This window comes from Talpa occidentalis, unplaced genomic scaffold (genome assembly GCF_014898055.3).
Source record: "Talpa occidentalis isolate TD23 unplaced genomic scaffold, MPIMG_talOcc4v2.1 talOcc4.5, whole genome shotgun sequence".
Taxonomy (NCBI): Eukaryota; Metazoa; Chordata; class Mammalia; order Eulipotyphla; family Talpidae; genus Talpa; species Talpa occidentalis.
In genome coordinates this window covers 85743687-85853490 of record NW_023604861.1, presented here as the reverse complement: position 1 = coordinate 85853490, position 109804 = coordinate 85743687, and the positions used below count along the sequence as shown (strand labels likewise).

At 40.7% G+C, this 109804-nt stretch overlaps 1 protein-coding gene, 2 long non-coding RNA genes and 1 pseudogene across 4 annotated transcripts; 1 reads left to right on the top strand and 3 right to left on the bottom strand.

Annotated features, from left to right (window-relative positions):
* Positions 1 to 35862: 35862 nt before the first annotated feature.
* On the bottom strand, positions 35863 to 60807 carry LOC129146963 (uncharacterized). Of its 2 annotated transcripts, none has more exons than XR_008554382.1 (3): positions 60774 to 60807; positions 58935 to 59012; positions 35863 to 36083 (listed from the first exon to the last, which is right to left on the bottom strand). It is a non-coding gene; the product is annotated as an uncharacterized LOC129146963 (long non-coding RNA). The 2 variants fall into 2 exon arrangements; XR_008554383.1 differs by lacking the exon at positions 35863 to 36083 and adding an exon at positions 43084 to 43148.
* A 202-nt stretch (positions 60808 to 61009) lies between these two features.
* LOC119258585 (TBC1 domain family member 1-like) lies at positions 61010 to 62947 on the top strand (annotated as a pseudogene).
* Positions 62948 to 71672: 8725 nt separating this feature from the next.
* On the bottom strand, positions 71673 to 83820 carry POLE4 (DNA polymerase epsilon 4, accessory subunit). Its single transcript, XM_037526847.2, is given in 5 exon segments — positions 71673 to 72628; positions 82081 to 82122; positions 83028 to 83112; positions 83589 to 83764; positions 83767 to 83820. Coding segments are annotated over 5 exon segments (459 nt in total). The 5' UTR covers positions 83795 to 83820; the 3' UTR covers positions 71673 to 72500.
* Positions 83821 to 86907: 3087 nt separating this feature from the next.
* On the bottom strand, positions 86908 to 107288 carry LOC119259108 (uncharacterized). Its single transcript, XR_005128402.2, has 4 exons — positions 106988 to 107288; positions 88573 to 88708; positions 88226 to 88351; positions 86908 to 86940 (listed from the first exon to the last, which is right to left on the bottom strand). It is a non-coding gene; the product is annotated as an uncharacterized LOC119259108 (long non-coding RNA).
* Between the last annotated feature and the right edge of the window lie 2516 nt (positions 107289 to 109804).

Below are 109804 nucleotides of genomic sequence, written 5' to 3'. Positions count from 1 at the left end.
AAATAAATAATTTAGAAAGAAAGAAAGGTGAGTTCAGTATTCAAGCAACTAGGCAGTTGAAAGCTAGAGGGACCCAAGTCAATAGTTTCAAATCCTAATGAATATAAAAATCATTTAGGGACTTTGTTGAGCTCTAGAGTCCTAGTCTCATCCCAGAGATCCTGACTTAGTAAATCTGCATTTTAACATGTATACCAGTGATGATGATGCAGGTGGCCCATGGAACCACATGACTAGGCAACACCTAAATAAAAAACAGTTTGGAAAGTCTATGAGGATGGGCTTTGACAGAAAAAAATGAACTGTAATCAGGTGAATGGAGGGAATTCCTAACTTCCATAAGGTTTGCCATATTGGTCAAGGAGAACTTTCAGAGATCTGGGCTTGAGAAGCTGGTTGCGAACAAGGTCCCAGGCCCAGTGTCAGGGGACAGGGACAGTGGGGGAAGGTGTAGGAGGTTACCATACAATCCATTTCTCAACTTTGCTCTCTGAGCCACCATTCCCAGCTTTTCCTCCAACATTATCTAAAACTATCTCTCCACCATAAAGAAGCTATTCCCACCCAACCTCCACCCATTTCAGTCATCCTTCGAGCAAGTTCATTCAAAATCAAAATCAAGGTACAAAATTATCACTTTCCAATTCCTAGACTTGTGCCATAGCTACCAAATCCTGGGAGGCCCAGAGTTGAACAGTTCCCAACTCAGGATGGAATTGTTTGTTTTCCCTGCATTGTATTCCCAGCACATTTTCTGGGAAAGAACTTTATTTTTATACAGTCCTAACACTCAATCCAATTTTATGACTTTTTCAATTATTTGCAACTTTCCCCTTATGTTCAACTCAGATTTATATCCAATCAGGGAAGAAGTCCAAGCCGGAGCATTTTGTTTATGTGTGCCATGAGAGTGGGGACAGAAGGATGAAATATAACCAAGGCAAAAGCAGTAGAAATTGTATATATTTTCTTTTTAAAACAAGTAAAGAGACTATAAAACACAATTCTCCCCAGATTTGCCTTTTTTAGATTACAGTGCTGGGTTCCACTAGACACTGATAACAAAGGCAGCACCGATGCTGAAAGCGGGGCTGCAAACTCTGAATGTCCTTTTTGGCTACATAACAAGAGCATAGCTAATAATCTCCCTAGAAGCAACGTTGGTGCTTTGATACTCTAGAACTAATTCCCAGTAGTCCCTGTGACAAGAATAAGAGACATCCTTCTGGTCCAAGGAGCCAGGTTCTTTGTTCATTCGCTTTTTGGTCTCCTACGTTACACCAAGCCCTGGGCTGGACCTGGAGAAGTAACAGTGGTCCCAACCTGCAAGCTCCTTTCAAGCTAATGGAAAGATATGCTAATCTACTAATCCCACAAGAGAGGGTATAATTAGAAATTGGGATAAGGAATGGCAAAGGAAGGAAAAGAGCCTATTAGAAAAGAACTGGCCCTGGCATTTGAGCCAGGGAACCTCTGAGAAACTGAGACCCTGAGGAAGAGTGAGAATTAACTGGAGGAGGGAAGGAGCCTTGGGAATGGCACATTAAAAGGCCTGTGGTGAGGGGGAATATGACATATTCCAGGAATTGAAAAAGTAAGACCAATGTGCCTGGGAAGAGGGAGGAGAGAGTAGTGGAAAACGAGGCCAGAAAAGAGGGAGGTCTAAGGACCTTGCAGACCCTTACGGGTCTTGATAAGAACTTTAGTCTTCAGCTTTAAAGCGAAGCAAACCACCAAAAGATTTTGGAAGTAATCGGATCAATCTGGTTTTGGAAAAGATCACTCCAGCTGCAGGGAAACCAATATGAAGGTAACTGCTTTGGTTCAATAAAAGGACATGGGGATGTTGTTTATGGGCACAAGTGGATGGAATTAAGAAGGCTTTAGGGACAGTATGAGAAAATATTTATTTGGTGATGGATTGCACTTGTGGGGAAAGAGGAGGTTTCAAGATTGAATTAGATTTTCTTACTTGTGTAATTAGTTGGATGAAGATGCCATTTTCTAAAAGAGGGAACAATGGGATACTGAGCTTGGAAGAGGGAAGAGGCAGCAATATTTTGAGTTTTGAGTTTGACCTAATGTTGAATGTGAGATAACTCTGAGAGATCAAAGGAAATATCAAGGTGATAAAGAATAAGCAGTTGGGGGCCTCCCCTGGTGGTGCAGCCGTTGAGCCAGCGCGAAGGGCTGTGAAGCTGCCTGCAGGCTCTGCAGCACCAGTTGAATCCCCAGCCACCGGCGAGGGTCCAACATGGTGCACAGACCTCTCCTGCCACCCACTGCTCCCCTCAGTTGTGTATTTGGTCAGTCTGCCTGTTCTGTTCTCCACTCTGGCTCTGGTGAATTCTCTCACCCTCCAGCACTTCTGACTGTACCCAGTGCTTGTATAAATAAATAAATAAATAAATCTTTTGGAAAAAAAAAAAAAGAGTAAGCAGTTGGATATGCAAATTTGGAGTTAGGGAGCAGTCTGGGCTAAGGACATCAATCTGCAAGTCAATTATAGATGGCAGTTGATGCCATGGGCATGAATAAGGCTTGCCAAATGTATTAGTATTGGGTAATCAACTGCAACATTCAATAGCTGTGTAGAAGAGGAGTCAGATTGTCCCTAGAGAGATAGGAAAAAAAGAAAATCAAACAAAATGGGGAATGTGGTATTGCAGAAGTCAGGAAAGAAAATGGTTTAAGATTTTTGTGATACTGAATGCTGCAAACAAGTAGAGAAAGAAGGGATCACTGAAAATGTCCACTGTGTTTAGTGATGAAAAGTTTAGTGATGAAAAGATTATGTTAGCAAGAGTCACGGAAGTGGAGTCTAAACAGAAGCATGTCACAGTGAGCTGAAGATGAATGCTTAATGAAGAAATAGACCCAAATGCATAGAAATCCTTCAAAGAGGCTAGTTTGGAAGGAAAGGAAAAGAAGGTGGTAACTAAAGGGAATCTGGGGCAATGGAAGGTATATTTAATATGTATTTGTTGTTTCATGGTAGAGACTTGGATAGACTTCAATAACTATAGGAATGATCCTTTTGAGAAGAAGCAATTGAATATCACAGAGAGAAAAGAAAATTGAAGCTAGAAATTTCTGGGAAAGCAGAATGGATGCAGAGACAAAGGGTAAAAGTAGGTTAGGAGATTTGAAAGAAGAATATAAGAGAAATTCCTCTAGCTCATGGTCTTAATCTCTGAGAAGCAGAAAGTGAGATAATCTTCTGGTAATAAGGCAGGAAGTTTTGGAACAGCGCTACAAGTAATGGATAGGGGAGCAAATAGAAGATTTCAGACAGACATTCAGATTCCCCAGAAACCCTGAGTGAGTAGTTCTGGGGTGGTACTTCCAAATCTACAGTGTTAACAAACAACACAGCTTATTCTGATACAGATGATATGGGGACCAGGCTTTCAGAAACGCTGTTCAAGATTTTGGGACATGTCCCCTTTTAAGCCCCCAAGTAAAACTGACCATCAAGAATGGAAAAAGTGATTTTGCCGCAGGGACCTTTCTTGCTTGAGACTGTGTGAAACAAGTAGAAGGCTCACCGAAGAGCCAGAGGTAAGCTGGGAGGCTTGCCTATGCAGGGCGCCTTCTAGCCTGCAGTCCCAGCACAGAAGGGAGCAGCACCCACCGCTGGGGCAGACCGGGCGTGCAGGGGAGCGCGTTCCCGCATCGCCATTTTGCAGCAGGGACCTTTATTTGGTGGAGACTGTGTGAAGCAAGCAGAAGGCTCACCGAGGAGCCAGAGGTAAGCTGGGAGGCTTGCCCATGCAGGGCGCCTTCTAGCCTGCAGTTCCAGCCCAGAGGGGAGCAGCACCCACCACTGGGGCAGACCGGGCGTGCAGGGGAGCGTGTCCCCGGCACAGGCATTTTGCAGCAGGGACCTCTCTTGCTGGAGACTGTGTGAAACAAGCAGAAGGCTCACCAAGGAGCCAGAGGTAAGCTGGGAGGCCAGCCCATGCCCGGCGCCTTCTAGCCTGCAGTCCCAGCCCAGAGGGGAGCAGCACCCACGGCTGGGGCAGACCGGGCGTGCAGGGGAGCGTGCCCGGCAATGGCATTTGCAGCAGGGACCCTTCTTTGGTGGAGACTGTGTGAACCCAGCAGAAGTTCCCCAGAGGAGCCAGAGGTGAGTTGGGAAGGTCGCCCAAGATGTCGGCCAGTACCAGCAACACAGTGTCACAAGGAATACGGCAAATTAGAAAACAGGCAGTAAGGAGTAGAAAAACCACATGCAACCCAGCTTCTCCTCAGCAAAAAAGCACACTGCAAAAAGAAAACCATCTACCAGATTGCAACGACAGTAACTTGGAAGAACTTCTGAGCCTTCCAGATAGAGAATTTAAAATTGCTGTGATTAAAAAACTGACAGAAGTCATAAAGGAAAACAATGATAAGGGGAAAATAATTAATGACCAGACGAATGAAATTGAATCCCTAAAGAGGGAAGTAAAAGAAATGCAGGAGATCAAAGAATTAATGGAGATGCTAAAGAACTCTGGGAAAAGCAATGAAAGCAGAATAGATGAAATGGAAGAACGAATAAGTACTCTTGAAGACACAGAATTAAAAAAAACTAAAACAGAAAAGGAAGGAGAAGTACGAAGGAAAAAGACCGAAGAAAGACTTCGGGAACTATCTGACTCCATGAGGAAAGGAAATATAAGAGTTATAGGAATCCCAGAAGGAGAGGAGAGAGATGTAGGAACAGAGAAAATATTCAAGGATATAATTGAAGAGAACTTCCCAAACGTGAAGAAGGAGCTGAAAATTGATATACAGGAAGCAAGAAGAACACCAAACTTCCATGACGAAAGGAAAAATACAGCAAGACACATAATAGTAAAGCTCCCAAGTATCCAAGACAAGGAAAAAATAATGAAACCGACAAGAGGGAAGAAACAGATAACATTCAAAGGGAAACCAATCAGACTGACATCAGACTTCTCTGAAGAAACACTGCGGGCAAGGAGAGAGTGGAGGGACATAGTCAACAGACTCCAAGAAAACAGATGCCAACCAAGAATACTCTATCCCGCAAAGCTCTCCTTCCTCTATGAAGAAAGAATAAGGACCTTCTCAGACAAACAGAAACTCTGGAATTTTATTACTACTAAACCCCCACTCCAAAAAATACTACAAGGAGTCCTAAAGCCAGAACCTCAGAGGGACAAATAACAACAAAAGAAGGCCAAAGAAAGTTATTAAAAGAATAAATAAATAAAATCAAAGGAAAGGCAAACACAATGGCAAATACAGATGCTAACATATCAATACTAACTCTAAATGTAAATGGACTAAACTCTTCAATAAAAAGACACAGAGTTGCAGGCTGGATTAAGAAACAAAACCCAACCTTTTGCTGTCTCCAGGAAACACATTTAGCTGCAAAAGATAAAAATAGACTCAAAGTTAAAGGATGGAAAATAATTCTACAAGCAAATGGACCAAAAAAGAAGGCAGGAACAGCTATACTCATATCAGATAAAACAGATTTCAAACTTAAAAAGATAAAAAGAGACCCCAATGGTCACTACATTATGATCAAGGGGACAATACTTCAAGAAGAAATAACACTCATTAACATATATTCACCAAACGAAGGAGCACCAAAATATATCAGACAACTATTGGCATCTCTGAAAACAGACATCAGAGAAACACATACGTAGTGGGAGACTTCAACACACCACTATCAACAATGGATAGATCAACAAGACAAAAAAGAAGTAAAGACACTAAAGGTCTAAATAAGGTTCTAGAGTGCTTGGGCTTAACAGACATCTATAGAACACTAAACCCAAAAAAATCTGAGTATACATTTTTCTCAAGCGCACACGGATCATTCTCCAGGATCGATCGCATACTGGGACACAAGACAAACATCAACAGATACACCAAGATTGAAATCATACCAACCATCTTTTCTGACCATGAAGGCATCAAACTAGAAATAAACCATAAAAAGAAGGCAAGGTACTCTCCTACCTCATGGAGATTGAAACCCACACTACTGGAAGTCCACTGGACTAATGAGATAAAAGAAGAAATTAAAAAATTCTTTGAATTGAATGACAAGGAGGACACCAATTTCCTAAATGTATGGGATGCAGCAAAAGCAGTAATAACAGGAAAATATATAGCAATAGATGCTCACATCAAGAAACAAGAAAGAACTCAAAGAAACAACTTTAATCTCGAAGCTCAAAGATCTAGAAAAAGAACAACAACAAAAAAAAAAACCCAAAACCAGTAGAAGAAAAGAAATAATAAAGACCAAAGCAGAAATAAATGAAATCAAAACTAAAAAAAATCCAAAAGATCAATGAAACCAAGAGCTGGTTCTTCGAAAAAAATAAATAAAATAGATAAACCCCTAGCCAGGCTCACAAGGGCAAAAAGGGAGAAAGCACAAATAAATAGGATAATAAATGAAAGAGGAGAAATCACAACAGACACAGCAGAAATCAAAAGAATAATTAATAACTACTATGAACAGTTATATGGGAACAAGTTCAACAATCTAGAGGAGATGGACAAATTCCTACAACTCTACAATCACCTAAAGCTAGACAAAGAAGAAATAGAACACCTAAACAGACCAATTACAATAAGCGAAATTGAAATGGTAGTCAAAAACCTCCCCAAAAACAAAAGCCCAGGACCTGATGGATTTACAAATGAATTCTACCAAACATTCAGAGACGAATTGGTGCCTATCCTTCACAAACTCTTCCAAAAAATTGAGAAGGAAGGTATAATACCTAACACGTTCTATGAAGCCAACATTACACTAATACCAAAACCGAACAAGGACAACACAAAAAAAGAAAACTATAGGCCAATCTCCCTAATGAACACTGATGCAAAAATCCTCAATAAAATTGTAGCTATCAGAATCCAACAATGTATCCATAAGATAATTCACCACAACCAAGTGGGATTCATTCCAGGAACACAAGGATGGTTCAACATCCGAAAATCAATCAACGTTATCCAACACATCAACAAAAAGAAATATAAAAACCATATGATAATATCAATAGATGCCAAGAAAGCTTTTGACAAAGTGCAACACCCATTCATGATAAAAGCCCTTGAAATTCTTGGGATACAAGGAACATACCTCAACATCATAAAGGCCATCTATGACAAGCTAACAGCCAGTATCATTCTCTATGGTGAAAAGCTGAAAGCATTTCCATTAAGATCTGGAACAAGACAAGGATGTCCACTCTCACCACTGCTTTTCAATATAATACTGGAAGTCCTAGCCAGAGCATTAAGACAAGAGAAAGACATACAAGGAATCCAAATAGGAAAAGAAGAAGTCAAACTATCACTATTTGCAGATGATATGATAATATACATAGAGAACCCCAAAAACTCCATAGAAAAACTAATTAAACTCATCAATCAGTTCAGCAAAGTGGCAGGATACAAAATCAACATGCAAAAGTCAGAAGCCTTCCTATACACTAACAATAAATCTGAAGAAGAAGAAATGAAAAAAAACATCCCCTTTATTATCGAAACAAAAAAAATCAAATACTTGGGAATAAATCTAACAAAAGAGGTAAAGGACCTTTACAAAGAAAACTATAAAACACTGTTAAAAGAAATAGAAGAAGACACAAAGAAATGGAAAGACATCCCCTGCTCATGGATTGGAAGAATAAACATTATTAAAATGGCCATCTTACCAAAAACAATATACCGATTCAATGCTATTCCAATAAAAATTTCAATGGCATTCTTCAAAGAAATAGAACAATTATTGATGAAATTCATATGGAATCACCAAAAACCACGAATAGCCAAAGCTCTCCTGAAAAAAAAAGAAGGGAATGGAGGCATCACACTCCCAGACTTCAAACTATACTACAAAGCCATAATCATCAAAACTGCATGGTATTGGAACAAGAACAGACACACAGACCAATGGAATTGAATAGAAAATCCAGAAATAAACCCACAGATTTATGGTCAACTAATATTTGACAAAGAAGCAAAGAATATGCATTGGAGCAAAGTCTGTTCAATAAATGGTGTTGGGAAAACTGGGTCGCTACATGCAAAAGAATGAAGCTTGACTACTACCTCACACCATACACAAAAACCAACTCAAAATGGATTAAAGAACTAGACATAAGACCTGAAACCATAAAATACATAGAAGGAAATATAGGCGAAACACTACGGGATATGCACATCAAAGACATCTTTACAGACACATCACCCAAAGCAGTGATAGTGAAGGCAAAGATAAACAGCTGGGACTACATCAAATTAAAGAGCTTCTGCACAGCAAAAGAGACAATAACAAAAACAAAGAGAAACCCCACCAACTGGGAGAACATTTTTGCACACAACACTAATGATAAAGGATTGATCACAAAAATCTGCAAAGAGCTGATGAGACTCAACAACAACAAAGAAAATAATCCAGTCAAAAAATGGGCAGAAGAGCTAAAAAGAAACTTCTCTGAAGAGGAAATGCAAATGGCCAACAGGCATATGAAAAAATGTTCAACATCACTTGTAATCAGGGAAATGCAAATCAAAACTACCATGAGATACCATCTCACACCAGTGAGAATGGCACATATTAAAAAAACTAGCAACAACAAATGTTGGCGAGGGTGTGGAGAAAAAGGAACTCTCGTGCACTGCTGGTGGGAGTGCAAACTGGTCCAACCACTATGGAGAGCTGTGTGGAGATTTCTTGACCTACTAAACATAGAGCTTCCATATGATCCAGCAATTCCACTCCTAGGTATTTACCCAAAGGACACAGAAACATCAATTCCAAAGAACACCTTCACCCCTATGTTTATAGCAGCACTGTTTACAATAGCTAAGCTTTGGAAACAGCCCAAATGCCCAAAAATAGATGACTGGATCAAGAAGATGTGGTACATATATACCATGGAATATTACTCAGCATTCAAAAAAGATAAACACATGCAATTTGCAGCAACATGGATGGCGCTGGAAGGGATCATGCTCAGCAAAATAAGCCAGAAAGAAAAAGAAAAATACCGGATGGTCTCACTCATAGCAGGAATCTAGAAAACTTAAATAAGGGACCAGGAAAATGAATAACTATAAGAAAGTGAAAATCAAAATCAACAAAAATCTATGAACCAGAGACACTTTTGGGGGGTGGGTGGCGGGAGGGGAGGGATTGGTGTCAAAATGGGGGGGTTGAAATTGTATGGGGAATATAAAAATAAAATTTATTATTAAAAAAAATAAAAATAAATGGAAAAAGTGGGGCCTTCCTGGTGGCTCAAGGGGTTAAGACGCAGTACTACGAAGCTATCTGCAGCCACTGCAGCATGGGCTCGATCCCCAGCCAGGGAGGTGACCCACATGGTGCAGCAGACCTCTCCTATCTCGCCCACTGCGCCCCTCAGCAGTGTATTTCAGTCAATCTGCCTGTCTTGTTCCCCACTCTGTCTCGGTGAATCCTCTCATCCCCCAAACCTCTGGTCCCTACCCCAGTTCTTTTATGTATAAACAAATAAATCTTTAAAAAAAAAAAAAGAGAGAGAATGAAAGAAGTGTTTCCAAGAAGACTGTATACTAGACATAATAATCTGCATGACTTGGTATCCCTGTGTGTCCCCTCTCCTCTGGGAGGGCCATTTTTGCTCTTATGTGAAATTTAATAAATCTTAATTCAGCTTTGAGGTAACTAAACATTAATTTGAACCAGTTGTTTACTTTAGTGCTAATAACCAGGATTTCATTTTGTCCCTAGAATCTTGTCCCTGATTTAACCCTTCCATTCCCAGAATTACATAAATTACTACATTATTTATTATATCTAGTTTATCTACAAGAATTTAAAGGTATGAACCTCAATATGTGAGAATGCACACGATTAATCTAAAAACTGAATATAATACTTACCTGAAAATTTCAAGCTAGATCAATCAGAACCAAATCTATCCAGTTTAATTTTGGAAAAAGAATTATGGTAGAAGTTTGAAAAACCATTGTAATGATACCAAGTTCATACATCTTCAAATATAGTTTCGGTCCATGAATTTGAAGCCTGAGGATAGACAGTAAACTCTAAATTGGGTTTTCCATCACTTTCTTAATGAACTTCCCTTGATGGCCATTTCTCTTGAAATGCCACTTTTTCAGAAATGTTTTCCCCCATCCCCAATGTTAACAGATCCCCAAAATTGACCCCCATTGTTACTCTCTCATATCACCCCATTCTCTCCTTCATGGCACTGTCACGATCTGCAAGTATAGATTATTTGTATTTTTTGTTTGTTTATAATCTCAATTAGATTGTAAATCCTATGAGAAGTTCTATTTGTTTGTGTCATACAACCTACACTCATTTTTTAGAACAGTATTGCACAAAGGACTGATTTTAGATTAATTAGATTAGCTCAATAAATATCTGTTGAATTAATAAGTGAATAGAATATGGAGATAGAATGGTGCTTAGTAGGAGTTAATATTAAAGAATCTAAATATAAAAAACCTAAATATAAAATAATCTAAAGTCTATTTCTCATAGTAAGTTTTAAATTAACAGACTCAAATCTGGACTGAAGTTAATAGCTGGATTTAACATTACTAGTAAGGGAGTGGCTCTATAATTAGGAACAAATAGCGGCTGCCCTGTTTGAAGATGTTTGTAAAACCCATTTTGAGTTTTTAATGAACATAAGGAGACCATATTGATTTAAATTTAGATGGTTCACAGTTTTATTCTAGTAAATATTGATTAACTGAATGTCTGGGGAAAAAAATTTATAGCATTTGCTGGTTTCTCTGGTGTAAATGCTACAACAAAAGTCAGCCTCAAACTATCAATAGTTTATTCAGCTCAGAACAGAAATTCAGTTCACTGAATTTCCAGAAATTAAGAATTAGCTCTCACAAGCTGGTATCAGCCATTACCACAGACATTTGCTAGAGTGCTGAAATTCTTCTAAGTCACCTTCTTGCTGAAATTTAAAAAAAAAAAGAGAAGAAGAAAAGAAAAATCCTAGCTTTGTGCCAAAGTATCTCCATAGCTCTTCTTTGTATAGAGGTAGACTTACTTCCCTCTAGGGGAATATACTGGAGAAAACTTCCAACTGTACTAAAATTATACTGACTACCTCCAGTCATTTGGAGCATCACAGAATCCACATATACATTAGGAAATCAACAGGTAGAGACAAGCACAAGTCCACAAGTACTCCTTACTGGCTTCCAGAGCAACACACAGTGATAGCCCTCCAAGCTCTGATCATTCCCGATGACAGGGTGAAATCCAGGCAAGAGAAACTATGGCAGTGGCTCACGAGTCTTTTCTGACTGCCACTTAGGGAGAGAATGCTACTCTCATAAACAAAGAACCATAAGACAACACACTGGAACAAACACATTTTAAGAGGATCATACAGATACTAACTTTAGCAATACTGTTGATGCAAATATAACCCACAACCCACTGCAGGGAAACCAAAACCCTCAGAAAAATAAATAATACTTTAGAAACAAAAAAATAGCTGTAATTGTAAAGCCTGATAAACTCTGGATACTGCTGACCTATGAACTAGTAACCAGCCATTGCCCTCTGGTCTCTATAGCATCATCAGGCGCTGTGGAGTAGCCGGACTTTTTGGAAGAATGCTGAATTAGGATCCTCAGGAAATCCTAGTGCAGTGTTAATATGAGTTTTTTAAATTCCAAATTTTAATAACCTTTGATAAGTGACATAGTGGTTACTAGTAAGCAACTTACTAAAAGTTTATGAGATTCCATGCCTTTTACCAGTAAGAACTTGGATTTTATTATTATTTTTATTATTATTATTACTTCCTTGTTTATCTGATGGATCCATGTTTACTGGATGACCAAGAACTGTATCTGAGATGCCCTCTATGTGGTGTGCGACCCAGCCACTTCTCTCAGGTCTCTATGTTCTATCCTATCATCCAATGGGGACACCAGAGCCCCCCACTTGGACTTTTAACTGTGGTCCCTGTTGGCTACCTTCACTGAATTTACATCATGCACTTAGCTAAAGCTGTCTCTATCAACAACTATATAAAATCCACTTCTACATTTGCTATAAAAGTCACTGTATTATCTATCAAATGTTTATATTATTACATAACTTTTATCTAATTTGTGAATGATCATGGTGATGATGACAGTTAATGTTTGCGTTTACTGTGTGCCACTCACAATTCTAAAGGTTTAGAAGTTTGTTTTGCTTCATTTAATCTTTGCCAATCCCTAAGGAGAAAATTACTATTATTAATTCTTTTATCCACAGTGTCAAACCATACTCCTTAATTTGTGCCGGAGAACTTCTTTCAGAGTTTACTGCCAGGAAAACTTTGACTCTACAGAGAAACTGATATTCCTCCTCCTTCATGGTCATGAATAGTGTTATGCTTATTGTTTGCCTTTAACCCCTGGATTCCAGGAAATGTGCAATAGAATTTGGGTCTCACACACGGGCTAGTGACTTCTTATCGTTAGTATACAAATTTGCACTTATTTGTCTAAGTACTGACTTTCTATTTCCATTTTTTTGCTTCGTCCCATATGTCCTTGTTAAAAATTGCCTCAGAACTTTTTGGAAAAAGGAAAAGTAAAAATAACTTTAATTAAACAAACAAAAAAATACATGCTTTGAATTTAGTCTTAAGAACACTGCGTCTGAGGAATCAGTGAATAGAGATTGAGAACAACCCAAACCACTTGAGATAAATTTGAAACAATTCTGGAAGCCAAATATCTTTTCCTGGACCTTTCTGGATATGGTACTATTCATATATTTTAAGGAGAATGATGTTATTGAATCCCATCCAGGGAGAGTTCTGAGATCTATGAGAAAATTTTTGGCTGGAACATCAGAGATTTTAAAGAGAGTGGGAAACATCCTCCTATTACAGAAACCATGCCGGAAACAGCTCTTTGTACCTAAGCATCTATTATGTATCTCTTACAATAACATAGGTACATTATTAAAAATTTGTAAATTATTAAAAATTTCAAAATATTTTATTTATAAAATGACTTGAATGTAAACATCCATGTGTTGCTAAGGGCCAGGATAATAACTGCTCTCTGTTTTCTCAGTTTCCCCTGGCAAATGAGCAGAGCTGTCCATATGAGGAAAATATAAAACAATAATGCATTAGAGTCAACAACACAAATAAACAACCCCTTCCTTTTATCTAAAATGGTGTCAGTTTACTACAAGTGATGGGTCTAGAAATGCCAGGTATTTCATTTTAACAACTACCGTGACCACAGAAACATCTTTTCCTCCTTAAGATCCTTACATTTCCTTGGCGGGTGGGGGGAAGAGGGAGGGGAGAGGGCAGGGGGAAGTTAAAGCTTAATAATAAATGGCACTTACTATCCACATTTCACCAGGAAAAAAGTGTAAACACAAAGTAACTAAGACAGAAAGAGCCATAAACCTGCAGCTTATGGCTTATGGCTATCCACTTGGATAGCCATGCCTGCTGCCTTTCCACACAGACCTTCTAGAATCCTGGATAAATAAGGGCAACTCTGTGATCATGCTAATGGCTCTACCTTTCTCAGTAGCAGTGCCTGCAATCTGAGTTTTGATTGCTCAGAATCTCAAGTTTTTGAGATTCAATTCTTTCTCTTGAAGCTCATGCTTCAGCTGAGTGTGATCTGTCATGAATTTGTGACATTAATATAAAACCTGAGGGCCTCTCTGGTGGCACAGGTGGTTGAACGCTGCACCATGAAGCTGTCTGCAGCCTCTGCAGTGCGGGTTCGATCCTGGCTGGCCTGCGAGAATCCCACATGGCGAAGCAGATCTCTCCTGTCTTGCCCGCTGCTCCCCTCAGCAGTGTATTTCTTCAGTCTGCCTGTTCTGCTCTTCACTCTGTCTCCGGTGAATCCTCTCACCCTCCCACGCATCTGGCCTGTACCCCAGTTCTTGTATAAAAATAAATAAATCTTTAAAATATATATATATAACCTGATTTGTTCTTTTACTTTCTTTTAAACTTTTGTATTCAGGATGCTTGATTAAGGTCTAAGAATGTGCATCTGGTTTAAAGAATTTCTTATCTCATGAGATACTCTAGCTTTTCTCTTTTTTTCCCCTTAATTTTCTTCTCTTCCTTAAAGCAAAAAGCATACCTATAGTCTTTGAAGGAAGAGATATAGTAAATGTCTGCATACTGGAAGCAATACCAAGACTGTGTTGATTGCACCTCTTCTATGCCAGTCGTTCTCAACTGCGGCGTGCTTATGAATTCCCTGAGCGCCTTGTTACAGTGCAGCACTAACCTAGCAGGGCTGGTGATGCTGGCAGTGGGGCTATCCATAGAGCCTGCAGCAGCATATCACACATGTAATTGTAAATGTACTAGCAGCCTCTTTGAAAAATTAAAAAGGAACAGACGGAAATAATTTAACAATCTATTTTATATAGTCCAACATATCCAAACATTTCATCTCAAAAGGTAATTGAAGCAAATATTACTGAAGTATTTTACACTCCTAAGTCTTCAAAATCTGGTGTATATTTTACATTAACAGCACATCTCAAATCACACCAGCCACAATTCGAGTGGCCACATGATACTTGTGGCTAATGCCGTTGAACAGAGCAGGTTCAGAGGATCTCATTCAGGAGAAAGTCTATCAGGTAATTCTTGTGCATTATGAAACTCTATAGGTGTCAGGCTTGAGAGCACCCCAGTTGACTTTCTTAAGAATGAAGGCATAGGGCCTCCCTGGTGGCGCAGGTGGTTGAGCGCCGCACTGTGAAGCTGTCCACAGCCTCTGCAGCGCAGGTTCCATCCCGGCTAGCTGGCGAGGGTCCCACATGGCATGGCAGACCTCTCCTGTCTCTCTCGCTGCTCCCCTCAGCAGTGTATTTCATCAGTCTGCCTGTTCTGTTCCCTGCTCTGTCTCTGGTGAATCCTCTCACCCTCCCATGCATCTGTCCTATACCCTGGTTCTTGTATAAATAAATAAATCTTTAAAAAAAAAAAAAAGAGTGAAGGCATTATCTGAGTTTAGAATGGTACTTCTAACTTAGCAAATGCATTTGTTCAAAACCATTACTGCCTCCCTGGGTGATAACACCCTCTTCTGTTTAGGGTGCATATAATCCTTAGCCTTGACACTTTCTGGTGGCAAGTGCACCACTATAAAAGAAGGCACAGAAGGTTTGAGAACTGGAAGTTCAGGAGGTTGGGTGAGATTGTGTGAGATAGGGAGTATTAAGCCAGGTGTGCTCAGGGGCCAGTAGTTCAGAAAGAAATTCTCACTCAGGAGTTTGAACTTAGTATCCTAAGAGTACAGGGGAATCACTGGAAGATTTTTAACCAAGAAAAGTGGTACAATCGAGTTTTCATTTTAGAAAGATCCTTTACCAACAACAGAAAAAAAATTCTGGAAGAAGACAAAATTGAAAGCAAGGAAAATAGTTAGAAACTTTTTCAGAAATCCAAGCATAAGGTGATAATGGCCTGAATTAGTTATGATGTTAGTACTCGGTTAGGGGGAAAAAAATCGAAAAGAATTGTACTGCTATCTATGCCTGGGTGATAGATTACAGGCTGACAGATGAAGGTGAAAGGAGAATCCAGGATGATTCTGGCACATATCAGGCAGGGGCCCTGGAGGAAACAAACCACACACTCAAATCAGGAGACGCTGATTTGAACATTGTTTACAAACGTGTAGACAGTAGTATAAAAGCCACAAGGAACCACAGGAGTTCCTAAGTGGTAGGGCTGACGACACTCCTAGGCTGAAGGCATGAGAGCAGAAAGTGGGCAGGGATCAGAAGGAGGCAGTTATATGGCAAGGGTGGCCTTGAGAGGATCAGTGACCTTGGATTGAACAACACAGCCAGACTCAGGCAAACCAGCAGGGTGGGATGAGATTGAAAATTATGTGTATTTTAAATTTCTCTGGAAACTGCCAAGTTGCTGTTTTATTAATTCCCAAAAGGCTGTTCTGTGTTCTCTCCCATCAACCATATAGAAAAGAATATATCCCACTTCTTATGAACAATGTGCATTACCTATCGTGTAAAAGGTTTTTGCCTATTGTGATGGGTGATTTTATTTATTCACTTGCTAGCCACAGCATTCAAATATTAGTTCAAACAGCAGTTTGGTGTTGCCATGAGGGTAGTGTTAGATGAAACTGACATTTAAATCAGTAGCCCTTGAATAAGGCAGATTACCCTCCATAACACAGTAAGGCCTCATCCAATAAATTACAAATCTTAAGCGAAAAAGACTGAGGTCCCCTGAGAAAAAGGGAGTCTGTCCTCAGGATGCCTCCAGACTTAGGCTGAAACATCAGTTCCTCTCTGGGTCTCCAGCCTGCAGGAGAGTTTGAACTTGCCAGTCTCTACACAATCACATGAGCCAATCCCTTAAAATACAACTACTATTACACACACACACACACACACACACACACACCCCATATTGCCATATTGGTACTGTTTCTCTGGAGAAACCTGACAATCACAATTATTTAGCAAAAAAGAAAATTATATCTCATCTTTGTTTCAGTTTGCACTTTTCTGATTACTAGCAATGTTCAATCATTTCTTGGCCTTACGGTTAAGATCAAGTGTACAAGCAAAGTTCAATGTTCTCTATATAAATTTCTATTTTACCATTTTCATTTCTTTTTCTGTGTCCATTTTCTAGTAGGGATTTTGACTTTTTCTTTTAGGAACACTATATATATTTGCATATTGATTATTCTTTCTTTTGTAAGTTGCAAATATTTCTCACGTCTGCCCCGCCACTGATGTGGTGACTTTGTTGCCTCTGAGCTTCGCGGTGCTCCAGAGTCCACAGGAATGAGTCAACCTCACCTTTCTGTCCATTCACATCCAATTCTGTTTGGAGCTGCATTTTTCTCTATACTGTTTTCTCCATTGTTTGATTACATCTACTTGCTATCTTTTAGCAAATCTACAGTGCTGTTGCACATACATTCTTTTTTTATATACATTTCCTACCATCTCAACAAGATATGGCTGAACAAGGAGGTAAATGTGGGTGCTTAACTGACCATGCTGAACCAAAAACTCAGGAAATCATTTAACAATGAAAGCAGGGTGAGAATTTTCAAAGTATCTAGGATCCTGCTGGTTATGTATTTTTTAAACCTTTTCAAATGTAATAATAGAACCGAAAACCATATAATTTCCCCTAACTTCCCATGAAGAAAGTACAGTAGCATGCTCTTTTAAAAGTTCCAGTAAGTGCCTAATAAATGGGATTTGTAGAAAGGGGAACTATAGGAATATGCTTTAGAAAATCTAAACACTTACCATAGAGAAGTGGTGATACAATCACTGTAGGGAGTTAAAATAATATACAATTATGCATACAGTTGGGCTAATTTTTTATATAGAGTTCACTCATGGTTTTTATGAAACAGAAAGAACTACATTTGATTAAGAAAACACTACTTTTTATAGTATACATAATTTACAAACAAGAATTAGGTATATATTAACTCAGGGACATGTCTTCTCTGAATATCTTAATGTAGAAAAACTGCAAAAATTACAAATACTAAGAGACAAATAGTAGTTTCCAAATACTGCCAACATGGGAAAAATAGCATTTAGGGGTAAGAGTAAATACAGGTATAAGATTTGCCTCCTAAGTTGGAAACAGATAGTCAATCCCACTTCCTCTATCTCCTAACAAATCTACTACATAGAAGAATTCAAACATGGCTGCTATATCTGCCTATCTCCCATCTCAAACCCACTAGTTCTTTTTTAAATATTAATTTTTTATTTTTTTACATTACTGTTCATTTTTAAACAATATTTGCTTCCCCCCACCCCCTCAGGTGTAGTCCCCATGTAGTTTCCTTCACCAATGCACCGGTGCACCATCACCTCAGTCCCCTGTGCTCTTCCCTCCCTCCCTCTGATCCCTCTCTCTCCTCCTCCCCTGCAGGATGTCTCTGATTTATAATTGTCTTTTTTTGCTTTGTTGTGTTGTGTACTGTTATTTTTTCATACTGCCATCTTGTTTGGTTCCCCTATATTCCTGCTATAAGTGAAACCACCCAATATTTTTCTTTTTCCTTCTGGCTTATTTCACTGAGCATAATTCCTTCTAGTTCCATCCATGTTGGTGTGAATGGCATGAGTTTATCTTTTTGGATTGCTGAATAATATTCCATTGTATATATATGCCACATCTTCTTGATCCAGTCATCTATTTTTGGGCATTTGGGTTGTTTCCAGGTTTTACCTATTATAAATAGTGCTGCAATAAACATACGTGTACAGGTGTTCTTTTGAATCAATGTTTTTGTGTCCTTTGGGTAGATCCCTAGGAGTGGAATTGCTGGGTCATATGGTAGCTCCATTTTTAGTAGACTGAGGGACTTCCAGGCAGCTTTCCAAAGTGGTTTGACCAGTTGCAATCCCACCAGCAATGTAGGAGAGTTCCTTTTTCACCACATCCTCACCAACACTTGTTGTTGCTTATTTTTTTGATATGTGCCATTCTTACTGGTGTAAGGTGGTATCTCAATGTGGTTTTGACTTGCATTTCCCTGATGATAAGGGATGTTGAACATTTTTTTCATATGCCTGTTGGTCATTTGCATTTCCTCTTTGAAGAAATGTCTTCTAAGTTCTTCTGCCCATTTCTTGACTAGATTGTTTATTTTGTTTTTGTTGAGTCATGTGAGCCAAACCCACTAGTTTTTATCAATTCTCCTTTGGAGAAAGTTTGGGTCAAGGGGTGAGGAGGTGGAGAACTGACAAGCAAGTTGCCCAGGCCCTCCTCTGACCAAGTGATAGGCACAAGACCCAGGTAGGTCCAGGCATGGTCACACAATTCGCAGTGCAAAATGAAAATGCACTGATATGAGGTTGATATACAAAAGTGAATCGCTTTCCTACATACTAACTATGAACAAATGTAATTTGAAATTGAAAACATAGTGCCATTTACATCAGGATCCAAAAAAAGGAAATGCTTAGGGGCCTCCCCGGTGGCGCAGAGGTTGAGCGCTGGGTTGCGAGGCTGCCCACAGCCTCTGTAGCGCCAGTTCAATCCCCGGTCAGCCGCCGGAGAGGGTCCCACATGGCGTGCAGACCTCTCCTGCCGCCCACTGCTCCCCTCAGCAGTGTATTTTGTCAGTCTGCCTGCTCTGCTCTCCCCTCTGGCTCTGGTGAATTCTCTTACCCTCCCACGCTTCTGACTATACCCAATGCTTATATAAATAAATAAATAAATCTTTAAAAAAAAAAAAAAAAAAAGGAAATGCTTAGTTATAAATCTAACAAAATGTATATAAGATCGATATGAGAAAAATCGCAAAACAATTAAGAATGAAATCAAAGAACTAACCAAATAAATTCCATGTCCATGGATAGAAAGACTCAATATTGTCATGATGCCAGTTCTTCCCACATTAATCTATAGATTCAATGTAATACCATTCAAAATTTCAGTAAGTTATTTTGTGTATATTAACAAACTTATTTGAAATGTTATATGGTAAGGCAAAAGACCCAGAATTGATAATACTAAAGAAGTAAAACAAAGTTGGAAGACTGATACTACCTAATTTTAGGACTTAATATAAAACTACAGTAATCAAGATAGTATGGTATTGTTGAAAGAACAAGTAAATTAATGGAACAGAAAGAAAACCAGATATAATTCCCCATAAATACAATCAACTGATCTTTGACATAATGAACAAAGGCAATATGGAACAAAATTAGTCTTTCAACAAATGGTGCTAGAACAGCTGGATACCATCATACAAAAAATATTAATATAGACACTCATCTCACAACCTTCACAAAAATTAATTCAAAATAGATCACAGATCTAAATGTAAAACACAAAAGTATATATATTTATGAGATTCACCAATGTTACTTTGGGAATAGACACAAAGGAAGATATTACTATTAGAATATGCAGGGTCTTGGATGCCATCCTAAAAACTTAAGTTTTTATTTCAAACCAGATGGAAAGCCAGGATGAGCAGAGGTTTTGAGCAGAGATGTGACCAACCCACTGACTGAAGTTTCTAAAGTTTCTTTCTGGCTACAGTGTTAAGACCAGCAAGTAGGGGCACCCCGGTGAATGCATGGAAGCTAGTGAGATTTCTCCAAAGTCACAGCAAAGCGATGAGTGTGCAGGGGCTTGGAACTACCAGGATGGAGAGAAAAGATCTGTGCAGGGGCTTGGAACTACCAGGATGGAGAGAAAAGATCTGCTTCTATATTTTGAAGGTAGAAACAAGTGAATTTACTGGGGAGGTCAGTGTGAGAAAGAGAAAAGACAATAATGACTGCAAAGTTTTGGCCTGAGTAAATGGAGAACAGAGCTGTCGTACTCTAAAATGAGGAAGGCTATAGAAGGAATATACTTGAGTCAGAGTATCAAAAACTTTGAGACATGTCAAATTTGAGATGACCAACAGTCATCCAAGTGGATACATCATATAGTCTGTTATATGAATATGAAGTTCAAGGGAGAAGTCAAGAGCAAAGATATCAGCTTGAAAAGCTTTAGCATAGAGAGAGTATTTAAAGCCATCAATCTGTACTTAAGACTACCAAGGAAAGAAGAAGAAAAAGAAAAGATGACTGTGAGGCTGGCATCTGAGGTAAGGCTAAAGGGTGAGTAGGATCCCATAAGTTAAAAAGAGGGGGAAGGTTATGTGAATAATAATAGTAGTGGTTGACCAACTCTACATCTGTCTCTACACTAAGCCATCCATGTTCATAATTGCATCAACTCCCACAATAACCATATGTAGTAAGAAATATTTGCCATTCATTGCCATACTACAGATGAGAATACTGAGGCTTAGAAGAGCTAATATTTTTTCAGGGTCTGTACATAGTAGAGCTGAATTCCGAGTCCAGGCAATCAGGTTCCTAAGTACCATTCTATGCCAACTATCCACAGATAGTCTGAGCAGAGTTAACAAAATGAGTAAAGGTATAGAGATATAAACCAGATGTCCTGTCAAATATCAAAATAAAATGCTCAGTCCTCTAGTGCACATCAAGAAGGAAACTTGATCACCTCTAACATCCCAGGAGAGCTCACTTTTACATAGAACTGAATAAGATGCCACTCTAGACAAAAAAGCTTTAGGTCCTGACCAATGATTGTCTTACAATTTTCTGAAGGGAGCAGGCCAGGAGCCTACGTGCATAGTTGGAATATAACCCCTATGCACATACCCAGAACAAGCTATTACACTGCTCTTCTCCTCCCTGCCTCATGGACTTACCCTTTAAATAACTCCTCCTCACTCCCTTCAAGGAACTGGGCTAAATTCTCCTTTCCAGCATTGGTTCCCTCAAATATGAGTCTCTAATAAACATTCATCCAGTTTAACTATACCTAGGCCTCTCTGGTGAATTCTTCCCCTGAGGGTAAAGAATCCACTCTTTTTAGTTGGCATCTATAACACATATGGGGTATGTGTGTATGTGTGTGTGTGTGTGTGTGTGTTTGTGTGTGAATATATTGTATAATCTCTGCCTTGCCCTCACCATCTGGTCTAGCAGGCAAGAGAGCAATGTCATCTGCATAGACTTAAGAGTCAGAACAGGCTCTACCCTGTAGCTTACGCAGAAATTTGCTGCCTGCAGGTAAACCTAGCATTTGTACCCATGCTAGTGACCAAGAAGCCATATAAAGGATATTTTTTAACAATAGGTAAGTCATATTTGCATCCCCAGCTATTTTCAGTAATTTTTAGTCAGGAAAGTTGTTAAATTCTAGCATTTATATCACCTCCTTCCAGGTTCAAATCCTTACTCTTGATTCTTTGATAACCTTGCTTCATTTAGCTTGCCCCAATTTAAGCTGACATTAGGGTGTGTATATGTTAAGAAATACACATATATTCACATACATTTATATATGAAGAGACATATCTCTCACACACACACCCACACACACACATGAATACCTACATAGCCTAATGGTTCTGTTTTCCTGGAGTCTCCTGAATTCTTTACCTGCAACCAGGAAGAACAGTGACAGGAGCTGTCAGCTACTTGGCTTGTTCTTTGAGTATCATTCTTCAGCAGACAGATGCTATGTTAATGGGATAGCTGGATGCAGAGTTGCGAATCTGGAGGCAACTGCATCATCATCTGTGAAGTTTCCCTTCAAACTACTTGGAATCCTTTTACTGTGAGGTCTTAATGATCCCATGGAACAGTTTGGAAACAGTCCAACTTAAGTGGTATTATAAGGTTCCAAATATTTTATCCTCACTTTCTATTACACGACCTATGGATCTATTTCTTTACTGTGGACTGTTGTATAATTTGTTGTTAAAATTCCAAAGATCAAAACGGATAGATTAGGTTTGAGATGTACTTTAGGAATTTTCCAGGGGCCCCAGAGCCTAATGTAGTTACAACTTCCCTTCTACTAAGGCGTCATATCTCTTTTGGGTGTGTCAATACCCTCCAATCAAAGATCAGCAGGAACCCGCGGTAGTTGAACATAGAATTTATATCTCTTTGCACCAAAAGAGAATATAATCCACAGGTATTCATGGGGCATCTCAGTAAAAGTGAATGTTGGAAATAACCTGTTATAGAATTGGGGCTTTGGTTTAGTGATTTGGGGGAGAATTTAAAGAAGCAGAGATTCACTTAATGTCACTTAATGTCAGAAAGTTGCCTGAAAGTGTGGGCAGCTCTGTGATTGGGTAGCTCAATATAGCTGTTCTATAGGGAGCACAGACTAGAGCAGAACAAAGTTATAGCTGGGGGAAAGCAGGAATATATTTAATTTTATAACTGCAGTCTCTGATCCTCAGGATCGAATAGATCAAGAGTCTGAGAGGAAGAGCAAATGTCTCCATACAGTGTAAAGGGAACCAAGAGGATGACTTCCTCTGTCTCTAAGATATACACATACCAGGGCCACCCTGATGGCCTAGGGGTTAAATCTCAGTGCTATCACCACTACCACCTGAGTTCTATCCCAAGCCAGGAGCTAACCCACAAATGGCGCAGCAGACCTCTACTGTCTCACCCGCTGCTCCCTTTAGCAGTGTATTTCAGTAAAACCACCTGTTCTGCTCCCCATTCTGTCTCTGGTAAAACCTCTTACCACCACCCCCACACCTCTAGTCTACACCCCAGTTCTCCTACACACACACACAAAATAAGATAAACATGTGCCAGATGTTGCCATTGCAACAGGGGTATCCTACTGGAACACACACAACAAAATGGTTGCCAAAAAAACTTACACCTGAGTGTTGAGAACAATGAAAAGTCATGTGATAAAGAAATCTAGTTAAACTTATTTAACCTCCATCACTAGAGCAATATCCATTAACATACCTCAGGACAATGGCAGTCCCCATCTCAAATATATCCCCTATAAGGGCAGGAATGGTCACTGAGCAGGTTTTCTGATCCCATGCAGACCTGGTAAAGGAGGAGTCAGAGTCCTCAGTGGTTTTGCAGGCTTTTATTGGGATTACCAGGTACACGGCAGGCAGGGGCGCTGGCAGGCCTCCCAGCCCCCAGCAGATCTTCACTCTGGGCTCCCTGGCTTTCTCTTGCCTTCTGCTTCTCTTACTTCTCTCTCAGCTTCTGCTGCTTCTTTCTCAGCTTCTGCTGCTTCTCTGCTTCTGCTGGCGTCCCCGTGAGGCCGCCCTTAAAAGCACAGCTTTAGCCCAGTGAGGCTGCCCTTAAAAGCATCTACCTATGCCCACACCCTACTCCAGGTGCCCGCCATCAGGCATGCATTCAGGACCGCAAGGATCCATCACCTATCCTGATGGCGGGAGGGCAGAAAAGCCTGACATTTTTCCTTACCCTACATCCCCCTTCCAGAAGGATGTTGTAGGGTAATAAGGTAAAAGGTATCAGGCTTTTCTGCACTCCTGCCATTAGGATAGATGACGGAACCCTGTGGTCCCGAATGCATGCCTGATGATGGGCACCTGGAGTAGGGTGTGGGCATATGTAGATGGGATTCACCTGGGCTAAGACTGGGCTTTTTAAGAGCGGCATCACAGAGACGCCAGGAGAAGCAGAACAAACAGAAGTGAACCACGAGAGAAAGCGAAAGAGAATCAGAGACCACCAGAGATGGCGGGAGAGCCCAGAAGAGTGAAGACTTGCTGGGGGCTGGGAGGCCTGCCAGCCTCCGGGCCCCCTGGCACCCCTTGTCTGCCATGTACCAGGTAAATCCCAATAAAAGCCTGCAACAGCCACTGAGGGCTCCAGGACAGTCTCCTCCTTTACCCCGTCTGCATAGAATCATAGATAACCTGCACTGTGCCATTCCTGCCGTTACAGATGTGTTTAGTTGATCTTTCCTACCTAAAAATTCTACAGTCATCACTGCTTTTAAAATCTGTGTTCATGAATAAAAGTTAGGATAATTCTGGACAACTTCCAAAACAATGCTGAAAATTGGTTGCGATAAAACACATCTTTTGATAGATTAATGTTCATCTATTAAAGTAATATAATAGCTAATTCTGTTTTCCTTTTTTTTTTTTTTTGAATAGGCTAGCCAGACATATATTGGCTTTGTTTTTTAAGAATTTCCTCTTTTTATTTTTCAATTTTAAACTTTCTGTGGGTTATAATTTATTTATGCTTTTATCTTTACCATGTTTTCCTTCTGCTTTCCATGAATGTACACTGTCATCATCTTTTCTACCTTGGAAAGGCCCTCAGCTCCTCTATTTTCTTCAATATATCAAAATATATGGATTTAATCAAATGCTAAAATGCTCCATTACTAAGAAAGGAGAAAACAGAGAAAGGAGGGGGAAGATTAAATTCAGATTCATTCCTTCTAATAGAGATAAGAATAGAGAACTACTAGCTTTCAACAACTTTGAGAAGGTATTGATAACCCAAGCACCCAACTTCCCTTGAACACGGAGCAAATCAAAGTCAGGTGAAAACCATGATGCACTCAGCTAGAAGGAACACACCATCATTGGCGGGTCTTCTGCAAATAAAGGTAGACCTTATCTTCCAATCAAAGTTGTCCTAAAATTTTAGACTGTTTTTTTAAGTCCCTCCAAAAGCCAACCGTGGAGCAAGAATTCCCAACTAAGTGATTTATTTGGGAAGCAATCCTTTGAAACACCACTCGAGGAGAGGGAAGTGAGTTAAGGAGGGAGGAAGTCAATAAAAGGAGCATCATCAGGTAAGTGACTCACTATCTCACTGTGCTCCTCTGGAACTTGACCCAGCTATGGAACTCTGGGCACCAGAGTAGAGCACATTGTTCCAAGCCAAGGCTTGGAATATACTTGATGTATATATACATCAAGTCCTATCAGTTGGGGGAAGGGGTGACTGAGAGGGTCCACTTCTGGCCTGCAGTTTACATAGGAAATACTCATAAATAAGAGATTGTACTGTCAATCAGAAGTCAATCATAAGTTCTGTCAATCATAAGTCAGACTAGCATACATTAAGTGATAAAGGGAAGGGAAAAGGAGGGGATGGTGTAGTGCCAGCAAGGCACTGGGCAGGTTCTCTATGGATCTGGGCAGACAGGTAAAGGTGGGGAGGAGGGACCTCCTAGGCCCCAGTGAATCTTCACTCTCTCCGGGCTCTCTCTGGAATCTCATGGTCTCTCCTTCTCATAGCTGTCGTCTTTCCACCCCTCTGTGCCACACCCTATCCTCTGTGACAATGCCCTTGTATGCTCCATCTCTCAGCTCAGGTGTGCCCACTTACACATGCCCACACCATACTCCAGGAGTCCACCATTAGGCACGCATACCCCAAGACCATGCTCCCAAGCTCCTCCCACAGTCAAGGCCACAGGTAATAGCCACAGAGGCCAAATGTGCAAAAGCCTGAAGAGAGGGGAGGGAGGAGGAGGGAGAGTGTCTTTCAGCTGCCATAGGGGCATTGAATTTCCTTCCTTTCAACCAGCCACAAATGTCTTACCAGGACTAACTTGCTTTCTGGGAGACAAAATTCCAAAAGGGATTTGCTTCAAATCTAGATGAGACTGTGACCTACTAACCTACAATAGACTCATCATCAAAGAAGCATCCTTTTTTTTTAGGTTTTATTGATTCAGCACTAGTTTATATAGCTATATAATTTTGGGAATAGAACCTCACACCTATGTATATGAACATGATTCACTTACCCTCCCCCAAAGCTCCAGCCACATCCCTTCACTTCACTTCTCTCTATTCTCTCTCCTTCCCTCCCGTTCCCTCTGGTAACCAATATATTATTCCTAGAGGTTAAGAATTATTCTTGCTGCTATGCCAGTTTGCACTCTTTGATTATTTATATTTCATAAATGAGTGAGACCATCCTGTAACTGTCTTTCATCATTTGACTTACTTCTGCAGGGCATAATCACCTCAAGAACCACCCATTTTCACAGAAGATATTATTCATCTTTTTTTAATAGCTGAGTAGTATCCCACTGAGTATCTATTCCACACTTTCTTTTTCCAGTTGTCTGTTGATGGGCGTTTAGATTGGTTTCATGATTTTGATATTGCAAATCATGCTGCTACCAACGTAACAGTGCATAAATCCTTTCATATTCATGTTTTCATATTCTTTGGACACACATCTAACAGTGGTAAGGCTGGATCATATGACAGTTCCATTTTTATTTTTCAAGGAACCTCCATACCATTTTCCACAGAGGCTGTACCAAATTCCATTCCTACCAGCAGTTGATAAATGTTCCTTGTTCTCCACATCCTCAAAGAAGCATCTTTCAGAAATGCAACAAAAAAGAAACAAAGATTGAGCCTGTGGCTGATGTCAGGAATGGCAAAGCTTTTTGGAAACCCTGAACTAGACACGTCCCTCCTCAAAGTTAAGAGACATGAGAGGCCTCTGGGGTTGTTAAAAGAATTCAGACTTCATGGTGATAAGGTAGACAGATAAGTAAAAAGGGCAGAGGAGACAAATTGTATCTTCATGATTATTTTATTAGCTTGATAATGGTTTCACTCTCCTAGGGACTCTTCTTGTTATAAGATTCCCAAACCATAGTTAAGAAAAACCATTATCTCTCCTAGCTCTAGTTCACTGTAAATGACCTTGACTCAACTTCTTCACCTCTAAATAGGGAGGGAAATAAAAACTGCTTCACCTGGAGAATAGTATCAACAACTGATTAAGTGTAGGGAAAGCCTTTTGATTAATAAGTGCTTGATAATAAAAGCAAGTAGTTCTCACAAGAATTTGCTCAGCTTAATTAGGGAGGCAATCTGTTCGAAGCACAATGCAAATGCAATAAAAATCAAAGGGATTTGACCCTATTTTTCACTGACAATTTCCGAGGTGTGGAGAATAATAAACTCGAGGTTCTAGTCAGCTCTGTTAAACTGATGTATTTACTCTCCAAAGTAATATTTTGAAAATTAAAATGTGTTTCCATCAATAACATGCCCTTTTAATAAATGTAGTCCTCCTCCATTCATTAGTTGAGTTTTATAAACTACTTTCTACAGCCACAGTAGAATAGTCACCGACAGTACTGGACTTTATTTTGCTACATGGAACTAAATAGATAATATCAAAATGCTTTCCCTATGCAGAAAATATTTTACCTACGTCATCTTTACCTGTCTGCTTTTCTGGCGATTGGCTTCCTCAGCTAAAGCCCTCAAACAACAATTTCTATTCTATGTTTTTTTCCTCATTTTTGGCGACAATTAAGTTCCCATAAAACTCCTTTCCCGATTTCAACTTAAATTAAGAGACCACAGGAGCATTGTGTGGGGCTCGGTTTCTACATCACTCAGATCTACCCAAAGGCCTGGCCTCTCTGGTCCTAAGGACAAGCTTGTAGTGGTGAAACCAGGCCACTGCTGCTGCCACCACTGCCTCAGATGCCAAAGTCCCACACAGAGGGCTCCCTCTGCCAACCAGCCAATTCCTTGGAGAAGAAGTAAGAAGCACTGTAGGGTAAGGTAAAAAGAAGCAGGCTTTTCTGCCCTCCCGCCATTAGGATAGATGAGGAAACCCTGTGGTCCTGAATGCATGCCTGATGGTGGGCACCTGAAGTGGGTACACTGAGAGACTGAGTTTATAAGGGCAGCGTCGCAGGGACGCCAGCAGAAGCCAAGAACGAACAGAAGCCGAGAGAAGATGAAGCCGAGAGAAGCAGAAGCCAAGAGAAGCAGAAGCCAAGAGAAGCAGAGAGAACGCGAGAGAAGGCCGGAGAGCCCAGAGTGAAGACTTGCTGGGGGCTGGGAGGCCTGCCAGCCTCCCTCCCGGTCCCCCCAGCACCCCTGCGCGCCATATGCCTGGTAAATCCCAATAAAATCCTGCAAAACCCACTGAGGGCTCCAGGATTCCTCCTTTACCCAGTCTGCTGGATCAGAAAACCTGCACTGTGTCCTTCCTGCCCCTACAAGCACCAAGCTACAAATGATGGGGCAGTTACACCCCATCAAGTGACTGAACAGTAGGAGACAAAGTGGAATTTGGAACTGGGAGATCATTTCTTTTCTCTTTTTACCCCAGATGGATAATTTGGAGATTCTGAAAATGTTCTACAAAATCAAGCAATTAACTGTGCTTGTTAAAACTCTGAGATCCACTAAGTAACACATCTCCTCGAATTTCTCTTTTTTCTTAAATCATGGTTAAAAAAATCCACATAACATAAAATTTACCATCTTAGCTATTCTTAAGGGTATACAGCAAGTAGTGTTAACTGTATGCACATTGATTCAACAGATCTCTAGAATTTAGTCTTCTTGCAAAACTGAAACTCTATATCCATTGAACAACAACTTCCTTCTCCCACTCCCTTGAGAAGGGGGTGGTTTGATTTTCAAACAGTGGTTACTGTAGGGTAAGTAAATGATATCAGGCTTTTCTGCCCTTCTGCCATTAGGATTGATGATGGATCTGCGGTCCCGAATGCATGCCTGATGTCGGGCATCTGGAATAGGATGTGGGCATATGTAGATGAGATTCACCTGGGCTGAGAGACTCGGCTTATAAGGGTGGCATCATGAGGACGCCAGCATAATAAACGGAAGAGAACGAAAGAGAGAAGAGAACGGAACAGCAGAGCGAAAGGAGTGGAGAAGCAGAGGCCACGAGAGAACACCAGAGAGCCCAGAAAGAATGAAGACTTGCTGGGGGCTGGGAGGCATGCTGGGAGCAGCCTGGGCACCTCTGCCTGCCGCGTACATAGTAAATCCCAATAAAAGCCTACAAAAGCCACTGAGGGCTCCCGGACTCTCTCCTCCTTTACCCCGTCTGCTAGGGTCATAGAGAACATGCACTGTGCCCATTCCTGCTACTACACTACTTTAGCTACCTCATAGAAAAATCACATAGTGTTTGTCTTCTTGTGACTGACTTATTTCACATTATATAATGTGCTCAAGATTCATCCATTTTGTAGATATAGTAAGACAGGCCTTCCTTCTCTTTAAAGGCTGAAAAATACATGAGTTTCTTTATTCATTCATCCATTAATGGACATTTAGTTTTTTTCCACCACTTGGATACTGTGAATAACACTGCAGTGGACATGGGTATTCGTGAGATTCTGTTTTCAGTTCATTTGAGCACAGCTCCTTGTATATGAGCTGCCTCTCTTCCTGCCTCACTCCCCCTTTTCACCTCACTCCTAGTTCCCTTGGTTTACCCAGTCATGTGCTATTGCACTCAATAGCTGGCTCTCCTACCGTAGTCTCAACATAATGTGGGCTGATATTTTCACTTACATTAACAAGTAAGATGAAAGAGAATTATGAAGTTCATGTCTAAACTTCCCTCATTCACCAATGAGTTGCATGACCTACTTCTTTGCTGTATTAGCACAACTCAGTGATAGTCTAGGATTGGTTCTAGACCTTCACAACAAAGCAAATATTGCAATAAAGAACAATTCACACAAATTTTATTTCTCAATACACACAAAAGTTATGTTTACACTAAATTGTTGTTAATTAAGTGTGGCAGTTTCTGAAAATAAGACAATAAAAATGCTTATTGCATCAACTGATCCTTCCTATCATGAAAGAGTTCTCGATAATATGTGGTGCTATTTAACAGCATTTTACCCAGAGTAGGATTTCTTTAAAAACTGGGCTCAGAAACATTAATTCAAAAGGGCACCTACACCCCTATGTTTATAGCAGCACTATTTACAATAGCTAAGCTTCAGAAAGAACCCAAATGCCCAAAAATAGATGACTGGATCAAGAAGACGTGGTACATATACACCATGGAATATTACTCAGCATTCAAAAAAGATAAACACATGCAATTTGCAGCAACATGGATGGAGCTGGAAGGGATCATGCTCAGCGAAATAAGCCAGAAAGAAAAAGAAAAATACCAGATGGTCTCACTCATAGCAGGAATCTAGAAAACCTAAATAAGGAACCAGGAAAAAGAATAACTATAACAAATAAAAATGAAAATCAACTATAAACTATAAACTAGAGACACACTATGGGGGGGTGGGGAGAGGAGGGACTGGGGTCAAAATAAGGGGGTTGTAATTGTATGGGGAATATAAAAAAATAAATCTTTAAAAAAAAATTGGGCTCAGTACCCTCAAACCTTGATGCTGCCTGTAGGGTAAGTTATTATCAGGCTTTTCTGCCCTCCCGCCATTAGGATTAATGATGGATCCCTGTGGTCCTGAATGCATGCCTGATGGCAGGCACCTGGAATAGAGTGTGGCCATACATGGATGGGCACACCTGGGCTGAGACTGGCTTATAAGGGTGGCATCAAGGGATTCCAGAAGAACGGAAGAACAAGCAGAACGAGAGCAGAACCAACAGAGCAACAGAGAACGAGAAAGAGCAACAGAACAAGAGAACACCGGAGAGCCCAGGAAGAGTGAAGATTCATTGGGGGCCGGCAGGCCTCCCGGCCCCCCTGCCTGCCGTGTACCTGGTAAAATGCCAATAAAACCTTGAAAAGACCACCAAAGGCTCCAGGACTCTTCTTTACCTGTCTGCATAGAGTCATAGAAAACGTGCACTATGCCCTGCCTGCCTCTATCAACTAAGTGTATATACTGTTATAAATCCTTTGTTGTCATTTCAACCATGTTCACAACACCTTCACCAGGAGCAAATTCCATCTCAAGAATCTACTTTCTTTGCTTGTCCATAAGAAGCAACTCTATTCATTCAAGTTTTACAATAAAATTGCTCTCATGATAAATTCAGTCACATTATCAGGTCCCACTCCTAATTCTCTTGCTATTTCTATCACTCACTATGCAGTTACTTCCTCCATATAGTCATTCATGAGTTAGAATAAACTTCTTAACTTCTGTTAATGTCTATTTTTTTAACCTCCCATGAATCACAAATGTTCTTTTTTATTTATTTTTTTAATACAAGAACCAGGGTACAGGCCAGATGCACAGGAGGGCGAGAGGATTCAACAGAGACAGAGCAGGGAACAGAACAGGCAGACTGAAGAAATACAATGCTGAGGGGAGCAGCGGGCAGGACAGGAGAGGTCTGCTGCGCCACGTGGGACTCTCGCCAGCCGGCCGGGATAGAACCCGTGCTGCAGAGGCTGCAGACAGCCTCACCGTGCGGCGCTCAACCACCTGCGCCACCAGGGAGGCCCACAAATGTTCTTAATGGCATCTAGAATGGTGGAATTTTCCAAAAGATTGACTTTACCCAGATCCATCAGAGCATTTAAGCACTTCAACTTAAAGTCATCAGTTGCATTATCAAGAGAGCCAGCCCGTCCTTTGAAGTTTGGAAATCAGGCATTAACTTCTCCTCTGTAGCTATGAAGTCCTAGATGACATCTTCCAATCAAATACTGTTTGGTCTACACTGAAAATCTGTTTAGTGTAGCCATCATCACTGATCTTAGCTAAATTCTGAATAATTTGCTTCTAGATCAGCACTTTCTGCTTCATCTTGTACTATTATGTTATGGCGATGGCTTCTTTCCTTAAGCCTTATGAGCCTCTCCTAGCATTAAGCCTTTCTTTGCAATTTCTTCACTTTTCTCAGCCTTCACTGATCGAAGGGAATTAGGACTTTGCTCTGCATTAGGCTTAGGCTTAAGGGACTGTTGAAGCAGATTTAATCAATCCAGGCCACTCAAACTTTCTACCTATCAGCAATAAGGTTGTTTCACTTTCTTATCATTGCATATTTGCTATAGTAGCACTTTTAGTTTCCTTCAAGAACTTTTCCTTTGCATTCACAGCTTGGCTAACTGGCCTAAGAAGCCTACTTTTCAGTCTGTCTCAGTTTTCAATGTGCCTCCCTCACTAAACTTAATCATTTCTAGCTTTTGACTTAAAGTGAGAGGTGTGTAACTGTGCCCTTCACTTCAGCACTGAGACGCCACAGTGAGGTTTATTAATTGACCTGCTTTCAAAATTGTTGTGCTTTGGGGAATAGGAAGGCCCAAGAAGCAAGAGAAAGACTGGGAAGGGGGTTGGTGGAGCAACTGGAACACATACATTTGTCCATTAAGTTCACCATATTGTATAGTTCTTGGTGCCCACAAACAATTACTATAGTAACATCAAAGACCCCCGATCACAAACCACCATAACAGATAAAATAATAATGAATAAGTCTAAAATATTGTGAGAATCACCAAGGTGTGACAGACACACAAAGTGAAAATATGCTGTTGGGAAAATGGTGCCTATAGACGTGCTCCTAGCAGAGTTGCCACAAAACTTCAATTTGTTTAAAAAAAAAAAAAAAAAAGCCATATTGCTAACCACAATAAAGCAAAATGCAACAAAATAAGTCATGTCAGTATTAGATCATTTTCAAATGGAGGAAGAATATTTCCATTTTATATGGTATGCACAAAATAATGACTACAGACAAGACAGGCTTTTAAGTTTAATGGGCATTGTTAACCTTTTCTCCTTTACTTTCTTAACTCTACACAATGAGCAAGACTAGTCAAGCCCTGTGTTTTATAATTTGCCTATTTCTGTGATGTGAGTACTCCCAGCATGGCTGATTTCATCATGTGACTGGGAATAGAGTGGAAAGGGGTGGGAAGTAACACACCACTATCTGGCATTTCTACCACATATATACAATAAATATAAGTAACTCAAAAGTACAAATAATTTTAAAATACAGTCATATAATTAGTAATGATGAGTTTGGGGTATTTATTACTTTTGTTTTTAATATAACTTATTTAATTGGACATTTATGTGTTTTAATTTTTAATGATAGTGTTCAACAACAATCCCTGAAAATTAAACAATCAGCTCTTGTGAGGCAGCACACTAGCTCCCGCACACCCCTGGCTTGCATTCCAGTCAAAGTATTAGGCCATAAGCTTTTCCCTCAGGTTCTGCTTTTTAGGAAATGAGACCATGAGAATCACCCACAAAATAATTGTGAAGTGTTTTCTTGTTTCTATTTCATCTTGTCTTTTTTTCCCCTGTTGATCGTCTTTATAAAACAGGAAAGGAGGGTAGGAGGGAGGGAGGGAGGAAATGAGGAAGGGAGGGAAGGAGTGAAGGGGAGAGAAAAGAAGAGAGGAAAGGAGGGAGGAAGAGAGGGAGGAGGGGATGGCTGCCTTTACTATTATATACTGGACGCTTAGACAATAGAAAATTATTCTCTCACAGTTCCGGAGACTGGAAGTCCATTATCTATGTGCCAGCAAATTTGGTTTCTGGTGAGAGTTCTTTTCCTGGCTTGTAGACAGCCACCTACTATATCCTCACATAGCCTTTCTTCCAGGGATCAAACTCACTGTGGATAGCTTCATTGTGCTGTGCTTAAACCCTTGTGCCACCAGGGAGGCCCTATCTCTTCCTCTTCTTATATTCTAGTCCTATTAAGTTCCCACCCTTATAACATCATATAACACCCATATAACCTACTAGTTCAGTCCACAGCAGACACACTTCCAGGGTCACAACCTGAAACATCACTGTTTAGAACTTACACACCAACCCTAAGTTCCTATCTGCAAGTTCTCCAGTTCCGTCATTCTCTCCACATCTGCTCTCTGGATTCTGGATTCTTCCATTTTTTTCTCTATCATTACTCCCTCGGCTCTTTGCTCACCTCACTTCTTTTTTCCTCTTATCTCAGATCCTACAATTGATACCACATAAGCCCCTGGTCTAGGAATTTCAAGATACCTGTAGTGGCAGGATAGCCACAGAGCAGGTTATCTATGATCCAAGCAGACTGGGTAAAGGAAGAGTCCTGGAGCCCTCGGTGGCTTTCTCAGGCTTTTACTGAGCTTTGCATGTAGTGTGGCAAATAGGTACACAGAAGGCAGGGGTGCCTGGGGGCCAGGGAGCCGGCGGGCCTCCTAGTCCCCAGCAAGTATTCACTCTGAGCTTCTTTCTCTTTCTTCTGGCTTTCTTTCTCCTGTTGTCTCTCCTGCTTCTGCTTCTCTTGGTGACTATCTCAATACTCCTCCCATGGCCCACAGAAGTAAATAAGACTCTAGCTTACAACAATGTAACAACTTCAGGTACCCCATCAGGCAGGGCAATGCTAATGGTGAGAGGGCAGAAAAGCCTGAAAACCATTTACACTGCAATACCTATGCATCACCACTTCTGCGACAGCTCCAAGGGACATGTTTGATATCACCCATTCTTAAAGAAGGTCCTCTTAGAGATGTACAGTAATTCAGGAGTTCATTGGGTGGGGCCAATAGCTCACCCCTCAATTCTCTGCCAGGACAGCAGCACAAGAAAGTAAGTCAAGGAGAGAACTAGCCCTCATTATCTAATGCAGACAGTGAATAGAATGGGCTCCCAATTCCCGACACTCCTTAACTACATTGCTGCCTGGAAAATTGAGTGACACTGAATGTTTACCTGCCCTCTTCCCCCTTCTATGCATCCTCAGTTAACTTCTTTCACTCTCAGTTTTCTCATATGTAAAAATGCAAAAGAAAGATACCTCTTAGGAGACAAAAGAAAATTACATCAAATAACATATGTAAACTAATATCAAGCCCAGTGGCTGAAACATAAAAGCTAGTTCTTGCCCCACAGCTTAGCAATGTTTTGAGTATTTGAAATTTTATGTATTTATTTTATATATTAAAAAAAATAGAAACATCACATTGGGTGAAATATAAAAATAAAAATTCACCAGTAATTCCACCACATTAACATAGCTATTTCCCATTTTGTGTATTCCCTTTAATTCTTTGATTATATGATTATGTGTTTTTAGGGCACTTCAATCAAGAGTGTGAAAAAAATTTCACATCATTATGTTCCTGTGTTGCTGTCATTCCATAATTAAAAATTTCACGACCGCATAATATTTCATCAAGGGAATATAATATGATTTAATTAATCATCTTCCTATCACTGACGAGTTAAATTAGTTTCAATGTTTCCCTATTATAATAAGAATGGGGTACAATAAATGTTTTTGTGTTTATTACTTTGTTTTCTTATTTGGGGTTATTTCTTTCTAATTTCTCCCTCGATGTGAAATTTCTATGTTAGAACATACAAACATTTTTAGAGTTCCTGATGCATTTTTGCCAAGTCGCCTCCCAAAGCATTTCCAGCGGTCTCAACCACTACTAGAAGCACTTGAGTGGGAGTACTGGCATTTTTAACAGGACATGTGTTATTCTCCAATTCTAAGTGCTTAGCCACCTAAAGAATTTAGACCAGGAGTGGCCAATTCCCTCAGACCACTTGACCCAAAGGGGAAGGCAATGTGCATTAGCTCCATTTTCATGTACTGTTTTCTCTAAAATCCTTATTCTCTAGAGAAATAGTATCTTCTCGCCTCCTTTTTGGCAGTAATTCTGAATTCTGATCTCTTAGCACAGGCTGTCATGTTGATCATGTAAACATAATAGCCTTAGACATTAGCTCCATTTCATGGATACTGTAGGATACTAATACTACAGACTCTGGATTATTATTAGTAGTAGTATACTAATAATACAGAGGAAGAGGGACATCAGAAGAAGCAGGTGGACTAGGCCTCCTCCCTTGATGACACTTTAGTGGGGTCTTCAGAATCCAGGAAAAGGTTTTTAATTTTGAAAGTTCACAAAATTCAATTTTGCCTGATCTCCTGCCCTAGGGGAAAAAAAAAAAGAAAAAAATTAACTTGCTCAAACCAAATCCGGGCAAAGGGGTGACTTTCTGTTAATGATTAAGAATGCAAATAATAGATAAATTTGAGATGTGTTCCCCAAAAAGGACCTGAATGTAGGAAAACAGATCAGAATTGGGTTAGTCTGAAGGGATGGAGAAACTAGGAGCTACCCATTAGGTAAACTGGTGAGATAGAGTAACCAGGGAGCTAAAGACTTAGGAGTAGAAACATGAGTAGGTGGGGAAGGCAGGATAAAAGTGAGGAGCTTGCATGGTGGATGAGGAGTGTTGGGGAGGTGCTGACACTGGTATGAGGGTACAAGGACAAGGTAGACTGGAATGTCCGTGAAAAGGACATTCAGGCTGAAGGAGTTTGTACAGCAGTAGCTTTCCTCTGGTGCCAGGTGGTCTGCTCCCCTGGCTTTTCCCCTCCTGATATATAGCTGCAGATGGGTGGGGCTTATACTGGGATGACACTGCCATTCACACCAAGGGCCTTGAGAAAACATGGAGGCCAAAGTGTGCCAGCTGTAACTCAGGTGTACAGTGTGGAGGGGAGAGAATAGGAAATTAAGGAAGTATGATTTTTTCAAGAGGACATCACACCCCGAAGGAGCATTATGACCACATGCCCTTGTGCCTATGTAAAGAAGAGAAAATAATCCTGACATTTGGTAGATTGTTGTTTGGGGGAGTTCTGGGATAGTAATGAATATAGTCATAGCTTGGGTTGCCTGGGCCTAGCCTCAATCTGTGGGCAGAGGTCAAAGTGGACAGTGTCCTCAGAGTGCCAAGAGGACGAATACCTCATGTAGCAGCCTAAGAGGTACCACTTCTGCTGGGATGCAGGTTAAGGATGTAGGTGTGAATCTTGCCGGCCAACATTTTGATCCATGCACCCCAGCCTTAGACAGATCTTCCAAGCATTCTGTAACTTCTTAAGCTCCCTGGGAGAACTTCCTCCCAGGAGCTCCCAGAACTTCCTATGTTGGTTAGTGGTGCTTACGTGTCCTCCAGGGTTGGTAATTCTATACTTGTAGGGGGAAGGTTTGGGGCTGAGGAATTTCTCGGAGATAAGTTGCCTTATTCTCTCTTTCCAGGATGGAGCATCTGCCTGTTGGTTCAGTCTACGTGAAATTCAGCAGATGGCACACAATTCCCAATTGGCAAAACCTCCAGTGGGAATTGGACAGAGAAAGTGAATCAACTGGGAAGAAACAATTGGCATTTAAATAGGATAATTTGCTTAGGAGGACCCCAGTCACCCATAATAAAATCATTCTCCTCCTTGAGGTAAAAGTCAAAACATCAGAGACTTCTCTAGGCTACTTCCAGTCACCACGGACTTCTTCCTGGAATGGCCATCTTTCTGAATGTAGGGGCTTAGTGTGGCTATTTCTTAGGGTGATCCTCTTTTTTTTTTTTTTTAGAGAATTCTGAGGTTGTGATAAGGACATTTCTGTCAACTGAAATATTTATTCATTAGACATTCCAGCCATGTCTCAGACATTGTAGTAGTATATCAGTTTAAGTGCATTTGGCTGCCAGTTACAAAATCCTTGGAAGATGGTGGCTTAGATGATGAAGACATTTAATTATCTCACAAAACCAGAAGTTTAGACACAGTGCCAGGATTGGTACAGCAGCTCAAGCATGCCAGCAGGAACACAGGATCCTCCCATCTCCCTGCCATGGTAAGTCAGCTTTGACTCCCCTCAATGTTTAGATATGGCCTCCACAGCTCTAAGTTTCTCAACTTTGTATGATGTTATGGACTGAGTATTTCTGATCCCCCAAAATTCATAATTTGAAGCTAAATCCCCAATGTGATGATATTAGCAGGCAGGACGTTTGGAAAGTAATTAGGTCATGAGGGTGAAGCTCTCATAAATGGGATTAGTGTCCTTATAAGAAATATGAGAAAGATGTGGTATATATACTCAATGGAATATTATTCAGCAATCAAAAAAAAAGATAAACTCATGCCATTTGCAGCAACATGGATGGAGCTAGAAGGAATTATGCTCAGTGAAATAAGCCAGAAGGGAAAAGAAAAATATCGCATGGTTTCACTTATAGCAGGAATATAGGGGAACCAAATAAGACATCAGTGTAAAAAAATAATAACAGTACAAAACACAACAAAGCAAAATCAGACAATTATAAATCAGAGACATCCTGCAGGGGAGGAGGAGGGAGAGGGATCAGAGGAAGAGAGGGAGGAGCACAGGGGACTGTGGTGATGGTGCACTGGAGAAGGAAATTCTATGGGGACTACACCTGAGGGGGTTGGGGGAAGCAAATATTGTTTAAAAATGAACAATGATGTAAAAAATTTTAAAAATAATGAAAAAAAAAGAAGAAACATGAGAGATTCTGTCTCCCCTACCTTACCTCCCACCTTATGAGGACACTGCAAACCAGGATGCAGTCCTTCAGGAACCGATTTGTCTAGCAATTTGATCTTGGACTTCCCAATCTTTAGAATTATGAGAAATAAATGTTTGTTGTTTAAATCACCCAATATGATATATTTCTTATGGCAGCTGGAGCAGAATAAGACATATGACAATGTCTCAAGGAAGAAGCAAAATATCAGAGGCAAAAGTGATTTTTGCCTCACATGCATTGCTATTTTCACTAAGGGGGAGATATTTCCAGAACTAGGTCATATGTACATCTGTAGATGGATGAACACAATACCCTGGGTACAGCACTGAAATTCAAGGTAGAGCAAGTGGTAGGAAGCTACTCACAATACTCTCCACAGCCAAGCATGAGCAACAAGGTGATGAACATGATGGAAGTTGCCTCTGCCCTCATGGACATACAACTCAGTGATGGAGAGAGGTGGGAAACAACCATTAAATTTATGATCTCAAATTTCATTAAGTTTATGTATGAAAGTAAGATTTTATGAAACAAAACCTCATTGGGATGAGAAGGCAAGGTAACCTTTATCATCCATTATATCCATCTTCTATTGTGTGACAAAAGGGTGGTATCTCAAGGCACCTGTTTCAGATTAAGTCCTCTGGTTTAAATCCAGCATGGTAAGGAGAATAATGCCCCCACCCAAAATTTAAAAAAAAAAAAAGATGACCATGCCTTAGTTCCTAGAACCTATGAAATGTTACACTGCAAAGGAAACTTTGAAGATGTGATAAAGTTAAGGATCTAAAATGGGGAGATTACCTTGGATTATGCATGTGGGCCCAATATAATTAGAAAGGTTCTTATAAGACAAAGAAAGGAGGGTCAAAGACAGATAAGATTTGATGATAGAAGCAGAGTTGAGACTGATGAGGTCACCAGCTAAGACATTTGGACAACCTCTAAAAGCTAGAAAAGCCCAGGAACAAATTCTCCCTAAAGCCTCCAAAAGGATTTGAGCCCCACAAGACACTATTTCAAACTTCTAATCTCCATAACTCTAAGATAATAAACTGGTGTTGTTTAAAGTCACTAAGGTGGTGGTAATTTGTTACAGCAGCAAAAGGAAACCAATATATCCAGGGAGGCTGAGTTAGAAACTTCACATCTATGTCCACCTATAAAAGCCAGTGATGAAAGCCAGAGGGAATATATTACCTGGAAACGTAGGGGAAGAGATCATGTCAATTATTTTGAACAGCTTTAATCTAAGAGTAGGTGACATAGAAGGAATTGCTAGAATATCTTTATGAATCTTTCCTCTTCCTCCCTCTAAAGAGACAATAAAGGGAAGCTTAGTTCTATCCACATAGTCTGTGAAATGCAACCTGAAGAGTATATTTTTCTCTCTAAGCTGAGGTTCCCAAATACTCATCATCACGTGTACATAAAGAGATCATGATTTAAGATCAGAGTTTTCCTCTTAGAGAAACATAAGATAAAAAAAAAAAAACAGCTAACAGTATTTCTCCAGAGCTGATGCTGGTGCTGGGTATGATTTGTCTCCAGAGAATTCTGACCTGCAGGTCTTCTGTGAATCACTAGTGCAAGTCAATTTTGAGGAGTCCTATGTGAGCTGACATCAAGACCCAGTAGTGAGTGCTAAGAATGTCTTTGTAGATTCAGGAAGAAAATGAGTCAGAGAAAAAGAAGTCAACCACCATCATTTGGGGAGAGAAACTATATACTTCTCAGATTGCATTTCAGAGCCTAGGTAGATAGTACTAAGCTTCCTTTTATTCTCTTTAGAGGAAAGAACAGGAAGGATTCATAAAAATATTATAGCAAGCCTAAAGATGATAAAATAAGCAAAACGTGAACATTTAAATAAAAATTTTAAAAACAGGTAATATGAAAAAATGCCAAATTCCAATGTGCAAATACTCCTATCTAGGACTCAAAAGGCCATTTTGAGGTGACAGAGATTTGTACCTTGAAGGGTTAAAATGTCTAATAAGAAACAAATGATAATAAAGATGGCTCAATTTTTTAAAATGCTATTTTATGGAATTTAAATGGCAAGCAAAAGTTTTTATCTCCTCTCCAGGACGCTTTTCTGCCCATCTCTATGCCACTGCCTTGGCATGTGCTCTTGGTATCTCTTGCCTAGATGATGCAAAGGCTTTATAACTCATCTCTCTCCCTCATCACTTTCCACTCCATTTTCTACACTGCTGCCAGGGTTGATTTTAAAAACATATATCTTATCAAATCACTTTCCTGCTAAAAAATTTCCTGACTTCTAATACTAGGCACCTGGTAGAAATGTATGACATATATACATGGCACATATATCCCGAAATAAGCTAGCCCATATTTCATTCACACTTTCCTTACCTGCAGTCTACAGGTCAACCATATTGAGCTGCCTGAGCACACCTTGCTTTTTTTTAAGACTCCATACATTCACACGTGCTCTCTCACCTGTCTAAAATGCCCCTTTCTCCCACTCCACCTTAAATCCACCTAGTGAAATCCAACTCATTTTTTTCTAATAGTGAAAAAAAATTTCATTTAGTTAGCCAGTTGGACTCAGTTTAAAAGACCTCAATTTTGTTGGCAACATCCAAAGTATCTTAGTCAGGAGTCAGTCGAACATATGCTGTCTTTGCTCCATCTGATCAGGGGGTTGACCTCAGCCATGTCAATATCATAGAGCTCCTTCACAGTCTGTTTGATCTGGTGCTTGTTGGCCTTGACATCCACAGCGAACACAAGTGAGTTGTTATCTTCTATCTTCTTCCTGGCTGACTCAGTGGCTGGGGGAGCAGATGACAGTGCAGTGGTCAAGCTTGTTTCTCCTAGAGGTGCTCTTCCAAGGATATTTGAGTTACCTTCAGAGCTGCAGTGTTTGGGGCCACTAGAATGTGGGTGACATGCAGATCTTTTCATGGCTGTGGACACCTTTCAGCACAGCTTTCTTGGACTTCAAAGTTTTTTGCGTTGTCTTTGGCTTTGGGAGAGGCAGGACCTTACTTCATCACTTTCAATGTCATCTTTGTGAAAAGCTCAATGCATTCTTTAAGCCAGAATACAAACACTCCTCAGTGGTCTGCCAGCCCAGTCAGAGTTGATCTTCCCCGACCACTGGTGCTTCTCTATAGTAGCTGCATTACTATTATTTTTCATCTATCTGCCTTCTCAAACTGAACACCACCTTCCTGAAAAATGGACTCTGGCTTAGTCAACATTTTATCTCTGACAGTCAACACAGAATCAGGTACTCAATAAATGTTTATTGAAAGCAAAGCAATGATAGGTTGTGTTTGTGTTATAACAGAGACACAAACATAAATTTGTGGGAATTATTTTTTTTCTTGCATACTCAAAACACCTGGGGATTGGAAGTCCAAAGCTGCTGCTGTAGCAGTGCCACAGAGGCATTAGTGCCCCAGCTCCCTTCTACCTTTCTGTTTCTCTTCCCTGAACTTAGTCACATCAAGTAGTCTAAAGTCTGCTATCCATGCCATGAAGCAAGAAAGAGAAGGATGTGGCAAAGATGAAAGGAGTTTTGCCTACATCATGAAAGCAAATCTTTCCAAAATATCCCTAATGCACTGTTAACAACTCATTGACCATAACTATTACATGGCCATTCAGTTATAAGGACAACAGGGAAATGTAGTTTGTCCCCTGGGCACACTGCCACCTTGAGTAAAATTAAAAAGACACAATGAATGAATTGGGCATGTAATGAGCACAGAATGCATGCAGAGGATCATGCACGAGAAACAGAGCCTTAACAAGGCACTTAATAATACCTTTGTAAGGACACAAAAACATTAATTCAAAAGGAAACCTAAACTTCTATGTTTATTACAGCACTACTTGCAATAGCAAAGATATGAAAACAACCCAAATGCCCCCAAATAGACAAATGGATCAAAAAGTTGTGCTATATTTATACAACAGAATATTACTCAACAATCCAAAAAAACAAATTCATACCATTTGCAACAACATGGATGAAGTCAGAAGGGATAATGCTAGCCAAAATTAGAAGGAAAAAGATAAATACCACTTATATATGGAATATAGAGAAAGCAAACAAAAGGTCAAGAAAAACTCAAAACTAGCAAGCTGATCATAGAACTAAGGCAAACAGCAAAGAAGGAGGTGGGGGGTGCAAAACAGGGGAGGAATGAACACAAGGGACTATGGTGATGGTTCACGGGTGATACAGTGGCAAGAGAACTATGTGGACTACAATGATGTAAGAAAAAAATTGATTTAATTAATAAATATATAAACATATATATAACAAACAAAAAAAAATACCTTTGTAAAAGGTGTACTGAGAGATTAACACTTTTCAAGATCATGCTGAGTCCAGGATCAAGCAGAGAGAACATTTAGTCCAATTGTTTTCACCCCAATTGCAATTTTAAATGTCCAAGTTCAACCCTGTGCCATAGAACAGAATCTCAGAGGTTGGCACTCCCAACAGTTCTCAGAATCAGATCCTCCATAAACAGTTAGAACCATATGGCATGGCTGTGACATGTGTGGCTGACATGTGTGGCTTTGAATGCTCTATAAACATTGCTACTACACCGTTAGGGTTCAGCTTCTGCCTCAGACTTTTGCCCTTTGGTTTAAGCCAAAAAGTCAAACCTGAAATGGGAAAACAGGAGTATAATAAAGTGGTTAAGCACAGAAGCACTGAAGTCAGACTGCCCTAGCTTCCCTTAGCAGATAACAATAGTAAGTAAGTTAGTTGATGTACATCATTTTCTCATTTTTAAAATGGGATAATGATTGTACATAGCACATTGGGTTATCAAGAAGATCAAATGGAATTATATCTGTTCAGAACTTGGATTGAAGGTTGATACATAGTAAGCATTCATAGTTGTTAGGTATTGATAATCCTAGATCTGTGAGCCAAGAGTAAAAAAGATTTCATTCAACTGGTTTTTTAAAGATGACTTTTATCATGTTGAAGAAATTTCCTTCTATTTCTACCTCACTAAGAGTTTTTAATCACAAATGACTGCTAAACTGTGTCAAATTTTCTCTGCACTACTAAACTAAGGTTGAATTTTTCTCTTAATGTGATTATTAGTTCATTGATTTTTTTTAATGTTAAATCAAACTTGCATTCCAACTTGGTCATGATATATTATCCTTTTTTATGTTGTTGGATTTGATTTGCTAATTATCAAGTAATTTTGTGACTATTTCAGAGGGATATTGATCTGTAGGTTATTTTTTTTTTCCTTGTAATGTCTGACTGATTTTGGTTATCAGTGTAATGCAGACTTCATAAAATGAGTTGGAAAATAGAACTCATCTACTTTCTGAGAGAGTTCATACATAATTGGTATGGTTTCTGCCTTAAATATTTACAATAAATAACTAGAAAAACATTTGGACAATTAATTTTTGTAAGACTGTGATCATGTATGCAATTTATTGAGAAATGCAGGGCTAGTGATTTCATTCTGCTGAAAATAAAAATCTCAGTATCCATGAAGATCCAGCATAGTGCCCCTGGGCTAAGCCTTGCTACATAGAACCATACTGCCTGCTGCAACACTGTTCACTGAGCCCAGGGTCACTGGTTAGATTTCACCTGAACTAAAAGAAGCAGGCCAAAATGCAGCTTCTCAGCAGCTTGGTTCATGTGGAGGAAAGATCATCCAGGAGGCTGAAAATAGGTGCAAATGGGCCACTACTAGGGTGACGGGCTGACTGAACACACACAATATTGCTCAACTCGAGGGGGCATCATTTGCATTAAGATATAGTAATTTTCCTATTTGTTACAGCAGTTTTCCTGCAGATTTCAGGGACCAGCCTTGAAAGTGTGCTGGCCTCATCTGAAACAGTAGATAGAGTCAACCAACACATTCATTCAGTCATTCAACAACTTCATATGGTGTACCTCCTATGTGTCATATACTATTCTAGAACCCAGTGTTTTCCAGGTGCATGTTAGGAAAATAATTTCATCCCAAAGTAAACACAGATATATTACTAGGTCAATATCACAATTCATAAAAACTTTTAAGGTTAGGGGCCTCCCTGGTGGCACAGTGGGTTGAATGCTGCGCTGTGGAGCTGTCCACAGCCTCTGCAGCACATGTTGGATTCCTGGCCGTCCAGGGAGATTCCCACATGGTGCAGCAGACCTGCCGCGCCCACTGCTCCCCTCAGCAGCATATTTTAGTCCGTCTGCCTGGTCTGTTCACCGCTCTGTCTCTGGTGAATCCTCTCACCCTCCCACGCCTCTGGCCTGTACCCCAGCTCTTGTATGAAAATAAATAAATCTTAAAAAAGAAAAATCTTTTAAGGTTAAAAGGACTTTCAATAATATTATGCTCCCCCGCCCAACCTTGGACCTCTAGATACCACCCCTTACAGGGCTATATAATCCTTCCTTTAAATCAATTAATCCTTTAAGGAAATAATCATGCACAACAATATCAAAAGTTTGTGGCAGTCAGCCATCAACTGCAGCATATGTTTTTTTCAAATACACATAGAACATCTGCCAAAATTGAAAATACACCAGACCATAAAATAAGTCCCAATCAATGTCAAATGTTTGAAGTCATACAGAAAATGTCCTCTAACCACCATGGAATTCTTTTAGGAAGAAAATAATTAATAAAAATTTAAGAACAAAAAGGGGCTCCCAGGCCCCATCCCCTAGAGCTTCAGATAGAGTAGGTCTGGGGTAGGGTCTCCAACTATGCATTTTTAACAAGTTCCCAGATTACGCTGATGATGCTGGTCTCCCACCACACTTTAAACAGCTCTGGAGTGGTGGGCTTATTATATAACAAGCACGCAAGAACTGTTAGCTATGTTTATTTTAGAAGAAAAGGGAAGAAAAGATTATAGGCAGTTTTGCTATGTAGGCCTAAAGGTACAAGGAAGTAATGTTTATTGTCTTTTGCCCCCTGAAAGAGAGAGTTCATAGGTATAAAAAATGTTGCAAAGTGAGACTAAATGAGAGGAGAAACCATCTCATGCTGCATTTTGTTGAAGGTCAGTCAATAAGAAAGCCCTCCTTGAGAAAGGGTGTTGAGCATTAAATGGTGAAGGGTGGATAGAAACTAGGCAAAGTGGGGAATGCCTTCCAGGTAAGGGAAATGCATGAACAGATATTCTTCAGTCATAGCCACTGTGCATGCTGATTAATAGATTATTATTTTTAAGCAGGCAGTGTGACAACTGTAAAGGAATAATAGAATATTCATTCTGACCCATCCCCAGGCCTCACTACCTCATTTTTCTCATCTAGAATCAGGAAGCTAAGCTTTGTCAGATTCTTGGTTTCATCATCTTGGGCCTCTGCAAGTTGTCATGGTAACAGAATACCCTCATCCCTCTTGTTTTTTTTCCTTTCCACAAACTGTTCAAAAGAAGAAAATGCCATGACACTAGGATCTCTCCTATTTCTCTGCAATTTCTTTGAAAACTGCCTGTTCTCAAGAACTGCTTCAAGTTCTCAGGGTTAGACCCTCTTTTATGAGCAATCCTTGTCAGAAATGCCTTTTGTGTTCTGAAGCAACCTAAACTTTGCATTTCACCTCGTAGACCTTGAATTTTGCAGATTGAACCCCATGTTTCCTGGGGCTTGGAATGTATCTCTGTTTTTACTCAGTGAGTATAGGATAAATGGTTTTCAGGCTTTTCTGCCCTCCCACTATTAGCATTGCCCTGCCTGATGGGGCACCTGCACTTGTTACATTGTTGTAAGCTGTATTGCTTAGTTCTGTGGGCCATGGCGGCAGTGTTGAGATAGACACCAAGAGAAGCAGAAGAAGAAAGAGGCAGGAGAGAGAAGGGGAGAAATAACACCAGAGAAGCCCAGAGTGAAGACTTGCCTGGGGTTTGGAGGCCTACCGGCCTCCTGGCCAGCCCCCCTCACCCCCCTACCCCAGCACCCCTGCCTGCTGTGTACCTGGCTGCTGCACTACATGTAAAAGCTCGATAAAAGCCTGAGAAAGCCACCAAAGATCCATACAGATCCTGCTCTGTGCTCATTCTGGCACTACAATGAGAAAAAAGTGTAAACAGTTTTAATACTAAATTTACTTGAGCCTTATGCCACATCTCTCAGCTCAATAGACTTTCAGATCCTCTAAGAATTGATCACAGCATTTTTTTGAGCCAATGCTCATATTTTCAAATATTGTTCGACGTTATGTTAATTAGATCACCTGTGCAAATGGTTCTCACACTTGAACCTGCATCAGAATCTCCTAGGAGCCTCATCAAAACACACACTGCTGGCATTTCTGATTCAGCAGTTATGGAATGGGATCTGAGAATTTATATTTCTGACAAGTTCCTAGGTGATGTTGATGCTATTGATCTAGGACCACACTTTGAGAGAATCATTGATTGTCACCAAGCCTGGTTAATAGGCTGTGAATTACAATTGGCACACCCCTGGTGAGACCTCCGGTTATAAGCAGGAGCTTATTGAAAAGCAAGGGCAGGTGGAGAAAGGGTTCCCACAGTTCTTACAGGTAGAAGATAGCTTTTCCACATCTGCACTCACCTGACTAAATAATGGGTCACTTTAGGCAAGTCATGAAAGTTCTCTAACCCTTAACTGATCTTAAAAAAAAAAACAGCCTTACTTAACCTTGCAACATTATTGTTCCAATTAAATAAGACAAAGTATGTGAGGCTCCTCCATCAGTGCTGAACTGCATACAAACATAAGTTGCCTCCAAGACTAGTTATTATCATAACCATGGAAGTGAAATTCTATCCATTCCTCAAGGCCACCTCAGAGGTCCACCTAAGGGATATGGTTCCTATTCCTCATTGACAGGATTGATCCTTTTCTTGACAAAACTCTCACATTACTCGGTTATACCTCTCTCAGGGCATAATTTTTGTCAGATTGTAAAATGTAGCAGGTTATATGCCTGTCTCCACCAGAGTTAGAACTCTTCAAATATGGGGCACCAGGGGTCTCCTTGGTGGCACAAGGGCTTAAGACACAGCACTATGAAGCTATCCACAGCCACTGCACAAGTTCGATCCCTAGCCAGGGAGCTACCCACATGGCACGGCAGACCTCTCCTGACTCGCCCTTTGCTCCCCTCAGCAGTGTATTTCAGTCAATCCATCTGTTCTGTTTCCCACTCTGTCTCTGGTGAATTCTCTCACCCCCTCCCCTACCTTTGCCCTATACCCCAGTTCTTGTATGCATAAATAATTAAATCTTTAAAAAAATAAAGACAGAGCACAAATCTTTCTTGATCTTTCTGTACTCCACACCCCATCTTCATTCTAAGCTTAGTCTTGTGCAATTTTAGGCATTCAATAAATTCAATTTATTAGTTATTTAAACTAATAAATGAATAAGTAAAAAACATAAGAGTACATATCCCTGACTTCAGATGACAGTAAACAAGATGCCTGCCTGCATTCCCTCATCCCTCCCACACAGCCTCACCATCCAAAAATATATAATATATGTGCTGTATTAATTACATCATAGTATATATAAATACACAAGCACATACATAAAGAGTGAACTCACAGTACTAAAAATTGTGGCCCAGATGGTTCACCTGGGCTGGGTTTCCAGGTCTAGTGTAGTTTTCCCAGTTGCTTAGCCCTTTAGGTTCAGGGCACCTTAAGGTTGACTCATTGGAAGATGAAAGTAACTCCCATTCCCAGGAGGACTGACCTCTAACAGGAATAGTTGCCTGCTGAGAGAGGCAGCTACAAGACAGAGATTCCTCCCCCCAACCCCCGCCACCCCCAATACTGTGCTGTGCATTGGTCTTAACCATACAAGCCAGAGAAGCTAGAGTTAGTAAGGACCTGTATGTTTTCAGATACCTTAACCACAATAATTCTGCAACTGTAGAACTCCATCCCATCTCCTTTCTTTCTTGAGGACCCTGGTTCTGAGAGAAGACTAGGTGGGAAGTGAGGAACAAAGCACCTCATGAAACACATCCAAGAATTACTAGATGCCTTGTTGGCATCTTAGCTAAGTCCTTCCCATGAGCAAATGTTGATGACTTGCCAATAACCTTGGTCTCAAGCTCAGAAGTAAGTGCTAGATTCATTGCACACTCCTAAATATAATGGGGGTCATGTCTCCCTCTCCATAGTGAAGATTATCTCCCCCTAGGAATCCTAGGCATGGAGGGCTTTCTGGGGTTTCTAATGAAGATAGATTCTGATAAGAAACCTAAGCATCTAGTCCTTCCTTTCCCGCCCCTTCCCCTCCCTCCCCGGTAGTGTGTCTCTGGTTTATAGTTGCTTGTCAATTTTGATTTTTACTTTGTATTGATTAGTCTTTTTCCTGGTCTCTTATTTAGGTTTTCTAAATTCCTGCTATGAGTGAGACCATCCGGTATTTTTCTTTTTCTTTCTGACTTATTTTGCTGAGCATGATCCCTTCTAGCTCCATCCATGTTGCTGCAAACTGCATGAATTTATCTTTTTTGATTGCTGAGTAATATTCCATTGTGTATATGTACCACATCTTCTTGATCCAGTCATCTATTTTTGGGCACTTGGGTTGTTTCCATAGCTTAGCTATTGCAAATAGTGCTGCTATAAACATAGGTGTGCAGGTGCCCTTTGGAATTACTGTTTCTGTGTCATCTGGGTAAATACCTAGGAGTGGAATTGCTGGATCATATGGAAGCTCTATGTTTAGTAGGTCAAGAAATCTCCACACAGCAAAATAAGGGGGGGGGGGTGCAAATGTATGGGGAATATAACCAAAATGAAAATGCATACATTGTGCAAAGATGAAAAAAGATGTAAGAATTATATAAAATAAAATATTTAAATAAAAATTAATTAATTTAAAAAATAGAGAAAAAAAAAGAAACCTAAGCATGCTGGCTGCAGATCTTTGAAATGAAGTAGGAGACATGGGTCCTTCAAATGAACCAACCAGGCAGTTCCAGTCAAAGGAAACCATGGAAGGACCAAAGAGGATAGACCCAGGGTGGTGGGAGTGAGTAACAGACTGCACTAATGCTCAGCCTGGCCACAGCCCTATCCCTGCAGGGATACGGAGCGTCTGCATGCTATGTCTCCTGTAAAGGTGGTTTATACTAAACTGACTGAATTTCTGGCACAGCGAAGACCTAGCATGGATGTTATGGTCCAACACCTCATGGCCCTGACTTGAACACCTAGATGGCCGTCCACCTCTTCTCTCCACTTCTAGCCTCTTTAATGTCAACACTGAGCAGCAAATATTTAAACAAAAACTTACAAATTTAATTTACATTTTTAAAATATTTTAATCAACCCTGGTTTTTATAATCTGAAGTTGAATGCCTCTTTATTATTGTGTAGATATTCCCAGAAATACATTTCCTCATTTAAAATACTAGAGAAAATTAAACGCCTAGGAGAGCTGTCATTTGTAACTGTCACTCAACCCTTCAAAGTCCAGCAAGATAAATGTGTTATGGAGAATTTTCTTTATGTTATGCACCTTTAGTGTCTGCTCAACTAAAATAATTTTTGCTCTGTGCTATAGGATATGAAGAAAGAAAATGTTCTGGTTATCTTTTAAAGTGCATTTCTGGGGCCTCCCCAGTGGCTCAAGGGATAGTCTCAGCACTACGAAGTTATCCGCAGCCACTGCAGCACGAGTTCGATCCCTGGCTAGAGAGCTGACCCACAAATGGCGCAGCAGACCTCTACTGTCTCGCCCGCTGCTCCCCTCAGCAGTGTATTTCAGTCAATCTGCCTGTTCCACTCCCCACTCTCTCTGCACCTCTGGCCTACACCCCAGCTATTGTATGCATAAATAAATCTTTCTTTTTAAATAAATAAATAAAGTGCATGTCTGGTGATATTCAATACAGAAATCCCCATAAACTTTTTCTTCTTCCTCCTCTGAAAATATGTTGTCTGGAACCCTGCGTGACTTTTATAATCCCCTTCATTATCCAGTGTACTGTCATTTGTTCAATTTTGGCAGACGTGTTCACTGCAGCCACACCAGTCATCAGATTAGTAGCCCCCCCTGGGATATCATTTATAACCTTCTGGGATGTCAATTACTATTTCTGCTTAAGGGAGACCAGGGTAAGGATCAGAGGAATCTGGCACATCACCCAGTATACCTCAGAGCAAGTAGTTTGGTCCTTAGAAACCCTCCTGTTTAATGCTTCTGTCTTACATATTATACAGTATACTTTTCCTCAGGTCCCTCTCCATGAGTTTAATTAAAGATGGAACATAGTTGGGAATGGAGAGAGATCCTGGACAGGGCAAGTACAGTGCAAAAAGGATGGAGCTAAGTGGCTCAGCATGTAGGCAATGAACTGAAGTGTCAGGAGCATGCCTGAGGCCACTGTATGAGCACTGGATCAGCCCCAATGACTTCAGCTAAACAGAGGATGACAGGTTGTCAAGATCTAACCAGAAGATTCTAAGAAACATGGAATTTACTGACAAATGGGTGATGCTATTCTAGCAAGCACCCAAATAATGGTGTTAACATTAATGCAATCCACTGATGGGACTGGCCTTCCTTCTCTCATTTAATTTATCAATCTCATTTTATACTCTACAGTCAAGCTTAACTTTCTTAATTTGCAAGTGTAAACAAATAAGAAGCAAACATTTAGGGGAGGAGACCAAACATTTTAAAAGCAAACATAAGACCAAATCACAGAGCACAAGCTGAGGGCATTTGGTATAGGGTTAAATTGTTATAACAGTAGCTTCTGTCACTGGCAAAGCTGACAGATCCAGTAGCTTCTGGTAATTAACACACAGAATGATAAATTATTTCCAGTATTCTCATAGACTTGTCCAACATAGTAATTCAGAGATGACAGATACTGGTTTTTGTACTAAGCTGTATTGCTCTTTTGTTTTGTTTTATTATGCTAACCTTAAAGAAAGGAGAAGGAAGCTGTTCCCTCTCTCAAGATCTGATGATGTTCTGACTTTTGCATCTAAAAAATCCTGCAAAATGATGACCCAGTCGTAGAAAGTGGAATGGACATCACCTGGACTGCAGGGAAGGAGAAGTGGGGAGTTAGTGCTTCATGGATACATAATTTCTGTGCAAGGTGATGAAAAAATTGTGGAAATGGATAATGGTGAAGCTCATATGATTGTAATATAGTTAGTACCAACCACTAATTTGTACACTTAAAATGCTCAAAATGGTAAAATTGATTATATATTATCACAATAAAATTAATTAATTAATTAAAGATGAAAGGGTGGCTTAGTCAAGGCACAAAAGACATAGGTGGGGAAGAAAGAAACCTCCAGTAAGGAATGCTGGGAGGCATGAGCTCTGTCATGTAGCTTGAATTTTGCTTCTCTGCATTGTAATTACTATCTTTACCAAGTCTTCAGTAAAGCCTACTTCACACTATTCTTTGGGGAGAAAAAGGTCACTCTTGGACTGTAACATAGCAGAGCACAGAGAGGTCACCAAGAGAAACCATAATGAGAAGCTGAGACCAGCAGAGTAACTGTCCTGGAGCCAAAAGCCTGGCTGAGGCTGTAAGTAGGAATGAGATGATATGGAGGACACATAAGCCTCTCAGAGACAGCAGGGGGAATACGCTAATATGCTGGACCCCAACAGGCTGTGAGGCAGATGCTAAAGGCTGAACCACTAGCTACCACCCTAACCTCTTCCCTGACGCCAGCATCTTCTGCAATTCCTACCCAGCCTGGGCCCTGCTGCCTGCCATACAGCACTGGCAGCCTCTTGGGGGTGCTTTGGAACTGAATCCAACATTGCGCTGCCCTCCTGCAATTGAAACATTCTGGTCAGCTTCCCAGTCATCTCATCTGTCCACCTGTCCCCGCTCTCATTCCTGGCCCCTCCTAGAGTCCTCACCACCTTCACTTCTGGGATACCCACTGAAGCCAGCTTCACTGTACCCCAGGACAGATCACAGTGTAAACTGTGACCATCACCTCTTCCTCAAGCACAGAGCTGCTCCTGCTGGCTTAGAGCTCCTCTAATACAACCTTCTCAGCAATTTTGGTCACCAGGGGCTAATGCACACCAGAAGCCCCTCATTGCCCAGGTATTATCACCATCCTTCATCTACATTCCAGCCCTCAGAGTCCACAGTATGGGGCTAACGGACCCCTGGTACCACTCTGTGTGACCCCCTCCTGGATATGGCAGAAGGCTCTATCAGGCAGCTTCGGGTGTTGCTTAATCACTTTTCCTACTCTTCACAACCCACTGGACACAGTCAGTCAGGTCCCAGCATATAAGCCAAGATGGAACAAACAACTGCAGATAATTTGAGGACAGTTTACAGAGGAACTATTTACAAAGGTAAAGGCAAGGAGTAAGGAACTCACAAGGAAGAGTGTGGTATCCCAAAGATAAGGGAGAAAGGAAAGCAGATTAAAGATTTGAGCAAGATTTCTGGATCACAGTCTAAAGCCACCTGCACCATGTACAACTCGCTCCCTCATTCCTTAGTCATTCACTAACAGGCTGATTCCCACTCAAAAACATAGCAAGCGACAGAATTTTTAAAATCAAATCAATAGGCAGTTTACAGAAAAAGAAATAAGAATAATGATATAAACATATGAAGAGGTTCAATCTCATAATTTATGCACTGTCAAGGCACTATTTTTTTAACCTCTCATAGTGGCAAAGATTAAAACATATGATGATACATAATATCTGCATGGTTATGAGAAAACTATTGGTGGCAATATAAATTGGTGCAACTTCTTCCCAGGATCATAAATTTAAGACTTGCATATTGGTTAATTTAGTAAACTTACTTCCAGAAACATTTTCAATAGATACCTCCTGTGTGCAAACAAAAAACTTTTTGCAACATTGCATGACAAATCAAGGACTGGAAAAATCCTATTTACTAACAGAGAAATGGCTAAGTAAATATTATTTGAAAATACAATGGTTTATCATCTAACAGACTTAAAAATAGGTACATATGTATGCTGGTAAGGAAATGTCTCAAAGATACATTTTTAGGTAAAAATCAAGTATAGAACAGTGGGTATAGTATGGCCCTATTTTTGGTTTGGAAGGGAGGTGTTTTTTGATGGTGTCAGAATCAGTTGGAACAGGGTCCATGAGGAAAGTTCATTCTTTCCCACCTTTCTGTTGAAATTCACCCAGTGAATGCAGCATCTCCCCACTCCAGGATGACATTGCTGGCAATGTCTCATAGGGTTTCAGCCACTCCTAGATCATTTTAAAGCCCCTAATCATATTCAGTTAGAAGAAAAACCTAATTTTAGTGATTTAACAGTCCATCTACAGTCATAGCTAAAACTCTAGTCTCATCCAAATAAAAAGGATCCCTTCCCTGTCAGTCTAGGCCTGCTGTCTACAAATTGTCACTGCTGGAAGTGTGGTTAGGAAAGGCTGCTTCTCGTCCTCATTTACTTCCTCCAACATTTGTACCCACCTTACAGGGCAGGGTAAGAGGCCTGGGAGGATAGGGTAGTCTTCTGTGGATGGTGCAGAGTTAATGGATCTGGTGTCTCTGAGTAGAAATATGCAGTTTCCAGATGTTTATTTTGGGTTTTTGGGTTTGATTTTTGAGTTTTGATCTTTCATTCCCCCACCCAACTTTTGGAGCTTCTCTACTGGGGACTGATGTCTATGGATCCCTTGCAACTGAAATTCCTCTCATCTGGCTGTGAAGAGCCGCTCCCACAGGTCTGCAAACTCACTCTCTTGGAATCACATGGTCCCACCAGGAAATCCTCTTGAATGGGACCCAAGACAACCCCAGGCAGGCTGTTCCCCAAACCTAACAGAATTCATATCCAGTTGCCCCAAAACATGTGCCTTAGCTCCATAGCTACTGAAAATGCAGCTCAATTCCAGGGCAGCAACCACCCTTCACTCAAATTCCAGGTAGATAACCCAAAACAGCCTTTTCGCCTTTTCCAATACTATCTTTATTTCTAACAAATGCCAGACAACAGGGGCCAGCTTTTTGGGAATTGCCTTGAGCCCCTGCTTACTTGACCAAGCACACTGACTGCACTCTCCAAAGAAATCTCCCAGCCTCTACAACCTCTACTACTCTTATTGGCCAGAGGAAGGGGAGTTAAGGCAGCCAAATCCACTCTTACAGTTTCTTAGCATGGCTACAATGGCAGTTGAGCCTGTGGACATGTAAGTCATGTACAGAGCTGTTGCAGGTCTTTTAGCCTCACCCAAAAGGGAGAAAGAATACCACTTCAACATCTTGCTGCATAAAGAGTACAGATACCCAAACGTAAGCCAAAAAAAAGTTCTGGAAGGATTATGCAGGAAATAACCTGTAGTGCTAAACTCTGTTTATGATCCTTTTCATTGTAAACCCTTTTACATTTTTAATCATGTTTATAATGTCAAGTATTTTAAAACTAAACAAAAATCTAATCAACACATTTTGAAATATGAAGGAGATCTGTACATAATAAGATCAAAAAGACCTCATTGACACAATGGTAAGTGAAACACTAGTTACAAAATATAATAGAAAAAAATGATCTCATTTGGAATAGCAACCAAAGAGATAAAATATAAGATATGGGCAAAATCTGTAAGAAGCAAACTTTTAAATTCTATTGAGGGACATAAAAAGAATAATTGGATAAATGGAAATGCATACTGTGTTCTTAAAAGACTCACTAATTTAAAGATGTCAATATTCCCCTAAATTAGATTACAAATTTAATAAGGTCTCAGTAAAATAGTGGGTTTGACAGAAATGAAAGGGGGTGGAGACAGGGGGAGAGACCAAGCAAGCTGATAATAAAATTCATACGAAAAACTTAAAATGAAAGATGGACCAGAAAAACTTTTTAGACACATCAGCAAAACATTTTGTAGCTTTCCAATAATTAAAATCATTTAGGAGACTTCTGAGCAACATTATTCCTGGAGATACCACCACAAGGACAATGAAATCGTAAACAAAAATGTACACCAAAAATCTAAAGAGAAGGGGGCCTCCCCGGTGGCTCAGCAGTTGAGCGCTGGGTTGTGAAGCTGCCCGCAGCCTCTGCAGCGCTGGTTCAATCCCCGGCTGCTCCCCGGCCACCAGAGGAGGGTCCCACATGGCACGCAGACCTCTCCTGCCGCCCGCTGCTCCCCTCAGCAGTGTACTTCAGTCTGCCTGCTCTGCTCCCTGCTCTGGATTTGGTGCATTCTCTCACCATCCTGCGCTTCTGACTGTACCCAGTGCTTGTATAAATAAATAAAAATAAATCTTAAAAAAAAAAAATCTAAAGAGAAGGGGAGGAATAGAGGAAGATATAAACTGGATGTCTTTATCAAGTAGAGGGAGGTAAAACTGAAGGAGGGGTTTGCCCTACAGACTGCAGAAAACCTCAGAACACAAAGAAACAATGTTCTGGAAAGTAGGGCTGAGGCAAGGGACTTAAAACATGGTGGAGTTTAGTAGAAAGTATATTTATAGGGAGATTAGAATCCCCTGGGAAGGGACCCTAGCCAAGGATAAAAAAAAAACCAAGGTAAATAATAGACCCTACTCTCACAGTAGATAACACTGCTTCATTCTATGGACAACAGAAGTTAAAATTTAAAATTGATTTTCAACCTAGCATCTAGCCTGTAATCAAACTATGAAGTCAACGTAAGGCTAGAATAAAGAAATTTTCAGACAAGCAAAGATTCAGAGGACACCCTGCCCTGAAGAAATGCATCTCATTCTTTCCTGTACATAGGAACCATTTGAGGATCTTATTATCTGGTATTTCTCATTCAGAGAGTGTCAGAATTTACATTTCTAATGGGTCCTGGTGATACTGGGGCTGCTGGTCCAAGGGACAATACTTTGAGTAGTAGATACCACAGCAGCAGTTTTCAAAGTGTGACTGAAGGACCTCGAGGGTCCCTGGGAACCTTTCCGAGATCAGCAAGACCTTCACTTTTTCCTACATATCTGTGTGGAGACCAGATTTTCTTCATATGTCAACTAAAATAATACATTGCAACAGCTATAAACAACCAGCTACCTTCTATTTAGCCAGTCCTGAAGGAGCTTTGCAAAAATGTAAAACAATGCCTCTCTTTGCAGAAATTATTCTTTCATAAAACAATTTTCACAAAGAATGTTACTTATGTTAATGTGGAATATGTTTTGTTATTGTTATTTTGAAATGAATTAATGAATTCATAAAAGATCTCTCAACATAACAATAGATATCAATAGATATAACCACATCAAGAAACATTCCTGAGACCACAATGTTTCAGAACAGCTATATAAGAGAATATGCTCCTGGAGAAAGACAATCAAGAAAATGAGGACTCCAACACAGGAAAGATGAGAGCAAAGCCTACAGTAATCTCTATACTAGTTTTCCTTTGCTGATAAAGAAATTTGTGGCTTAAAACATTAGTTAATTATTCCTCAATTTCTGCAGAAGTATGGATACTGCATGGCTTAGCTAGTTCTCTACACACACACACACACACACACACACACATATATTTATTTAAATTAACTACATGAATATGAAAACACAAAAAGGCTGGCAAACTGGTAACTGGTTACCTATGGAGACTGGAAGTTTAATGATGGAGTTGAACTATTGGGAACTTACATTTTCTAATCTACTTTCCAAGTTGTTTAAATATTTTAAAATAATCATAGATTCACTATGATCTAAATTATAAATCTTTTACCACAATTTTTTCCAAACAAATCTTTTACTTTTCTTGCACTGGAGTCTGAGTGAGCCACTGAGGCTATACCAGTGAAGCAGAAAGACCCTGTCCCTACCATAAAGCTGCAATCCAATGAGGAAAAGACAGTGACACAACAGTGTGGTGAGCCCTGTGATAGGGAGACGGGAGAGTGGGAATGGCACCTACCCTCACCTAGAGGTTGGCCAGGAAAAGGTTCCCATCCTTAGACTTAAACAACGAATAGAGGTCAGATAAGCAGCATGAGCAGAGCAATGGAGGAGGCAGAGGGGAGAGCACCTGCCCAGCCAAGACACCATGGCCTCTTCAGGAAACCCAGCATGGCCAGGGCACAGGAGGAGGAGGGAGAAGAAACAAGCAGGGAGAGAAGGACAGGGTCCCATCACAAAGACCTTCTAAGAAAGGCCTTGCAAAGTCATATTCAACAGGTTGGACTCTATCCTGAGGTCCAATAGGTGGCCACAAAGGGCTTTAAACAGAAAGGGGTGATCAGACTTGCCCTTTAGCAAGGTCAGCTTTCAGCATTTCCTCCCCCAGATTACATTAGCTGTGAAGCAAGGCATTTTCATTCTCTGTGTCTCACAAATGCACAATGTTCTCATCTAACACTGAATAGTGTTTTTAGGGTGTCAACTGAAGAAGGACCATCCATCCATCTATTCCCATTTTGTGACTACTGGTGTTACTCCAACTTTAACAGGCACTTTTCCCAAAGCCAGCATCCCTAAGCCACTAGCTACTGAATCCCAGGAAAAACCAAGCCCTTTCCAGAAAGGGTAGAGGGAAGGAATCCCTTTGTGAAATCCTCCACAGGCAGGTCTCATCAGCCACTTCAGGGCCCCAGGCCACATACGTGAATCTTACACATACCACCATCAAAACCTCAACTTGTCCTTGTTAGCACAGATACCAATATGCTGACACCTGCTGGCATATTCACTCTCCTCTTCCCAGTTCCCTGTGCCAAATCTAGCTTAGGCCTTCCTCACGCCTGCCCAAGCTTCTGCTTTTATGCCACAGTCTATCTCCCAAGCTCTTAGCTCAAGGTTTTCCCATGACAATGCACTCTCATTGGACTTTTCTGTTGCTGATTCTGCTAAGCCTCACATTTTACTCTTATGACTCACATTCTGACTTACAGACCTTTTCAATGCTACAAACTGCTCTGTGAACTCACCATGGATCCTGTCACTAGTAATTAGGAATGACAATAAGGAGAAAAACTAATTGAACTTCTTGCTCTGGCATGTACCATAGTCACAATGACAAGAGGGAATCCAGAAATGATTGATAAATTATAATAAATGTATAAATTATAAATTATCCCTATGATTTTTATCCAGCACTATTTTTACCATTTCTAAACATTGAAGACACAAAGCTTCTTTTAGCAGATAAGGTAAATAAGAAATACTAGAGCCTAGTGTTCTTACATATAGTTTTACAGTTGTTTTTGATGAAATGGCACATTTCTTGGGACACATTGAGAATCTTCAGTGATTTTATAATCTTTACTTGTGTAATCAAGGAAGTCAAAAGTGGACCTCTGCCTTGTGATGCTTGGCTGTGACATCCTCATGATAAGGACAGATGATTTCTATGAGATTCACAGCTCTGCAGCATCCAGCCAGTCTCTATCTTCTCCAATAAGATAGAGTGTGCTCATTCTTAACTCATCAAGAAAACACCATGAAGTATCTGACACAGACATCTTTTTAAAAACATCTTTCTCTGCTTACCTCATTCAAGGGAGTAGGAAGCAGAACAGATATGTTTTCTGTCATGGGTAAAAGTTCTCCAGTATTTCCAAAGAGGCCCTGCATGATGACATTAATAATCTCAGTGTCTCAGGCTAAGAAATCTGGATTGACAGTATATCAAAATGAACCTTCTTATCAGAAGTAAACACTTATTAACCAAGTTCAATGTCTGATATGCAGAAACATCTCCTTTTATGGTGTTTCCCTGTGTATGCTTGGAAGAGCCCTCATTTGTTAACATAGGCAAGGCACATTCAGAATAGGAAGGGCAGGGTTCAGTAGGCATCACTGGAGACTGACATGGGAGTTGACTAAGCTACAGTAACAGTATAGTGTGCTGACTTAGTTTTATGTGTCCAGCACTGTGGTGAGGGTTCTATTTCATTGTGACTTACACAATAATTTTATGAAGTAGTAAGATTAATATCACCAGGGCCTAGAAATACTAATGTGCCCATAGACCCACAGAGTCACAAAAACGAGCTGCTATGACTGAGACTTCTAGACATCCACCAAAACCTGCTATCACTTGACCATAATAATAGTGTTGTAGTTGGTCACATGGCCCCCTGGCCAGAAACAGTATTTCCAGACTGTCTTAGCAAGTAGGCATGGACATTTTACTAAGTATGGGCCAATGGGATTTGAAATAAAGTAATGTGAGCAACTTCAACTTAAAAGAAAGCTCTTTTGCCTACTAACATTGTCTCCCTTCCCCCGATGAACTGCAGCCGGACACAGTGACTGGACGCAGATCACTCCTAAGGCGAGCAGCAGCTGGAATCATGAAATGACAATTCTGCACTTGGCACCCAAGAGAGCCGAAGCTCAGTCTTGTAATACCTCTGGGACTATTTCTTCCTCTCTGGAGTGGGAATAATAATGCATGAGAGAACCTAGTAAACTATGGCACCCTACAAATAGATTTTTATTACCTTTGGGGCTCTAGTTCCTGTATTGGTACAAGGATCCTTATCCACAGAGATGTTGCCTCTCAGGTCTCAGAAAACTCAGAAAATACAAAATTTAGTTTGGTTTCCAGAAAATTGCAAGTTTTTATCACTCTTGGGAAACCAAGAGGAAATACATGGGCAAACAATCTCAAGGCCATCTCAATGATTTTAGTAAATAGTACCAATCAATATCAAAAATGGTTTTTCAATCTCTTCCTAATTTTGGTCCCTCCTTACATCATAACAATTTGCATCACATGATAGGCAAAGAAAAGATAAACAGATAAAAAAATTATTTTTTTTCTAAGTAGAAATAGCCATCATTAACATTAGGTGAAAATCACCTAAGAAAAAAATTAACAGGCAACTATAAATCAGAAACATTCTGCAGGGGAGGAGGTGGAGAGGGATGAAAACAGCGGAGGGAAGAGCACAAGGGACTGTGGTGATGGAGCATGGGTGAATTGGTGGTGGGAATTTTACAGGGACTACACCTGAGAGGAGAAAGTACACATTGTACAAAAAATGAAGAATGATGTAAAATATATATAAATAACAGAAAAAGTTTTCAAAAAAATAAAATGTGTGAAGGATTTAGGAAGGTCAAGCAAAAAAAAAAAAAATCACCCAATAGAAAGATACGCAGAATGAATAGATAAGTAAATAGAAATACTTACATAAAATAATATTAATATTATTTTCATTTAAAAATACTAAGTACGCTTTCATTAAAATTTGACAGAAGGAAAAAACTCCATGAAAATGAACTTTAATTATGTTGAACATCAAATGGCTCTTCAGTGTGAGAAAAATTGTTTCCTAAAACATTTCTCTAAAGTTAAGAAGAGAGATTGCAAACTCTTACCATTTGCAGCAACAGGAATGGAACTGGAAGGGACTATGCTAAGCTAAATAAGTCAGGAGAAAGACAAAACACAGATTATTTTACTTATATGCATTAATACAGAGAAACCAAACAAAGAGTCAGATAAAGCTAAACTAAAAGGCTAATCTTGGAAAGTTGACTACAAAACTGAAGCAAATAGAGGGGGTGGGGGAGGAGGAGCAGCAAGAACAAAGTGGGGAGGAACACAATAGACTATGGAGGTCGACAATGGGTGCCCTGCTGGTAGGTGCACTATGGTAACAACACCTAAAAGGTGGGGGGGGGGGGGATTCTTACAACAATATAAACAACAATGTAAACCCTTACTTCTATTAAAAATATAATTTTACATATTGATTACATGTTGAAATGATAATGTTTTAGATATAAAGTTAAATAAAGCTCAATACTAAATTGAAAGATTGGAAAAAATACAAGATTTTTTTTAAATTATTGTGTAGAACTAGGGTGTGGCCAGAGATGGGGGGTGGTGAGAGGATTCACCAGACACAGAGTAGGGAGTAGAATAGGCAGATCTACTGAAACACACTGCTGAGGGGAGCAGTGGGCGAGACAGAAGAGGTCTGCTGTGCCATGTGGGTCAGCTCCCTGCCCAGGGATAGAACTCAGTCCTCAGGGATGATATTGCTGAGATTGAACCCTTAGGCCACCAGGAAGGCCTATCGCAATTTTTTAAATTAGTATTTCATTTTATATAGTACAAAACTGGTTACGGGCAATTTAAAGTAAGATCTATAACCTCTCATTTCATTAATGTAGTGCTTTAACTCTTACTGAATTAATGTTATGTTATTCTATATCCAAAATATTCATGAGCCCCTGCTGCGAGCCCGCAGGGACAAGGGCAGCAGTGAGATTGAGCGGAGCACAGGGTGAGGAATGACAGGTCACCATTGTTCGGTTGTGCAGTGGCTGGGTGCCTGTGCTCATCAGCTCCATCCGACAGGCCAGAGAGATTGTCAGGCCCAGAGGAACTCGAAACTCCATCAGAGTATGATGACACATTTGCCAAGAACTTCAAGGTGATCTCTTTTATTCTCATTTTCTTATATTATTGTTATTTTTTGGCACACATACACCCTGAGCCATTTCCTAATGGAATACCAGGAGCCCCTGGAACTGGCTCAAGGCTCTTCCAGGGTCTTACTGAGGAAAACTGATGAGGTACTACTCAGTAAACATCGAGAGGCCACATGAACCATAGGATTTCAAATCCAAAGTCAACCATCTAGGCCATGCCAGTGAGGCCCCTGTTAAGACACGGAGGCTCTCACGGAGGCAGCAGATACTCCTCCAAGTGGCAAGTCCACCAAAAATGAGAGATTCTCCAGCAGATAGGAAGATTATTCAGAGCTAGAAGAGGTCCCCCCCAATCTCCTTTAGAAACAGTTTGTGAAGATGGACACTTTTGGTCCTGTGTCATGGGAGAGGATGGGGGAGGACGGACATGATGTGAGCTTTCAGAGCTGTGGCAAAAGGCTCTTCTCTAACAGATACTACTACTCAGAATGGAAAAGGAAAATCAGAAGCTTCACGCTTCTGAAAATGACTTGCTGAATAGGGCCTAAAGCTTATGAAGAATTCACTCATCTTAAAGGAGTGACCAGCTCAAGAACAGTCCAGCCTCTATAGTGTCCCTTGGTTTCTCATTATGCTTGCCTCTTAGTTCCCCCTGGGATTCATAGCCAGAGTGTGTGATATGATCTTTCTTCAGAAATCAGAGGTCATATTTAAAGTGGCTTTAAGTCTGTTGGGAAGCCATAAGTCCTTGATTCAGTAACATGAGATCCTAGGAACCATACTTAACTTTATAAAACCACACTACTCAACCTGAGCTTGGTGCAGTGGAAAAGACCATCAATCAGATGTTTGAGATGCATACCTCTAAACAGTTACAAGCTTATGGAGTACCACATACTTCAAGAACAATTTACCAGTTCCGCTCTTCTCAGTAACAACCAAAGAATGGAAAATTTAGAGAAAACCAGCAGCTTACACGAACAAAACCTTGACCTCCTTCAACAACTGCAAATGGCAGACTCTAAAGCCTCAAAGCCACAGTTGAGAAGCTCCTGATCAGTGAAAGCAAACTGAAGCAGGTTACTCTTGTCTTGGAACTGACACCCTACTGAATGAGAGAAATTATCTGCACATCATACATATATTTGACTGATATCAAAGATCTACAAAGAGCTCATACAACTCAACAAAAACAATCCAGTCAAAAACTAGGCAGAAAAGATAAACAGGCATTTCTCCAAAGATGACTGATGACCAACAGACACATGAAAAAATGGTCATCATCACTTACCATTGGGGAAATGAAAATCAACATGAGGAGATATCACCTCTCTCCTCGGAGAATGGCCCACATCAAAACAACCAAAAGCAAGTGCTGGTATGGATGTGGAGAAAAAAAGAAATCTCTTACACTGAAGGGGGAGACCATAGACTTCTAAAGTACAATGGTATAAACCAACATCACCTCAATAAAGTAATTTTAAATGTAAATAAAAAATAAAAATAGGAAAATGGGAGCAGACTTTTCACCAAAGAAGTCATAGAGTGATAAACACACATGAAAAAAAAGGCTGAACATACTACGCCTATAGGGAAATGCAAATTAAAACCACAGTGGGACACCACTATATACTTGTTATATTTTTTTTCATTTTTTTTAATATCAAGAGCTTGCAAGAGTGCAGAAAAACTGAAATTCTCAAACACTGCTGGTAAAATGCAAAATTGCATAGCCATTTTGAAATTAGATAGGTATTTTTAAATTTAAGATTTATTTCTAGGTATCTACCCAAAGACTACAAAAACACTAATTCAAAGGGGTATCATATGTCCTTGCATATTCATTGCAGCACTATCTACAGTAGCCAAGTTATGGAAACAACCTAAGTGTCTAGTGACATGATTAGATTAAGAAGATGTGGTGTGTGTGCATACACACAATAGAACACTACTCAGTTATTTTAAAAAGTGGAAAAAGATGAAATCTTGTCATTTACAAAAAAATGGATGGAACTAGTTGGGATTATGTTAAGTGTAGCAAGTCAGGAGAAAGACAAAGGATGATTTCACTCATATACGGAATACAAAGGAACAGATAAAATCAAATCCAATCAAGACCTAGAAATCTGAATATAGAAATTAAGGTGGTCAGGGGGGTCATTTGACTGTGGAGGATTATGAGTGCTTTGGTGGTGGATATGGTGTGGTAAGATACATCTGAAGAGATGTGAACCTGTTAGGGGGAAAAGGATGTCCTAAAGCTAATTCCATACAGGCTTTGCAGACTTCACCCCCCCCCCACTCCAGATCAAAGCCAGACATGTGGGCTTTGGAGAGGATCCCCCATTTTGACTCTCCGCCAGTTCGCAGTATCCGGCCAGCTCTGAGAGTGCCTTTCGATTTCCAGGTCAGTGGATCGGGTAGGACGCATTAAAGACTTTATTTCCCTATTTTCTCCCTGAGTTGTACATTTCCTTAATTCCCTTTCCCTTGTAAATAAACCTTTTATTAACCTTTTGTGTGTGCCTGTAGTGGAATATTAATAAGTCCCTTTAAGCGCGCAGGTGAGGACCCACAGCCAGGCAACCGTTTTATTTTATATCGGGGTTGCCCTATAACAAACCTATATCCATAAATACAGTGTTAAAAAGCAATGTCATTTCAGTTTTTAAAAAATACAATTTTAAAAATATCTTCCTTTGAGATGATTTAATTTTTTTTTATTTAAAAATTACATGAGAGGATCAACATGGCAGTGGGGAAACGCTGTAAGTCCTCCCAATAAAAAAAAAGTTACAGGGAAGAAAAGCAGCAGGTCCCTGTGAGAACCAGGACATGAAAGATAAACAGGCAACTCTGTCAAACTGCCTGAAGAGGAAAGTTGCCATAAAGGAGGACAAGAAGAGAGGAAAGCGCATAACCCTGCTACCCTCCTCCACGCACAAAGCCGGCACACTTCGACCAATAGAAAGGAAGGAGAAAAAACACAAAAACAACAACAAAAACAGAACAAAAACAAAAAAAAACAAAAAAACAACAACAGACCAAGTGGGACAGTGAGTGTAAAGGAACTACTGAAGGCATCCCACCCCGCAAACAGGTACTGTGGAAAACCATGCGGGAATCACCACGGACATGAGCAAATAGCTCAGGGTGGCCATTAGAGGAAGATAAGGACTCCCGCAGAGAGACCTGCAAATAGCTCAAGGCCAGCTGGTAAGCTTGTGCAGAAAAGCACACGCGCTGGAAAAGCATACACGGATCGCGGCTGCCCAGGTCCCCATGCCCACGACCTAGGTTCATGGGGAGATGCATGGGAACAGTCACTGAGTTGAATGACCCTCACTGAGTAATCAAAAACCAGGCGCCCAGGTACGGGCGCGGGGTGCAAAAGGCACCATTTCTGCAGACACTGAACTGGGCTACCGCCCACGTCCCAAATCTGAGGGTTTCGGAACTGAGAACCAGGCCACAAAGTTCGGGGCCTGGGAGCCCCACAGCGGCAGGGCACAGGGCAGACACAGCTCCCCCACGCAGCTTGAGGGGCTCCATGCCACCCCCACTCTATTCCCCAGAGACCCACTGGGTGGGGTGGGGGGGAACACAGTTCTGGAAGGATACTAGTAAAGATCTCTGACGCCACCTAGTGACCAGAACAAAATCACCAACTTCCTGACAGTTGGGTGCCAGGGATCCCAAAGCCACCCTCAGGCTCTGAGAGAGGGTGGGCCATGCAAACGGGGCTAAGAAAGGAAACAAGGTGTGGAGCAAGACCCCATTCTGGTACTGAGAGCCAGGCGCAGGATGCGGGGCATGGGACATGCCATAACAGTGGGCACTGCACAGGGTGACAGCAAGCATTTGGATCTGATAGCATTTGGATCTGGAACTGAGACCTAGAGCGCAGAATTCAGGGCAGGGGCTCCATACAGCTGCAGGCACAGCACTGGGTGAACACAGGGCAGACACAGCACCCAGCTTGAACAAGAGCCCCTGTCTTGAGGTGCTCCTCTTCCCCCCACCCGTTTCTCAGAGAACCACTGGGAAAAAGCACAGGTCAGCAAGTACAGGTCTCTGGCACCACCTAGGGACCAGAACAAAATCACCAATTAGCTGATTCCCTGCTGGAACTGAGTAAATACAGAGGGAGAGAACTGCAAGGAACAATGCCAAGCAACACATCAACACCCTAGTGGAGTTTGGGTATACAGTACTGGACTCGGTCTGGTAAACAGTATCCGACCCCAAAGAGATGCCCACCAACACCAGTGGCAAAATGTCCCAATGCACAGAGCTAATTAGAAAGCAAACAGGAGGGAGAAGGAAAAATATAAACAACAAAGCAAGCCCACAGCGGGACGACACGCCACCAAGAAAAAACATCATCAGAGCTCAACAATGACATGGAAGGACTTCTCGGCCTGTCAAATAGAGAATTGATGATCATCATGATTAAAAAGCAGAAAGAAAATGAAAAGGGAAAAAATGATTTAAGACAAATAATCACTGAACTGAAGAACAAAATTGAGACCTCAAGAAAGAAAAGAAATACAGAAGATTAAAAGATTACTAGAGGAGATAAAGAACTCTGGGGAAAGCAATGAAAACGGAATCAATGAAATGGAAGAACAGATCAGTACTCTCGAAGATACAGAAATAAAAAGAGCCAAAAGAGAAAAGGAGAGAGAAGTGCAAAGGAAGAAGTATGAAGACATTATTCGACAATTATCAGAGTCCACGGAGACGAAATGTAAGAGTTATAGGCATTCCAGAAGGTGAGAGAGACAAAAGAACTGAGAAACTATTCAAGTAGATAACTGAAGAAAACTTCCCAAGCATGAAAAAGGATACAAATATAGACATACAAGAAGCATGAAGAACACCCAATTACCACAATGAAAAGAAAACTACAGCAAGACACATAATAGTAAAGCTTGCTAGAGTCCAAGACAAGGAAAAAATAATGAAACTGGCAAGGGGGAAGAAACAGATAAAAGGGAAAACAAATCAGGTTAACTTCAGACTACTCCGAAGAAATACCTCGGGCAAGAAGAGAGTGGAGTAACATACTCAACAAACTTCAACACAGCAAATGCCAACCAAGAATACTTTAACCTGCAAAGCTCTCCTTCCTCTATGAAGAAAAAATATGGACCTTCTCAGACAAACAGAAACTCCAGAAATTCATTACAACTAAACCTCCACTCCAAAAAATTCTAGAAGTCCTAAAGCCAAAACCAACAAAGGAATGAACAAGAAGAACAGAATAAAGCAAGGAATAAAATCACAAAGACAAACAACATGGCAAATACAGATGCCAATATAGCAATATTAACTCTAAATGTAAATGTATTAAATTCATCAATAAAAAGACACAGAGTAGCAGGCTGGATTAAAAAACAAAATCCAACCTTCTGCTGTCTCCAGGAAACACATTTAGCCACAAAAGATAAACACAGACTGAAAGTAAAAGGTTGGAAAAGAATCCTACAAGCAAATGGACTAAAAAAGAAGGCAGGAACAGCTATACTTAAAGCAGATGAAATAGACTTAAATTAAAAAAGGTAAAAAGAGACAAAGATGGATACTACATTATGATCAAGGGGACAGTACACCAGGAACAAATAACAATCATCAACATATACTCACCAAATGAAGGAGCACCAAAATATATTAGACAATTATTATCAGCTCTGAAAACAGACATTAAAAAAAAAAATACATATATAGTGGGAGACTTCAACACCCCACTCTCACCAATGGACAGATCAACAAGACAAAAAATAATCAAAGACACTAGAGCCCTAAATAAATACATAGAACTCATGGACTTAACAGACATCTATAGGACACTGAACCTAAAAAAATCCAAGTACACGTTTTTCTCAAGCGCACATGGATCATTCTCCAGAATTGATCACACACTGGGCCACAATACAAACATCAACAGATACATGAGCATCAAAATCATTCCAACTACATTCTCCATTCGTAAAGGCATCAAACTAGAAATAAATCATGAAAAGGAAACAAGAAACCCACCCACTTCATGGAGATTGAAATCCATACTACTGGAACACCACTGGACTGAGATCAAAGAAGAAATTAAAAAATACTTTGAGTTGAACGACAAGGAGGATACCACTTTCCAGAGTGTATGGGATGATGCAAATGCAGTAATAAGAGGAAAATATATAGCAATAGAGGCTTACATCAAGAAACAAGAAAGAACTCAAACAACCTAATCTCACATCTCAAAGAACTAGGAAAAAAAAAAACAACAAAACACTAAAGCCAGTAGAAGAAAGGGAATAATAAAAATCAAAGCAGAAATAAACAAAATGGAAATTAAAAAAAAAAAAACAATCCAAAAGATCAGTGAAACCAAAAGTTGGTTGTTAGAAAATATAAAACAGACAAACCTCTAGCTAGGCTCACAAAGGAAAAATGGGAGAAAACAAATATAAATAGGATTCTAAATGAAAGAGAACAAATCACAACAGACTCAGTAGAAATCAAAAGAATAATCATAGATTACTGTTAACACTCACATGAAAAAAATTCAACAACCTAGGAGATGGACAAATTCCTAGAACAATATAATCATCCAAAGCTGGACAAAGAAGAAACAGCACAACTAAATAGACCAATTACAAGCAGTGAAATTGAGGCAGTAATCAAAGCTCTCCCCAAAAACAAAAGCCCAGGTCCAGATGGCTTCACAAATGTATTCTACCAAACATTCAGCAGTGTACTAGTGCCTATCCTACACAAATTCTTTCAAAAAATTGAAAAAGAAGGAATACTACCAAATATGTTCTACGAAGCCAACATTACACTAATACCAAAACCAAACAAAGACAGCACAAAAAAAAGAAAATTACAGGTCAGTCTCCCTAATGAACACTGATGCAAAAATCATCAACAAAAAATAACGATGGGGCCTCCCTGGTGGCGCAGCGGTTGAGCGTTGGGTTGCAAAGCTAGCTGCCTGCGGCCTCTGCAGCGCCAGTTCGATCCCCGGCTGCTCCCCGGCCACCGGAGGAGGGTCCTACATGGCGCGCAGACCTCTCCTGCTGCCCGCTGCTCCCCTCAGCAGTGTACTTCGTCACTCTCTCTGTTCTGCTCTCCGCTCTGGCTCTGGTGAATTCTCTCATCCTCCTGCACCTCTGACTGTACCCAGTGCTTGTATAAATAAATAAATAAATAAATAAAAATCTTTTAAAAAAATAAATATCAATGATGTAAAAAATAAAAAATATATTAAAAAAAGAACAATGATGTTACATATATATATAAATAAGTAAACTATATAAAAAAAATAAAAAGGGTGAAATGAAAAAAATCCTTAACAAAATCCTTGCCAACAGAATCCAACAATGCATCAAAGGGATAATACACCACGATCAAGTGGGATTCATCCCAGGGGCACAAGGATGGTTCAACATATGAAAATCGATCAATGTAATCCAACACATAAACAAAAAGAAAACCACATGATCATATCAATAGATGCTGAGAAAGCATTCGACAAAGTCCAACATCCATTTATGATGAAGGCCCTTGAAATTCTCAGGACAGAAGGAACATATCTTAACATGATAAAAGCCATATATGACAAACCCACTGCCAATAGTATTTTCAATGGCAAAAAGCTGAAGGCCTTCCCTTTAAGATCAGAACAAGACAATGATGTCCTCTCTCACCACTGCTCTTCAATATAATATTGGCGGTCCTACTCAGGGTAATAAGACAAGAGAAAGACATACAAGAAATCCAAATAGGGAAAGAAGAAGTAAAATTATTGCTATTTGCAGACGATATGATAATATACATACAGAACCCTAAAAACTCCACAGAAAAACTACTTGAAATAATCAACCAGTTCAGTAAAGTAGCAGGATACAAAATCAACACGCAAAAATCAGTAGCTTTCCTAGACACACTCAATCTGAAGAAGAAGAAATCAAGAAAACCATCCCTTTTATAACTGAAACAAAAAAAATCAAACACTTGGGAATAAACCTAACAAAAGAGGTGAAAGACCTTTACAAAGAAAATTATAAAACACTGTTAAAAGAAACAGAAGACACAAAGAAATGGAAAGACATCTCCTGCTCATGGATTGGAATTAACATTATTAAAATGTCCATCCTACCAAAAGCAATATACAGATTCAATGCTATTCCAATAAAAATCTCAATGACATTCTTCAAAGAAATAGAACAAATACTGATGAAATTCATATGGAACCACAAAATAACACGAATAGCCAAAGCCTTACTGATGAAAACGGATTTCAAAGGAGGTATCACACTTCAAAACTTCAAGCTATGCTACAAAGCCATAATAATTAAAAGTTTGGTATTAGAACAAAAACAGACACATAGACCAATGGAACCAAATAGAGAGCCCAGAAATAAAACCACACTTATATGGACAACTGATCTTTGACAAAGAAGCAAAGAACATGCAATGGAACACAGACAGTTTGTTCAATAAATGGTGCTGGGAAAACAGACCATCACCTGCAAAAGAAAGAAACTAGACCACTACCTCTCACCATGCACAAAAATCAACTCAAAATGGATGAGAGAACTGGACATAAGACCTGAAACCATAAAATATATAGAAGAAAATACAGGTAAAACACTTACAAGACATACATCTTTAAAGACTCATCACCCAAAGCAAACATAGTCAAGGAAAAGATAAACACCCGGGATTACATCAAACTGAAAAGCTTCTGTATAGCGAAAAAGACATTAACCAAAACAGAGAGACACCCCACTGATAGGGAAAAAATGGTAACACTCCAGTCAACTGATAAGGGACTGATCACAAAGATATACAAAGAACTCACAGGACTCAACAAAAAACAAAATAAACAATCCTGTCAAGAAATGGGCAGAAGAACTTAAAAGGTATTTCTCCAAAGAGGAAATGAAAATGGCCAAAGGCACATGAAAAAATGTTCAACATCCCTTATAATCCGGAAATGCAAATCAAAACTACAATGAGATACCACCTTACACCAGTAAGAATGGCACATATCAAAAAAACAAGCAGTAACAAATGTTGGCAAGGATGAGGTGAAAAAGGAACTCTCCTACATTGCTGGTGGGAGTACAAACTGGTCCAACCACTGTGGAAAGCTGTCTGGAGGTTCCTCAGTCTACTAAAAATGGAGCTACCATATGACCTGGCAATTTCACTCCTAGGGATCTACCCAAAGGACACAAAAACATTGATTCAAAAGAACACCTGTACACGTATGTTTACTGCAGCACTATTTACAATAGGTAAAACCTGGAAACAACCCAAATGCCCAAAAATAGATGACTGGATCAAGAAGATGTGGTATATATACACAATGGAATATTATTCAGCAATCAAAAAAGATAAACTCATGCCATTCGCAGCAATGTGGTATGGAGCTAGAAGGAATTATGCTCAGGAAATAAGCCAGAGGAGAAAGAAAAATATTGCATGGCTTCACTTACAGTACAAAACAAATAATAACAGTACAAAACACAACAAAGCAAAAACAGATAATTATAAATCAGAGACATACTGCAGGGGAGGAGGAGGGAGAGGGATGGAGGGGAGGAGCACAGGGGTCTGAGGTGATGGTGCACAGGTGCACTGGTGAAGGAAACTCTATGGGGACTACACCTGAGGGGGTGGGGGGAAGCAAATATTGTTTAAAAATGAACAGTGATGTAAATTTTTTTAATTTTTTAAATAGTAAAAAAAATAAAAATTACATGTGCCTTTCACCAGATTCCCCACTCCTAAATATTTACCCAAATGAAAACTTGTATTCACACACAAAAATAAACATGTACACAAATGTTTAAAGCAACTTTATTCATAATCACAAAACACTGGAAACAATCAAAATATTCCTCAAATGAGAATGGATGTGGAAAACATATTCCACCTGGTGGAATATTACTCAGCAATAAAAAGGAACAAACTATTGATACACACAACATGTATGAATTTCAAATGCATTATCCTAAAGAACTTAGACACAGAAGTCTACATACTGTATGATTTATGAAAGCAAAAGTATAGGGGCAATAAACAGATCCATGGTTACCAGGGGCTAGGTGGGAGACCGAGGGGAGAAAGCACTATAAAGAGGCAGCATGTAGAAATTTTTATGGTCATATGTCTTCATAAACATGAATGAAATAGTAATTACATGCACTTATTAAAACAGAACTATGCAATAAATGGAGTAAAATTTGCTTTAATAAAAATAATTCATAAAACATGTTATATGGAAAAAATTTTAGAATAACCCACTCAACTGATTAGATGAGTAGCAGGAATGGGTAAGATGAGAAGTCTCTTGACCCCCATTCTAGGATCCTTGCCACAAAAGCAGTAATTTTCAATTTTTGTTTTTTTAAAACCTTGACTCCAAGTAAAAAATACATCATTACCACAAACCTGGCAGCTTAAAACAATATTTATTTTCACAGTTTTGCAGGTCAGAAGTCTGGCACAGCTGGCTGGATTCTCTGCTCAGAATGAAGGTGTTGGTCAGCTGGACTCTATATGGAGATCGGTGGAGAAAATCCAGTCTCTAGACCATACATGTCACTTGCAGAATTCGGTCTAATGCCATTGTAGAAGTCACTTTTTTGCTGTCATTCAGAGGTTGTCCACATTCCTTGGCTCACAGCCTTCTCCAATGTCACAGTTGGCAATAGTTAGTTGTCTTTTTGATGCATTAAATCTTTCTGACATCCTCTTCTGCCGCATCTCTGTAACTTCCTCTTCTATCCTCAGCCAAAGAGAAGGTTCTGCTTATAAGGTTTCTGTGATTACTTTGCCCAGATAATGGAGGATAATCTATTTTAAAGCCAACTGACTAGCTGGATCTGCAACAGCTGTTGTCATGCTACGTAACATATCCACAACAGGTATGAAACCAGGAGTGAAGGTAAAGGGGGGCCCCAAATTCTGTATAACATACACTTCACACAATTACCTATTAAAGATACATATAAATGAAACAAAAATATTTAATTTTATTCAAAACTCTGATGCTTCTAACATATCTTAAAATGCCAGTGGTGACATACTGGGTAGCATGTTCCAATAATGGGTAGCAACCTCTGAGTTTATCTTGAACGAAGGCCAGCATGTCCTTTAAAATTCCATTTGCAATAATAATTAGACCCTGAGTCTCTTCCAAGACTTCAGGATCTAAGATCCTCTGAAACCATACTCAAAGTTGTGGGACTAACCAATCAAAAGATAAACCCATTTGAGATGACATTCTGTAAGATTAGTGCTACTCAAAGCTATCAAGTTCACCAAAAGCGCAAAAAGACCAAAAATTAAAACAGACCACAGGAGACTGAAAAGATAGCACATGTAAAGTAATATCCTGAATTGGGTCTTGGTAAAGAAAAAGGGAATTAATATGAAAATTGGAGAGATTCAAATAAAGTCTGACTAGTTAATAGTCCTATAAAGATTAGTTTCATAGTTTTGACAAATAAACCTGGTAATCTAAAATGTTAACAATGAAGAAATTAGGCGAGGAGTTTATAAGAACTTTGTACTATCTTTGCAGTTTTTCTTTCATTCTAGTGTTACTCTAAAATAAAATTTACTCATGAAACATTACAGGAATGAGCATCTTTGCATTTTTCTAGGGAGATGTATCAACTTTGTTATCTTCAATCTATAATCCAAAAATAATTAAGACCCACCATCTTAGGCTTCTTAACTACTACTTTCCAAATACTCTGCCTCCTTTCTACTAGGTCACCCTCACTCTTTCTCAGAAACCAAAATTTAGCCACTGCCTGAGATAGGGGAACAATGAGGAGTTATTGTTTAATAAATACAGAATTTCAGTTTGGTGAGATGAAAAATGTTCTGGAGATGAATGATGACAATGAATGCAAAACAATGCAAATGTACAACAATCCACTTAAAAATACTTAAAACAACTTTTGTTATGTATATTTTACCACAATCTAAAAATAAAGGACACTAACACATGCTGTAATATAAAACTTGAAAACATCATCTACATGACAGAAGCCAGACACAAAATACCACATAGTATGATTCCACTCAAATGAAAATGTTCTAAACTTGATAGTTCCAATATTAGTATAGTCACTAAAAACTACTGAAATGTGTCCACTTTAAAATGGATTAATTGTAAGGCGTGTAAATTGTGTCTCAATAAAGTTGCTAAAAAATTTAGTTAGTTGTATATTTATTACCACAATTTATTTGAACTTAAGACCTTAAGTGGCACCCAATAAATTCTGGAACCACATTCTGAATGACATGCTGCAAAGATGAAAATCAAATGAGAAGACTAAGATTTGGAATAACTGGCAGGAAACATAGGACAGTCTGTGACTAGGTATGGTAATTCTCCAGTCATAGAGGCAAAGACAAACACAAAGTTACAAAACACACTAGGCTGAAGTTGATCAGAGACCTTTATTCTGGTCCTCATCATTTATTAGGCAACCTACACAAAACATTTTTTTTTTATCTCTGCCACAAGCAGCAACACAGCTTGTATCCCAGGCCTGAAATCAAAGACACAAGTAGTGGAAGACCTTGTAGAAAAAATCTAACAAATGAGATCTCTGCTTATCCCGGCTTAGATGAAGGTAGAACAGGAAAGTGTAAGTACAATAATCCAGACTGTCTTCAAAGCTGAGGCCTGCAGGACGGGACTAACTGAAGGATGCAGGTGAAGGGTCACAGAACTGCCCAGCTGAGTAATCAATCCAAAGTACCTAGAAATACAAAGAGCAACGTGTAAAGCAAGGTGCCTCAAGAGCTGGATGAGTGTAACAATCTGGGCAAAGTTAAAATGGAAGCTGTTCTAGCACTGACAGTTTTCTAAGATCGAAATACTCATTTAGAAGAATATCCATCCAAAAGATACTTGGGGGGAAAACATGTCATCACAGAAGGTAGTCAGTTAGGAATTAAGCACAGTAATCTGCAGAGTTAGAAGTGAGAAAAGGGGTAAGTTGCATCAATGAGCACTGTAGAAACCATAAAAGGGTAAGTGATTAAAAAAAACCCATGAGATAAATTCTCTGTGCGAAGTTTATAATCTTTTTAGAAGTGCCAGTTCAAGGTGGGTGAATGACCGATAAGTTCATGGACTCTCCCACGCAAGATTCCATTCAATAGAGAAAACAGTTCAAAAAAAATTTAATCTACATCAAAAAATAGGTGTCACCAGCAGTTGAGACTTTAACAAAGAACTGAATAATACAAATATGACTTAATCTTATTTATAAATAGAACAGAGGAAAACAAAGCCTGGTATGAACACGAAGGGAGCTTCAGCAGAGATGGGAGCCCATCTGCTTAGAAGACCCAAGAGGAGATCCAGACTCAGACCCCAAGAATGATGGAAGAAATACAAGACTAAAATGGGTTAATGACTTCAAGAGTCTATACAAGAAAAACAGTTAAACCCATCTCCACACACCCTGCATGCAGCACCACCAAAAAGCAAGCATTTAAACCATCTTGGGAAGAAAGAACCAGAGGACTTTCTTCTAAAAAACTAAATGAATTAATGGGATAGAACTAGAGCAGCTTTTGAAAATGCCTATTTGTCACAGTAAAGTTTTCTGCGTTCTAGCCCTTGGTGGTCCCCAGCATGATATGTGGTCCAACTCTGCCCACTCTAAACTGTTATATAAAGAGGACACAAACGCATGCACACACACATTTTCCCAAGTCTTCTAATTCCCTCATTTTTAAATAGAATGAAAATTACCAGGCATTTGAAGAAAACCTACACAGTGAGAAACCAAAATTTCTATTTTTTAAAGTGGTAATACAAATTACTGCTGGGACCAACTGACAAAACTATTTTTAAAATGAAAATCCTTTAGACATTGAAGAAGCATCAAGAAAAGGCAAATCCGAAATCTAGAAAAGACAAGAACATGAAGTCCCACCCTGCAAAGCAGCTTCTGGCATTGAGGGTATTTTCCAATCTAAAAGAAAGAGCCGAGAAACTGCTATGGCTTTGGCAGACTGAGAGAATCAAGAGTCAAATGCCCGAATCCTTCCAAGAGGAAAGGATCTTATAACCTCTCTTTTAAAAGCTAGAGTACCAAATGGCTAAACTCTCAGAGTAAAGCAGAATCAGAACTAAATTAGCCCCCTCTCAGATCCTGCAGTTATGGTTTGTTTGCATTTACCACAGTGATCCAAGAATCTGCAAGTCTTGGATTTGAAATAAGGATATCTTGCACTGATAAATGCCCATAGGTGCATTGCAGAAGAAAATTGAAAAAAGAAGTTGCAGTGTACATATACAACGGAATGTTTTTCAGTCATAAAAAATAAGAAAATTCTACCGTTTGCAACATGGATGGACCCTGAAGGCTAAGTGAAGTAAGTCAAAGAAGAACAAATACTGTGATTTCACTTATATTTGGACTCTTAAAAAAAAAAAAAAACCCACCAAACTCACAGAAAGAGAGCTCAGACTTGTGTGCTAACATCAGGCTTTGATAAATTAAAGATGCATGAAGCAACTGAGAATAACAATTAAAAGAATAACAGAAAGAGTATATAACTTCCAAAATGACAGAGGAGAAAATGGAATAAACTCTACTCCAAATAGAAAAAATCAGAAGCTAAAGAAAAAAAAGTAATACAGGCCAAAAAAACCAGAAATCACAGATGATAGATTTAAACCTACACAAATGACTAATAACATAAAATATAAAGAAAGTTCCCATTAAAGACAGTCTGAACTCTTAAAAATAATCCAATTACATACCATTTACAAAGATGTGAAAGGTAAAAATGGAAAAACATACCATACAAATACTAACATAAAAAAGATAGTAACCTGTAATGTTAGACAAAATAGATTTTTAAGGCAAGAAGCACTACAAAAGTAATCACCAATGATGCATAACACTAAATTTACATATACCTAATCACATGGTCTTATAATAAATAAAGAAAAAATAGACACAGAAATATAAGTAGAAATAGTCTACAATTGTAGTAGGAGACTTTAGTACACAACTGTTAAAAATTGATTAAGCAGACTAAAAAGATACTCAGTAAGAACACAAATAATCTAAATTGCAGTAACTACAGGTTATATCTCTTCTTTGAGGACAGAAAGAATAGTCATAAGGTTGATCATATACTGACTGGGGCCTTAAAGAAAATTTCAAATATTCCAAAGTACAAAAATAATAAAGTATATTTTCTGAACATAATGTGATTATCATTAATAACAGTAAAAAGAGAACTATAAAATTCTCATGTTTTTGGAAATTAAGAAATATTCATTTAAATAACCCAAGTTCTTCAGAACTTGAAGGTCAACAACAAAAAAAAAATTAAAAATATTTCAAACAAATGATTATAAAAATATTTTCTATTAAAACTTGTGAGACACTAATGCAAAACTTTGTGAAAATTTTACAATGAAAATATATACAGAAGAAACAAAGTTTAAAGGTTACAAAAGAGAAGGATAGTAAACTTGAAAAAAGTGAAAGAAATAAGAGCAGAAATCAAGTAATAAGAAACAAAAATATATATACTAGAGAGAATCAACAAAGCCAAATGTTGGTTCTTTGAAAAGTGACAACTTTCTAGTGAAGTAATCAGCAAAAAAGGCTGTGATTAAGTTTTAAAAGTTACCAAAAAGCCTCGATAGCTGCATTACTAAACTCCACAAACATTCACAATAAAAGTAATGCAATTTTGCAAAAAGTTTCCCAGAGAACAGATAAAGCAGATATATTCTCCAACTAATTTGTATGAAGCTCACACGCAGTATGAAAGAAAATGCTAATCTCTCTTACAAATAATGATACAACATTTACTAAGTTAAAATTAATCTGCCAAAAATCTATGGTATTTATAATTACTGGGGAATATCAAAAGTTCTCTGAAATCAAGATAATGGCTATCACCATTTCTAGTGTAGCATAGCAAGAAAAAAGAAATTTAAAAGGATTGGGCAAAATGTCACAGAACTGTCACACTGGCAGACAATTAAGGAAATCCAAAAGAATCAATAGGCAAGTCATGAGAAATAATAAGTGTTGAGCAACATGGTAGATGTAACATTAACATATAAAAATCAGTTATGTTTCCATAACTAGCAACATTTAGAAAATACAATTTTTTTCTAGTAAGATACCATCAATAAAAGCCTCAAAAATAGGAGGTATTTAGAAGAACACATCTAACAAAATATGTCAAGATTTCGTCAGGAAAATAAAAATTTTTTTTGAAATTAAAGACTTAAATAAATGGGGAACTATATCACATTCATGAACTGGAAGATTCATTATTGTAAATATCATTTCTCCCCTAAAGTAATATATAGGTGTAATGCCATCTCAATCAAAGGTTCTTTTTGTGCAACTTAACAAGCAGCTTCTAAAATGTACAAGAAAATGCAATGAATTGTAAACACACTTAAAGAACAAGGTGGGAAGATTTGCTGTTTCAGATAAAATTAACTGTAATTGAGAAAGTGTGGTACTGACATAGGAATAGACAAACAGATCAATAGGCGAGAAAAGAAAAGCTCAGAAACAATCTTGATTTGTACCAAAGGTAGCAATGCTAAACAAATGGTTATGGACAAGTGGATAGCTGATAAAGAAGGCAAAAAAAAAATGAAACTAGACCCTATCTCAATTCGATACACAAAAAGTCCACTCCAGCTTTACAAAAGACAAAAGTATAAAGATGTTAGAAGAAGAGAGCAATTTCCTATTAAGCAGGACACAGCCCTAGCTATAAATTAAAAAAATACATGTGACTACTTTTAAGAACTCATGTTTATCAAAAGATATTCTAAAAAGTCATAAAGCAGGAAAAGATACTTGCTTCCCATATACTGAAAAAGATTCCTATTCAGAATATGTATTTTTAGGAATAAGAAAAAATGATGAAATATCCAAGCGAACTTAACAACCCCACCCTCAAAATGGAGATACATATGAAAAGATGACCAATGTTTCCAGTAATGAGGGCAATGCAAATTAAAACTACAATGCAGCTGTCATTATACATTCCTATCACAATCAAAAATTGATAGCAAAATAAAAACCTCACAATGCCAAGTGTTGGTGAGAATGAAGAGCAATGGGAACTATACACTGCTGGTAGAAATGTGAAATACAGAAAGATGGCCAGCACCTAATACACAGCCTATGCTCAACAATTTCATACACTCACACACACCAACTTTGTGGAAAATGTACAAGAATATTCTCAGCAAATTGTTCGTAACAACAACAACAGGATATATTAAACAACAGAATCCAACAAAGGAACATTAAAATGGTTTCACTGCATTATTGTCACATAATGGTACACCATACAGCAGAGAAAAGAACTATCTATAGATATGTGCAGCACATAGCTCAATCTAAAGAAAAAAGCTGTGGGACAGATGCTGCCCAATAAAGAAAGACAGGGTACTTCCATTTTATAAAGTTAAAAAAAAAAAAAACTATAAAAGTGATGCATTCTTATATGGTACAACCAGAAAGAAAATCAAGAAAGGTATAAGTCACTATACTATTAGATCAAGAAAGGGATGGAAAGACATGATGAAAAAGAAATATACAGAACTAGAATACTCCTACAGTGCCCTACTTCTAGGCCTAACTGGTGGTTATTATGGTGTTCATTTTATTACCTCTTGATTTCAATTCTATACTTTGTGTTACAAGGAAAAGCTTAGAAAATATACACTTAAGAAAAAAAATGTGTTACTATGTATGATGATGAATGCTACCTAGACTTATTGTGATCACTTCAAATATATACAAATGTACTGTAAAGTTGTACATCTGAAACTAATGTTATGTCAATTTATACCACAATAAAATAAAGATATACATATACAGACATATTTGCATAACGAAACTAATAGCTGCCTGCAGGAAGGAAATCTGTATGAGGGATGAGTGTGTGTAGAGGAAGACTGTCCACAGCACTGCTAGTATCTACACTCAACCTATACATAAAGCATGGAAGATTTAACTCTGCTAAGATACAGATGTTAAAAGCCCTGACAATGTCAAAGTATAGATGACACAAAATGAGAGCTAAAAGTAGGCTAAAAATGGGAAAGGAAGGAATAGATACACTAACAATCATACCTATATAACAATAGATACACTAACAATGAAGAAGTAGGAGGTCAAGAAATAAGCTGAAAATTGGGTACACAAAAAAATGGACATTTTAGTATGTCATATAAACTGTAAGGTAACAAAGGAACTAAAAATATGATGCAACTACCAAAAAACAGAAAGGAAGAAATGGATTTAATGGGGTAACAGACTAATCAAATCTTCATTTATCATAGCAGGAAATTAACAGATAACATTTTTGGTAAACAGATCACATTTACAAGGATGAAACATATTATTTACACATATTTAAGTTGCTACCGAAAAAGCTAAAGCCAGAAACAATAAACGGATGAGGCTGCATTTCCTTATAAGCCATCAGGTAATTATTTGATGTTTAAGAATGAATATATATTTGTTTGATTAAAAAAGAAAAAAAAAATTATTTTCTACTTAGAATATACACATCTAAGTGCATAAGAACATTTATTTTACCAGGTACAAAATAATACTTCCTGAATCCACAAGAGCTAAAATAGCAAAACTCCAATCTATTAAGTAGCATACAGCAGAGAAATTTAAATACTAATATTCCATCAGAAGATAAAAGTGAACATATCTACCACTCAGTAAATGGGCATTTACTAAAAATCCAAGGTAAGTATTATCCTACGGAGTTAAAAATCCAAACTAAGCAGTATGCCATAAAATAGGATAGAGTCAAAAACGATATAAACTCCCCACACTTCTATTTCAGGCACCCAATTTATTATGTACAGGGTGGTAATATTTGAATACAAATTTGATATCATTCATCTCTTTGAAAAGCTGGTAATTAAAAATGAGCAATAAAGTAGGCTCCAAACATTTTTTTTTTTAAAGATTTATTTATTTATGCATACAAGGTATATGCTCTGGGTGTAGGCCAGAGGTGGTGTGGGTAAAGAATGGGTGAAAGGATTCACCAGAGACAGTGTGGGGAGCAGAACTGGCAGATCTACTGAAATTCACTTTTGAGGGGAGCAGCAGAGAGGCAGGAAAGGTCTGCTGTGCCATGTGGATTAGCTCCCTGGACTGGCATTGAGCTCATGCCACAGTGGTTGGCCAACAGCCTGACAGCGCTGAGACTTAACCCCTGCACCACCAGGAAGACCTGGCTCCAACCATTTTAGACTGGAGAACTTAACAAGAAGTCAGTCACAAGTAATTGCCTGCCCTTGGTAGGCAGCTAACAAGTTATTTTTAAGAAAAGTGAGTAGGTAGAAAGATAAGCTTGGGAAAGATCTACAAATTAAGAGAATACTCAATAACATAGGTTTAAAGGTAATCATGGGAAAGCATCTTAAAAGAATATATAAAAAGGGCCAGGAACCTAGATTGATACAGAGTTACAGAACAATAGAGCAGCAACAATGAAATAAATTTTTAAAATATGAAGGTAAGAAGGCCTGAGGATGATATGAGAATACCTTGGTGAAGGTTATTTGCTTTGCAAAACTGTTCCACGAGAATGTATGTAATGGAAGAGTAAAATGTCAAATTTAGTTAGGTAGTAGAAATAGCTCAGAGAGTAGATAAAATGAGGTACTTCAAATATTTGCTATTTCAGTAACATGATTAAGCTATCATCCGTGTTAATGTAAAATTACTAAGAACAAATACAGGCAAGCACAGAATCTCACTGCAGCAAAACAATCACTTTTCCAAACTATGAAAAAGAAAAAGGCACAAAAAGTAACCTTTTAATGTTGGCAACTGCTTCTGATCTCTAGAATTCTGATGAGGGGAAAGATTTATACCCAGAGACAGAGATCAAAGCAGGAAACAAATTTCTGAATCTACCTAATTCCTCCCCATTTCCCTCCCACTTCTTTATGGTTAGCAATTTTCAAGTAGAAGCGCAAATTCCTCAAGGAAATTAGAATTGCTATATCTCACCAGTTTTTCTTATCTTAATAGGAAACAGTGAGGAAAAAAATATTCCTATACAAACAAGGAAGAACCAGGCATCCATTTTCACAAGTCTCTGAGCTTAGATCATTTGCATGGAAAAGACAGGTGGAAAGGATTACCCACTGATCCAGACTCACCTTCCAGAAAAGCAAATTCATCCACAGCTTCTATTGCATTATCTGAAACAAGGTAAAAAGACACCTGACTGACTAGTCATTTGGCCATCAGCCCCAAAAAATACACTGCCCACACTGAGAGGAGGTCTAGCAAATAAGAGTGTTTATAAAATTTGCTCTTTGCAGTCTTGAGATCCATTTCTACTCCACCACTAAATCTTGCACTTCAACAGTCTCTTCTACAAGAGTAGAAGTCTGTGCAAATAAATACTATTCAGCAGGAGGAACTACTTCTTTGAAAGTTACTAAGATGTGTTTGGCAATACAACAGGGTGCAAATATGGTAAATGAAAGCTTACACACGTGGGTAGGCTGAATCAGGTATCAACCTATTCCCCACCCCCACCCCACCCAAGTCTAAGGAGAAAACAAATATCAAGTCTGGTGTAGTAAAATTTAAAGAACAGGGGCCTCCCCGATGGCACAGCGGTTGAGCGCTGGGTTGCAAAGCTGCCCGCTGCCTCTGCAGCGCTGGTTCGATCCCCAACCACTGGCTGAGGGACCCACATGGCGCGCAGACCTCTCCTGCCGCCCGCTGCTCCCCTCAGCAGTGTGTTTCGTCAGTCTGCCTGTTCTGTTCCCCGCTCTGACTCTGGTGAATTCTCTCACCCTCCCGTGCTTCTGACTGTACCCAGTGCTTGTATAAATAAATAAATAAATAAATCTTTAAAAAAAGAAAGAAAGAACAGCCACTTGGCAGCACCTACACTCCTTTCATTCTCTGTCCCACCACCCCTTCAGTCACTCAAATCAGAGACTAACTGGTATTGTGGTAGTCCCAAAGATGATAACACAGAGAGACCCACTGGCAACTCTCAACTTAGTGACTGATACCTTATCAACCAGTGAAAAGTAAAGCTCTCTCCCCGCCCACCCCCCCCCAATACAAGTTATCACAGTGACACTACCCAAATCTCTCCTCTGGAGCGTTTTCCTCTTTCCTTGTTGAGCACAGCAGTACGCATCTTTTGCAATGGTCTCCACGAACAATTCCTGTGAAACAAACAAATATAGGTGTATCGATGGGCTCTCACAGTTCCCATGAGCGCTCAAGTTTGTGAGTGAAGCGAAGGGGGTGAAAGGGAGCTCGGGTATGTAGTAGATGTTATCGGGAAGGTCGGGATGTATCTCGAAAATCCATCCCACTCATACTCTAAAGTCTCTTACAACTTCTGTGTGTTTAACACTGGAGATGCAAACTTAAGCCGTCCAAGTCCTCAAGAAGAGGCAGAAGTACTAAACCAGAGCAACTGCTGTGGATACGCCTCCTGTCGTCCCTTCCCACACTCACGTCTCAAAATCCCCGCCCAGCCTCTCTGGCCCCGCCGTCGTCAGCGCACCCCGCCCAGACCCTCCTCTTCCCGCTGCAGGTCCAAACCCGGCCAAAACCACCGCCGAGCGCCGCCCTCAGCCCGGCTCCCCGCCCCCGCGCCCGCGTCCCCGCCGCGCTCCCCGCGCCCCCGCCGCACCGCGGCTCGCGCCAGAATGAAGATGGCTTCCTGCCCCGCGAGCGTCACGTCGGGGTCCGCCTTCACTAAGGCCTTCACTCGCGCTAGGGGCAGCCTCGAGAGACGAGCCCCAGGCGCATTAGTCGGGGCTTGGGGCTGCGGGGTCGCGGCTTCCCCACCAGGCCCCTCCTCTTCCGGGGCGTCCCGCTTCCAGCCGCCGCCGCCATGCGGGCCCAGAGCGAGTGGCGCGCGGCTGCTGACTGCGCGCGCAAGCGGCGCCGGCCCCTTTCCCGCGCGCGCTGAAGGCTCCGCCCCCCGTGGGCACGTGGCCCCGCCCCTCGTGGGCACGTGGCCCCGCCTCTCCTGCTGTGGGCCGGGATCGGGCCGGGGCGTGGCGGCTGTCAGCTTTCCACCGTGCCTCGCAGCCGCGGGGCTCCTGGACAGTCTCTCACAGTTTCCCGGGCCTCACCGGCCTTCCGCCCTACTTGAGACCAGGCATCGACGCTTAGTCAAAGCATATGGTGGGTGGGCCGGGTTGGAGCCGGGAGTTACCCCCATTCCCGCCCTATCTAGAGAAACCCAGACCCGGCCAGCCACGGAGTGTTACCCAAGCCTGAGAAAGTCAAGTGGCCCAGGGAGGCCTGCACGTTGCCCCCTCTCCCAACCCAGCATCCGGAAAGGAGTGCAAGCTCTTGACCACATAATAGGAGGACAAGATGCTTTTGAATGAGGGGTAGAACTGCAGGTGGAAGTACAGTGTAGACAACCATAAGAAAAAGGTGTGCAGGTTGGAAGCAAGATGTAGTGATCACAAGGGCCCACATTCTTTCAGCCACAAGTTGCACCAGCACACAGAGTTCTCAGACTGTTCACAAGATCCCTAAATTGTAGAGGACCCCAAGGAACTTTTTTGAAGTTTGTATCGATATTTTTATCGCATTAGAAATTAAAGCTTTAAAACACTCAAAATACCAAACACATTACAAGTTAACGTAAATAACATTTTGTTGACAACTTTACAAAACCAAATAATTTAGTGAGAAAGGTCTCTGATGTCTGGCTTCATAGAAGCCAAATGGAAGGCCACTGGATTTTCTAGCTGCTTCTGTATGTTAATGTTTAAAATTGCATTAAAATCTGCTTTTCCAGAGCACTTAGCTCTGGAAAATTGCATCTTCTTAAGAGTAAGGATGTAAATAACCTAGTATTATCAAGAAAATATTTTTTTTAGAAAGTTGTTACTTCACGGATCCCTTAAGATGGTCACTCAGAACACATACATCACAGGATTTATTTCCTTGTGATAAGAAAAGGAGAGAGTAAAACTAGTGTTTCCAAAGAAATTGTCTTCTAGAGGGGACAGTGAGCTGAAGTTACATGTTGTTTAGTGTGGCAGAGGGGATGTCTTTGTTTCCGTGCTGGTTCCATTCCTTACAACCAGCCTCTTCAAACATTCATTTTTTTCATAAGAGAAGTTTGCATTTTACCCACTCACCAACCTCTACCCTCTGGAATAGGGAAATAGGACTGAAGTGGAACTTAAGGAGATGTTACAAATAAAGATTAAAGTGGCAATTTGGTATCATATCATGGGCTACCTGCTGGCCTGGGGACCATTTTCCAGAATGACTTCCCCAAAGATTGGGGATTCTGCCTACTGGGACAACCTGGGCTTCCCACTAGGCCTTACTGGGGTCATCTTCATCATTCCATGGAAGATGTGCAATGGCACAGAACTCATTACATAAAGTTCCTGTGCTTTTAAACTCTGTCATTGTGTCCGGTAAAAACTCTCTTGCCAGCTTCAATTATGAACAACTTTACAGTCTTACTATAACATTAACTCAAGGATTGCAAACCTGATTACCTTCACTAATTGCCACATATGACTGACCCAGTCCCACTAAACCCACCATCCCCCAGCCTGGTGGACTCCTCCTCAAGGTCCTCTCCATTTACAACCATGAAGCAAGATGCTGCAAAAAGTTCTCATAGTTCTGATAATGTCATTTGTAGGTGTAGATATTATTTTCCTAGAACTGAGTAACAAAGTCAAGAGGTTCAGGTGAAAGAAATTCAGCCTTGGGAAACTACTTGGGATGCTGAAAAGGCCTCTCGGAGGAAAAAGATCTCCTATGTATTTGGTCAAGGACCTCCCCTCACAATATATATGGCTTCATTTCTCTGTCCCCTTACAGAGTTATGGTCCAAGTCAGATAAAATATTATTTGTAAACACAATAGCTAAGCTTTGGAAACAACCCAAATGCTCAAAAATAGATGACTGGATCAAGAAGATGTGGTACATATACACCATGGAATATTACTCAGCATTCAAAAAAGATAAACACATGCAATTTTCAACAACATGGATGGCGCTGGAAGGGATCATGCTCAGCAAAATAAGCTAAAAAGAAAAAGAAAAATACCGGATGGTCTCACTCATAGCAGGAATCTAGAAAACTTAAATAAGGGACCAGGAAAATGAATAACTATAAGAAAGTGAAAATCAAAATCAACAAAAAACTATGAACCAGAGACACTCTATGGGGGGTGGGGGGCAGGGCGGGGAGGGATTGGGGTCAAAATAAGGGGGTTGCAATTGTATGGGGAATATAAAAATAAAATTTATTTTAAAAAATTATTATTTGTAAACAAAGTTAGTAGTGAGTTTACTAATATAAACTATATGATTATCATGACATTAAGGTAAAATAGCAGAAAAGAGATTAAGAAGTAGAATAAATAATAGAAAATATGAAAAATTTAAAAACAGAAGTTTAATAGCTAAAAGAAGTGGTGGGGGCCCATCAGCTGGTGATGAACAGTTACTGGACATTTGGTGGTGGGTGTGTTGTGATCTGGACAGTTGTTTGAGGTGAGAAACTATATACCGAAAACCTATACCATGTTGTAAATTGAAGTTACCTCAATTTAAAACAAACCTGAAGATGGGGTGTAGGCTAGAGAGAGATGGTGGGAAGGCTAGTATTATTGCAATAAAAATAAAATAGATCAATAAATAACAGTTCTAAAAAATAAAGAAGATGACATAAGAAAAAATTAGCTAAATAAATATACAAAGAAGACAAAAAGAAGGCAAAATTAAAGGTAATAACATTATGGAACACAGAGCTAATAGTCTATAACAGGGCACACAGATGAGTCCTCTGGGCTATGGACCTAGCAAGTTTCCCACTTGACTGACCTCCAGGGGTGACAGCCACTGACCACACTCCCTGAGGATCTATTTTCTGGGGAGAATTCCCCAGGTCAGTAATCCCAGCCAGGGCAATAAGCTGTTTTTAAAATCTTACTGTTTGGCTCAAGTTGATAAGGGGCTTTTGGTCACAGCTGAGATTTATGTCTTTTACCTTTGAAGGGAGAAAGACAAACACAGAATTGAGCATATTTGTATTTTAATTATATTTATACTTTACATCAAACCACAGGATTATTAGAACTCAAAAGACTTTAATTAAATTAGAAAATCTTCAGAGAGCAGATAAGAGCTGAGATGGACAAAATCATCGTAAAGAGGCAGAATAAGTCTGAAAGCTTAGCAAGGAAAAAGATGAATCAACAGGGCAGGGCAGGGCAGCCAAGAAAGCTTAGAAAAATGAGTCTCATGATGGTGACCGTCAGCAGAGCCCATCTGAGAAAGCCTGATGGAGAGGGCCCCTCAGCCAATGGCTTGAATATTCTGTTCCCATTGGCGAGGGCATTCCCATTGGCGAGGCCAGTAAGAATGGCCGTGTCAGGCTCTCCCAGCCTGATGCCATTAAACATCTGAATGAATGATGGAACTTGCTCTCCACATTTGGATGCTATGTTCACTAAGCAACCTTCTGATAATTTGGCTTCCTTGGAGGTCTGTCTTCAGTGAAAGAATATGCAAGCCATGTGGAGACAATATTCCAGACACAGAAGCAGCCCTCTTGTGAGTCAATAAAAACACATTCTGGTCTCACCTGTCAACTCTGAGCTTAAATAACAAGAATTAAAGTTCAGAGATGACTGCACTGTGGATGCTGGCAGATTCAGTTTCTAAGCCTGTGGTAAAGACCAGACTCTCTGCAAAATGGGAATGCCAAATACTCTCATGTCCCCACATTGCCTGAGGCAATGAAACTCTCCTCAGCTTTCTGTCTGCTCACTCTGACAGCATTGATTTTTAGGGAAAGAACCCAATGTGGGCTGGCAAACCTCTGGCCCTGATTAGAGAAAGGGTCCTAGAGTGAAATCAGAGCAGATATGACCCTTTTCAATAAGCAACTAAAGCAACTTCTAATGTAGTTGATGCCTGAAAATGTTATTTGATCCTAATAGATTTTCAATTAATTTTGGTTAATGTAATGCTATTTGTGTTTCTGGGCTGTGAATATTAAGTATCTTTTCATAGCTGTTAATTTTCTCCACTATAAAATGAGGATACTGATGCCATCATGTTGATTTATTAACCATTCATTCATACAACAAATACTTATTGAGTGTCATGGTAAAAGGTACCATATAAGGCACTAGTGATACTGGGGAAACAGAAATGCATGGTTTCTAATGGGGAAGACATAATTTAAAACAATTCTATTCATATGCTTGGGCTTCTATAATAAGATACCATAAACTGGATAGCTTAAACAACAGAAATATCTCTCTCACCATTGTGGAGGCCAAGTCCAAGATCAAGGTGTCAGTTGTTTCAGTTCCTAGGAGAGCTTTCTTCCGGCTTGTAGACAGCCACCATCTCACCATGTACTCCCATGACCTCTTCTTTGTGCTCGTATACTAGAGGAAAGCTCTCTGGTTCATGTCTTGTAAGGACACTACTCCTAGGGGCCCAACATTTATGGCCTCACTTAACCTGAATTATTAGAGAAAAGGTCCCACATCCAAATACAGTCACATTGGGGGTCAGAGCTTCAATACATAAATTTGGAAGGGACACAGACATCGATAGTGGCAATTGATTAATTAATGAGTTGTTGTGGTCAGAACTGCAAAGAAACCTTTTCAGGAAGATAAAATGTGATCCTCTTCTTGCTTCTTTGCCCACCTCACTTATTCGAGAGATCAGGAGGAGACTGGCACAATCTCATACCAACTTATCCAATGTGCTTCTACTTGAAACTATGAACGAAGCTCCTGTTGGGATAAACAATTGATCACAATAGCCAAGACTGTACAAATGATGCAGCATGGGCCATGCCCTCCTCATGGCAGAGAGCAGAAGCTCAAGAGAGATAAATAGAAACATGTTGTCTCATAAATGTTGCTGAGAATAGGCACTCTCCTATTTCGACCCATGTTCTATGGATCAAATCAACTGTCATGGCCAAGATCCAACTCAATGGAGCAGAGATGGACACTTCCCTAGAGGAAGGATGGGCAAGGCCCATGTTGGGCATGGTTTTGTCATTCTGTTACAGAGAGGGGATAACAGTTAAGAACAATAGTTCATTCACAGTCAGTTAAAAAATACATATATTTACATACATGTATATATACATATAAATGTGTTTGTGTATATATAGGCATATGTATGTATGTGTGTGTGTGTGTGTATATATATATATATATATATATATATATATATTAGGAATGTGTCTGCAAATGCAAATAGAGCAGTAACCAGAGGAAGATAAAGCATAAGTATGGGTGCTGCTTTGTTTTCTTTTTTAAGTGAAGCTTGAACAAACATATGCTACTGAAGAAGGAGACATAAAGCAGAAACAATAAAAATACAAGAGATGGCACTTTAACAATTCTTTCCTCTCTCTCATGACAAAACCACAACTGTACCAATTAGGGTCCAATTAGGAAACAGAAAGCACACTGAGTTTGAATAGGGAAAGTAGTTTGAATAGAAAAGTTTATACAAAAATTTCTAGCTCTAACAGGGGTAAAGAGATGTGTAGGGCCTCCCTGGTGGCACAAGGGGTTAAGACACAACCTATGAAGATATCCGCAGCCACTGCAGCACAAGTTCGATCCCCAGCCAGGGAGCTACCCACATGGCGCAGCAGACCTCGCCTGTCTCGCCCACTGCTCCCCTCAGTGTATTTCGGTCATTCCTCCCGTTCTGCTCCCCACTCTGTCTCCAGTGAATCCTCTTGCCCCCCACACCTCTGGCCTGTATCCCAGTTTTTGTATGCAAAATAAATAAATCTTTTTTAAAAAGGGAGAGAGAGAGATGTCTAAAGAATAGAGGATTTGCATGTATAGGGAGCAGCCACTACCTCCAGGGCTGAGGTAGAACACCTCTGGAGGTAATGAATGTGGGAAAGCAATCCTCCCCCTAGAGCTGAGATCTAGATGACCTTGTTGGAGAGGATGAAGCCACAACTCAGTGAGCAGGGAAGTCCCTGGGGTGGCCACTGAGGGCCTTGCCGGCAATTCACCTTCTGCGGTGCTTTGGGATGATGCCTATAGAGACAAGCTACACATTCACAAACATCTTAAACTTTACATCTCAAGCTTAAAAATGGACTCTGGATTTTATCTTTTACCTGTATCAGCAAGTTCTTCCCCTAGTTTTTCAAATAAAACAAATGGCTACAGTCTCCACACAGATTCTCAAGCATTTCTTCTTACATAGCTTCCTTTCCCTCACTCCCACCCTCTGCTAATCAATCCTTTCCATTCTTTCCACCATTTCTCAAGTGCATCTACTGCTCTTCCACTCTAATGCCAACATTCTTGCTCAAGTTATCAATACCTCTCCTCTGAATTGCTCCAGCAGTGTGCTAACTGGCTCCTCCTAGTCTTATATCACCTCATGTCATGCTCTGTGGAACAACTGGAGGATCCTTTCAAGATGTGAATACACATCTTAAATCTTCTAATAGCCCCAGCTGTACACAGACCAGAATTCAAATGCCTATAACTACATAATATGGTCCTGTCAGCTCTAATCTCACACTCCCTCCCCCCCACTTACTGCCTTACTGGTCTTTCATTTCCTTAAACACATCAAACATTTTCCATTCCCAATGTCTTTACATACTAGACCTCTTCCTGGAATGTTCTTCCGCTACTTTCTTCATCAGGTCATACCTTCGTCAGGTCCTGTGACAATCATTCTCTGATTTTGTACATACCAAAAGCAGAAACTAATTCCCCAACCTTTGAAAATGGACCGGTATTAGTGACTTTCTCCTAGTAAATAAAATGCTGGAAAGATGGCTTTATAGCACTTCTAAGACTAGGTCTGAAAGGTGACACAGTTTCCAATCTGAATCTCTCTCTTGGGAAGTTCACCCTTAGAACCAAGCTACCTTGCTATGACAAAGATAAGCAGCCAGAGAAAGAGGACATATGCAGGTGTCTCAGCTGACAATCCCAGCTGAAGGCCCTGCCAACAGCCAGTATGACCACTACACATGTACATGAGGAAGCCTTCAGGCAAGCCCAGCCCAACCTCCAAGCTCCCTTAGCTAATGCTGGGTAGAGCAGAGTCCTGCCTAACTTGCAGATTTATGAACAAAATAACTACCATCACTGTTTTAAGTCACTCAATTTGGGGTGGTTTGTTACATACCAAGATTCTTGGAACACAGCTGATAATGTTCCCTTCTCAGAACTGATCTTCCTAGTTAAGTGTTCACTGGTTCCATCCACTACGGATAAGTGATTTATTATTATTAACCCCACTACCCAGTCTAGTGCCTGGCACACAGTAGGTGGTCAATGAATATCATCAAATGACTGAATAAGTGAGTGAATCCTTCTATCAATTTGAAGTTATCCATCATTAGTAAGACGGAGGTTTGTGTAATCATTGGCATGTCAATTCAGATAATGAATTGCACGTGGAGAGTGGCAGACTTGATGAACACCAGTCAGGGACCTAGATGACCAGAATCACTAGGCTCTGGAAAGGTAAGTGGAGCACCCAGAAATACTAGTCCTGGCATTGACAGAGCAGAAAGTCTGTTTTATGTTTTGTTGAGGAAGCAAGTGACTCTCTTTGTCATCTGGCAAGCCTGCCAGCACATGTCTTTCTCAGAGGTAGGCATATTCTCAATTTGGGAAACAGAAGACAGGGGGTGGAGCAGGAGAAGTTTCAGAGAATCATTCTTGCAAGAGACGCTGCTCTTTGGCAGAGTTGGTAACGATAAACATGTCAGACAACTGAGTTTCAAGCTGGATCCTGGGGGCCCTGTTTATCACTTTCTGCTCTGACGTGCGGTTTCCTTGGTGACAGGATGGGTGCTGGGTGGACAGCAGCTTTGGGGCCACCTGACTAGCTCTGAGCTAACTGGCTCTGACAGCTTTGATTGGGATGAAAAGATTTAGGGTCCCTACTGGCTTTCTTAAATTAAACACTCCCTCCTGGAGTGAGTTTGTTTATAAACGTTGCATTAGATTAGGAAAATTTTCCTATGACAAGAGTTCCTTTACCATAGAGACAGACTTACTGGAGCTGCTGGCAGGGTTTCTGAGGTGAGGCTCCCTGAAGCAACCCAGCCAGGCAAGTTCACACCCTCACCTGCTTCCCAGGCAATACCTCTGAGGGATGTGTACCACCCAGGTGAACAGGAGTCATGCCAGTTATTTCAACAGAGGGAATTTAATCTAAGCAATATGTGAAGCAGGTATCAGAGGCTTAAAAGAGAATGTAAAAATGAACACAGAGGCAATAACTGCAGGAAGCAGCTCCACTGCTGGAATCAGATAACAAAGGGAAGTGGTTGGCGTTCTAACCACTCTGGAGGGTGGATGAGGGGCCCTGAAGATCTGGGACCCAGACCTCTAAGGAGTGACAGCCTATTATGCCAGAGGTTGGTGCTGGAAGTATCGGGGGAAAAAACTGGAAACTGGACTCCATTGCTATTGGGATGAACTGTCACTGCATGGTGAAGTTGCTGCTGAGGTGATGCTCACAGGGATTAGGGACATAGAAGTTCAAGTCCCTCCTCCCACCTTGCATTCCACTCTACACCCCTTATTGACAGAGCCTATCTTAGGTCAGGTGGCCATAAAGAATTGTGGTTTGCAGCATCCCAGCCTCAGTAGCAGAGGAGAGTATAGAAAGGTGGATCTGAGCTTAGAGAAGACAGCTTTGTAACTAGCACAAGGTGTCTAAACACAGTAGATGAAGCTAGAACACCCAGCCACAAATAACCACACCTACCGTTTCACTGGTAGAAACCACCTTGGCATATTACAGAGCTTCCTGCATTGTCTTGTTTCAGGACAGGTGATGACAACAGGAGAGAATGGGAGACTATCCAGTGTCCAGCACTGGTTCCCTTTGTCCTTTCTTGCCTCTGAGCTCCTGTTCCAGGGCCTGTAACAGCCCTGTGCACCCCAACCTGTGCACCCAAATGTTCTCTCATCTAGTGCATTTCCCTAGATCTAGAAGTTTTCCACTTGTTCCTTGGGAGCAGGCATGTTTTAGCCTGAATAACTCCACGGCATTTGTTTCTCATTTTAGGTCTCCAGAGCAGTTTGCATTTGAAGAGGAGGTTTTGTAGGGAACAATAGCAGGAAACCCCTTACCCCAGAGAGAGATGCCGTCAACCTGCCAGTTGCCAAGTGAGCCAACAAGGTTCCCTTTCTCTTAGATAGCCTCTGTCCCTACCAGTCTGAGGCAGATTATCAGTCCCTGTTTATCCTCAGGGGCTAACGCTCCCCACTCCCCTTCATAGCATCCCTTCAAAGACATGTTGGCAGGTGGCCTGCTGAATGCCCAGTCCCTGGGACTGAGTCCATTTGTATGTAGGTATAGTGTGAGGTACTCTTTTTCATTCATTTGTTGGTTGATGTGGTTTTTCTGCAAAAAGTCTTTTAACCCACCTTGAAGAAGGAGAAGTTGGGAAAGAGACAACTCAGCAGGAAGGAAGGAATAGTATTTTTTCCTTTCCTAAATGAGCCCTGGGCCCACACCTGCTGTGACATTTACCAGAGTAGAAATGGACACAGATGGTCCACACTCCCAACTTCTCTTCCCACACCCAACTCCACAGCAGACATTGAACAAACACCTCAACTCAATGCTTAAATTCTACCTAAAGGTCCACTACAAACTTATGAGGCCTAGACAAGCCCACCGTGATGGGACAACTGGGAAGTGACCCATGCAGCCCTGGAAGAAGCTAGGCTGGGAATTTTGGACCCTGGATCCTAACCGTGGTCTAAACAGAGGGCTGACCCTAACTGGCGCACAGACTCAGTCCACGAACTTCTCCTCCTGTGGGAGAGGTCTATCAGGTCCACAGCAGAACTCCTGAAATCATGGTCCAGGACTGCAGCCTGAGAAAACAAGAGAGGCCATCTGGGAGAGAACAGAGCCCAGAAGTCAGGGATCACCATAGAACCAGCCTTCCTGTGAAGCCCAGACCCAGGCCAGCACTCTCTCTCGGGATAGAGGCTACAGAAGTCAAGGTAAGGGGTCAGGGCTCACCAGCAGCGTCGGTTAGCAGAGAGTGCAGGAATTGCCACCATGCAGGATGGCCAGGGCCCCCTTCCTGAGAAAGAAGTCTGGGGGAGCTCCATTCCAGCCCACACAGGGGCCCTGGGGTCCCAGTAAAGCATATGAAGGAAGCGGGCTCCCAAGAGAGGGACTCTGGGCCCCACCCCACCCGGGCTGAAGTTATAGGGAAAGGCAGGGGAAAACAGCAGTTTACAATTAATCCTAGAAAAGCAGAAATGTGGTGTTTTCTTACCACTGCTGTCCTCACCTGCTCCATCCCTGGCTACCCCAACTCCTACAAACAGAGGCCTTGAGTCAACTGCCCCTCATTTTAGCACCTATCATATTTCTAAGCTTTTCCTATGGAGAAGTTTGGATAAAAGAGTACGGTGAGCCCCACGTGCCCACCACCAAGGTTCAGCAATCATCAGCGCAGTCTTGCTCCAGCCAAACTCCACCTGTTTCTCCCCTTCTGCATTATTTTGAGGCAAGTCCAAAATGTGATTTGTTTTCATCAATTAATATTTCAGTGTATATTTCCTAAAAATGATTCTTTTTAGGGGCCTCCCTGGTGGCGCAAGGGGTTAAGACGCAACCTATGAAGCTATCCGCAGCCTCTGCAGCACGAGTTCAATCCCCGATCAGGGAGCTACCCACATGGCGCAGCAGACCTCTCCTGACTCACCCGCTGCTCCCCTCAGCAGTGTATTTCAGTCAATCTGCCTGTTCTGTTCCCCACTCTGTCTCTGGCAAATTCTCTCAGCTCCCCAACCTCTCACCTGTACCCCAGTTCTTGTATACATAAATAAATAAATCTTTAAAAAAATGATTCTTTTTAAAAATGTAACTTCAATACTTTAACCACACCGATAAAAATTCCTTCACGTCACCAAACATCCAGGCAGTATTCCCATCTCCAAGTGTCTCCTAAATATCACTGGCGTGCCACAGGAGGGAGGGGCACCGGCATGCACCGGCAGAGATACGCCAGCAGGCAGACCTGGCTGAGGCCCAGATCACGGCCCCCGAGAGATGCCAAGGCAAGGCATGATGCAGAGCCGAGGGGGACAGAATCCTCTCCCTTTCTTTCCCAACAAGATGGAGGAGGGTGAAATTTGTCAGGTAACAGTCAAATGAATTTGCCTTCTTAAAGCTGGGTAATTTCTATTATCACTGAGAGAAGTGTCACCTCGGCAGGTTCTACGGATGAGACTGAATTTCCTCAGGAGATTATCAGTGTGATGGTGATATAGGAAAGGAAGAGGCAGGAAGAAGGGCTGGGTTTGGTTGTGAGTAAGTGTCAAGACCTAGGCTTGCCCCTTTGGAGGGTGAGATATAAAGGGAAAGGCACGTAGCCTTTGCCCTCACAACAACCTGATTTAAAGCCTGCCACTACCAGTTACTGCTTGCATTAACTGAGCATGCTGCCTAACCTTTCTAAGCCTACTCTCTCATCTCTAAAATTATAAAATGGAGAAAGCGAAAGCTCCTTAACAGAACAGATTCAGAAGCATATGTGCAATGGGCATCAACACCTGGCCCGAGAGGGAACTCAGCAGCCTGTTGGCTTTTCTGTTCCCTCCTTTACCTTGAGTCTAGATCCAGCCATACTTGCAGCCTTGTCTACCATACTTTGTGTTGCAGATGGTTTTCATCTGGTGGGCATTCCAGTCTTTCTCTTCCATTCAGGAAAGTCTTTCAGAATGCGTATGAGGTTGGAGGGATGTTGTCCTGAACCAGGGTGTTAAGGGATAGCTAAGGACAGCAGCAGGACTAGCCAACAGGAATAGTAGCAGAGATAGCAAGTCTAGGACACCCAGCCCCTGCTGATTATTAGAGGAAAAACAAAGAGGACTGATTATTAGAGGAAAAACAAAGAGGCTAGGTCTTAAGCCTGCAGGTCTTCCGGACACCACTATTGGAATAGATGTGGTATTATGGATGGAGAGCTGGGGCTCGACGATTTCATTGGTAGAGCAGATGGTGAGGCCAGACTAGGGCCTTGGGAAGTAGTAGCTATTGATGGTGGGGCCAAGATGGCGATGGGAAAATGTGGGAAGAACGTGGCCATGTCAACTGGTTGTCTAATAGTCAAATGGAGCTAATCCTTGATGTTCAGTGTTCTGGGCAGCAGGTGGCCCCTGTAAGGACAAGGGTCTCTGCATGGTGCAGAAGACCAAAGTAGGGGACTGCTGAGCCCTGACAGGTTTCTAGCACCAAGACCAGAGCACTATTGGACAAAAATGAAGGTCAGTAGGAATGGAGAACACATACACACACAAAACCAAGTGTACTGCCTGGGAGGACATGAAAAGGCTGGCATCTCCCTTTCCCACACTTTCTGGGACACCTACGTGGCACACCCCCTCCCAAGATTTGGTCACCCTTGACAGCTGGAGGCTCCTGAAAGGGAGACTTTTTCTCCTACACCTGGTCATCCCCAACACAAACTCCCAAGTATCTGGACACAGCGGGCTGGACACTAGCTGACTGGACTGCTGGATGGCCACTCAACTTAATGGTCAGAGGGAAGAGGGTCCCTGCATGGTGCTGAGCAGAAAGCCTGCAGGCACTGGCACCCTACCTCTGGCTCCCTGCTAAATTGCAAGCTTGGCCAAGTTAATTCACCTGAGTTTCCTCACTAGAAATGAACAGTTTCTAATAATATTGTGTACCTTTGAGTTAATATATATATATAAGCACTTAGATCAGTGCTTGGCACCTAGTAAGTGTGCTGGACAAGCCACACCCTTGTTATTGTGTGTGCGAGCCTGTGTGCTTTGCAGCCCTCAGCCCCAGATATATGACTCCCCAACCTGCACCACCAGAGGCTTTACATACTCCCTGAGAGGAATCTCCCTCTGCTTTCTGCTCTCCCCCTATTAACATTCCTAAAATATGTTTGAGGATACCCAAGAGCTCAGGGAGGTAAAGCACCCCAGGTGCCAACTGGGCATCCACAGGAGGAAGTGCGTCTCCCCATCCCACCAACACGTCACCCATTATGGGGATCTTGCCTGGAACCAGGCAGGTGAGGCTGAAGTACAGACGCTGGCACCTTTGAGTAGTTGGCGTCACCTAGAGGCCATATTGATATCTGCAGAAATGCCATGTGCACTTGGGAAAAGGGTGGTATTCTCTCACTCTACTTTATCCTTTAAACAATTATTAAGTCACTGCTGCGTGTTAAACCCTAGTGACATTGGTAGGAGCAAGCATAGTGTCTCATCTCCCATGGCATTCACAATATGAAGGAGAAAGTCTTCTCCTGAACAAATAATTCAATACGTAACCTAAGGGCTGGAAAGATCATTACAAAGGAGAGAAGAATTAATTCCGTTATTCCCCATGGAGTTTACTGGTGGCAGGCGCTGCTGAAGGCATCAAAAACAAAGAAAGGGACAAAAGAGAACTCCTGCTCCCAAGGACCTGATCTCCTGGAGGACTGTCAGGCTACCTTAGAGGTAAGGAGCCCGCGGTGTTCAGAGCTGAGGGGAGTCAGGGAAATCCTCTAGGAAAACATATTACTTGCATTGAATCTTCAGGAACATGCAGGGTGTCTCCCGGCTGGGAGGTGGGGGGAGGATTATCTAAGTTAAGGTTTGAAAGCAAAAAGAAAGGATCTGTGTTTGGAGAGTGGCAAGTTTCTGTCTGAAATACAGGAACATAGAAAGAAACGCTGGGATATGGGACCGGATACAGCATTTGGGGCCAAATGTGAAGAGCTTGGTTTGACCAGTGAAGAAGTTCAAACCAGATCCAGGAGGTGGCAGGGAGCATCAGAGGTTCTAAAGCAGAGAGCAGAGCCATAGAAAGCTCCCCCTAGGACAGATGAGACTACTAACAGCTCAGACTCCTATGAAGGAGGGACCTACTGAATGCTTGACACCTACTATATTTATTTTAACCCTCTAAATGGGCCTATAGGGCAAATATTATTGGTAGTCTGCTTCCCCTCTCCTCCCTCAGGGAAGAACAGGCAGCCACCAAATGCTCCTTAGATTCAAGTGAGGCCCCAACTCCATTTAGCCAGCTGAGGAGCATGAGCTTTTCCTGCGTGTTGAAGCAGAGCCAGGAGCCTGGCAGAGGCAGCTCTGAGGTTAGAGGAGACCCCTCTAGAGCCAAGACCCCCTTAGTGCATGGAATCAACAATCAACTTAATGACTGTCCAGATCTGCAAGATGAAGAATTGCAAAGAGATGATGATAAGATTATAATGAACAGTGCATTTATGAGATAATGAATTTTTAAGCCTAAAAAATCCTTATTGATCATCTAGAACAACACCCTGTTCTACCCAAGATCCCAGCACGGCATCCATCCCTGTCTGTACCTTCAATTCCACACACTCTCCCTTCCATAAAAGACGAACATGTAGGTTGCCAAGTGCGAGCCTCTGCTGATCCACTTCATCCACTGTCCCCTGAACAATTTTTTATCTTTCTTCCTACTCAGCCATCTCTTTGAAAATACATACTTACTATCATTTCCATCATCTTAAATTAAAAAAACCACCACACCATTCTATTACTTCAATCTTTTTCAAAAGGGTTCACTATACTCAGACTGCAACTTTCTCTCTTCTTTCTTTAACCCACTTCAATCAGTTTCACTCACAACTCCACCAAAACTGTTCCTGTTGAGGTCACAAGTCACCCCTACCTTGCAATCTCAAGTCAACCAAGAGTCTTCACCTTAGAGGACCCACCAGGAGCATTCAGTACAGTTGAGTCTCTTTACTTGGTGCCTTAACATGACCTCCACTCTCCTCTGCCTGTGCCAGGGATCTCACCAGGCCTCACACTTAAAACTCCCAAATGTGTACCTCTCGTGTGACTTCTCCCAAATTCAGACCTGTGTCTCCAGTTGCCAACTCAACATTTGCCTTGGGATGCCCAGTATGACCCTCAAGCTTGCCATGTCCAAAAACAGACTCCTAATCATCCCTCAAAACCTGTTTCACCCACATACTCTCCCATTTCAAGAAACGAAACCCCAATCTTCAGGTTGCTCAAAACAAACCTTTTCATCCTATTACCTCTACTTGTCCTGGTAAGTATGGTTATGTTGTTGTAACACAGAACCCCCAAATCTCAGTAGTTTAACACAATAAACATTGCTTTTGTTGTTCATGCCCAACCTGAGTTGATTGGAGCTCTACTCATCATGTTCACTTATGGTCATGACCAAATTCCACTCTCTTTCAGGCACGAGAACGAGCCTGTAAGACCATGTCAGGGTCTTACAGACTCCTGACACATTCTTCTGCTCACATTTTGATGTGCAAAGCAGCCACACCTAACTTAAGAGATAAAAGGAAATGCAAAACTACTGTATGCCCAAAAAAAAACTACTGTATGCCCAAAATCCACACCGTCCCCAAACCACTCTGGTCCAGGTCACCAACGGCACAGTTAACTCTCAGTGCACATCCGACTTAACCCTGCACAGCAAAGTGACACAAGCTGAGGATGCCCCAACTTGACACAGTGATGACACGCCATCTCACTGGGCCCCCACTCTCCACCCCCTCCTCCCCGATCACAGCCACGTAGCCCTGTCTTCTGCCTCCTCTTCCAGATCTCTCAGTCTTGGAAATCCTCAAGATTTCATCTGTAGTACCTTTCCTCTTATTTATAGTCACTTTTAAGATGATCTCGTCCACTTTAAACATCTAAAAGTTTACGTCTGAAAGTTTATAACTCCTTAATACTTGTCTCTAGCCTTAGACCCATGTACTCCACATATCTGTGTGGACTTCACAGCAGCAACTGAAACGTCACAAAACAAAATTAATTTTGCCCTAAACAAAATTTGTCTCCTTTCTTCTCCCTTCCTATCCTTCTTCCCTTCCTTCCTTCCTTTCTGCCTCTCTTTTTATAGTGTATCTCTTCTTTTTTTCTTTGCTACTTACAATGAGGAATTTCAAACACTCACAGGCGACAAACTAGTATGGCAAAGCCCTGTCTACCCATCACACAGATTCAACAACTACGAACTTATGGCCAATCTTCCCTCCACAGTGTATTAGGCTTCATTTTTCAACATAATCATCACACTATTATTGCATCCATTAAAAAAAATAACAATTCCTTAGTATCACCTAAAAGTCTAAGAGTATCATCTAATATCCGCCGAAAAGTTTCAAATTTCTGGTTGTTTCATATACTTTTTTTTTTGTTTACATCAAGCTCCAAACAAGATCTACAAGGTGTGATGGTTTGATACATTTTTAAAGTCTCCTCTAATCTATAGGTGTTCCTTCCCCCGCTTTTTTTTTTCCTTTTCAATTTAACTGTTGAAAGAGGCCATTTGTCCTAACAGTCTCCCTCAATTTGGATTTTGCTGTAGGCACCCCCTGGTGCAGTTTAACGTGTTCACCCTACAATTATTACTTACAAATCAGTATTTAGATCCTAGAGGTGGCGGTGGAGCTTTCCACAGGGAGGAACATAATGTCTGCTTCTCTCTTTTTTTTGTCAAGTTCCGAGCAGTTTATGCTCACTGCCTTGGGCCCATTCCCTTATTAAATTGCCAACTGGTGATATTCAAGTCCTGTCACTCACCCTCACTCATTAGCTGGGATACTTCCATAAGGAGTACAGACCTTCTACTGTGTGGTTACCCTAGGGTCTAGTTTGTCTGGGAAAGGCAAGATAAAAGCTTGATTCTTTCCCTCTATTAGCCAGTTTTCAAAAATAATGAGTTGGTTCCCTATCATTCTCCAAGACAAACCTATTAAGAGACCCAATTTACTATCATCATAAGCTCATGGATTTAAACTTTGATGATGTCTCCATCCATCGAGTTTTCTCCTTATTAATGCTCTCACTGCTCCATCTTTAGCAAGTGGGAGCTCTTCTACTTGGCTGTCTTTCCCTTTTGACAGGACCCTAATTAACACAGAGTGGAGAGAGAAACAAATAGCTCCCTCACTATCTGGAATTTCAAGACACTTCAGGATCATCTGATGCTTTTCCTGCGGCAGACCTGGGATCAGCACATCTAGGCAATGGATTTCAAGACCACAGTGTGGGTGCTAGGGTGCTCACTGCTTCTAAATTGGTTCTAAATAGATCTTTTGATTTTCTCATCAAGACAGCTCCTTTCCCAGTATCCCCATCTCAGAGGATAACAGTTCCATTCTGCCAGTTACTCAGGGCACAGATCTTGGAGTCAGTTTTTTGGGTTTTTTTTTAAGATTTATCTATTTATTTGTTTGTTTGTTTGTTTGTTTATACAAGAACCAGGGTACAGGCCAGATTCACGGGAGGGTGAGAGGATTCACTAGAGACAGAGCGGGGAACAGAACAGGCAGACTGACTGAAATACACTGCGGAGGGGAGCAGCGGGCGAGACAGGAGAGGTCTGCTACATCGTGTGGGACCCTTGCCAGCTGGCCGGGATCGAACCGGTGCTTCAGAGGCTGCGGACAGCTTCACAGCGTGGCGCTCAACTGCCTGCACCACCAGGAGAGGCCCCTTAGAGTCAGTTTTGATCCTCTTCACACTCCCTTCTGTTAGCAAGTCTGCTGACTCTATATTCAGACTCCGACAGCTCCTTACCCCTGACACTGCTGCTGCCTGCTCTATCATCTCTCATCTGGTTTATTGCAATCGCCTCATAATTGGTTTTTCAGTGTCTGCCTGTTCTCTACATGGCAGCTAATATGGTCTTCTTAAAAATCTAACTCAGATCTTAGCACTACACTGGCTAAAAACCATTTCCAATGACTCCTCATTTCACCTGGAGCAAATTCCAAAAGCATTGCAACAATTTGTAAGGCCTTACATAACCTAGCTTCCCACTTCCTACTTACTTTGTCTGCTTCCCTCTTCCCTTTGCACATTCTGCCAGCCACAAAGGCCTCCTTGGCCCTCTCAACAGCGCCTGCCCTCTCCCCACATGTGCACAGGCTCTTTATCTTGCAGTGCATAAAATAGCCACACTGCCTCACACCACCACTCTCTACCTTCTTACCCTGTTATACTTTCTAGAGCAAAGCAAGTGACATAATACAGCTTAGGTGCTCACTCTCTCACTACAAGGATATAGGGCAGGAATTTATTTGTTTTGGTCACTACTACATCCCCAATATCAAAAACAATAGTCCCAGAAATTGTGCAAATAATATTTGTTGAATGACTAAGTAGACTATGGCAAGGGAGAGGAATGACCATGTGTAGATGAGGTTGGACATTTGGGATGTGGAATTCCAGTGGGCACAGGCTGAGAGGAGCAAGGAGTAAAGGATTAGTTCAGGGAAAGACAGTAGAGCAAGCTGAGCATGTGTGGCCATAGGAGAGGGAAGGGGTCCAGGGAAGACATGTTTGTACCACCCACTGAAGAAATCAGGGGTGCCATGCGAGCTGATTTTCACTCTGACCCTAAGCAGGACAGATGCTGAACATAATGGGCAAAAGAATAATGGGCAGAAGATTTGGCTCGCCTGTATGGGGTGGACATGTGCAGTGAGAGGCCTAAGGCCTCTCATGTAGCCTGAGGTGGGGTTGACCCCTCACCTCACTCTTCCTGGTGAAGTCATCTCATAGAGCTGCCAATAGGCCACATCATAAAGCTCTCCCCATCCCAAATGTTCTGATTAAAATGCCCCTTCTAGTCTACACAAGTATTCTTCCTTCAACTTTTAAACAAGTACTGCACTACAAGCAAGAAATTATTCCAGAGAGCTGAAGGAACTGATATTAAAATGAAAAAAAATAGTGTGAGCAGGAGGAAATCAGCACTCCTGAGTTTCTATAACCACAAGACAGCAAGAATACCCAGACATCTGCATCCAGCTGGATGCCAGTGGAAGCTCAGTGAGGCTGCTGGGAGCATCCCAGGGAGAGGCCCAGGCTGCATGCACACAGTGCCGTCTTCACAGCCAGACGGCGCTCCCCACACACCACAGCATTAAGGTGGGAAATTAAAATCACTGATTTACAACAAACCTGGTTATTAACTTATTAAATAATTGATTTACAATAATTATCTGTGGCTTCTCTCTTAAACAGTGCAGTGTGGGCCACCTGCCTTGGGAAGTCCGGCCATCTTTTTACGACAATAAACTCTCTTCACTTGTAGACCTCTGCAGGCACCAATGCAGAATGGAGATCTAGAGGTACTAGGGGTGATGGTATCCTAAGCATGGAATGGACAATGCCTTGGACACACATGCTGGACAAGTCATCTGCCTATTGTCCATACATATCACCACCCTCGCCCCTGCTTCCCTGTCCATCTGCTGGGTGTTTAAGCCTTACTTAGCAACTTTTCCCTATACCTTTACCCTTCCAATCCTCCCAGAAATAATGTCTATAGCACAAGATACAAAGGAAACACACATGATTTTAAACTAATCTGCTTGAGGGAATTTAAAGGAAAAACACTAATTCAATGTCTAAGGTTGGAGCAGCCTCCAGCCTTTAAGATGAGTCAGAGACACAAAGAGTTTTGGATGCGAACACTCAAGACTGGAGGCACTCTCGCAGGTGGCTCTGGACTGTGTCACCCTCAGGAGTGCTGCTCCATCCTGGAAAGAAGAGCCACACCCCAATAATAGCTGATATTGAACACTTCATCCTCTAAGTATGGGAGGACTCAGAGTTGGTTTGGTTTGGTTTCAATGCTTTGACATTTCTTGCATCCTAGTGTTATGAAGCAAATTCATAATCACTTCATGCATTATGCATATAAATGAATAATATACATGCATAAATGCCATTTTCCCATTATTTTGTCTCTATGGAGCATGGGAAAATGACCACAGGGCAACATCTAGGGTTCAGAAATGTACGGAAAGTTGCAAAGAAATGTTGGCTTGGTCCCCCTGGAACAGAAACTAAGCTGATACCCTGGGGTGATTCTGGCATCACAAGCTGAGGGCATTCCTGGCAACACTGAGAAAAGGGAAAATGGAAACTTCAGAGGCCCACTGGTACACCCTCCCATTTCCCGGGGTCAGCAGGAGGCTACAAATGGATCTGGCTTATTAAGACAGAAAACACTTAATAAAAGGGAATTGCACACTGTCCCTTTGCCTGAGGGGCTCAGTTTATCTCTCAGGGGGCCAGAAGTCCTGGCATTGCCAAGGGCACTGACTCCTGTTAATTTCACTGCTCTACGCATCTTTCAAGTCTGCTTTCCCTAAAAATGGGTTTACAGCTTGGAGAACAGAAAGCAGGTGGGAGAAAGAAGTGCTATTGCTAAATGTAGGAAGGAGAAAGCCCACATGGTCTGACAGTGCAGTGAGGAAGGCCCTACCCCTCTCTGGGGAGAGCAGAATTACACACTCCCTCCATGTGAGGTCTCCTGCCTTGCTGGCACCGGAGCCTGGACCACAGCCCATGATCCCAAGATTTTCAGTCACAGATGGAGCTTATAAATAACAGAATATAAATGCTCAAGCTGGGCAGACACTGCAATCAATCCCCTTACTTTAGAAAGAAGGATGGCAGGCCAGGAAGGGTGGGTGAGTCACCCACGCCATCTACATGGCAATCATTCTTTCTCCATACCAGTGTTCTTACCCACCAGGCAATGCGCACCATGTGAAATCTTTGACATCAATTTCAAGAATGTCTGGAAACACAGATAAGCAAAAGTAACTGCTGTACACAAAGAAGAAAATAAAAGGTCACCTGAGGAATATTAAAAATAACTTCAGTTAATGCTTATAATACACCCACAGTCACTCTGCCTCTGTACTTGACTCTCACCTCTTCACCCTCTCTCCATCTAATTCTATATCCAACACCAGAGAACACATAGCCTTTAGGGCTACAGCAGTGTCTGTATCCTAGGCAGCATAGATGTCTTGATAAAATTCCAAAGATTCAGTATCAAACAGATCATGTTTCCATAATGCCAAAAAAAAATAGAAATCAAAACAAAGAGATAGTCTAAAAACCATATTATTAGAAACTAAATAAGAAACTATACCCCAGTTTTTGGATGCATAAATACAATAAATCTTAATAAAAAAAAAAAAGTTGGAACCAGAACAAAAGAGCAAGTTCAAGAAATGAGAAGGGGGAAAAAAAAAAACAGTGCAAAAAGTCACTTTAAGGGAAAAGGAGAAAAAAATGACAAGGCCAAAAGCCATTTCTCTAAAAAGATTAAAGAAATAAAATTCTGGCAAAACTGATCAAGAAAAGGAGTGAGAAAGAAATTTTACCTTAAAATATACAAACATAATGAAAGGAGAGGGGACAATTACTGACACAACAAAGAAGAAAGAATAACGCAGGAACAACAGCCAACAGCCTTTTTGAAGTTGTCCTGCTAAATTATCAAACCTACATATGGTCAAGAGTTGAGATTAAACTACCAATTTATAGGAATGCAGAGGACTGGAAGATGTCAAACCACAAATGTAGTCCCGGGGAACTAGACAGGATTTCTTCAAAAGAGAGCAAAACAGTTGGAGTGGAGCGAAAGATTATGAGAGATTGAAGACAGGTTACCCCAGTGTAATGTTTGGATTCAAATTTTTTAAATTATTTTATGAAACAATGGAAGTTTAAACAGTGACTAGGGGATTTCTTGAGCAATTATTAGTATTTGGGAGGAGGTGATGGCATTGCAGATACGTTTAAAGACAAACCTTGTCTTGTGAACATAGGCAATGTATGAAGTTTGCTTTAAAAAAATATAAAACAGCATGGGGTAAAAACTAAACTAGCTAAATATCAGAGCACAGAAGATTCACTAATCTCTCTCCTCTACTTTTGTATGTATTGAGGATTTCAAGATTTAATGTTTTAAACATATTATGGACACTAAACAATGTGAAAATTTGGACATTCTTGATAAATTTCTAGGGAATACGTATGTCAGGGTATAGAATACTTGACTAGACCAATAAGCATCAAAGGAATTGAAATGGTAATCCCTCTTGAAAACAGCAGGCCCAGAAAGCTTTACATATGTGTGTGTTCTACCCACCTTGGATAAGACAGATAATCTTACTACAATTTTTTCTCAGAAAAAAAGAGAGACAACTGCCCAATCTTTTTTTGTGAAGTTAATGAAATCCTGATTCAAAACTTAATCTAAATTATACAAAGAGGGGAAAAAAAGGTTCATTTCACTTAGGAATGAAAATGCAAAAAAATAAAATACCAGCTGAATGAATCCAACAATACACAGATATAATTTGTCCAAGAGCTAAAGGAAGATTTACCAGAAAATGCACTGACATTATTCATCACAGTAAAAACTAAAGGAGAAAACTCATTTACCTCTTAATAATTTAGTAAAAAATGCCCCATGCAATATTTGGGACAAAATACTGGGCATCGGTATTCCATGTGGCAATTCTATCCCCAGGTTACAAATGGCAACTTCTGAAGACATTTTGTCACAACCGGTATCTGACCGGTGTAAGCCAGGGATCCTAAACCCCTGCGCCTGGGCGAGCCCCCAGTTCCAGCTTCCCCTGCCCCAAACCAGTAGAGGGCAAGGGAGAAATACCCTGCTTTCCACCTGCAGTAGCCAACCAGAAAAATATAATACAAATCAGAGACCACAAGTATAAACCATCTGAGGATTAACTTAATGAAGAATTCACAAAACCTCCATAGAGAAAACTTTAAAATTTCGAGGAAACACCTCAAATATTATCTGAATACACGAACATTGGTGCTCTGGGAATACACAAAATGTCGGTTCTGTTCCTAAAATCGGAATATTTGTTGCAACTCTACTCAAAATTTAAGGTGATTTTTTTCAGATTCAATAAACATATTCTAAAATTCACTCAGAAGAATAAAGGGCCACGAATGGCACAATTTAGGCAAAAAAGGCGTGTGGGCAGGGGGGAGACTTGCCCCACTAGATACTGAAGCACTTTGGAATGAGACGGTGATGGAACAGCCTGTTACTGGTCCAAAAACAAACAAACGAGAACAACGGGCGGAAAGGAGACTCTTGCAAACTTAGAGGTCAGAAAAGCTGTGACAAAAGACTAACGACATAAATGAAAAAAGAAAACTGGACCTTACTTGATATTATATAGGAAGATGGACTCCCAAAGGGTTTTACATTCACCTCCTGAGGTAAAACTAGAATTGACAGAAGACAGTGTCGGAGGGCTCAGGGGTGGGAAGGTCCAAAGCACCGAGGTTCGCCTCGAGCCGCCCGCAAGATGGCGGCGCCCATGTTGCAGCGCTTTTCGCGGGGGCCGCGGGCTTGGTACCTCAGGCTGCTCGGGAGTGTCGTCCCTGGGACAAGGAGGCGTTCAGAAGTAGTCGGTGGTGCAGAAGCTGGGGGTGTGTTCGAGGAGTTCTGCCCCCAGAGGGGTATGTAGAGTCCCCAGAGCTCTCTGACTGTGGCACTGTGGGCAACGTTGTTCCTCCAACCACGTACTGCCCCTGACTCGCTTCATGTGGGGTTTCTGGCATTGCTGGGCCTGTTTCACTACCAGGGAGAGGACCACGACGGTGTCACGCTGGCGGGAGGCTCCACGGGAGGCGGGGCCATGAGCAGGAGCCAGACACAGGGCGGGTGAGGAGCAGCGCACACCCTGGCCCGAGGGCCCCGGGCTTTCCCCACCCCAGCCCGGTGTTCTACAGCGCAGCTTCACTGATGGGAGGACCTGCACGGCTTGAAGATGCTGGACAACCCGGCCTCGGGAGCCGCTTCTCATGGACACCCTGCTGGAACAACTCAATGGCCAGACTCAGCTCAAGAGCCCTGGGGGCATTATTTTGGTCAAGTTCTTCTACCAGGTATTTCAGGCTGCTGACATCTACCAGTTTCGACGTGAGGGATGTCATGTCCAGCAGGGCGGATCTGATCGACTGGGCAATATCAGATAGCAGTTCATCCACAAATTGACTGGTGATGTATTTGGAATCACTGCCCCTCTCATTTAGCGGGAGCTAAACTGGGAATGTCAGCTGCCAGTGCAATTTGGCTAAACAAGAGATAAAGACATGTCCATTTGAACTGTGTTAGTTTGGTGGGGGGGTTATTTGTTTGTCAAGCAGTCAGATGACTCGGTAGAAATTAGGGAGGGCTAGTGATACCTAACAGTGGGAGCAGCATCCTGGCCGAGGGCTGGAATGCCAACCACACAGCCTTCTGCTCCAAATCCTGGCCTGGTGCCTCCACTCAGGGTGCCACCAGAGGAGGGCAAGGGGGTTATCTGAGGAGCTGTTGAGGAATGGGTCTGAGGCCTCTAAGAATCCAGTGAGGCAGAGGAGACATTCTGGTAATACATTATACCTTGAATGTCATATAATAATTTCTCAACAAATTCAGTCATCAGACTATTCTGTAAGAAACTTTTGGCATGAAGCAACACACTTGTCAACACTTACTGTGATAGTAAATATTCATCTCTAACACTGTCATGGTTTTGTTGGGTACATACCAGTTCCTTAGTGCTGAGCTCCAGGCCCCACCTGCTCTGCTCTGCATCAGAAGTACACTTGCCTGGCTCCTTTGCCAGATCCTGTAGGTTCCAGCCAGTGGGCCATACTGTAGAAAACTAGGGTCTAATTTTAATTTCTTTTCCTTCACCAGTGAAGGTGAATCTTGTGTTTTGGCCTTCTCTGGTGTCTTTTTGGCCTTAGTTGACTTCCTAGCCTCAGTGACATTAAGCAAAGCCATGTCAGTGTTATTGGTTATCAACTAGGAACATAAGAAACTTATTTCCCAAGTTTGCATTTTACTTATTAGGGAGAGAAGGGAGAGATTTATAGGGAAAGGTCAGTAGCGAGTGCTTTTTAGATATGCATATAATCAAGGGCTGTATATTCTGAATGTGAATCACATATGTGCATACAGGCACCAGCCAAGTTTCTCCTGAAGGTTCTGCTCAAACTGTTTAAATAACAGACAGCTGGGCCAGTAGTTGCTCCTCAGTGGTGCTTGAAATCTAGAGATTCAAAAATGGCCTAGTATTATAAAAGTCATCTTCCAGTTCCCTTGGGACTGAGTTTTGGGGAAGGGAAGTATCTGAGATTGAGGTCAAGTCTTGGCCACATGCCTGTCAAACACATACAGTCACCATCAAGGAACCCATCAATTATTCAGATTGGCCAAGAAGCATTAATGCCCCAAAAGATGACTCCACTCTTGAAAATGCTCATGAACCACACATTAAATATTTTGAAAAATGTTAAAATTTATTAATATTTAACATCACATAGTTAATTCTACTAGCTTAGGTATCTTCCACATCTTCACTAGACTGAGTGCTCAAGAATTTGAGATGATCCGCTATCCAACACATCCCAGTCAAAGATTAAGATTCATTGTATTTACATCAGGCAAAGCAGCATCAGCAAGGAATTGTCACCTAATTGTGGGAACACAAACATTCAAAATGCACTGTACAGTCTGTATTCCTTTTTAGAAACCAACAAAACATCTTTAATAGCCATACACAACTCTTTTTTTAAAAAATATGCAATTTCATAGATGGTGCCTAATTTTCAACTTTAAAAGTTAAAACCCATCTCTATTTCTTGGCCATCCTGTAGTGATACACAAACCTGACATAGTTCTCAGTACAGATTTGACAAATGTGCAAAAAAAAGGTGGGGGTGCTATTGACTTGTGTCTTTTCATCTTTCTGTTTTGATCCTTGTATCCCAAGTCAATAGTGTTACAAGGCCATTAGCACTTTACCGAGTAGTTTTCAGATTTAATGTACGTGGCTGTGCAGATTTTAGTGCAGAAGTGGGCTTTCATATTTAGAATTAACCACACTCTTACAAAGTAGAGCATGGAAATTTTTCCATATGCCATTCCCACCCCTACCCCCAGCAATTTGAAATAAATACTGCATATAAAAACTGTTCAGCCCAGGG